Source organism: Salvia splendens, chromosome 10, assembly GCF_004379255.2.
Source record: "Salvia splendens isolate huo1 chromosome 10, SspV2, whole genome shotgun sequence".
NCBI classification, from domain to species: Eukaryota; Viridiplantae; Streptophyta; class Magnoliopsida; order Lamiales; family Lamiaceae; genus Salvia; species Salvia splendens.
Window position 1 is genome coordinate 27,124,110 of NC_056041.1, and position 144,179 is coordinate 27,268,288.

The window sequence follows — 144,179 nt, forward strand, 5'->3', positions numbered from 1 at the left end:
TTCTAAATTAAAATATTATTCATGATTAATTAAAATATAATAAAAGAAAATAGAAAAGAAAAAAAATGAAAATTCACTTTTATCTCTCTTCCTTCTCTCGCATCTCATCTCATCTCATCTCTTATTTTATTTTATTTTAAAAATAAAAATCGGTGTCGTTTTTTAAGTATAGATTGGAGATTTGTAAGTAGCCAATATCGGGCAGTTAGCATAACTAATATGGCCATTAAATAAGCGGGCCGAGTGTTTTAATGCGGACCATGCAGAAATGGTAATTGGCAAAACCAAATGTGTGAAACTGATGGTATTATTACATTTAATACTCTTAAATGTCAAACCAAACACCTCCTAATCCAATAATAAGTAAAAAAATATGAAACTTAAAATGGAAATTAGGAATTGATAGAAATTAAGACCAGGATAATGACAACATTAGTTAATGAGGAGCAGATGATTGCTAGTAATCCTGAATTTCTCAAATAACAAATGCACATTTGCAAGAAAGGCCAATCTTAAGGAAAGTGGTTACGTTAAGCCAAAGGCCAATTTTTGTGTCTTCAAGCAAGAAAAAAGACACACACTGAGTGTGTTTTTGGCAACAAATTTCAACGCCATTAAAGTGATTAATGGTAATCACAAAACAGCCATTGAGTTGCGATGCGATGCGATGCGAGCTCACTATATATAACTGCAACTCTCCCTCCCCCTCTCTCTCATCATCATCATCCACATTCATCACTATCATCTCTCTCACACAGGCGCAAAAACCTTCTTACCATCTTCCAGGTAAAATTACCTTGATAAAATTAGGAATCTCGGCTTTACTGAATAAAGTTTCAGTTTTTACTACAATCCTTTCTCGTTTGATGTCAATTTTTAATTCAGCTTCTCTTCTATTTATGGCCTGTTCTGTTTCAATTCTCGATAGAAATGGATAATTTATAGAGGAAGACTGTTTTCTTTATTTTCCTTAAAAGGTAGTATTGCGCAGGGCACATTCTGCTGTTGGATTTTTTTTGCTGTTTTAGGCAAAATCGTTGACTTTATAATCTAGAAGGAAGAGGAGAGCCAAGTGACCACCGAATTTCAAACCTAACTAATATATATTTCTTCTTTAAACATGTTTCTTTTTGGGCTGCAATTGAAATGGCAGTGATAGAAAACCCAATTTATGATTATAAATTGCTGAAATGGTTGTTGCATGTCCTTTTTCAAGTATGCAGTTTTGCCAATTTTAGCTTGTCACTTCTTTGTTTCTGTTGCTATGTGTAACTTTTCATGTATGTGTGTTAGGGTTCATGGATTATTTCTAGAATGTGACATGGAAGATTACATAAATATGTATGAAAACTCTAGTTAAACAAACTGGTTTTCTGATTTCAGAAGATATTCTTTGGTCCATAGACTCTGTTGGATGCTTTGTGTTCATGCCAATGTCTAAATAAAACAGATGGCTTGAGGTCAATAAAATCACATTACATTCCAAACGAACAAAATGAAAAGAGAAACGAAAGATAATTTTTTATGTCATAAATGGTTGTAATTTCTACAAGTTAATCTCTTCATCAGTAAAGTTCGAAGCTAAAATTACTCCTGTTGTGATATAGCTAAGATTAAGTTGTTATGAAACAGAGCTTTTTCCACGTCTATACATGGTTCTTTGCTTCTGTCGATTGGTTTGGCTCCTCTTTCTTCCTTCCTCTCCTCTTAAATGATAGAAGAAAACTGAATTAGTATTCATCTTTCATGAAATAGCCCAAGCATACACTGGATCCGTTGCAGAAGAGATGGGTTCAATTACTCCGTGGCCCAGAATTCTCTTCTTGATTTTCATTGCGTTGAGTGCGTTTTACTTTCACCAATCTTCTGCTGATGGGACTGAAGCAGACCAGCCCGTTGCTCTTTATGTAAACGCATCTGAATCATCAGCAAAAAAGATACCAAAAACCTTGTTTGGTATATTTTTTGAGGTGAGTTTGATCAGCACCCTTGAGGTCTTTTTTTATCTACAGCATATCTCATCAGCATCAGTCACACATCTTGCAGCAGAGGAGTATCTTAGTCATTCCAACCGTTTTCTCAATTTAGTATTCCAGCTAAAAAGGAGAAAATATATTTGTTTATTAACACGACACATGAAGCTTTAGCCATGTTGCCAATTATATTGAGCTAATGAAATTCTTTGAGGTGTCTGCAGGAGATTAATCATGCTGGTGCTGGAGGATTATGGGCCGAGCTTGTCAGCAACAGAGGTCGGTGGAAGGATACTTTCTTCTACATGTGTTGATAATAATGCTACAACATTTTTGAATTTTTGATTTTATGAGGAATTTTTATTTTTAATTCCATTACCAAAAGAGTAAATAATAAAATAATAATAATCCCATAGTTTTAGAAATTATTGTCTCTTAGATTGAAACTTCCATGTGAAGACTTATGCAAGTAACTGCAGGTTTTGAAGCTGGGGGGCCTAATGTGCCTTCGAATATTGATCCATGGTCTTTCATTGGGAACGAATCATCTGTGATTGTGTCAACAGACCGTTCTTCATCCTTTGAGCGAAATAAAATTGCATTAAGAATGGAGGTGCTTTGTGGTGAAGGTTCCAAAGCTTGTCCAGCTGGAGGAGTCGGTATATACAACCCTGGCTTTTGGGGAATGGTATAAGTATAACTCATTTTCTTTAGAACTGTAGGGGCCTTGGGCGGCACGAGATTTGTTATGGTACTTTATTTTGTGTGTTTAGTGGAGAGAATAAAGTAAGAGAAAGGGAATAAAGTAGTGATAAAAGTGTTTTCATTTTTAGTAATCGGTCATCTTTGTTGGGACAAACCAAAAAGGAAAGTGGGTCATCTTCAGTGGGACGGAGGGAGTATAATTTATGGTAATGACTTGATTTACGAACTATCTTGAGTCCTTGACAAAGATACATACTTGAGTGACTACTGTTTAACTGTTGACGTTTCTCTACGACCTTTGGAACATCTAAATAAAGTACTATGCACTAAAAACATGCACCCAGAATTAATGAGTGAATATCAGTTTAGCTGACTTTTGCATTACTTGTTTTGTTTTGCAGAATATTGAACAAGGGAAGACATATAAATTGGTGTTCTATGTACGTTCATCGGGCCCCATTAATTTGTCTGTGTCACTGACTGGATCCACTGGATCACCGACGCTGGCAACTACTAGCATTGTGTAAGAATCAGTAACTTGTGCCTTATAGTTCCCAGATGACTAAGTTTCGATAATCTAATCCAATTTTTCTTCTATTAAACCTCGAGTTGTACATGGTGTTGCAGAGCTTCTGAAGTTTCAAACTGGACTAAGATGGAAGCTACTTTACAAGTGAAAGGAAGTGATGCAAAAGCTAGACTTCAACTGACAACAACCAGGAAAGGTGTCATATGGTTTGATCAAGTATCATTGATGCCCACAGATACATACAAGGTATATGCCTACCCAGTGCTAAGTTTCTCGCCATTACATGCCCCTTGAATAATGGGCTCTTATGTGACCATCCAAATCTCAAGCCCAATCATTTAATCATGGCGAAAAATGTGTATTACTGTGGACTTGGATTAAAAGGCTACTTCTTAACGCAGGGACATGGTTTTCGCAATGATCTGTTTGCAATGCTGAAAGATTTGAAACCGGGGTTTATGAGATTCCCAGGTACAGCCAGTATTTTGTTTTCTTTTGTCAATCTTCTTGATGCAAAGATTAATCTGATTTGTATTATTGTAACCAATATCAATTTCTATAAGATTTACTATATAGGTGGTCATTTAATTTATATGACTGCGGCCATAGCTATCTTGTCACGGGGCAACACTCCACTCCACTAGCTTAGACAGATGCTGGCCAGTGAACACCAGCAGCTGATTATAGTGCAGATCCACTCTTTTTATGTTAATATTTTGTTCAGACTTTCCATAAGAAATTCTCTGCAACTATATTGTACTATGTTGTTGTGTGGTGCCTCACTTTGGGTATAATATCTATCTACGGTGTCAGGTGGTTGTTTTGTTGAAGGTGATTGGTTAAGAAACGCATTCCGCTGGAAGGAAACTATCGGGCCATGGGAGGAGCGGCCAGGGCATTTTGGTGATGTCTGGCATTATTGGACTGACGATGGGTTTGGTCATTTTGAATTCCTCCAGGTAAGATTTATAATTTCATTGTATTTGCAGCTTAGTATACACAAATCAGTACTGATGTTCACCTATCTCGATGCCTTTTTTGTCCATTTAATGCAACTTTCATTCAGCTAGCGGAGGATTTGGGTACAGCACCGATATGGGTGTTCAACAATGGTACAGTATATACTGCATACTTAAATCTCTATATTTGTTGCCGATTTAACTCAAACTCCTCTGCTCGTATGGCTTTCAGGAGTCAGCCACAATGATGAAGTCGAGACTTCCAGCGTCTTGCCTTTCATACAAGTACTGTCTCGAACTATCTTTTTTAATCCATTGCCTGTTAAGGAAATAATAATGTTTTCTTTAAGAAAATTATATAGTAGGTATAACATTAACCAGCTTCTTGAGATCTAGTCAGTCAAATTTCTGTCTCAAAAGCAGATGGAGTATTTCTTCTTGCTAAAACGTTGTTAGTAGACGATTGGAAATTTTGGAACTTTCATGCTTACAAGACTGCTTCTTAGGTTTGGAGATCCACATTAGCATGTTGTTTCATGGTTAAATATGTTCGTTACGTGACTGCAGGAAATATTGGACGGTCTTGAGTTTGCACGAGGAGATGCTCATTCAAAATGGGGTTCAGTTCGAGCAGCATTGGGGCATCCGGAACCCTTTGACCTTAAATACGTTGCAGTGGGGAATGAGGATTGTGGAAAGAAATATTACCTTGGTAAAAATAATTCTTGACTCCCATTGTTTATCTATCCTTCAACGGAGCAAAAGAACATGCATAAAATAATTAACCAAGATTATAATTCGAGATAGTATAGCAGGTTGAGCTTCTTGTTATTTTCTGATGATGCAGGGAACTACCTCAGGTTCTACAACGCAATAAAGCGTGCTTATCCCGACATCAAAATAATATCAAACTGTGATGGTTCTTCCAAGCCATTGGATCATCCAGCTGATTTTTACGATTATCATGTAAGGATTCTGGTTCTTACAATATGGATGTAATGTATCTATCACTTATCCTCTATTTCCATGCTGACAGATATATAGCAGTGCAAGTACTGTGTTTGGAACAGCTCAAAAGTTCGATAAAGCACCACGAAGTGGTCCAAAGGTTTGCTTTCAGCACTTTTCAGTTTCAAGCTTTGCAAGTTTGGTGCAGGCTAATGCTTAGATGAAGTGATTAAATGATGCAGGCTTTTGTGAGCGAGTATGCTGTCACCGGAGACGATGCTGGCAAGGGTAGTCTCATAGCAGCAATAGCTGAAGCGGGGTTTCTCATCGGGCTTGAAAAGAACTGGTATTAATCTTGTCCTATTCGATAACGCACATGCTGCCTTGCACTTGTTATTCCGATTCTGATGAATGCTACTCGTTCCCTCTACAGTGATGCTGTTGAGATGGCAAGTTACGCACCTCTATTTGTGAACACCAATGACAGGACGTAAGCGTTGGCTCTTTCACTCTAATTTGTTTGTCTCACTTAGTTTCTTTGAGAGTCTCATGGCAAGCTGCAATTCTGCGTTAGGTGGAACCCGGATGCAATTGTGTTCGACTCCTCCAAAGTGTATGGAACTCCTAGCTACTGGATGCAGCATTTCTTCCGGGAGTCAAATGGGGCGACCCTTCTTGATTCTTCCCTCCGATCCAACCTGGAAAACTCTCTCATTGCTTCTGCTATAACTTGGAAAGATTCAGACAGCAGGAAACACCTGAGAATAAAGGTGTTATTGTTAAATTTCCTAACTGCTAAAAATCTTGGTTTTTTATGTAGTAAAAGATTCAAAAAGTTTAACATACTTCTTGTAGGTGGTGAATTTCGGAAGCAACAACGTGACACTCCAGATTTCGGTTGACGGGTTGGAGGTGAACTCGCTGCAATCATCGGGGTCAACAAAGGTCGTGCTGACATCTGGCAACCCGAAGGATGAGAATTCGTTCCAAACTCCGAATAAGGTACTTGGATCACACATCTTCCTTCCTTCAACTAGTTCATAGAGTTGTCAAAATCAGCCCGAATAGTGCATTTGGCCCGGGTTGGGTGTTTTGTGCCTAGGTCGTGCCAGTAACACACCCCATTCCCCATAGTAATTCCGATTGTATTTCATCTTCTATTCTCGTTTGCAGATCGTCCCGATCAAGAGTCAGCTGGACGAAGTGAGCGAGGAGATGGATGTGGTGGTCTCTCCCCATTCATTGACATCAATTGACTTGTTAATAAACTCCAACCCTATCAGAACCATGGGATCAAATTCTGTTGATGTATCTTCCTACTAAAGGAATGGTTCTGTCTTAATGTTGTGTAATGTAATAAGTTAAAATGGTTATAATATAAAATATTAATAAGTTTAGTGTTGGTTTCTAATTTTCATTGGTAGTTACAAATTACATGTGCTGTTACTATCTTCACTGTGCAAGTTTGCCACCGATATGGAAATGTAATACTAAGAAAAATTGACGTTTGAGAAATCAAATAAAATGTGGTGGATACAACATAGATGAAGTATTGAACTGATGGAGTAGTAAATTTCTTACAATTAAAATATTTACTGATTTCGAGATAAAAATCATTAAAATAAAAGAGGAAATGAACTAGTAATAAATAAATTATGTCGAGTCAATAACCTATGGGCTAGACTTGTGATACGCCCTACCAAAAGGGCTAGAGTTTGGTCTAAATATTTGGGTCAAAAGCCCAACCAACTTAATTTGGTGAGTAATAATTTTACTGAAAACATTTATTTTGTCCAAAATCTACGACCTCTTATTCTTATTTTTAGTATGTAAATTGTTTGAACAATTTATAGCATGTTAATTTTTTTATTAAATGTGTGGATTGATATTATTAGCATTGTGGAGAGAAGGCGACAGGTGGTGGAATTTACAACAATAACCTTGCGAAGGTATCTCATTCCATTTTCTCTTCTTGTGGTAGAAAGTAATCACTTTTTAACTAATTTCACTATTTCGTCACATTTTCAGCATAGTGTCTTTTTCAAATGCGTAGTATTGCCACGATTAAATCCATCTCCTTTTCACAATTACGATTCCCCATTATTTCTTTTTATCAAAAAGCATATACCAAATTAATGTAAGGATCACAGATTCAGGAAAATGGTTCAAAATAAGAGACAAATATCAAAGAAAATCGGCTTTTTGATTTCCCCCTTCAAATCTCTTTCCCTCAATTTTCATTGCAGAACTACAATTGGACGAGGATTTAGGTTGTCTACTTGTCGTTTAGTCAAACCATTTGTGTCGTATGACTAATCTCACCTGCCCCCCCACCCCAACCCCAGTGGACCCCACCACCAAACTACACTAAACCATTTCATCTTTCCTTCCCAATAGGTTCCTCCACCAGTCTTCACCCCCCCCCCCCAACTCCATAGCTCAGACCTCTCTCTCTCTCTCTCTAGTGATGAACCAAGAATTTCCGCGGGTTTTACTCGGAGGCAGCGATGTGGGGTTTGCAAGAACTTCCATAGGCACCTCCTTCTCACGCCCTTCCGCCAACTCCGATCAAAATCAAGTCTTGATTGATGTGGAGCCTGAAATTTACAGCAATGGCGAGGATGCTGATGGAGATGGTGATGATTCTCTAGCTCCACACTGTGGCTATTCTAGGCCCTTTCTGTTTCTGGACATGATATGGAACTTGGTATTTGTTGTGGTGTCTGTGTTGGTGCTGCTGGTCACCCTCCGAGAGCGCCCTTCCACGCCTTTGAGGTTGTGGGTTTCTGGCTACGCTCTGCAGTGCCTTCTGCATGTGGGGTTTGTGTGGGATGAGTACCAAAGGCGAAGTCTTGATCACCAAGACTGCTGTTTTCCTAGAGGGTTGTTGTGTTCGGCTTTCTCTCACAATAGGTAACTTCATCTTGATTTCTTTCTTGTGTTTATGGACTGTTTGGAGATGGGCATTGTGATTGGTTCATGTTGGTTTTGTTTTGTGATTTAATTATGTTTTCCATGTTACTAGTCAGCAAATTACAGATTAGGGGAAATTGCATTGCAGGTGTTGACTTTGTTATTTTAAAGGGCTCCTTCTAATATTTATATATATATATATATATATATATATATATATATGTGATTGGTACTCTATTATTGTTTTGAGGGGTATGAGGTTGAGCTTTGAATATTCTTTGCTGCATTTTCAGGATATATCCATTTGTGTTGAGTATTTTAGTCAGAGTTGAATGATAGCTTTCATATATGTAAATTTTCTAATGATAAAAGTAGAATCGAGGGGGTTAGATATTGGCCGCGGTTTTATGGTATTGGTTTGATGCCAAATTGTGTAGTTGTTGATATGCCATAGGTTCGCCTTTGCTACTTATTGTTTACAACTCATATGACACCCCATCAGGCATTCTCTTTCAGATGTTATGTAAGAATCTTGATGGGTTTTTTTCCGGATAAGAGGATAAAAGACCTGAAATTTATTTGATTAGTGCCTATAAGTGTGGCTCAGTGCTTCAATAAGTAGGAATCAAGGCAAGGAATAGATGAAACCCATACTTTATACGTCGAATTGTCAATTAAACATTTTCATGACCTCAACACAACTTATGGGTTTCATCACTAAACATTTATGGATTTATGAGACCTGGAGAAGATTGCTGCTGTCGAATCTATTGTATTGTACTTATGCATATGAATGGTTTTTTTGAATGGGACAATCATATATATTAATGGTAATGAAGATTCCTTCAAATCTGAAAAAGGATATGAATGTTCACAATGTAATGTCATAGTACGCAATGTGATACATATGAAGTTAATAGAACAGTATTAGGCTAGCAAAGCTTCCGTGAAGAAATGATTGGTTGATGACTAGTGACATATAGTTGCAAAGCGAGGTAGTATTTAGTGAAACCGTTCCCAGTAATAAGTTTCTCACTATTGCCATTTATTTAATATAAATCACAGAATTAATGAAGAGTTGGATATATGAATTTCTCGTTTTGTTTTTTATAATTTTCAGCATCATCAAGAAGTTGGAGTCAGTTAATACTATTGTTTCGTCCGTATGGTGGGTTTTTGGATTTTATTGGATAGTAATCGGTGGCCAGCCACTTCTGCAGGGTTCACCTCGTCTTTACTGGTATGCTATGCTTAATTCCTTAAACACTTTGATGCAGTCAAGTATCAAAGTCTTGAAATACAGTTCTAAATTAATACTACTACCAGTTTTGTCTATTAAGAAGTATGGACACCAAAGCCCTGATAAAGTGGGATCCCTAAATTGCAGGTTATCAGTGGTTTTTCTAGCCTTCGACGTGTTTTTCATGATCTTCTGCATTGCGATGGCGTGCATCATTTTCCTTCTGATGTTCTGTTGTTTCCCGATCTTAGCCACAGTCGCCTATGCAATGACTATAGGAGAGGGAGCATCTGAAAATGATATCAGGTCTCTTCCCAAGTATACATATAGGCCACAGGATACTGTAGGGGCATTTCAAAATAAAAAGGAACGAGAGGTTGATTTAACTGCACTGGAAGGCGATAGCATCTCCATGGCAGAGCTTGTTCTTCATCCAGAGGATTCTGTAAGTATCTATTATCGCTTGTTTATATACTAACCTCGTTCGGCAGTTTGGTTAGTTACGCTCAAACTTTGAATGCTTAAAATAGTGCAACAGCCAATCACCCATAAGCAGATTGTTTTTCTTCTTATGCTTAGAAGTTTGGAAAATGGAAATATGAAAATCTACCTTATGGGTTTATGCTTCGTTGTGATTATTCATGTTGTAGCATCAACATCATGTGAGGAGGAAGCGAATGAAGTGCTCATATCACCACCTTTTGTCTGCCTGGTTTGTGCGATGGATTGTAGGAGTACTAGTTAACTTGATATGAGCCGGAACTTCTAACTATTATGAAATAATGCATATCCTAGTTATTGATATGATGCTATAAATAGCCAGTTTTTGTATCGCCCTTCAATATCGAATTGGTAAAAGCAACGCAAGTACTTAACCTTCAACTTAAATCGGTGCATTGTCATTTCGATTATTCCTTCATATAAAGGTTTTTTATTTTAACTACCAACATTATGGACTGCAAATCTCCCATTGTACATATTTTTGTCACTCAATTCTATCTGATCGAAAGTTCTCCTTCGCCATGCAGGAATGCTGCATATGCCTTTTGAAGTATGCAGACGGAGCAGAGCTGTGCACCCTTCCCTGCAACCACCATTTCCACCACAAGTGCATCACGAAGTGGCTCCGTATCAATGCAACATGCCCTCTTTGCAAGTTCAACATTCTCAGAGGCGACACATTGGTTTAACCAATCCCGACCTTATACTTATTATCGAGGAGTAACTTTACAGGATCACCAAAAAAAAAAGGATCAGCAGAAAAAATTCTTGCTAATCTGAAGCTAATGTATATTGGAAAAAAGGTGAATCCTGCAAATGTAGAGCAGTTTTCTCTATTGTGGTTTCTTAGTTGTAAGAAGATTTACAATATGATATATTTGAAGGGCTTTTTGGCCATTAGTTATGATAGTAGAAATTAACAAGCAACTTCTTGCTCTTGTTTTGTGGGTTTTCCTTTTATTTTGACATCATGTATTCATGTTGTTGGTCCTAGCCCAGCTTAGTTTGGAGTTTTCCCACTGAAAATATTCAAGTAAATAGGCTCCACCACATTGGGATATGGAAGTAAGTGTGACGTTTCTCCTAACACAATTTTGTGAATATGCCCCATTGCATAGGGTTAGTGGTTTTAATCAAACACAATATTGCTCACCAATCATAACCATGTTTTGATTGTTAGTCAAAGTTCACAACAATAAGATCCAGTTGGTGAGTTCAGACCAGTTTTTTTCAAACTTGAATAGAAAAAAAACATGTCAAATTATTACCCAGACTACATCACTAAGAAGAAGAAAAAAAGTCAACTTTATTTTATTGCAGTGTCAGTTCCGACCAATCAAGTTGAGACCAAGACTTGAATTCCTTAAATTATACAACTGTCAGGGTTGACAATTTTTGATACGACACGATAACACGACACGAACACGCACGTATATGATCTGGGTCCTTATAGGGTCGACCCAATAAGAACCCGGAGACAACGGGTTGAGTCGAGTTGGGTTTGGGTCGGGTATGGATTATACGTCAAGAAAAAAAAAATATTTTTATTAATTAAAAAATTATTAAACTTTAATTTTAGTTATTTTTGTTGATTTAAAAATATTATACTTTAATTTTAATTAATTAAAAAAATACTATTATACTTTAATTTTATTAATTAATTTTTTATGAATTTTAAGAAAACATTATGATTGGATTTTATTAAAAATTAATTTTAAAATTATTTAATTTTTTTATATAGATATAATATTACTATACTTCAATTTAATTATTTTGATTAAGAAAATAATTAATTAATTAAAAATACTATTATACTTTAATTATAATTAATTAAAAAAGTACTATACTTTAATTATATTAATTAAAAAATATTAATTAATTTTTTATGAATTTTAAGAAAATATAATGCTTAGATTTTATTAAAAATTAATTTTTTAAATTATTTAATTTTGTTATATAGATATAATATTACTATACTTCAATTTTATTATTTTGATTAAGAAAATAATTATTTTAATTTGGTAATTTTTTATTTTATCATGTTTAAATCGTATAACAGCATCATGTTTTTAGTCGTTATCGTGTTGTGTTAAGCTAATTTACTATCATTAACAAAGGGTTGACTTTTTTCTTGGGCACGATAACACGCACGAATCTGACACGAACCCGTTGGGTTGGGACACGATAAGAACCTGATGTTGGGTTGGGTTTGACCTTATTCGGTTAGGTCGATAATGGGTTGACACGATAACGACCCAGACGCACGATTTGACAGTGCAGAGTTGGGGTACTGTAATTGTAGGTTGATCAAACGATGTTGGATTTTGCAAGTTTGTAGCTCTAGTCAAGATTTTGGTGTTGGTGTCGATGAGGATCGGAGGAGTCGAAATTGAGGTTGCAAGAAAACAAAATCGATTCTTTTTTAGTTGTGGTATCAATTTCAGGGCCGGTGATCAGATCGGTAAAATTCGATTATTCAAGAAAACAAAATCGATCCTTTCCTACCGATGGTATAGTCTAGTTAAGAACTCAAAATATGTATGGTTTGTGTAACTGCGAAAGGAGAGGGAAAAACTTGGATTCAAAATATCATAGTCCATCCAAAAATTAACTTGTACTTGATGAAAGATGAAAGGTCACATATGCATTGCACAAGAAATAATCATAATGTAAATTTTGATAACAAAAATGTAAGGTAAATGAGTCAGCAGTGAACCTGCAAAATTTCTAGACACAATGTTCAAACATTCTTGTTCTTCTTCATCTTTGAAGGCGGCCATCGTCCCTTCTTCCTGAGGTGTCGCTTCCTCACGAGGCGCTTCCTCCTCAGCCTGATTTTCTTGGCCAGCTTCATCTTGATCCTCTGCTGCTCCAATTCCTGAACCTTTGACTGCAAAGGGAGGTTCTCAACGGGGGTGCTCTTCTCTTTCCCGCCTGAAGCAGGGACGGGAGACTCTGAGGCGGAGGAGTCTGTTCCATCGACATCAGAGGCGGCCATAACGATCAATGCACCCCTGTTGTTGGGAAAAAAGGGTGCTTGAATCCGGCCACCCACAAAGGATCTTTGATGCATAGCAATGGCATTGTGGCTCAATCTGATGCCTAGTAACAAAACATTTGCAGTATCAACTCAGCAAATTCCCATTAATTTTAACAGATGTTATGAATGAGCTGCAAACTGTCACAACTGATAATAAGCAAAGTTCAATAACTTAGATGCATTTATAGGATAGGATAGGATAGGCATGAGCTACAAAGGAGCGGAAATCTACAATCAAAATGCAGACCATCTGCTTGTGAAAATACCTCAAAGAAGTAGATAGGTACAGTAGCATATCAAAGAACAAGATTTTTCGAAAATACAAGAGAAAGAATCCAGCAAAACGTATTTCATCTTTCCAAACCAAAAACTCAGTATTTCTTCAGTATACTCAGTCAGCAAATAAATCGGTAACAAAACCATTACAGATATGGAGAAAAAAACTCAAACAATTCTTATATAAAATGTAAGAGCGCGACTCAACGAAATCAGTGAATCTAATGGTATCATACTTACAAGGGTTAGCAGAAATTCTGGAAGTTGAGGGTGAAGTGAGGCACACGGAGGAGAGGGGAGAAGTGAAGAGAAGAGCCATTCCTCCAATCTTGAGAAGTGTGGATAAGCCTCTCTCGCTCTATATTTTTGATAATTCTGAATATCGAAAATAAAAGGGATTTGTGCTTTTCCTTTTCAATATGTCCATGTCACATTTTTTTTAAAAAAAATCTTACATTAATATATAAAATATACACCCTTCATCTCATAAAAATAAAAACTTTTGAAATAACACGATTTTAACACAAAATTGATAAAGAAAAAGAGAAAGAAAGAAAGAAAGAAAGAAAAGTGTGTTAGTGGACAACAGATCCGATATCATTAGATAGAAAGAAATTTCCTAAAGTAAAGTTTCTATTTTTAGGGACAGATCAAAAATGACAGAGATTCTATTTTTAGGGGACGGATAGAGTATTCACTTTCTAGTTTACATTAAAAATCCTGTAAAATCTCATATCATCACCTAGATATGACTCCAGCTTTAGGATGGAGGGAGTATAATTTTCACATGCTGATAGGGCAATTATAAAATATAAAGATTCGAAAACATTTATAGAGTTTTAATAAATCGGACTATATACATTTCGGAAGAACATCTTCAAGAGAAAGAGGTAAATATACATTTTTATAAGAAAGTGAATTCTAATAGCATCTCCAAGGAGGTAAAGTTTTATAACTATTAGTATATTTCTTCTTTTCATCAAAAATCATTTTCCAAGGAGAAGGTATTTGAGAAGATATAATACATTTATCATTTTAAAGTATATTGGAGAGGTAAAATCTTATAATTAACATACTTGTCTTATTTTTTTGAAATGTATCTTGCACTATTTTTTATTTTAGAAAATAATTTACTTTTTCTATGGAGTATATTTACTTTGTCTAAGAAAAAAACTTAAATTTGAAAAGGTAAATACAAAAATAACTATTCTTTTCATTCTAAGGGCGTGTTCAAGTTCTTTGCTATGAAAAAGTAACAAATAAATATGGATGGGTTTTGGGCGTGTAGGGTCCACATATATGTCATCCATATCAAGGTGTTCAATGTTGCAAATATAGCTATTGAAGTAATCAATTTTGTATTTTATATAATGTTTATAGGGGTCTAAAAATCATTGTGACCAAAATATCTACACTGAGACGCCTGATTTTGGGGAGAAACAAATTTGGGAGGGATAAAATTGTCAATTCATTTTCATTTCTTGGTGTGGACTTCAATGCAGCTCAATTTACCACCAAATGACTAAGAATTAATTTATGCACATATCATAGAGGAACAGTGCGGGCCTAGAATTATAACTAAGGCTCTCCACATTAGAGACATGGAACTTGAACACTAGAATTGGGGCAAAATTGAACCCATATCTGGGTATAACATAAAACTTGAACAAGTCCTAAATAAGTTGTCTTTTTCGAGAAGAAATAGAATGGGTTGTGAGCTAGTTGCAGGGTTTAAGGAGAAGCGCAGGGTCTGAATCATCCACTAGCACCTGAGTTTCACAGAGGAGAGAGAAGATGATGGATGTGGAGAGATTGCGCATTTTAGAAATGATCTCAGATTTGTGGTTAACTCCTTCTGAAGCATCCTGGGATTTCTATATAGGCAATCAATTTGTGTTTCTTTGGGAAGCTTATAGGCAAATGCAGTTTATGTTGGAGATTATGTTGTTGGGTTCTCGTGATACTAGGAAACTGAAAGACCAAGATGAAGAAAGAGAAGTTCCTCAACACCTGCCAACTATAGTGATTTTGTGATCCCAATCTTGTTGAGTTAATTCAGATGATGATGTAAATAGATCTCTATATAATTCTAACAATTCATTCATGGAACCATAAGGCTCCATTCAAATACATGTAACAATCAAAAGAAAAGTGGCATATCTTGGTAAAATATTATGTCACCTAGAATGATTTAAATTGCAGCATCAGACAAACATATGCAGTTCAGGCCTAGAGAATACATTGCTGTCCTCATCCTCGAGTACGGGATACGAAGCAACGAGCGCATCTTGAGCACCGATGTAGAGCGAATTATAGATCTTCCAGTACACTTCTCTGACCTTCCTTGCTGGATGGAACAGCCCCTGCAGACAGTAGTTTAGCACCACGGCAGCACCCAATGCCACCCTCATGCCTTCGATAGCTTCCATCACAGCATTGATCACATGCGGCGACGTCTCAAAAATGTTAGGCCATACGTAGTTCATGAGGTGGACCAGAGCATCCTCGCATCCAAGGCCTGCAACACCAAGAGCCATGTGCTTCACAGCTGATGCTGCAGTTTGCCGATGAACTAGATCCCTGTCCATCAGTGCATCCTCCAGCAGGGGAGTCACTGCGTATATGTAGTCTTTTCCCATTTCACCGATGTATTCAAACAGGAAAGACAGCGATTTCAAGACACCATTCTGCACGTTCAGCTCGGGGACGCGGTATTCGTTCATCAATGCGGGAAGGACCGTGAATGGTGAGCATGTTTCTGCAACAATTGCTATGGCCACAGTCGTGCACACACGATTTTGACGTTCTTGAACCTTGAGGTTGTTCAGCAATGTTGCGAGAACATCTTGCGGCCCAATGGCCTTAGCAATGTAACCGAAAGTGTTGACTGTTGCTCTGCGGATACCCTTCTTGTGTGCTTTGAGCATCTCCAGGAGCTCGAAGCATATCCTCATCCACTCCCTTGCAGGAACAAATTCAGCTCCACGATCAGCAATTCTTCCAACGAGATCAATACAATTTTCTTGGACTTTCTCGTGACGATTCTTCAATATAGGTGTCAGCCGAGGAAGCAAATCTTTAATAGGTGGAGTCATCTTGGTCATACCAATAACATTGACAATAGCCTTGAGAGCACCAAGTATTGAACCCAAAACCTCTGGATATTCCTCCCCCAGATACTCGTACAACACGACGCCAAGATGCCCCATCAGTTGTTCTTCTCCACACTGTTTCATAACCACGGCAATCCTAGATATAAGATCTGCTGCTTGTTGCCTCACTTTTGCACTCTTATTGTTAAGACGCCATTTTATGGTACCGCATATTTGGGGAAGATATGGCTTCACTCTCTGGCCAAGGGAGTTCACAACAGCACCAAAACCGTTAAGCATAACATTAGCATCATCACTAGTCTGTTCTTGGAATGCATAAAGAATGCCATCGATTAATAGCTCCTCCAAGCGAGCATCAATATCAGATGCCCCCAAGTTGGCAACCACCTTCTCAATTGTCTCCATTACCATCCTTCTATATGGCTCACTTTCGTCTTTCAGGTCTTCAACAATCCTTCCAACTATATCAGCAACCCCAACTTTGTTAGCTATCTCAACCGTCGTCTCCACAAGTTGCTTATAATTTCTTCTATCCAAGGCCATCCTCCGAACCCAAAAATTGCGGAAGAATTCAGGAAGGATATCATTTCTGATGTATTCTGCCTCAACACCTTCTGTACTCACACACTGCTTCACCACTTTCAGCACAATCTTCTTCATTTCTTCATCCGGAGACTGGAATTCACGAATCAGAATAACCATGACTTCCTTTGTATAGTAGCTAGCATATATAGCATCCATGAGCGGTATGATGAAACCAATGGCCTTAAGGAAAGCAGCAAGTACTTTCCCACGATGAGATCTTATACCCTTCCATAGAGGCTTCAACACAGAGTCAAAGCTTTCAATACCATATGGAGCAGCAGCCTCAGCAAGAGCAGCCAGAGACAGAGCTGTTATTGTTCTGACTTTCTGATTTTCATCATTAAGCCCGTGCTCAATGATCTCAACGAGGGATCTCAAGTGGGGAAGAACTGCACAGCCTATTAAAATAGCAATCTGCTGCACAATCTTGATACCAGTGTGCCGCGCTTGCCATGACTTCTTACTCTGACAGACAGCTTTCAAGAATGGCAACAGAGCAGGAATCCCAAGGGCAGAGGCAACGACACTAAAAGCTCTAGCAGTGGTGTTTCTAACATACTCATCTATGTTATCAATATCTGGACGCATTGCAGCAATCATAGTGGCCAACCCAGCTGCCTTGCTCAGATTTGAGATGATTTCTCTACCTTCTACACGAGCATAGTAATCTTCATCAATCAACAAAGGCTCAATAACCACTAAAATTTTGTGGACATAAGGACGAACCAGTTCATCCAACTTGTAGAGCACCCTATCAATAACTTTTACCAGCAAGTGTCTCTCTTGATCTTCCAACGTGGGCTGCATAAGCAGTGGCAGAATACGGTTGAACAGAGGCCCAGCACCCAATTCCCTTGCCTTATCTGTAAGCTGTCTCAGAGCAGTCTTCCTCTGTGGAGGAGTGCCATTTTTAACTTTCAGCAAGAGTTTCATGATCTTACGCTCCTTCTGCTCTTCCGGAGACAGCTCTTCTTCATTTTCTTCATTCAGCAGCGAGCCAAAGTACTGATAATCTTCTGGTTTCATAAATGGCAAACCACCAGGCAACTCTTTAGGAACATCAAACTGCTGTCCTCGATTCTCTTCCGGAATGTTGTAAAGAGGTGTTCCCATTGGAGTCGGTGTAGCAAGAAGCTTCCTAGCAGGGGTTCTGATAGGAACATAGGAGGCAGGGGGTTCCAAAATCTTATACCCTTCTTCTGGAAACATTGAATCCAGCTCCTCATCAGTCAGTGGCCTATTCCTTTCCTCAATGTCCTTCTCCCACCTTAAGAGATTATATTGTTCAGGAGTCATCGCGCTTCGCATAAGAGCATTTGGTGTGGGTGTAGCCATATCAACAGCCCCAAAAGGAGTGACACCAGGGGTATATGCCGCAGCAGGTGTTGCACCGGGAGTAGCACTACCCATAGTGGCTGGAGTCTCGTCCCACCTGGATCTCTGCCGTTTTGGGGTCGGAGTGGCTAGCCCTCCCAGCTTAGGTGTGGCATCCCAAGCCATTCCTGCAGGTGTTGCTCCAGGTGTAACACCTCCAGCAGGAGTTGATTCAGAATCATTAAGGCGCCCAGGGGTTGGAGTCTCGTCCCATCTATTTTTCCTAGAGAGCGAGGGTGTTGCATCCCCAATCCTCCCAGGAGTCGGTGTTGCATCCCACCTCCCAATTCCAGGAGTTGAGTCGGGCATATCCCAGTCAGATGCTGCCTTAGATTTCTTTGTACCACCAGCGTTCTCATCTTGGGACATATCCCATCTATTCCTCTTCTTTGGCTTCTCCACATCTTTGTCCTTCTCCTTGTTCTCCTCCTCTTCCTTCTTTCTTTTTGCTATCTCCCTCCTCACCTCCTCTTCCTTACGCTTCAGCGCTTCTTCCTTCATCACATCAACATAAGTCCTCACTTCAGGACCAGGGGTCTTGTCCTGGAAAGGATCATTTCTCTCTGGAGATATAATCCTATTTAACCTTCTCCTCCTATAATCATCTTCACGGTCAATAATCTTTCCTGGCTGCTTGAACCCAGACATCTCATCCTCTTCCCCGGACCTCAGAGTCTCCTTATAATATTGCTTTGGAGCAGTAAATGAAGCCATCTTTCGAGCAATCTCATTCTCAGCTGGATCCGCATTATCATCGTCCTCGTTCACAGCTATAGATTGTTCATAGCCTTCAAACTTGTTTGAACTATAGAGATCAGTGTCAAAGGTTAGAGAAGTGAGTGCAGCAAGGTCCTTCTCCATTTTTTGCCTTTCTTCTTTCAACCTTTGAATCTCCAAATCGTCATCCATTTTCACGATCTCCAAAGCTGAAAATGCAAATAAACGAATCAGCAAGTTATAAACATGAAACCCACTGAAATACCAAAATAAACAGGAAAACACGTTACTTCACTTAAACATATTCCATACAAATATTAACCAGCAACAACAAACTATAGTTTAAATCGAAGAAACAGAGTAAAATTAGTCGGAACGATTGAATGGGGATGATAAGGGCACGAGAAATGAAATAGTACTAAATATTCAAAAGAATTCATCGACAATCAAGAAAATAAAATGATGTAATCCAGAGATTAAATTAAAAAATTAACATGAATGGAGTAAATGAGGAGATGCAAAGCCCTAGGGTTTTGACGACAAAAGGGGGAAATTAGAGTTAACCTGTTCCTTTTCAGCTGAATCGACTGGAAGAGCAAAAGCAGATGCGAATTATCAATTGCCGTTTCATTTTATATACTCCCCCTATTTGGATCCATAGGCTGAACCAAAGTCGGTATAACCCGGCCCGAATTTACTAAATACGGACTAGTAAATATTTACCGAGTACCTTTTTTTCAAAACTGAATAGTCATTTTTATTTTAATAATAATACTCATATACTTATATTTCCATAAAAATAAACGACTTTTGTCATTTTGTTCCGTTTCATAAAAATAACAACTTGGGTTTGCACTCTTAAATTGGTGTGACTTATATATCAATAAACTTTCTTAAAACTCACTAAATCCATCATATTAATACAATTAAAAGTGTCAAATATTTTTAATATATAAATGTGCCACCGCGAGGTTGATTGTAATTTTATCATTAAAATGTGGAGGCTGATTGTAACATATAAATTCGGTTTTAATGCATATTCTTGTGAGATGGATGGAGTAAAAAACAAATGAGTTGAATATATATGATTATTTTTTATCTAGTTAGTTATAACATTAAAAAATTAATAGAAAAAGTATGAGAGAGAAATCAAAAAAATATATGAAGAATTTCCACAATTAAAAATGATAATATTAATTTTAGTGGACGGACCAAAATGAATGTGTGACGCCCCGAAATTTCGTTCCCTCTTTTAGATAAATCGGCTTTATTAGCTTAATTAATTCTCGTTGAGAGGACGTAGAATTTTCGTTGTAAATTCCGACGTTGGAATGAATTAAGTACTATTGTTAAGGGAAAAACAAAGTGCAAATAAATTAATTCAAGGATAAAGGTAAAAAGATATACTTTATTAGAAAAATACTTGAGGAGTATTTTTACAAGAATGATGGAAATACAAGTGGTACATGTCTCGATTCCCACACAATGAGAACAAAATAACAACTAATCCTACTCTAAGCTTTAAAAGGAGCCAACATCAAGCTAGAGGCTTAATTAAGACTTGGTCAAGAGCTATTCCCAACCTAATGCTTAAACAATTGCTAAACTTAGCAATGAGACTAAGTGAGTGATGTAGTAAATCCCTTCTCTTCTCTTCCTTTATCGTTCTCGATTTCCACCTCCACCAAAACTCCAAAAGGGGCAGCCCCTAGGCCTGCAAATCAACACAAAAATGGGGTTAGAAAAAGAGACTTATAAGAAAGGAGAAGGAGGGGCAAGCTCGAATGGAAATAGAGAGGAAGCAGGCTGATTGGTACAGCCAAGAAACTGCCATTTTTGGGCAGTGACACAGCCACTTTGTCATGTTCTCATCTTACACCAAAGTAGGAGTTAGAACAAATGGGAATAGAGAAAAGAGCCCAATGTACATGCTCAAAAAGAACATGAAATGTAACGCTTCCTTGGAGTCCGATTGCTCTATTTGCTCGTATGGCGATGATGTTATAGGGGCCTATCCACCTTGACCTTAATTTTCCAGGCATCAACTTGAGTCTTGATTGGAAAAGCAACACCTTCTGTCCCACCTTGAGCTCCTTCTTTCGGAGGTTCTTGTCATGCCACATTTTTGTCCTTTCTTTATACCACATGGCAGAGTCGTAAGCGTCAAGGCAGGGCTCCTCAAGCTCTTGCAGCTGCAATCTCCTTTCTTCAGCACAGGACTCGGCATTCAGATTCATCTCTTTGATGGCCCAGAACGCCTGATGCTCGATTCCCACAGGTAAATGGCACATTTTCCCAAAAACCAGACGGTAAGGGGACATTCCGATCGGCGTCTTGAAAGCGGTCCTATATGCCCAGAGCGCGTCCTCCAGTCGACGGCTCCAATCCTTCCTTGTGGGGTTTACCGTCTTCTCCAAGATCGCCTTGATCTCCCGGTTAGACACCTCAGCCTGGCCATTTGATTGTGGGTGGTAAGGTGTGGACAGTCGGTGGTGGACGCCGTATCTTCTCATTAAAGCTTCAATGGTCCGGTTGACGAAATGAGTTCCTTGATCAGAAATGATGGCTCTTGGTACCCCGTACCGAGTAAAGATATTTGATTTTAAAAACTTTGCCACCTCCTTAGACTCACACGTCCTTGTCGCCTTAGCCTCAATCCACTTGGACACGTAGTCCACTGCCACCAGAATATAAAGATTCCATTCCGACGATGAGAAGGGTCCCATGAAATCCATCCCCCACACCTCAAAGATTTCACACACTATTACGGGGATCTGTGGCATCTCATCTCTAGCAGAAATCCCTCCAGTCAGCTGGCATCGGGGACATCTCTTGCAAAACTCATAGGCGTCTTTATGAAGGGAGGACCAATAAAACCCGCTGTCAAGCACCTTCCTCGCTGTCTTCTTCGGACCGAAATGACCGCCACAAGCTAGCGTGTGGTAGTGGACCAATACGTCCTCTTGTTCCCAATTTGGTATGCAGCGTCGGATGACTTGATCAGCTCCCATCTTCCACAGATAAGGATCGTCCTAGTTGAAATATCGGGAGTCGCTCCTGAGTTTCTGCTTTTGCGCCCTTGTGACTTCATCGTTCCTAGGCAGCTCGCTCGTCACCAGATAGTTGTCAATGTCAGCGAACCATGGCTCCCTCTGCCTGTGGATCTCTCTCCCTTGCTCAGTTTGATTTATCTTCTCAGCTTGGTTAATAGATTGAAGACTGGACGTTGACTTGATTAGGTACAAGTGCTCTTCAGGGAAGGCGCCAGAAATGGCTTCCCCATTGTCTTCTTGTATGATTCGGCTTAAATGATCAGCCACTCTATTCTCACTGCCCTTCTTGTCGACTGCCTTCCAGTCAAACTCTTGTAGCAGGAGTACCCACCTGATCAAGGGCGCCTTCGACTCTTTCTTCGCCAGAAGGTATTTGATCGCCGCGTGATCGGTATAGACTATCACTTTAGAACCCAGCAGGTAAGGTCTGAACTTCTCGAAGGCATAGACCACTGACAGCATCTCCTTCTCGGTGGTATCATAATTCTTCTGCGCTTAATTGAGAGTCTTTGAAGTGTGGAAGATAACATAGCTTTTCCCATCGATCTTTTGACCCAGGACCGCCCCTACTGCGTAATCACTTGCATCGCACATCACCTCGAAGGGGTGACTCCAGTCGGGGGCGCGGATGATCGGAGAACTGATCAGTGTGTCCTTCAGTAGCTGGAAAGCGGCCTTGCAGGCATCAAAAAACTCAAACTCCACATCATTCTGGAGTAGCCTCGTTAAGGGTTGGGCTATCTTCGCAAAATCTTTGATAAATCATCTGTAAAAGCCTGCATGATCCAAGAAGGCCCGGATCTCCTTTTGATTTGTCGGGTACGGGAGCTTCGCTGTGACACCTACCTTGGCTTGATCCACTTCGATCCCTCTGCTCGACACTACGTGGCCCAGGACAATGCCTTCGGTAACCATGAAATGGCATTTCTCAAAGTTTAACACCAAGTCCTTCTGCCGGCACCTCTCCAGCACTCTGTTTAGGCTATGTAGCCCTTGATCAAATGTGTCTCCCTATGCAATCTTCCAACAAATCAGAGAAGATGCTCATCATGCATCTTTGGAAGGTGCCTGGGCCATTGCAGAGGCCAAATGACATTCTTTTGTAGGCATAGGTGCCAAAAGGGCATGTGAAGGTGGTCTTTTCTTGATCTTCTGGATTAACCGTGATCTGGAAGTAGCCACTATACCCATCGAGGAAACTGAAGTATTGTTTCTCGGCTAATTCTCAAGCATCTGGTCAATGAACGGCAACGGGAAGTGATCTTTCTTTGTGGCCGCGTTCAGCTTCCTGTAATCAATACACATCCTCCATCCAGTGACTGGTCGTGTCGGAATCAGCTCATTCTTCTCGTTCTTCACCACCTGGATTCCGCCCTTCTTCGGCACCATATGAACTGGACTAACCTAGTTGCTATCAGGAATGGAGTAGATAATTCCTATGGAGACCAGCTTGACTATCTCCTTGAGCACCTCTTCCCTCATGTTTGGGTTGAGTTTGCATTGCTGGTCACGGTGTGGCTTAGCTCCTTCTTCCAGCTTGATATGGTGCATGCATAAATCTGGGCTGATGCCCACCAGATCCGTCGGCTTCCACCTGATTGCCTTTTTGTTTTGCCTTAGAACTTCTAGCAATTTATCCTCCTGCCCCTAGGTCAACTGACTGTTGATGATAACGGGCTTTGTTTCATCCTCCCCCAGACAGGCTTACTTCAAATGTGCTGGAAGTGGCTCCAATTCCTTCACAGGTTTCGACACTTCAGTAGGCAGAGGATTTTCTTCAGTTTCTCTTCTCAGTGGCATGCCTTGATCAGGCAGCTTCTCGAGGCTAGACACTTGAGCGATTCCGCTTGACCCAGCTGGCCGCGGTGGCTCGCAAAAATCCATCACCGCTTTCGCGATGGCTTGATCATCTATTTCACCAGCATTCATGGCATCATACCATTCGGCGACTTCTCTCTCAACCTCTTCATCCGCAGCGGAGTCAGTGAATTGCCTTTGTAGGAACTCCTCCTCCAGATACTCCTATACCAGCAGTTCGGTCACGTCCACCGAGTACACATTCTCACTGTCTATCGGCCTCTTCATTGCTTCGTCAATGTTGAAAGTGAATTGCTCTCCGTTGAAATCCAGGCTGATCGTCCCATTACGGACGTCGATTATAGTGCTGGCCGTCAATAGGAATGGTCTTCCCAACAGAACTCCGATGGACTCCTTCGCTGCTGGCTCTATCATCTTGATGACGAAGAAGTCGACTGGGTACAAAAAATAGTTCACCTTCACGATTACATCTTCCAGAATTCCCTCCGGGTGAATGAAAGATCTGTCGGCCAGCTGTATCATGATATTAGTATCGACGAGCTTGGCCTCTCCCAACTTTTTGTAGATAGCATACGGCAGAACATTGATGGATGTCCCTAAATCGCACATTGCATGCTCCACTTGAATATCTCCGATCGAAATTGGGAGTGTGAACATCCCTGGGTCGGTCTTCTTTGATGGGAGGTCGCTTCGTTGGATCACTGCAGAGACATTTTCATCTGTAATCATTCTCCCTTCTTCATTGACCTTCCCCGCCAGGTAGTCCTTTATAAATTTGCTGACTGGGGGCATCTTTAATGCCGTCAAGAGTGGCACCTTGACTTCCACATCTTTGAACATACTGGCCACATCGATCGTGGCGTCTCTCTTCCTGGTAACCATTCTGCGGTATGGGTATGGCTTGACCTTCTCTGCTTCTTCTCCTTGACCTTCTCCTTGACCTTCTCCTGAGGTCTCGCCGCCCATTTTCTCTTTCCCTTTGTCTCTTCCTTTGGGTCGATCAGGGGAACTAGACTCTACTTCTTCTTCCTGGCTCGATCTAGGCTTAGATACTGGTGGTACCGCAGGTGGGCTGGGGCTCTGGTATACCTTCCCTGACATCAGGGAGACTTTACTAATGTTCTCGCGCCCAGGCTGCTGCACCATGGCAGGGATTTTCCCTTCGTTTCCTCTCAGCCCTCCTAGCAACATGGCGACTTGAGATAATTGCTTTGTAAGCATGTCCAGCGCTGCCCTATGCTCCTTCTGAGCCTCCTAAATTTCTCGCATCACATCATTAGGCTGGTGTGGAACCATCATTTCTCCTGGACCTTCGTTTGCATACCGGTTGTATCTTTGATTCGATGACCCCCCACTGTGGTTGGGCTGAGGGTAGTCGGACGGCCATAGTGCTCTAGTTGGTACGGTGGCTGATTGTGCTGTTGATTTCCTTGGAAGAACTGTTGGTTGCCTCTTTGATGCGGTGGGACATAGCTTACCACCTGATTGCCTCCCGGAGCTGCTTGACTGGGGGCCTTAATGTCTGCCTGACCAATTGGGCTGCCTTCCACTGGACCAGTTACCCTGGTGACCGCTTGAGGTAGTTGGCTTTGGTTTTGATCACCCCACCTGAAATTGGGATGATCTCTCCACGGAGCATCCCTTTGCTTCCCCTGGATCCAGTTGCCATTTGGGTTCCAATGGCCGGCGGCATTCACCTGAGTTTGGGTTCCGCTTCAGGAGGAAAATCGCAATAATAGTAATGGTGCTCCTCCGGCGGTGGTTGCACATATGGCTTCTCCTTGGGTGCAGGCGGTGAAGGCGATCTGGACTTCTCTACTGCCTCTGGTAGCTTCTTCTCCATCTGCTCGAATCGAGCCTCCAGCTTCTCGTCACTACATGCCTCTGCTGCGTGCACCGCTCCCTGTATGTACTGGCTGCGGGAAGTTTCGTATGATCTCTTGGCTTCGATTAGCCTCTCAAGAATACTCTTCGCTTGACTAAATGGGATTTTTGAGAAATCCCCTTGGGCTGCTAAGTTGAGATCGTTTTTGCTGTCCACCATGAGTCCGCCATAGAAAGTTGAATAGACCTCCCGATCTCCCATCTTGTAGTTAGGGCATGCTTGAACTGGCCCCCGAAATCTGTCCCAATATTGCCCGAGAGGCTCATCGTACTCCTGCCTTGCCTCTGTAATCTCCCTTTTCAAAGCACTTGTTTTTTATGTTGAGAAGAAGCGGTCCAGGAAGATCATGCGGAACTCAGCCCAGGTTCTAATCGAGCCTTCTGGCAGCCTTCTCAACCAGATTCTTGCATCACCTTTCAAAACAAAGGGTATCGCCTTGAACCTGTAATCTTCTGACGTGGATCCAGCTGGTACTGGTTGAATGTCACAATATTTGCAAAATTCCTCCAAAAAGTCATAAGGGCATTCCTTCGAGAGTCCATAGAAATTTGATAACACCACGAGCACCCCCTATTTGATTGCGATTGCCCGTATCCCTGAGGTAACTGTGATGGCATGAGTGTGCTCCTTCTCGTCATGAGCGTGTAGAGAGCCAATTCCCCAATCGTTGTCTACGACGGCCATCTACTTTTCTGCTTCCTCGAGTAGTGGTGTTTTAGGCGGCGTGGTCTGTTCTCCTTCCTCCTCACTGGTCAGTTGCTCAGCAGAAGATGACGATGCGACTGCTTCCAACGTGGCTCTATAACGAGTGGTTACTACACCGACCTCCTGAACTCGCCACTGAGCGTTTGTGTTTCTATAGATGAGATGATGATTCTAGTGTCCTCTGCGGTGGTACCTTTTCATAAAAGGAAAGAAAAATAAATTAGAAAAGAAGGAAATAAAACTATTTACACCTATGCATTAAACACATACATGTAATAACACCATGCATCCCCGGCAACGGCGCCATTTTGGTGAAGGAAAGAGAGAATACGCGCAGATGGATCAAGTTATATGTAAGATAACCAACCGGGTGGATCAGTTAGCAAATATCGTTGCCACTTGATCAAGGCGTTCTCTCTTGTTCACAAAAAAACATTTATAAGTCCCAAACATGCACTACTTTAACAGTAAAGCAGCAAGTACGGGGTCGATCCCACAAGGAAGCTGGTACGTTGAGTGTGTGTTTAGTGAACAGGGTTCGACTGCTGCCACACTTTAAATTGGGAGTTTTAAACTACTGGATTACGCTTGGCAGAAAATAGACTAACTACTTGATCAAGGGACTCATCATGCTGACAACAAATAACGGACCAAGTAAACGGCAGGCTGAAATAAAGACTTAACTACCTAATCATGCTACGAAACTACAAACCACTTTGTCATTCAACATAATGAAGATTCAAACACTCGATCAGGGATTTCAAAGTGAAACTACCTGGAACAGTAAACAAAATGCCGGAAAAAAAATAACTTCAAATTTTATAAAAGATTTCAAACATAGAACTGGAGAGTGCGGAATACAAGCAAGAGTCTTTAACTATGAAACAAAATGAAATTTAACTAAGCTAACAAGTTCAGAAAACAAGAAAGTAAGAGAGCGAAATAAGCCGAGAAGTCCTCGGTCGGAAACTTGAGACAGCGCCGAACAAATATTGATTTCTCTGTCGCGCTCCCTTCGGTCGCTCTCCCTTCGGTCGCTCTCTTTCTAACTGACCATTTCTACTATTTAACTAGGCTATTTTGGAACTGGGGAAGAATTTGGAACCAGGAAACAGGCGGAAAACTAAACTAAAACCAAGGAGAAGGAAGAAGATGCCGAAGAAATCCAAGCCTCCTAGCTCAACTGGTTGAGAAGGGAGGCAAGGATATGGCGCCATCCTGGAGGTCCTGAGTTCGAATCCTGGATGGCGCAACCTGGGATTAATTTCCCTGTGGGATCAAGGCTTGTTGCCTTGGGACTTTGCAAGCGTGCAGGCCTGGACCTGTCTGAGTGTAGTCAACTTACATGCCCAGGACCCGCCTGAGGGTAGTCAAGAAATGTGGAAAAAAAGTTGTTAAGGATGGTAATCAGTTTTTCTACTCTGGACGTGGATTGTTCGATGGCTCTGGGTTTATGAGGTATAATTTAATATATTGTTTTAATTTTGATATCTTTGGTGTATTTTTTAATATTTATAATATTGAATTATTATTTATGTTTAATTTTTTTTATAGGTATATGTTGAAGTTTGAAGTCTTCGATGGTACAAGTACTGCATAGTTGGTGCTCTGGGATAAGGAGTGTGTGAATATAATGAACAAAAAGGTGTCTGAAGTTAATACCCAAGAGGTATGTTAAGAAAAATAAATACGGAGTATAGTTTATTTGTTTTCGTATAGAATTTTTTTGTTTTAGTTTAATTAATTTGATAGTTTTTTTTATATTTATATCATGTTGTTTCAGTGAATTGTGTGCCGAGGGAGATTGAGAATTTTATCACTGGGAAAGTATTCCTCTTTAAGATACTCCCTCCGTCCTGCACTACTCGCACTTATTTCCTTTTTGGGCGTCCCAAGTTACTTGCACTCTTTCCATTTTTAGTAAAAAATTTCACCTACAGTCGTCATTTTTGACTTTCCTATACACTAATTCCTTAATCTCCGTGCTGAAAAGGAAAGGGGCGAGTAGCCCGGGACGGAGAGAGTATTTGTTAGGAAAGAGGATGATTTCTTGAGTTTGAAACCCTATAATGTCAAAAAAGTTGTTTCTGATGATGATGTGATTCGTAAATATTCTGCCAAATTCTTTCAAATTTGGACAAAGGCAATTGTTAACAATCATTAGATGATCTCTTCCTAAAAGAGTGCGACAGGCTGTCTCCCATAGTGAACTTGGGAAATGATGACGATTCTCTGCAGGTATTTTTTAGTAGTATTCTTTAATTCTTTAGGGCACCCGCAACGCGTGCCGCCGGCGTTCCGCGTGCCGTTCCGCAGGAACGGTTTCGCCGCGGAACGCGTTGCGGCGCACCGTTCCGCTCCCATTCCGTTCCCATTCCGTTCCGCGTGCCGACGGCACGGAACGCGGCACGGCTTGTGCCGCCACGCGCTCGGGCGACGTGGCGCTTCCTGCTTCGTGCGTGCTTCCCACTCGCCGGCCAGCGAGTGGGACACGTCAGCGATGACGCAATAATTAAATTTTTTTTTTAAAAATATATTTTTATAAATTTTTTTTTAAACGGTCATATTACCGCTTTTTTAACTTTTTTTAATTTTTTTTATTTTTATTTTTATTTTCATATTCTATAAATACACCTAATTTATTACATTTCACACACAACTACACATCTACTCTTCCTAAACCAACATCAATTCCTCTCCAATTTTCTATTTCAATCTCCTTCACAAAATGTCCGGCGACGGGAATTACGGCGGTGGCGGCTCCGGTGGGTGGGATCTCAACGCGTTCGGCGATTGGGAGACCATGTAAAACACACTAGGTGGTTCCGGGTCGTCGACGCCGGGCACCCAGGGGTCGGCGACGCCGGGTGGGTACCAAACACCCACTTTCGATGTGGATGCCTACGCTCGACCACCCGGCTCGCGGCTTTCTCTCCCAGATTCGGGAGGATATCCCCGTAGAACCCACCCAGGGAGGAAGCCGAGGCGGTGGAAGCTCTAGGGCTGCGTCTGAGGCACCTGAGATGGAGGAGGAGGAGGAACTGGAGGATCTGGGCCGGCATCCGTACAACAACGAAGAAACTAAGGCGGTGTACACCGCCTGGCTCACCGTCTCGTACGATCCCATCGTCGGGAACCAACAAGCCGCCAAGTGCTTCTGGGAAAAGGTCCGTGATGTCTACCACCATACTAAGCCGAAAGGGGCCCGGAAGCGCAAATATACAATGCTCCGTGCTCACTTTGGCCGAGTCGACGCACAGGTCAAAAAATTTTGCGGCATCTACGCGGCCGAAGCGGCGAACTACCAAAGCGGAGCTTCGGGCGCCGACATTCTGAGGGCGGCTTTGCGCGTCTTCTACCAGGACACCGGCCTACAGTTCAAATATGTTGATATTTGGCAGCTCGTCAAGGACGAGGAAAGGTGGGCCGGCGGTGTCCGCTCGAGCTCGGGCTCAACCTCAAAGCGCACGAAGCACACGGCGAGCGGCTGCTACTCGTCTGGTGACACCGGTGAGGCCAGCGAGGGTACACCGCAGGTGTTTGGGGGTACGGGGGATCCAATGCCCGACGAATACGGGGGATCCAGCCGTGGGCGCCGTCGGCCGCAAGGGACGAAGGCGGCGAAGACGGCTAGAGCGAGGAAGGGCCGAGGCGAATCAAGCCAGTCGGCCTCGGGATCGGGCTCGCGGGGAGGCTCGGACACACTTATGGTGGCGTACATGACCGCTACAATGGCGGACACTTCCCGCTTCTCGTACGCCCAATTCACGGCCTGGTGGAACGGAATTGTGTATATGGCATCACAACTTGGCCTTCCGACTCCCCCTCAACCTCGACCGCCTCCGGATGATGATTCGCCGGCGGAGTAGTTTTTTTATTTTCCCACGTTTAATTGTGTGTTTTTTATTTTGTGTTTTTTATGTTTTTATGATTTTAATTGTGTGCTTTTTTTATTTTTTTTAAGTTTAAGTTGAATTTTTTTTTAATGTTGTGTGTTTTTTAATAAAGTGTGTTTGTTTTTTATTAAAGTGTGTTTATTTAAATTGAATTGGGTTGGAAATAAAAAAAATGAAATTGAATGAATAGTAATTTAAGGAACGGTTAAGGAACGATTAAGGAACAAAGGGTTGCAGGTTCCGTTCCTTAGTTAAGGAATGGAGTAAAAAAGTACAGTGGGGCCCTCAAATAGTGGTTTAAGGAACGGTATAGGAACTGTATAGGAACATCGTTGTGGATGGCCTTATAGTAATTAATGATTATTATTATATTATTAATCAATTTTGCATATTAGGTGTATGGTGACAAGTTGTTTTCTCCTAAACTTCCTGAATTGTTACGGCATTAGCAATGGGGCGCCCTAAGGCGCGCCCTATAACGCGCCATGTCATCATTTTTTTAATATTTACAAAATCCATACGAATTTAAAAAAAATAATACATTAAAATACGAATTTCATAAACTTCATTTCATTTAATAAAAATTAATACATTACAATGCGAATTAAAAAAAACGCAAACTCAGCGATGGCGGTTACGAGCCCACACTTCTTAAATCATGTCACTCATGAGCTGTGCATGCTCCTGTTGGTTGCGCATTGAGGCCTGTCTAGATAGAACCTCTTCGAAGCCTAACGGTAACCCTCTATCGGGTGTGTCGGTCGATGTGCCGGAAGAGCTAGATGCACGGTCGTCTTCATTCCAGTCGGTGATGCTTCCGCTTTCACTCTCGACTATCATGTTGTGCATGATTATGCACGCATATATGACTCTCGACTATCATGTTGTGCACTTTTGCAATGGTGTAAGGCCGGGTTTCCCGATGCCGTCCTCCCGAAACGTGAAGTATTCATCACGTGAAGACAATGTACGAACAATGCTGAGAAAAAGGTACCTCGACATTCTAAACCGGCGGCGGAAAACAGTCGGGCCCCATCATGGTTGATCGGCAAAATAGTCTTCAACCAGACGTCTGTGAGCTTCCGGGTGGTCGCGTCGGACATACGACTTATGTCGCGATCGTCCGCGACCTCCACAATGGGGCGGACGATGGCGCGGACGATGACCATCGTCCGCGACAGCCGCAATGGGGCGGACGATGGCGCGGACGATGGCCATCGTCCGCGCTATCCTCCGCGACCGAAGTATAGGGCGCGACTATCGTCCGCGCCCTATGACACGCACCCGCAATGGGTGCAGACGATGCATGGCGCGGACGATGCGCGCCATCGGGGGTGCCATTGTCCGCCCATTGCGGATGCTCTTAAAGGAAGATTTTGTAATTGACGATGATGTTGCTGTTGATGTTTGTCCATCCGTGTAAAGGAAGATGAGTGTTGCTTTGAAAAATAAAGGTGATATTACTTCGGGTCTCAAGAGGAAGTTGGCTGATGACTTCGATGGTTCTGTTAAGTATTCCAAGAAGAAGCATAAGCTGGTTCCTGCTAAGATTGAACCCAAGGATTGAAAGTGTCTGTGTTTGATTTGTTTTGATGATGTGATGGACTTAATAGGGCGGTTATGTTGTCGTTTATGTAAGTATTATTATTATTAGTAGTGATAAGGCTAATTTGATGCATTGATTAAAGGGTTGAATTCATGCATTTACGGGGTCTAACACATGTTTTTAAGCCATGTGTGTAGTAAGTTTCGCCAGGTCCAGGAAGAAAGAAGGACGATTGTATGGCGAAGGGAATTGGCGATAAAAGTGAGCAATATGGGAAAAATGACTAGACGGAGGAAACCACGAAGCTGAAGGGCAGAATTGAGATTTCTGCGAAGGCTTCTAGAAGATCCTCCGCGCCTATATAAGGGAGAGAGCATGCAGAAAAGGGGGAGAGTTTTTTTTTCAGCTCCTTAGGTTTTATTTTGGCTCTCTTAGCTCACTTACTTCTACACACTTGGGGGGATGTCCGGGAAGTTGTAGGGGATTACGGGTTTCACTTTCTATTTGTTGTTGGGTAACACCGTCCTTGCGTAGGGCGAAGATACAATTTACCGCTTTCATTTCATTCCGTTGCTGTGAATTTCACCGAGCTTCGCTGTTCGAAGCTCGACTCTGTTTTTTTGAAAAATTATCGTGGATTTATGCAATTTCTGTTTTCTGATATGGTGATGTTTATTTCGAGTATGAATGATGTTTATTTCTGCTTTTCGCATTTGCTTGTCGAATCGGAGTAGAATCGTTGATGATTGTTGTTGATCGGAACAGATTTGTTGAATTGGAGTTTATGGTGTTGATTTTGGTGGTAGTTGGGTTCGGATTGCTTGGATCCGGAGTGGATTAAACATCTGATGTGTGGATCTGAAAGAGAGTAGTCGTAGTTTGATGCCTCATTTCCGTATTTTTATTTCATTCCGTCTAGTATATGTAGATCTGTTTAACTTCCGGCTAATCGCAAGTTTCCGACGTCCGAACTTTTACATTCTGTTTGAATCTGGAAATCTACTCTGTTTTCTTCATATTCGCGTTTGAATCAGTAGGAAAAACATGTCGTTGTTAGTTAAATTCATAGTTCGTTAGTTGCAGCTTTTCATCCGTACTTTACTGTTTCAGGGAGATGGTCCCCACTGCTTGCGTTTTTCTGTCTAGCTAATTTAGGTAGTTGTTTACTAGGTCAAGGAAATTTGTTTGAGAGATTGAAGTTACGAATATGTTCCATGCATGCATGATGTTTTCAGTTTCCTAGGTCTAGTGTCATATTTTCTTCCTGAGTCTAATAATAGTTTACCTCAACCCAAAATTGCGTGGCAGCAGCCCATTCACCTTTCCAGAGTCTTCTAAATGCTTTCTTACGCATCCATCTTAGTGGGATCGATCCCTACTTCCCTGTACTAATTCATAGTATAGCGGGTTGACGGTTTTGAATGAGGAATTTGTGTGTGCAACGACTGAGACTTCTGAGATCCTCTGAGTTCCTAGACCTCGTGATCTAGTGGATTCTCTGGACTTGAGAAGCCAGACCTAGCATAAAAGCACACACGGTTCCGAACAAACTTTCAATTAGTATGTTGGGTTGTAGGATTGCTCATCTTTTATTTTCATTTTGTTGTTGAATCTGGTTCTTTCAGAGTCAAGAAAGATGAGCAACTATGTATTCCTACCAATTTCTCCTGATGTAATATATAATATTGGCATTTGAGGTTTAATTATCTGTGTTTCATTTAATTGTCGTTAGTGAACTTCAAGAAAATGGTTTATTAATGTTTTGATACTTTAAATTGCTGTCGTCAAAATGAATATGCAGTTATTAACATAAGGAAATTATGAAAACAATTAAAAAGTCTCTCAAGTTTCGAAGAAAAGGCTCTCAAGAAGTTGTAATCTTACCAGGTGCTTATGTTTTATTATTTCAAATTTTAATTTTAAATATTACCATTGGTTTCGAACATGTATACCCACTCTCATTTTTCTTGTGTTTTTTTGTCGGTATATTAATATTCTGTGAATTTTTGCTATTTTCAGCTATATGCAGATTGAGAAAAAATTTTGGTACCTATTTATTGTAAAAACAAATTTATTAAAAATTAACTGCAGAGTGATATATTGAATGTATATTGATTGTATGTTTAGTTTTTGGAACTTATTGTTTCTCTCTTGCTGTTCTTGTGGATTTTGCAGATTTTAGGAGAACTCTATTCTTTTACGAGTGAACTGCACCAAATGGCCCTAACTTTTCGCTGTGTAACAGCAGAGGCTCTTAACTTTTAAAAATCCCACCAGAGGGATCTAACAAAATATGTAATCACAAAACGTGTATATTTTGCCATTTTTCGGACGAAAATGCCCAAATGGGCTGAAGGGCAGTTTAGACCTTTTACGTACTACACCTGCTCCCTATGCCTGCACATAGTCTGCATGTGCAGGGGCTGTCTTGTCAAACAGTATAGTCGTCATAATTCCATTCTCCTATTTTCTTTCTCCTTTCCCTCCCTATCCGTTTCATTTTCGTCTTTCATATTTCCCTCTCTAACATAATAGGCGATTATATTTGGTTCGGCATCTGTTCGGCATCTGAAAATTACGTGTTTTCATATGGATTTCGCTGAATTTAAGGTATCCACAAGGGTTTAAGCGAATTCAGCTGGAATTTTATTTTGCAATTGGTGGTTGATTTTTTTGTTGTAGGGTTAGCATCTGAAAAACTAATTTGCAATTCTTGGTCGAATTTAATAGTTGTAGGGTTACAGTCGGGGCATGTGGAAAATTTTGCTGTTCTTGGTTGAAGTTTACAGTTAGGCGGAAATTTTAGTTTTTGTGCTATGTGCTATCTTTTCGACGAAATTGAATTCTGGCCGTGTTGAATTCTTGCATTGCTGATTTGAATTTTATATTGTCAAATTGAATTCAGGTCGTGTTGCAATGTCTTCTTCTTCTTCTTCTCAATCTTTCGGCTCAAGCTTCAATTGGAATTGGCCTCGTCCCGAAATTGTGAAATGTAATCACGATCTTGAGGCTGAGCTTGTAACATCTAGGACGGCTGCTAACCCGGGTAGACGTTACTATCGCTGCTCAATATGGAAGGTTAAAACCATGTATTTTGGTCCTTTTTCCATTAATTTTCTTGGCATAAAGATTAATGAGGAAGTATTATGCAGGAAGATGATTGCAAGTTTTTTCGATGGGTTGATGCGAGTCTATCCCCAAGTCAAGACAGTTACTTTCAGAGAGTGAAACTTGAGCGAGACCAATTCGAATATGAAGTTCGAGCCAAATCGGTACTTGAAGGTGTTCTGCAGGAGAAATTGTGCATGAAAACTGAGGAGGTTGAAACCTTGAAGTTACAACTGGGCATGAAAACTGAAGAGTGTGACGATTTGGCGCTAACAATTGGTAAAACGGCAAAAACTCTCCGGCGGTTAAAAATCACTATCTTGTTCTTATGTATTGTAATTTTTCTACTGTTATAACATAGCTATGTCGTGTTCACTCTGTCGTTATCTTCTGCTGTGGATTGATTACGCTTTGCAAAGCTTTGTTTTAATCTATGCCTGAAATTTGTTTTATTTACTCAACTATGACTGAAATCACGACTAAGGTTAGTAAAATATGACCGAAATCACAAATGTCTGATGATGATTGTTTTCTTTATGCCTGAAATCACGAATGAAGTTACCCAACTATGATTGAAATCACAATCACATACTATGTAAAAAATGGATACAAACCGACGAAGTACTCTTATCAAATACCACCAAAATATGTCATGATATCATTTCTACTAAAATACTAGAGTAATTTGTTACAAACTAGTCTGTAACATACATAACATACATATCAAATCATGACTGCCACCAAAATATACAAACTCGTAGTTACCATACACATCATATCAACATTGCCACTGTAAATTGTTCACCCATCCCAAACAAACACAAATTTTTAAGATTAAGTAAAGCCCGTCAATCTTGATCACCGCGGCGGCCGCATCTCTGAGGCTGAGTCCTGGTCCGAGTGCTTGGTCCCGGATTCGAAACATTAGGCTGCAACACTTAACAACATAGTAAGTATATACGAGAAAGCACTGTGTACAATTAGAGAATATATGTTTATTGCATATTACCTCTCGGTAATTATTTGACGATTCTGGCAAAGTACTCTCACCACGTTCACGCGACCCGTTGGGCTGCGAAGTCTCCCCAACCTGAGAACGGGCATCTGTCTGAGGATCATTGCTGCATGTCCTCCTATTATGACCTTCTTGACCGCATCGACGACATTTCATCACGAAGGTGCGACGCAATGACTCACCTCCGTCCGCATGAAGACGAATCTGGGGCTCCTCACGTCTCCGTTTCTTCGGCCTACCACGCTGTCGCTTTGTCCGCGGGGGCGCTAGTTCCAACGCACCAGCACAAGTAGACTTGGGCCAATTGTCCACCCCATTGATGGGGTAAAGGACATTCTCGTATAGCATGATCATTGTGGACTTCAAATAATATCGGGAGACGAATCGCGTCACGTCGTCGCCATTCTTGTTGATTGTTGCGATAACATGCGTGCATGAGATTCCGGTTAGCTGCCACAATCTGCAGAAGCATGTGAAATCACGCATGTTGAACGTAATATAACTCACAGATGGTTTTCCTATTGTACCCCAACCGCAACACCATTGCAGAAAGATCTAAGAGCTCGAATTGGCGAATCCAACAATAGTCGAAGAATGTCAATTGCCCCCCAACATACTTCTTCTGTCCATTGATTTCGAAGATTGACCCTCCGTGATGAAAAGCGACGGAAAACATCCCGACATGGTCCCCTGTTAGGGGGTTTGTATAGAATTAGAAAACTTCCAAATTTAAACCAAACAATTTCACATATAAAGTCCTAATTTCCCAAACGCGACGACATCAAAACAATTTCACAAAACAACCAATTTTCGGAGCCCTAAATCACAGTCAAAATCGCTTGCTTGGAATTTTAAATTTGAACTTACTATATCCGTCTTCCGGAACAAAGAAATCCAGCCGAGGATCGCGAATGCTCCACGTTTCTAGGTCTACGTCGATTATCTCCGGCCGACCCCTTCTACCGTATCCAGGTGATGCCGGAGGTGATGGTGACGCAGAAGATGGCGTTGGCGGCTTCTTTTTGCCCCTTGAAGAACTACGGCCGGAACTTCATCTCCATTTTGGAGGCATTGATGAAAATGGCGTGAAAGACAGCGGCGTTTTCCGAGAATTAGTAGAAAATTATGGTGAGATACGGTTATGCAGACGAAAATGATGCAGTTAAAGTTGATTGGAGGGAAAAATGAAAGAGAAACTACCGCCTAATTGTTTTGGCGAAATGGCTACAAAATTGGAAATTACAATGCAGGTCCGAGGGTTTGAAAATAATAGGGGACAAGAACCATGCTTTGCAGTCACATCAAATCTTTTCGCAGGTCCCATCAACAGTCCATGCAGCAGTGGCGGCCATACAAAAGGCCGGTTTTACCCTTCCAAGCCCTGAGGGTATTATGGTCCGAAAATACACGATTTGTGATTACATATTTTGTTAGATCCCTCTGGTGGGATTTTTAAAAGTTAGGGGCCTCTGCCGTTACATCGCGAAAAGTTAGGGTCATTTTGTGTAGTTCACTCTTAATAAAATAGGGGAGGCGGCCCAAATGTAAATATACAAACAAATAGAAATCCCTAGAAAATAAAAAAGATCTAAAAAAATTTGTTGACAGTGGCGTTGGCATTCTCCCTCGCCCATGATCCAAATTTATTACTCATAATATATTATATATTTATTTTTATTATTTATTTATTTTATTTATATATTTATATATTATATTATTTTTTTCCTTCTAACTAATGTTTCCTAGGTTAGTTGTCTAATTGTTGAGAAATTCCAAGATGCTTCATGCTATATTGCAATTTAAGTTTAATTGATGTGTAGGTCTTGATTATTTAATGCACAATTATATAGATTTGTTGTATTTGTATAATGTATTGTATGTTGTATTTATTGATATCGAAATTAGTTTTAATATTTGGTGATCAACATTTTTTTAATTTTACAGGTGGAGATTCAATAGGTTCTCATGGATTGGATACCCTTGAAAGATTGTCTAATAAAAAATGCTATAAGATTTTTGATGGTGATTTGAATTTTACAATGGCTTCTATGGACGTTGTTGTCATTAATGGTATTTGTTTTTTAATGTTTATAAATTTAATACTCGCTTTATATTTTTATACTTGCTTTATAATTATTGTTTTCATTGTAGGTTGTCGGATTTCAGGTTTAGTTGAAGTGAATGAAAATGTTGTAGATGAAAATTGTGCTGGAAACAGAAGTGGTTGTGTGTCTAACAAGTTTGACAATATTGAATTGTCTTTGGTTACTTCTAAAGATGAAATTTTATTAGATGATAAAGGTATATTTTTTTGTTAGTTAATTTGTTATGTTTTTTATGGGGTATTTTATTTATATTTTTTATAGTATATTTTTTGTTAGTTGATTTGTTATGTTTTTTTTGGGTCATTTTATTGATATGATTTGTTTTTCATTTATTTGTTAATTGATTCAATTTTTTATTAGTATTAATTTATTCTGTTTTGTACCATGCGTGATTGATTCTGTTATGTAATATTGTTTGTTAATATTGCAGTTTATTTTTAATAATTTGCAGGTAAGGTTTCAATGGTGTTTCAGGACTTAGACATTGGTTTGGGAATGCCAAAGAAAAGATTTAAACTCTTTAATGGTGGTTTGAATTTGACAATGGTGTCTATGGATGGTATTGTGTTTAATGGTAATTTAATTTTTTATTTTTTTGTTGTTAGTTGGTTATTGTTTGTTTAATTTTATATAATGTGATGTTTTCTAAGTTTTAGTGTTGCTGGTATGTAGGTGTTAAAGTTTGTGCATTGGAATAAGTTAATCAGGTTATCTCAGTTTTAATTTAATTATATTTTTTATTGTTTATCATTTGTTTTTGTTAATTTTATCACTAATAATGTTGTTGTTCTATATTATTTTAGGTTTAAAGAATGCTGGTGATGAATTTTGGCAAGAAATGCAGTATAACTTTATGTATTTTTTTATGATGTGTTAATTTTTGTTTGTTATGGAGAATAGTTTTTTTTATTGTATGTATACTTATTACGTTAATTTTAGTTATTATAATGTTTTGACAAGTTTAATTTGTTAGTATTATTATATTGAAATCAAATGTTATGGATTATTGTCTTTTTGTTGAATAATTAGATGTCTTTGGCCAAATATTTGAAATAATTACAAATGAGAGTATTCTCAATATGTAATTTTGATTTTACTATTTGTTATAGATTATTTTATATTGTAGGAGCACCATTTAATGAGAAGTTTGTAGTTCCCAATGAGTATTTTATTTTAAATATATTGGGTTCATTTTAAAGTAGTATAAAATCATTTTCAAGTTGATTGTTTCATATATTGTATTGAAGAATGTCCTCTCTAAGCACTCGTCCTCTCTAAGCACTCTGTGTGGAAACAATTTGAGAAAGGATGGAAATAAGCATATTTGAAAATAAAATTCAAATAATATGGAAACGTACTATATGCGTTGGAACCGGAGTCACGTTTATAGGTACTCTACTAGAAGAAGTTTGCATGCCACTATTATTAAATGAGTATGGCTACAGGAGGTCAAATTAAATTATTTGTTGAGTATTCGGCAATTACTCAACAAATAAGTCATCATGTCATAAGTTATGATGTTGGTACGTCTACGAGAGCCCAAGAACCAAGTTTCGTTGCAACACAAGATTTTGATGTTGGAGGCGTGCGTTTAGGGGACAGTGACAATTGTCATGTGGTTGATGACATTATAGGTCCTGATAAAGCCGACTTTCTTGATCCACAATCACCTTATGATTCTGAAGATGTAAGTAGTGTTAGTACAGACTCAGATGGTGATCCGTCTGATGATGAACAATTTGTTGATTTAAGACCATCCATTCTAGTTGGAGAAACAGCAGTTGAAGAAATAATGGTTGGAGAAACAACAGTTGGAGGAAGAGCAATTGGAGGAAGAGTAGTTCCACAGTTCCCACAGCGTGGAATGAACTATTTTCGCACCTTACCAGGTACATATGATAGTTTTGATCCAAAGAACTTTGAGCCTGCTGATCCCAGTGTGCATTATTGGAGTGAAAAAGATTCTAGCAATGTCGGTTTGCATACTAAATTTAGACGAATTTGGAATTGAAGACAACTGTGACTTTTTGGCATTTGGAAAAAATCCGACAATATACAGTTGCTGAAAGTAAAGGAAAGAGATGGCATGCAGTTTGTAAGTGGCCACAAGGAAATCCGAAAGATAAGTCATTACCGAAATGTTTGTGGGAGTGTCGAGCAACATTGAGAAAGCATGATGAACACTGGCAAATTAAAGTGTTTAGCACTGGTCATACTTGTATGGGGGATCGTAATTATAATGGGCACGCTAATCTTTCGTCATCCATGATATCATTGAGTGTTCGACATTAGATAGAAAACTATCCTACCTACAAGGTAAAAGCTATTGTGGCGGATATTGAAAATAGATTTCATGTGAAAGCTAGTTATAAGAAAGCATGGTATGCTCGGAGGACATCTATTGAGCTTCTATATGGTGGATGGGAGTGGTCATTCAAAGTTTTACCGTCTTATTTGAATGAAATGCAAAGATAAAATCCTGGTACAATTGTCGAATGGTTGCATGATGATAGATTAAGCTACGGTATGAACAAGGTATTCAAGTACGTATTTTGGGCTTTTGGACCAGCTGTGGAGGCTTTTCAACTATGCAAACCAGTTTTAACAGTTGATGGAACTCATCTACGTGGACGATGTCGAGGTAAAATTCTTATTGTCGTTGGATTTGATGCTAATAAGAAATGTTTGCCTGTTCCATATGCCATTGTTGATGAGGAAACCAAAGAAATTTGGAATTGGTTTATGGAACGCATTAGACTTCATGTAGCAAAGCATGAAATATGTGTAATATCTGATGGGCATGTGGGAATCATAGATACAATGAATTCTCCAATATGGAAAGAAGAACCTAAAGGTCATCACAGGTTTTGCTTGGTACATGTTAGAAACAATGTTCTGCAGAATCACAAAGGTATCATGGTTAAAAGATTGGTTTGGAAAATGGGTATTGCTACCAAAAAGCGCAAGTTTATGAAAAGACGTCATTTACTTCGAGACGTCAACAACGAGGCTTTGCAGTACCTTGATACCGTGGATAAAGAAAAATAGAATTTGGCGTACGACAAACACAAGAGATGGGGTGAGGTGACTACTAATATGGTGGAATCTTACAACAATGTGTTGAGAGGCGCAAGAGAACTCCCAATCAAAGCTTGCATTGATATGACATTTTGGAGGACAATAGAATGGTTCAATGAGCGGGCAATTGCATCAAGACAGTGTGCGACACAACTTACCCCGTGGGCGCATGAAAAGGTGTGCAAAAATGATGTAAAAGGTCAGTTACAGAATGTGAGAGCACCAAGCTCAATTCGAGGGATTTATGTGGTTCGAACAAGACGTCGAATTGGGGGAAAGGGTGGTAACAAGTGGAAGGTGTTGTATTTGGAGTCGAACTGCAAATGTCAAAAGTGGCAGATGTGGAGACTTTCGTGTTCACATGCAGCGGCAGTTGCGCGGTTTAGAAACGTCAACATGATATCGCTTGTTAATCCCGTATACCACAAGTGTTTGGGTACACCAATATTTTGGGGTGTTCAATCCACTTAGACACCCAGATTATTGGGACGTGCCTGAATGGACTTTGCAGTGTTCACGAACTCAGTTAATGCCTCGAAGTCGCTGTCGATACCGTACAACTAGGATTCCTAATCAGATGGATGTCCGTGAAGCTAACCAGCCACGAGCCCGACACCATTGTAAACAATGCCGTCAACCTGGTCACGACAGGCGCAACTGCCTGACTTCTTGATTGTTTAAACTTATGTATTGATTATTATTTGAGAACTATTTGGACTTATGTATTGATTACTATTTGGACTTGGGGTATTTTGTGTGGACTTATGTAGTATTCAATATGTTACATAATGTATTGTATTGTGATGGTGGCTATGTTACATAATGTATTGTATTGTGATGGTGGCTTTGGAGGGTATGTTATGTGTTAAATTTTCTGCATTGAAACGCAGTCGCGTTGGCGTTTTTCCCCAAACACGCCAATGATGTATGCGTTTTTCTCTAAAACGCCAACCGTGTAGCCGTGTTTCAAAAAACGCCAACAAGACTGGCGAGTCTATACAGAATGAGTGTATTGCGTTGGTTAAAATCTCGGACGAAACATTAAAGTGCAAAACACCAACCAAATTGGCATTTTTCCGTAAACACACCAACGACATAGGAGTGTTTCTCTAAAACGCCAACCCTGTAGGCGTGTTTCAAAAATTGCCAATAGGACTGGCGAGTCCATACAGAATGGGTGTATTGCGTTGGTTAAAATCTCGGACGAAACATCAAAGTGTAAAACGCCAACCAAACTGGCGTTTTTCCGTAAACACGCCAACGACGTAGGAGTTTTTCTCTAAAACGTCAACCCTGTAGACGTGTTTCAAAAAACGCCAACGGGACTGGCGAGTCAATACAGAATGGGTTATATTGCGTTGGTTAAAATCTTAGGTGAAACATCAAAGTGTAAAACGCCAACCAAATTGGCGTTTTTCCCTAAAACGCCTACGTCGTTGCCGTGTTTAGTCTGAATGTTTGCTTCCACTTTCAACCAACCGTTTCTACCCGATCCTGCTTATTACAATGCTCAAAACAGAATATTGCAATCATTCCCACTTTAAAAATATAAATACGAATAGAAAGAAGAGTTGTAAAATTATCAAATATAAACATTACAATATTCAACTCAATAAACAAACAAAAATAGTTGTTGTTTAATTCAATCGTCTCACCTTGTCCGCATAAACAGGCCACGGATTCCCTTCCCGATTCTGGAAGTAGGGAGTCTAGAGGGAGGAGTATCTTGAACAACGGCATTCTCTAAATCCACCCTAAAAAAGTCATCTCGCACGGAAGACCGAGGTGGAGAATGGTGGACATCACTGAGACCAATATCTTCAACTGTACCACCAGTGTGGCTGACAGAATGACGACCTCGAACTGCAGATCTAGGTGGAGGTGGAGGCATAAAATCTTCATCGGAATCATCTACCAAATGCGCATCCATCCTTGAAGATGACGACTCTCCACCAACAATTTTCTTCTTTCCACGTCGCTTCCCTTTTTGCCTCACGGGCATGTCAATGTCTAACTCAGAGCGCTGGGAAGGACGGTAGTCCATCATCTCAGTCTCCCCAGATATCTGCAGACCATCTTCAACCATCCTCGAAATTGTGAACAAATCCGATCGTCCTGTCATGTCTTGCCCACTTAGAAAGTGGCATATTTTTTGAAGCGTCTCCACCTACAATTTTCAAAGTTAATTACATTTCATCATATGAATTTAAATAATTAATAGTTGTTTCAATTTACCGTGTAGCTATGAGAGGATGCCGTTTCATGGAAGCCCTCTTGAGCATGCATGCCAGGTTTAGTTAAGTACACCACAGTTATCCGGTGAAACCAATCCATATATTCATCAGTTGCAATAGGCTCATTTGAGTACTCCAGATCATTCCACACCATGTTGTGCCTATTGTCCCAATCCTGTATATGATTGGCGTACTCAACCCAATTTCGGCCAGATTTGCCACGACGATACCATTTCACAAAATCAGAACCGTGGAACCGTTTGACAAGCGGGATATACGGTTGGACAATCCCAAATTATCGCAACACTCGCTGTGGAAAGAGTGGCTCAACCATATTCCAACAAATAAGGGTTGTAATCCACGTCCATATAGGACAACCGTCAACACAAATGTCCGACAAGTTTTGCATAACATAAGGCCTCCAAATAAACTACATATGAAACAAATTTAGTTAAAACAAATTCAATCAAAACAGCAAACAAAAAACAAATTAGGTTACATAACTTACTTGGTTGGCGTGCATTCTGGAGAACTGATCTCTGAAATTTTTAATGCAATGCCCGGGTGCTTTTACATATGACGTCGGATCACCCCATCTAAAAAAATTAAATTGTGAGCGAATAACACGGAAATTAATGAAAATTATGCTTAAAAAATTAATTAGTGAACAACTTACGCGACTGCACAAGGTGCGTAGTCTATATGCACAAGATTTAGCATCTTCGGTCTTATATTTGGGATTCTCTCCCAAGCCCACAGCTATAACAAAGTACACGCTCCCCCGACATTGCTCCTCCTAGCAAGAGCAGCTTCACATAAATTGTGGTACAAGCAAGCAAGAGTCGCACCACCCCAGCTATAGCTAGCACATCGCTCTACATCCATGAAAAATTGCAAGTAGAAGAATTGAATTTTATTTCCGGAGGCGTTCGGGATCATTAGACCACCAAGTAACAACAGACAATAAACACGAGCACGTTGAACATATATGTACTGGTCTTGTTCATCACTCAACTCAATCCTCAGTTGATTGGATAAGCTTGTCTGCTTCCAAACCATTTCTTTCAGCTCAACTGTATCTGGTACAAATCCAAGATAATCCAAAGACAGTTGCATCCAATAGCTGACATCTTTAGTGGGAATGTAACCCGTCACAGCATCCCCGTCAACTTTGAGGCCCCATAAGACCTCCACATCTTCCAAAGTCACTGTCGCTTCACCGTCTGGAAAGTGAAACATGTGAGTCTCTGGCCTCCAGCGTTCAATTAACTCGGTAATAAGATGGTGGTCAATACGCCGCCGAACCCTATCTCGTCTACTACTACCAATACACGGGGATGTATGGGAACATCCCAAATTATTTCTTCATATCTTCTGCAGCGGACGTCTTCTGTTTCAACTCCCATCCAGATATTATTAGAGACGTGTTGTCTCTGAAGATACAAGACGGAAGGGTCCTCAGGACCACATAAGAGTTTTCGACGAGAACTTGAAGATGATGCCATAGTTCACCTACACAACATTCACAATTCAAATTAAACAATACACAAACCTAAACAATTTCAATAATTGGATACTATTTAAGCCAATATCACAAAATGGAACACCAATATCAAATAATGCACAATACAAAAATGCACAAATTCACCTACACAACATTACACAAATTCACCTACACAACATTACACAAAATTATAACACAATTCACCTACACAACATTAACAATTCAAACTAAACAATATACATCAACCTAAATAATTTCAATAATTAGTCATTATTGAACCCAATATCAAATAATGTAACACATAAACCCAAATAATGCAACACCACTTTAAAACCCACATGAACCAAATCAAGTTGCCCAATTTTTAAGCTAGAACAACACTATGGTTTAGGTTTTTAATCAAATTATACCCTAACTAAACACCAATATCTCAACTATTAATCAACAATAATGTCATTCAAACAAGCCAATATGCTAAATAATAATGCAACACAATATTTCAACTCAATTTACAACTCATTACAAACCCTAAATAACTATCAAACAATTACTCTAACAATGCAAAAGATAAGCATATTAACCGAAAAATATACAAAAATGGGGAAGAATAGCACCGATTGATGGAGGGAGGGCGAAATCACAGAGAAGAGGGCACAATCGCGACGAAGAGGGCGCTGCTTGTATAAAATTGCGATGTGTGTGGTGTGAGTTTCGCGATTTGGGGAAGGAGAGACTGATATATGATTCTGTCAAAACACGCCAACCGTATTGGTGTTTTTAGTCAAAAAATGACAGCCGTGTTGGCGTTTTTAATCGAAACACGCCAACGTCGTTGGCGTCTCTTCTTTAAACACGCCAGCGGGATAGGCGAGTATGTATTATATTTTAGGATTTATTTTATCCAATTTTTGCTAAACACGTCAACACTGATGGCGTTTTTTAGTTAAACACGCCAATCAAGTGGGCGTGTTACACTTTAAACTGTATTTGTATAAAATCAGACGAAATTATAAAACGCCAACTGTGCTGGCGTTTTTACTAAATAACATGCCAACGAGGATGACGTTTTTCTCATATATATATAGAAGAAATAACAAAATGGATACATTTTTGTTATTCTAGTCGTACGCTCCCCCACGGATCCGATTTCCTCGCCTAACTTGCCTGATTTTGACATGAAATCCGTAATCGAAGCAGGCGAGATCTCCGCCGCCGGCAAGGTCTACAGAGAGTTGTCCATCGCCTCACCGGCCTCGCCTACGCCTTGAAGGAATTCCGCGATGATTCCTCCCAACGCCACCAAATCAGCGCCGATATCCAGATCCTCAAGGAATTGGATCATCCCAACCTCGTCAAATGCTACGACGTCGTTTTTGGCGATGCCGGTGTCAGTTTCCTCCTCCTCGAGCCCTTGGATCGCGGATTTACCGACGTCACCTGTGAATTCGATCTAGTTACTTTCGCTTACCAGCTTCTTTCGGGCTTGAATTTCCTCCACCGGAATAGAATCCGGCATGGGGATATCAAACTCTCCAATATTTTCGTCGATCATACCGGCCAAGTCAAGCTCTTGTATTTGGGGAATACTTTGTCTAATACGACGCCGTTTTCTCCTGAAATTGGAGCAATGCATGATGAATTCTCGTGGGATGTGTGGAGTGTGGGGTTGTGTGTTCTCAAATTGGGCAAATCGTCTGGCAGATTCAGTGAAAGTGAGGATGTTCAGAAACAGCATGTGAATTTGTGGACACCGTCGACGGAGCTGCTGAGGTTTCTCTCAGCTTGTATGCAGGCAGATGTATTGAAGAGAAGGACGGCGGAACAACTTGTTCACCATCCCTTCTTTGATCAGCTTTCACACAAGAAAGAGGTTCAATTGAACAAACAGATTCAACTTCCACCAATAAACAAAGAGGTGAGAATCACTAGTCTTTGGATTATCAATGTAATTCAACTATTTATTCAATTTTGCTTCTCTTAACACTTATCAAATTGCAATATCAGTCTTAAATAAAATAGGAACTTATGAGGAAAAATAGAACCTGTTTGTGTGCATTGCAATTCAGCCTGTTTAGCTTATCAATAAATTTCAGAATTGCAAATTATTAAAAGTCTGGGAAGATATCAGAAGACACAATTTCATGCATTCATCTAGCAGCTTAGAGAGTTATAGTCCCTTAAACTAATCTTTGCAATAGTTCTAATGTTGGATACCTTTGTTTTATGGACAATCATCATTTCTTGTTTGGGCTGAGTTTCTGTGGCCGTGCCTCCTTGTTTGTTCAACTATAGATAATATTATTCATGTACTCTGCAGAAGGATCTATTTTATCTACAAGAGGAACTAATGAGTCTTTCAAGGAAAAAACCCAGAATTTCTAGAACTAATGAGGAACTGATGAGTCCTGTAAAGAAAAAATTCAAAATTTTTACTGAGGATGAGGATAGAGTTATATAATCTGGAAACTCCAAAAGATTCAACCACTCATGAAGTTCCTGAAAGCTGCATTGAACATTGCAATCTGTTTCTTCCGGATTGTGAATTTGAAAAGGATAAATTGGTAAGGATGTGGATAGCAGAAGAATGCTTTGAATTGGGAGCGACTAAAAGAATGGAGGATGTAGGTAACTTGTATTTTAATGCTTTGATCGAGAGGGAAGTCATTGTACCTTCCAAGTTTGATACTATTCTCAGGCAGACGATGTACAAATTTAATACATCTCAAGCTCCGGATGGACTCGTTAAACAAGGTAACTATTTGAGGATCACTCCAAGTAATATGAATGAGATCGACAGCGAGGCATTACATCTGACATGGAAGTGTAAGACGCTTGATCGAAACTTTTCTGATGCTCTGAAAATTTTCAAACAGTTGCATACGCTTGTTGTGCATGGGGATCGTTGTGCTGTCACTGGCCAACTTCCCAGCGACTTCTTTTTGGGTTTAAAGCTTTTAAGAACATTGGATTTGAGTCGCACTCATATAGCAGAGGTCCCAGGTTCAATTGGAAAGTTGGAATCACTGCGATATCTGGACATGTCTGGAACTCCCATCCAGCGGCTGCCTGAATCAGTTGATCGCCTCCACCGTCTCCAAACACTAAATCTGAAATATTGTGTTGGACTTTCTGCTTTACCAAGAGGATTGGGGAAGTTAGTTGAACTTCGCCACCTAGACCTCGACATTATTAGTCAATTGAAGTCCATGCCCAAAGGGATGGGAAATCTAGTAAAGCTTCAAACTTTACAAGCATTTATTGTGGGGAGTAAGAATGATGGATGCGGCATAGGTGAGCTGAAAAACATGAATGAGATTTCAGGGTCTTTTTTGTATATCAATGCTTGAAAATGTCTCTGGTGCAGAGGAAGTAAGGGAAGCTGCACTATTGCATAAAATGTACATCGACAAGCTGGAGTGTGGAGATGCCAATTCCCAGGATACAGCTGAAGTATTAGAATCCCTGCAACCACATTTTCACCTGAAAGAGTTATTGCTGTCATTTTATGGTTGATCAAGATTTCCAAGGTGGATGAGCAACCCATTCTATACCGATCTTGTGACAATGACTCTGTACAAGTGCGTAAATTGTGCTATCCTGCCCTCCATTGGGGAGCTTCAGTCTCTCTAGATTCTCAAAATTTTCCACATGGAAAATGTGAGGAACATCAGCACACTGTTCTGCAGGAATATTGTAACTACAGTGGTTAATGCATTTCCAAGGCTGGAGGAATTGACTCTTGAGGGCATGTCTGCCCTTGAAGTATGGACAGGAGTCGAGGATGGTGATTTCCCCTGCCTTGGCCAAGTTTCCATAAGATATTGCCCGGAACTTCGTCTTCTTCCATTGTCGCAGCTCTCCTCTCTTGAGCGCTTGGAAATAAGTCATTGCAAGCAGCTGATGTCTTTGACGGAAGGGTCATTGCCTGATTCGCTTGATTCTTTAATAATAAGATGCTGCCCGGGAATAAACGAGAGGTGTCGCAAGGATGGAGTAGATTGACCCAAGATTGCTGCTGTGAGAAACATATGGATTGATTTTGAAAAATTAGGTTTAGATTAGGGCTTGCAGTCCATGCTTTCTTTTCTTTGTCCAATTTTTTTGAGCTTTGTTTGTCAAAGTAAATTAAACATACAACTTAAATTGGGCGAAGGATCCAATATCACATGAGCTTGCCTTTGTGTTTGGAAAACCTATCACGTGTTAGCTGATACAAAAGATTAATGAGTCAAAACCCAAATTATGTGTATAAATAATTTACTCCTAAAATAGTGTATTGTCTTCTTCATTACAAATTTAGAAATAGACCAATGCAGTAGATCTCTTTCATTCAGAGTCATTTCACAGTTCGTATAGCCTGAAACTCCATCACTCTTTGTCTTCTTTGTTAGTCAATAAACCAGTGCTGGTGTTCCTTCCTTTATAGCTCTTAGCCAGCAACAGTAGGATCGAATCGGTTCTGCACTAGTCGACGCCAGCTTCAAATCCTGACTCCGACGGTGCTAATTGCAAGGGGGCGGGGTCCATCGACCCCCAATAGTGAAGAGAAAAGGAAAATAGTACTCCCTCCGTTCCACGGGTAGTTGAGTCATTTCATTTTCTGCATTCGTTTTGGAAAAATAATACCCTCTCTGTCTCTCAAGAATATGCACTCTTTTTCTTTTTAGTCCATCCCACAAGAATATGCACTCTTTTTCTTTTTAGTCCGTCCCACAAGAATATGCACTTTCTAATTTTTGAAAGTCTTCTCTCTAATGAGGTGAGACTCATTCTCCACTAACAATACTTTATTTACTTTTTCTCTCTACCTCTCTCTTACTACACCAATTTTATATTAAAACTCGTGCCGACCCCAAAGTGCATATTCTTTGGGGACGAAGGGAGTAATAAATAGTCAAAGTGGAGAAAAAATAAAGTAAGAGAAAAAATAACGTAGAGAAGATTCTTATATACATTATTCTCTCTTATTTTACTATTTCTCTACTTTAACTATTTATCATTCCCTCCGTCCCATTCAAGATGTCATCCATTCCTTTTTAGTTTGTCTCATTCAAGATGTCCATTTTCTATATTTGGAATTAATAAATCTCTCTCCTTATTAAAATATTCAATTACTTTTTCCACTCTATTTTATCACAGACTACTCCACCTAAAACTCCGTACCACTCAAGAATGTGGCCATCTTGAGTAGGACGGAGGGAGTATCATTTTTCTAAAACGAGTGCAAACAATGAAATGACTCAATTACCTCGGAACGAGGGAGTATCTATATAATCCCTCTTTCCAATAAATACGAAACATTTGGTTCTCGGCACGGGATTTTACGTTGAGTTGATGCACATTTTATAATGAGCGAACATGACTTTTCTTATCAGATCTGACTTTTCTTCTAAGGCAAAATCAAACACAAATGCATTATACCAATATTTAAGATATACTCATATAGGAACCCTTTAGTGTAAAACATAGTACTAATATAATCCCTTTGATTAATTAATCTGATGGTTCTGATTAAAAGTATCGCCGTACATTATTATTGTGTTTTCTTAAATTAAAAGGCAATATTGGTATCAATATATTAGGCGGTTTATTACTGTTACATCATTTAGATATATTAGTACATTAAGTTAATGTATATATTAATGTGTTATTAATGTAACATTATTGTGGTTTACTGTATATGCCCTTCTAAGTAAAGTAGATTATAATTTATATATATTAATATGTTATTAATGTAACATTATTGTGGTTTCCTTTCGGATTTTGAATTTGTGGATGATATACTATAGCCCTATGGATAAGGTAATCCTTGGAATGGTACTCCCTTCGCCCGTGAAATGTTTTGCCATTTCGGTCCACCGGCGAAATGTTGTCCACTTTGCTTTTTTCCATTTTTGGTAAATGGTCCCCACGTTCCACCAACTCATTACACTCACATTCTATTTTAAAACCAATATATAAATTTGGGACCTACATTCCACTAACTTTTTCCACTCACTTTTCTTCACATTTCTTAAAACTCGTGTCAAATCAAACATGGACAACATTTTGCGGACGGAGGGAATATTTGAATGTATAAGTCTCACACATTAATGTACTTACGTGACTGAATAATGTATACATTATCATGGTATATCGTGCATTACTTTCGGACTTTGAATTTGTGGATGGTATACTATAGCCATATAGACAAAGTAATCCTTGGAGAGATGTTAATGTATGAAAATGATATTTGAATGTATGAGTCTCACACATTAATGTACGTACGTGACTGAATAATGTACTAATAGAACATGTTGTACAAATATAACTACATCATGTAGCGAAGTCATGTACAATTGTGCTCTACCATTTTTATCATTTTCGATTATTTTATTAATTTTGTCTTCCATAACCATCATATCACACCTAATCAATGAAATTAGTTTTCCTTTTTAACAGTTTTTTGCACATTAATCTGAATACTTCCCTACTCAAATCTATTCAGATTCATAAGTTAAATACTGTTCAAAATCAAAACACTTGTAGTCTATTGGATCTTGTGATCTAACGGTTAGATTGATGTCACGTGTCATCTAATAATGTAAATTATTAGTCTAATAATGTAACTTGGCTAATAATTACTACATCCGTCCACGAAAAATAGAGCACATTTGTCATTTTTGGTTGTCCACGAAAAATAGAGCACATTGAAAAAAGAAAAGTTTTCAACAACTTATCTCTTACTTTTTTCTCTTCTCTCTTAGTAATAATATGGACCACACATTCCACTAACACTACTCTCTCACTTTTTTTTCCTTCTCTCTTACTTTTTTCCTTCTCTCTTACTAATAATATGAACCTCAAATTCCACTAACACTACTTCTCTATTGCTTTGTCCCCCTTCTCTATTACTTTATCAATTCTACATTAAAACTCATGTCATTCACAATGTGTCTCATTTTTCGTGGACGGAGGAAGTACTATTTTGGTAAAATAATATACTAACATTTTAGTTTAGTAATGTAGTTCGACTAATAATGCAGCTTATTCCAACCATCCAATCTGATGATCAATGGTTTTTATTTGTATGATGCTTAACAGACAGGGACGGAACTACCGTGGGCCAAGCCGCCGCTCCAGCGGGGGCTTGGTCAGCGCCGGTCCCGGTAACCCCACTGTGGCTGCCCTTGCATATGTCTGTTTTATGTTGTTTACATAAAGGACTGGGGGAAGGGGAAGGAGATGATAGAAAAACAGAGAAATTAGAAAGTAAATTATCATTAAATTTACAGCTGTGTTGGATTCTACGAGAGTAATTAATTTATTGTGTGTTTCAAGAGATTTGGAAATATATAGCAGTATAATCACTATTTTGATTTGTGGAATAATACCTAATGCTAATTTTCTTGCATTAATGGTTTAATACTTGAGTTTGTTTAACAAAATATTTTGCATATCTGCAAAATAGCACAATTTATGTACCTCTATTTCAATATAGTAAAATATTAGTAGTCATTTAAATATAAAAATTGTCAAATTCTAATTAATTTATATTTGAAACTAAAGTATTAAATCTAGAATTTTAAAATTAATTAGAATACATATTTTTTCTTATTTTAATAAAACATTGTAGTTTTAAACATTACCAAAATACAATATTTTCTTATCTATTCCATATATGGGAAAAACGCCAATGAAATTGGCGTGTCTATAAGTAAACACGCCAATGGTATTGGCGTGTCTATAAGTAAAGACGCCAACAGAGTTGGCGTGTTGCAATACCGTCGTATTTTACTCGTATTTTCTCCAAATACAGTTAAGTTATAACACGCCAACAAAGTTGGCGTGTTTAATAGTTATACACGCCTATGTAATTGGCGTGTTTAAGTTAAAAAACGCCTATGGAATTGGCGTGTTTAACATAAATACGCCAACCTGGTCAGCGTGTTTCTGTTGAACCATATTTCCCCCAGATCTCCCCCAAAATCGCGAACCCTAAACACTTTCCCTCCCCAAAACGCGAAAACCCTTCCCAAGGAGGAAAAACGCGAAAATCCTTCCCTTGCTCGGGTCAACCCGGTGGTGGATTTAAGCGTGTAGATTTCGATTTTTGCTTATTCTTCCAAACATTAGTCCTCCCATCCGTTAGTATATCTAATTTTTGACTCATTCTTCCAAACATTAGTCTACCAATATTTGATGGATTGTTATGATAGTATATTTTGTAGTGTAATTTATATAATTATTTGATGGATTGTTATGGTATTATATATTGTAGTGTAATTAATAGAAATATTTTGACCAATTGTTATGGTATTATATGTTGTAGTATATCTAATTTTTTACCAATATTTGATAGGTTGTTATGATAGTATATATTGTAGTGTACTTAATAGAAATATTTTTTTACCAATATTTGTGTTTTACATTAATGCAGATAGTATGACGTGGTGTGTCAATTTATATTGGGGCGGAAAGATAATTCCCGGACCAGTTATTTCATATGATCCTCCTTTTGCAAAAGGATTCATTATGTTGGATGAAAGTATTTCCTACGATAAGCTTGTGGAAACAATTTGTGAAAGGATGAGGATAAGCATATTTGAAAACAAAGTTCAAATAGTATGGAAACATCATATATTCTATGGATCTCCAGTCACGTTTATAGGTATTCTACTAGAAGAAGTATGCATGCCACTAATGTTTAGTGAGAGTATGGCTACAGGAGGTCAAATTGAATTGTATGTTGAGTATTCGACAATTACTCAACAACATAGTCATCATCCCATAAGTTATGATGTTGGTACGTCTACGAGAGGCCAAGAACCATGTTTCGCTGCAACACAAGATTTTGATGTTGGTACGTCTACGAGAGGCCACGAACCATGTTTCGATACAACATAAGATTTTGATGTTGGAGGCGTACATTTAGGGGACAGTGACAATTGTGATGTGGTTGAGGCCATAATTGGTCCTGATAAAGCCGACTTTCTTGATCCACAATCACCTTATGATTCTGAAGATGTTGACCTGGATAGTACATGTGACATCCCTAACCCGAAACATGCATTATCTTGCATATTATCATATTATATTGTCACTACATATTATGTTATTGTTAATATTATAGATATATTAAGTGGGTATCATCGGAAGAGGATACCTTATTATGCTATATCGTATTTTATATCATCGAAAGAGGATAATTTGATGGAATATGATATGGGTATGTTATTGGTGCAAAGGATATGTTTATGATACCGATTATGTGAATAATTGGATTAAAGAGGATCTGTGACAGCCTTGTACTGGATCTGAAATTTTAGAGGGACCTATGAGTCCAATTACAGAAGGACCTTCAGGTCAAATACAGAGGACCTATGAGTCCAATTACAGAGGGACATTCGGGTCAAATACAGAGGGACCTATGAGTCCAATTACAGAGAGAGACCTTCGGGTCATAGAGGAATCCCGGGCAGATACCAGGCTTGACTGTTACAGAATAATAACTGAATAGAGTGGCATATGCATATGAATATGAAATGGTTTGTTTTTAAATTATGTTATATATTATTTCTTATTATATGTATTGATAAAAGAATATGCTTGATGTTTGTATCATGTGAGATTAAAGGTGAAAATTTATATACACTGAGTTGTGGCTCATTTAAACCACTAAAATTTTCAGGAATAAGATAGCAGTAAGTTTTGACTGACGTGGGTCATAGGAACTCCACGTGTTATCAGGTTCGGCGGCTAACGCATATTGGCAATCTTCTCCTCCTCATCACTTTACATATAGATAAATGTATAGTACATAGAGTGGTGAGAGGGTTCCACTACTGTGTAGAATGTTTTGAAATATGTACTTGATATATATTGAATTTTAAAATTATATAAAATATGCGCGTTCTATGAATTATACATGAATTATACACGTGTATTAATTACTTTTATGATAAGGGATTTATTTATTATAAGAGTATACGTCTGAGGGGTCTAGGTGCCACAGTTTAGGTGGTATCAGAGCAGAGATAAGGATCCCGCTGGGACATTGCATCCATGCATTGCATATGATACGTATTGGTTATAAGTTGCATTTGCATTTCAATTATCAGGAACATGGATATTCCTGAACATATGTCATCGAGGAGAGAAGGGCCAGCCGCCCCGCATAATTCATTAACTGCAGAAGCATCTCCTTCACCTGTCGCATCATCTGGGGGTAGCCAACCAATACATAGGCGGGTTGAACAAGAAGTACATGGACTAGAAATGAGACCAAGGGGTAGAAATTTTAAGGAACTACGAAAGATGGGAGCCGTTGACTTTGTTGGGACTACTGATCCTGCCGAGGCTGAGATATGGTTGAAGAGGACAGAGCGTGTGTTTTATCAGATGGGTTGTATTGCAGAAGAACGTTTTGATTACGCAGTGTCTCTTCTTCAGGGTGATGCTTACTATTGGTGGGAGACTGTCCCACGAGCTATGATACATCCTCCAGTACTCAGTTGGGATGACTTATTGAGAAAGTTTAGTGATAAGTATATGCCACCAGTGTATCGTGATGAGAAGCAAAGAGAATTTTTGTCCCTTAAACAAGGATCTATGTCAGTTGCAGATTATGAAGTGAAGCTTTCTCGTTATGCATCGGCATTGCTACCTACAGAACAAGATAAGTGCAGACGTTTTGAAGAAGGATTGATATATGAGATAAGAAGCAAAATCACACCTTCAGACCTTCGTACTTATAATGATTTACGTGCAGCTGCTATACGAGCAGAGAGACTAGTGAAAGAAAGACATGTGTATATTCAAAGACAAAAGAGGGGACCACAAGAGTATATGAGTGAATCAAGCTCGAGCATTTCAAAAGGCCTAGTTCTTTTTCTTCAGCATCGAGTTTCAGTAGAAGAGGTCCATTGGGTCAAAGAGGCGGACGTGCACCACCTTTCAGTTATGAGTGGGGACGATGATCTGGTATGACAGCACGTGCACGACCTTTATGCATGCACTGTGGACGACCACATACAGGGGAATGTCGAACAATTACAGGAGTTTTTTTCACTGCGGACAGCAAGGACACTATTATAGGGAATGCCCACTTGGGTCTAACGTAATATCAAGTGGAAGAGCAGCGACGGAACCAACAGTACAAAATGTGCGACCTGCAGCATCGAGTGCAAGTATTAATCGAGGTCGTGGAAGAGGACAAACTATGAGCGTACCTATGGATTGAGGGCGAGGACAGTCAGAGGCACATGGATCTACACCCCGGGGACATGCTCGTGTGTTTGCTATGACACAGGAGGAGGCATCTAGAGCACTTGAGGTCATTACTGGTACACTTTATTTAGTTGATACTATGATATATACATTGATAGATCCAGGATCTACTCATTCATTTATATCGCCTGTCATCACACCACATGTGCATAAAGAACCTGAACCTCTAGATCACAGACTAGGTGTACACACACCCTTGGGTGAAGTTATTTCAGTATATACAGTATATCGAAATTGTGCGGTAAGAATCAATTCAGTAGAACTATTGGCAGATTTGATTCCCGTGTTCATACATGAGTTTGATATTATCTTGGGTATGGATTGGTTGTCACGTCACCGAGCTAAGATAGATTGTTATGCTAAAGAAGTGGTAATAGAGTCTCCAGGACGAGATCGAGTGATATTCTACGGCAATCGACAGATTGTTCCCTCCTGTCTTATATCTGCTACAACGGCCTTTCAACTGATTCAAAGTGGATGTGAAGCATATCTTGCCCATGTTGTAGATTGTGCTACGGTTAATGATCAAGTTAAAGACATTTCCGTTGTTAAAGAATTTCCTGACGTTTTTCCTGAAGATTTACCTGGATTGCCATCTGATCGAGAAACAGAGTTCACTATTGAGTTGTTACCAGGTACTGCACCTATTTCAATTCCTCCTTATCGAATATCGCCGATGGAATTACAGGAGTTGAAGAAACAATTACAAGAGTTGTTGGATAAGGGATTCATACGGCCCAGTGTTTCACCTTGGGGAGCGCCAGTGTTGTTTGTGAAAAAGAAAGACGGTACATTGCGACTTTGTATAGACTATCGGAAATTGAATCAAACGACGGCGAAGAATAAATATCCATTGTCGAGAATAGAAGATTTGTTTGACCAACTTCAGGGGGCACAAGTGTTTTCAAAAATAGATCTCCGATCAGGGTACCATCAGTTGAAGATTGCTAAAGATGATATTCCAAAAACAGCTTTTCAAACTTGATACGGCCATTATGAGTTTTTGGTTATGCCTTTCGGACTGACAAATGCACCTGCAACTTTTATGGCACTGATGAATAAAGTATTTCAACCATTTCTGGATCAGTTTGTGATTGTCTTTATCGATTACATATTGGTCTACTCGCGAAGTACAGAGGATCATGTTAATCACTTGCAGTCAGTATAACAAGTTCTACGAGATAAACAACTTTATGCAAAGTTGAGTAAATGTGAGTTTTGGTTAGATCATGTTGTATTTTTGGGACACGTTGTGTCAGCTCGAGGAATAGAAGTGGATCCATAGAAAATTGAAGCAATTGTCACCTGGAAAGTGCCAACTACAGTCACAGAGGTTCGAAGCTTCCTGGGTATGGCTGGATACTATAGATGTTTTGTGGAAGGATTCTCGATTATTGCGGGATCAATGACAAAATTGTTACGGAAGAATGCCCCTTTCATATGGAGTGAAGAATGTCAGAAGAGTTTTGATGAGTTGAAGCATCGATTGACTACAACACCCATATTGACTATTCCGACATGTATAAGAAGATTCGTTGTGTACAGTGATGCTTCTCGGCAGGGACTTGGTTGTGTTTTGATGCAAAATGGAAAGGTTGTTGCTTATGCGTCACGACAGCTAAGAGTACATGAAGTTTCATATCCTGTTCATGATATGGAATTGGCAGCTGTTGTTTTTGCTTTGAAGATTTGGCGTCATCATTTATATGGAGAAACTTTTCGAATCTTGACAGATCACAAGAGTTTAAAATATTTAATGAGTCAGAAGTAGTTGAATATGAGACAAAGACGGTGGATGGACTTGCTTAAAGATTATGATTGCACCATTAAATACCATCCGGGTAAGGCAAACGTTGTTGCAGACGCGTTAAGTCGGAAGTCAAGCAATATGGTAGCACACATGCAGATGACCCCATTATCAGAGTTGATTGCTCTTCGAAGTTTGAATGTAAAATTATAGCTAGATACGAGTGAAGGGTTAATAGCGACTCTTGAAATCTGACCAATGTTGAGACAACGAATTCAAGATGCTCAAATGAAAGATGAAAAGTTTGTAGAGTTTATGAATGAGATACGAAAAGGTAAGGACACACCGTTCATTCTACAAGATGATACATTGATGTTTGGCACTAGACTGTGTGTACCAGATGTCGATAATCTTCGGAGAGAGATTCTAGATGAGACACATAATGCTCCTTATGCAATGCACCCAGGAACAACAAAGATGTATCATACTATGAGGCAACATTATTGGTGGCCAAAGATGAAGAAAGAAGTGGCGGAATTTGTTTCAAAGTGTTTGACGTGTCAACAGGTAAAAGCATAACATCAAGCACCTGCTGGTTTGTTGAAACCTTTATCTATTCCAGTTTGGAAATGGGAGCGTATCACGATGGATTTTGTAACGGGTTTACTGAGGACACAAAAAAGGAATGATGCTAGTTGGATTATTGTAGACAGATTAACTAAATCAGCACATTTCTTCCCTATACGATGGGGTTGTTCGTTAGACCAATTGGCTGAAATGTACGTGAGGGAAGTAGTACGCTTGCATGGTATTCCGATATCCATTGTATCAGATAGAGATCATCGATTCACTTCCCGATTTTGGGAAAGTTTTCAGACAACCATGGGAACCCGACTACATTTTAGTACTGTTTTTCATCCCCAGACAGATGGTCAGTCAGAAAGAACTATTCAGACGTTAGAAGAAATGCTTCGTGCTTGTGTTATTGATTTTCGGGGTTCATGGGATAAGTATATTCCGCTGATGGAGTTTGTTTATAACAACCAATATCACAGCAGTATTGGAATGGCATCGTATGAAGCATTGTATGGCAGGAAATGCAGAAGTCCGGTATATTGGGACAAAGAAGGCTTGGAGATTCTAGAAGGACCAGAAATTATCCAGGAAACTGTTTCATTACCTCCAAGACAGACAGAAGAGTTATTTGTTAGGGTTAGTATACTGAAAAGCATGTTTCGAGCGACTTCGCACGAATAGAATCTTGCTTGCGTACGGAAAAACTCTACAATCCACTTTTGACCCGATTTAGTATCATTCGAGCAGTTTGCACGAATATAATCAATATATTATTACATTGTGTTTGCTTGTGCGTTTATAAGATATTTTATAAACATTTAAATGCATAAGAAGTAAACAAAGCCTAAGTCTTTTGCTTAGTAGACTGGTTGTGGGCGTCGTACACTTTAAGGTAACTACAGTCGATTCTATGCAATGCTTTGCAAAAGAAAAAGAAGAATTTCACAACCTAGATAGGCGTTGGCTACCTATCGTGAAAGGTTGCAATGCCAGTCCGATTATTTCTAAGCCTTATTGAAATAAGATGACGTTGATGTGGTATAGCACTGAATGGATCTAACAGCAAGACGTGTCTTTATGCTATCTACTGAAAGACGAGGTCTTGATAAATATATATTTCTTAATCAATGTACGTTAGCATTGAGCATACGATATTGAGTATCTACTACTTTGACTTACCAAAGGTGCTAGGATTGCTATTATGTTGAATCGTGCGCGAGGTGAGTCTCGTTTGATAATGTCCTCAAGAGGAGCTTGAACAAGCTTTTATTACTTCGGAAACTGACCAGTTGGAGTTTTATTACTCTATGAATAATAAATAAGTGCTTCTTGCTAAGTCCACTCTTGGAATTAATAAAATATTAATTAATTAAGTCCATAGCAGACTTTAATTAATTAATGGATATTTATATCTTAAGCACGGGAAATAAATAATAAACAAAATGGAAACCCGGATTACTTGTAATTTCGGATTTGGATGGGGAGTTCAATATTACGTCTGTAGTGGCTGCTCGTAATATTCCAATATAAGCTTGTATTAAATTGTGGGTTCAATTTAATTAGTAAAAAGCTAATTGGGGGAGCCCATATCCAAAACCTTCCATAGATCCCTGACTGGGCCCAATATGAACTATTATAAATAGAAGAATAAAGGAGACATAAAAGATACAATTAATGGACATGAAAATTTCGTCCATTCCAAATTAATGAAAGGGATGATTTTTTTCAAAGAGAATTTCTCCTCCGTGAGATTTTCAGCTCCTCCTCCGTGAGGAATTTCTGTCTTCTTTATTCGAGTCCTAGTGTTTCGATAAGATCAGCCCATCCTGATGTCCAGTTCGGGACACCAGTCAGAAGATCCGTGGTCTAATATTGAAGATCATCGTGGAGAAGGCGCGAGCAATCAACGATTCTTTGGAGAATCAACGAGGTAAATTGGCTAACTCCGTAGCAAGCATGTTTTAGGGATTTTTTGTGCTAAAGCATGTTTGGAATTCAAGTTATGAGCATGATACATGTGATAATTACGCGAATAGAATTTGTCTAAATAATCTGCAAAATAGATCCGTATATGTGATCCGTTAGAACGCATGCTTCCGCTGCTAACCCCTTCATTATTATGATCAGCATCTGAAAGAGATGGAATATGAGGTTGGAGATAAAGTTTTCTTGCGAGTCTCACCTTAGAAAGGAGTAATGCGATTTGGACATAAAGGTAAGCTAAGTCCTCGTTATATTGGGCCATATGATATTGTCGAAAGAGTTGGACCGTTAGCGTACAGGTTAGCATTACCTCCAGAGTTAGAGCAGATTCATAATGTTTTCCACGTCAGTATGCTTCGATGTTATCGATCTGATCCTTCCCATGTTCTGAAAGATCCTGATATACAGATTTCTGAAAATCTAAGTTACATAGAGGAACCAGTTAATATTGTAGACCGACAGGTTAAACAATTGCGAAGAAAAGAGATTCCAATGGTAAAAGTTATTTGGCAAAATCACGGAGTCGAAGAAGCGACTTGGGAAACTGAAGAAAAAATGAGAAAGAACTATCCACATCTGTTTACGAGTTAGTGATTTTATTGGATGCATTAACTCATGGGGAAAGCGAATTTTGCGGACAAAATTCTTAAAGAGGGGAAGAATTGTGACATCCATAACCCGAAACATGCATTATGTTGCATATTATCATATTATATTGTCACTGCATATTATGTTATTGTTAATATTATAGATATATTAAGTGGGTATCATCGGAAGAAGATACCTTATTATGTTATATCGTATTTTATAAGTTGATATATTAATAATTGTGTAGTAAATTAAAAGATAAGAATAGTAGAGATTAAATTCTTATACATGCAGCTGTACACATCTTTTCCCAGTGAAATAAATAGGATATGTATGTGGAATTAAAAGCATCAAGTTATGTTTTTTTTTAATTAGCTAATATATATATGGTAGCTTAAATATATTAAATATATAGATAAATACGAGTTCATGAAAATATGTATATGTACACGTGTTGCTTAATACACATCTTTTGTAAATGAGATGACATTTTGGTAGATGTCTATGTATGCATATTTAATAATTAGTGTGCAATACAAAGTAAGAGTTAATAGATAATCTTGAAGAAAAAAAAATCGAGAGAAGGGAGTGACGAAATTAGAAGAGAAAACCGAAAATTGACAGAGAGAAGAGAATATGGAATCCAGAAAGAAATAAATTCATGGTTGTAGAATGTGAAGAGAGGTGCTCGACTAGATACTATCAATAATCAGGTGTGTATAAATCACACTTTTAGTTTTACATGTGTTATGTGGTGGATTGTTATATGTTGAATTGAAGGGAATTATTGGATTATATGGTGTGAAATTGATATAATTATGAATATTTGATTTTGATTGTCGAATATGATATGAATATTTTATTGCTGAAATGGACATGTTTGTTTAGATATATTGGATAATTTGATGGAATATGATATGGATATGTTATTGGTGCAAAGGATATGTTTATGATACCGATTATGTGAATCATTGGATTAAGGAGGATCTGTGACAGCCTTGTACTGGATCTGAAATTTTAGAGGGACCTTCGGGTCAAATACAGAGGACCTATGAGTCCAATTACAGAGGGACCTTCGGGTCAAATACAGAGGGACCTATGAGTCCAATTACAGAGAGAGACCTTCGGGTCATAGAGGAATCTCGGGCAGATACCAGGCTTGACTGTTACAGAATAATAACTGAATAGAGTGGCATATGCATATGAATATGAAATGGTTTGTTTTTAAATTATGTTATATATTATTTCTTATTATATGTATTGATAAAAGAATATGCTTGATGTTTGTATCATGTGAGATTAAAGGTGGAAATTTATATACACTGAGTTGTGGCTCATTTAAACCACTAAATTTTTCAGGAATAAGATAGCAGTAAGTTTTGACTGACGTGGGTCATAGGAACTCCACGTGTTATCAGGTTCAGCGGCTGACGCATATTGGCAACCTTCTCCTCCTCATCGCTTTGCATATAGATAAATGTATAGTATATAGAATGATGAGAGGGTTCTACTACTGTGTAGAATGTTTTGAAATATGTACTTGATATATGTTGAATTTTAAAATTATATAAAATATGTGCGTTCTATGAATTATACACGTGTATTAATTACTTTTATGATAAGGGATTTATTTATTGTAAGAGTATACGTCTGAGGGGTTGAGGTGCCACAGTACAGACTCAGATGGTGCTTCGTCGGATGATGACCAATTTGTTGCTTCAAGACCATCCATTCCGGTTGGAGAAACATCAGTTGAAGAAACAGTGGTTGGAGAAACAACAGTTGGAGGAAGAGCAGTACGAGGAAGAGTAGTTCCACAATTCCCACAGCCTGGTATGAACTATTTTCGCACCTTACCAGGTCCATATGATAGTTTTGATTCAAAAAACTTTGAGTCTGCTGATCCCAATGTGCATTATTGGAGTGAAAAAGATCCGAGCAATGTCGGTTTGCATAGTAAATTTAAAACGAAATTGGAATTGAAATCAGTTGAGACTTTTTGGCAGTTGGAAAAAATCCGACAATATACAGTAGCTGAAAGTAAAGGAAAGAGATGGCATGCAGTTTGTAAGTGGCCACAAGGAAATCCGGAAGATAAGTCCTTACCGCCATATCTGTGGGAGTGCCGAGCAACATTGAGGAAGCATGATAAACACTGGAAAATTAGAGTATTTAGCACTGCTCATACTTGCATGGGGGATCGTAATTATAATGGGCAGGCTAATCTTTCGTCGGGTATGATAGCGTTGAGTGTTTGACATCAGATAGAAAACGATCCTTGCTACAAGGTGACCACTACTATGGTGGAATCTTACAATAGTGTGTTGAGAGGCGAAAACAACTCCCCACTTTTTGAATGTTTGGACTCATGCATTGTGTAATATTTGGAGTTATGCATTGTGTAATATTTGGACTTATGTATTGAGTAATATTTGGACTTATGTATTGCGTATTATTTGCATGTATTTTATTATGAAGGTGAAAATTGGGTGACTAAAATTATAAAGAGTGAGTTCACCCGACCGGGTGTTTTTTGATTAATAAACACCCGGTCGGGTGAACTCACTGGACTCCAAAGCAATATAAAGCATAAAAAAGTGGTCGAATTTATTCAAACTATAAAACGCCAATGTAGGTGGCGTTTTACCTAAAAAACGCCAACCATATTGGCGGGTTTTCTGAAACGCCAATCAGATCCGCGAGTCATTACAGAACGTAGCAAGCTATCGTAGAAAAAATTGGCCAAAATAACTCCAACTATAAGACGCCAATTGGACTGGCGTCTTTTATAAAGACGCCAAACACGATGGCGTCTTTTATAATAAACGCCCACCGTGTTGGCGGGTTTCCTGAAACGCCAATCAGATCGGCGAGTCATTAAAGAACGTAGCAATCTGTCGTAGAAAAAATTGTCCAAAATTAATCCAACTATAAGACGCTAATTGGACTGGCGTCTTTTAAAAAGACGCAAGACGCCACCTAGATTGGCGTCTTTTATAAAAACGCCAATCACTATGGTGAGTCATTACCGAACGTAGCAATCTGTCATAGAAAAACTTGGCCAAAATTAATCCAACTATAAGACGCCAATTGGACTGGTGTCTTTTAAAAAGACGCAAGATGCCACCTAGATTGGCGTCTTTTATAAAAACGCCAATCACTATGGCGAGTCATTACAGAATGTTACCCTCCGTCGTGCAAAAATGGCCGAAATTACCAAACTCAAAAACGCCAATGAAACTGGCATTTTTGGCACACACTATATCTCGCCAATGAGACTGGCGTCTTTGGTCAGACTGCTTGCTTGAAATTGCAAGCGTCCTTTTTTTTTTCCATGTAAATAAGTATAACAAGAGGATGTATCAAATTATCGATATACCTAAGTATAAAAGGAGGATGTATCAAATTATCAATATAACTAAGTATAAAAGAGAATGTATCAAATTACCAATATAAAGAGTTCAACTCAAATAAAAAACATGAATATCAATTGCATCATCAAATACAAATAGTTGGGGTTTAGTTTAATCGTCTCGCCGTTTCCACATAAACATGCCCCGTATCCCCTTCCCAATTCTGGATGTAGATCTAGGGATCCTAGAGGGAGGAGTATCCTGAACAACAGCGTTCTCTAGATCCACCCAAAAAAAATCAACTCGCACAGACGACCGCGGTGGAGAAGCGTGGGCATCACTGAGGCCAATATCTTCTCCTGTACCACCGGTGTGGCTGACAAAATGTCGGGCTCAAACTGCAGACCTAGGTGGAGGTGGATCCACAAAATCTTCATCGGAGTCATGTACTAACTGAGATGACGACTCTCCGCAGGCAGTTTTCTTCTTGGTTCGTCGTTTTCCCTTTTGCCTCACGGAGACGTCCATGTCCATTGCAGAGCGCTGTGAAGGACGGTAGTCCATCAGCTCAGCCTCACCGGATATCTGCAGTCCATCTTCAACCATCCTCGAAATGGTTTCCAAAGCCAGATGTTCTGACATATCTTGGCCACTTAGCAAGTGGCGTATGTTATGAAGCGTCTCCACCTACAATTTTCAAAGTTAATTACATATCATAATATGAATTTAAATAATTAATATTTTTTGCAATTTACCACGAAATTATGAGAAGATGTCGTTTTGTGGAAGCCCTCTTCAGCATGCACGCCCGGTTTGGTTAAATACACCACAGTTATTTGGCGAAACCAATCCATATATTCGTCGGTTGCAACAGGCTCCATAGTGTACTCCACATCAGTGTACACCAAGTCGTGCCTATTGTCCCACTCCTGGATATGATGGGCGTGGTAATCAACCCAATTCCGGCCAGATTTTCCATGGCGATCCTGTTTCGTAAAATCAGAACCGTGGAACCGGTTGAGGAGCGGGATATACGGTTGGCTCAACCGTGGAACCCAATCCTAAATTGTCGCAACACTCGTTGTGGCAGGTATGGCTCAACCAGATTCCAGCATATAAGAGTTGTTATCGACGTCCATATAGGACGACCGGCAACGCAACATTCCGGCAAGATCCGCTGGGATAAGGCCTCCAAATAAACTACATGTGAAACAAATTTATTCAAAATAATTTCAATCAAAAACAACAAACAAAAAACATTTCATAGGTATATGAATTACCTGGTTGGCGTGCATCATGGAGAACTGATCTCAGAAATTTTCAATACAATGCCCGGGCGCTTTTACATATGACGACGGACCATTCCATCTAAAAAATGTAAATTTTGAGCGAATAACACATAAATTAATGAACATTAAGCTTAAAAAATGAATTAGTGAACAACTTACGCGCTTGCACATGGTGCATATTCTATATGCACGGGATTTAGCATCCTCGGTCTAATATTTGGGATTCTCTCCCAAGCCCACAGGTATAACAAAGTTAAAGCTCCCCCGACATCGGTCCTCTTAGCAACAGCAGCTTCACACAAATTATGGTACAAGCAAGCAAGCGTCGCACCACCCCAACTATAGGTAGAACACCGTTCTACATCCATGAAAAATTGCAGGTAGAAGAACGGAATTTTATTTCCGGAGGCGTTCGGGATCATCGGACCACCAAGTAATAGCAGACAATAGGTACGAGCCCACTGGACATATATGTAGTGCTCGTGCTCATCATTAAGCTCAATCCTCAATTGATTTGATAAGCTTGTCTGCTTCCAAACCATTTCTTTCAACTCAGATGAGTCTGGTATAAATCCTAGAAAATCCAAACACACGTCCTTCCAATATCCCACATCCTTCGGGGGGAGGTAACCAGTCACAGCATCTCCGTCGACTTTGAGGCCCCATAAGACCTCCACGTCTTCCAGTGTCACAGTCGCTTCACCGACTGGAAAGTAAAACGTGTGAGTCTCTGGCCTCCAACGTTCAATCAATGCGGTGATGAGATGGTGGTCAATGTCCTTTGGTTTACCACACCTCAATATACTGCCGAACCCCATCTGGTCCACTATTTCCAAAACACGGTGATGTATGGGAACATCCCAAATGATTCCTTCATATCGTCGGCAGCGGACGTCTTCTGATGGAATTCCTGCCCATATGTTATTAGAGACGTGTTGTCTCTGAAAATACAATACAGAAGGATCCGCAGGACCACATGCAAGCCGGCGACGAGAAGTTGAAGATGATGCCATAATTTACCTACACAACATTCATAATCCAAATTAAACAATAACCAAACATAAACCATTTCAATAATTAGATACAATTTAATCCAATATCACAAAATGGAACACCAAAATCAAATAATTCACAATACACAAATTCACCTACACAACCTAACAATTTCAATTTGCCCAACCTAACAATTTCAATTAACAATTTCGATTTCAATTTCAATTTCAACTTAACAATATACACAAAATTAACAATTCAAACTAAACAATATACATCAACCAAAACCCACATAAACCAAATCAATTTGCCCAATTTTTAAGCTATAACAACCCTAGGGTTTAGGTTTATAATCAAATTTATACACAAATTCACTTAAACCCAAATAATCCAACATAATAATCAACAATAACGTCATTCAAACAATCCAAAATGCACAATATTTCAACTCAATTCACAACTCATTACAAAACCCTAGCTAACTATCCAACAATTACTCTAATAATGTAAAAGATAAGCCTACTAACCGAAAAAAATATACAAATTTGGGGAAGAATAGCACTGATTGATGAATGTAGGGTGAAATCACGGAGAGGAGGGCGAATTCGCGACGAGGAGGCTCTGCTTTGGATAAAATCGCGAAGTGTGTGTGTGGTGTGAGTTTTTCGCGATTTGGGGGAGGCTTGCCTGCTATATCATTTTGTATAAACACGCCGCTCTAGTTGGCATTTTTCAATTGTAAACGCCATCCGTGTTGGCGTCTTTTATGTAAACACGCCATTCCCTACGGCTAGGGATGTCAATCGGGTCGGCCCGTCGGGTTTCGGGCCAACTCTACTCGGGTTGCGGGTCAATCGGGTGCGGGCTAATCGGGTTGTGATTTCTTTCGGGTTATAAAAGCTCAGCCCTAACCCTAAAAGCTCGGGTTTCGGGCCAGCCCAACGGGTTAACCGGGTTGCTACCGATAATATTAATGTGCGATCAATCCAATAAATAATGATTAAAATTACTAATATTCATACAATGTAAAACATTTAATTATGATATACTTGAGATATATGCTTAAACTCAATCATAAAAATGATCAAATACTAATATTTGAGATATTCGTAGAATTTTAATGCATGTTTTAGAAATTTAAATATTTTTTTTGTGAATTTGAAGTTTTTAATTTATTTATCAATTATTATATTAATAAAAATTCAATATATAATTTGTATATTAATATAAAATTGAAAGTTATGTTTTTAGTTAAAATTAATCAATAAAATATCGAATTAATATTTTATTAACATGCGATCAATCCAATAAATAATGATTAAAATTATTAATATTCATACAATGTAAAACATTTAATTATGATATATTTGAGATATATGCTTAAACTCAATCATAAACATGATCAAATAAACATGATCAAATAAACATGATCAAATACTAATATTTGAGATATTTCGTAGAATTTTAATGCATGTTTTAGAAATTTAAATATTTTTTGTGAATTTGATGTTTTTAATTTATTTATCAATTATAATATTAATAAAAATTCAATATATAATTTGTATATTTAATATAAAATTGAAAGTTATTTTTTTAGTTAAAATTAATCAATAAAATGTCGAATTAGGAGTAAAAAAAATAGAATAATAGAAATTTTATCGGGTTTTCGGGTCAGCCCATCGGGTTTTCGGGTCTGGCCCTAATGGGTTGCGGGTTAATCGGGTGCGGGCTAATCGGGTTTTGATTTTATCGGGCTAGAAATTTCTAACCCTAACCCTATAAATTTGGCGGGCTATTCGGGCCAGCCCACGGGTTACGGGCTACATTGACATCCCTACCTACGGCGTTTCTTACATAAAAGCACGCCAATCCAAAAGGCGTTTTCAGATTATACACGCCAACTAAATTGGCGTGTTTTGACTTAACTGTATTTGGAGAAAATACGACGGCATTGTAAAACGCCAACTTCGTTGGCATCTTTACTTATAGACACGCCAGTTTCGTTGGCGTTTTTTCCATATATGGAATAGATAAGAAAATGGGTACATTTTCGTTATTTTAGTGGTAAACTCACCTAGAAACCCGATTTTCCTGGGATTGGGAAGACCACTCTTGCTCAACTTGCTTACAATGACAACAGAGTTGTTGATAAGTTTGATCTGAAGATGTGGGCTTCTTTGTCAATGGGTTTCGACACCGTTTGCATCACAAAGTCGATCATAGAGTCTGCGTCGGGGGAAAACTGCATCTTGTCCTACCTTGATCCTCTTCAGCTTAAACTTCAGGAGTTGATTCGTGACAAGAGGTTTTTACTTGTGTTGGATGATTACTGGAGTGAAGAGTACAGAGATTGGGATATTTTGTCTTCTCCTTCCAGAGTTGGAGCGTTTGGTAGCAAAATCTTGTTGACATCGTGAAGCATGATTGTGTCAAAAACTGTGGGAGCAGTTCATTCACATTGTGTGGAGACCTTAAGTGAAGACAACAGTTGGGAACTGCTTAAGCAAAGAGCAACTTCAGGTAGAAATCTTACATCTGAATTTGAACGAATTGGAAGAGAGATAGCAATAAAATGCAAAGGGTTGCCTTTAGCAGCAAAGACTGTTTGAGGCATGCTGCATTTCAAAGATGATCCAGCCGAATGGATCTCTATTCTGAACAGTGAATGGTGGGACTTGTACATAAATGGCAATGACATCTTTGCAGCTTTAGCCTTGGGCTATCATCATTTGCCGCCACATTTGAAAAAATGTTTTGCTTATTGTGCTATGTTTCCAAAGGATCATGACTTTGAAGTCAGTGAGTTGGTTTTTCTATGGATAGCTGAAGGATTTGTGCATCCCACCAGAAATATGGGGATAGAAGATCTTGGCTATGACTACTTCAAGAATCTACTCCAGAGGTCATTTTTCCAATTGTCGGGTGTTAATGTTCGCGGTGGAGAAGTGTATAAGATGCACGATCTTATTCACAGCATGGCTCAGTTAGTCTCATCCCGTACTTCTTTGCACTTGAAAGATAGCCAATCAAGTGAAAATCTCGAATTTTTCAAAAACACTCGTCATTTATCTTTAGCAGGCAACCAAGAGTGTTAGAGGGCTACCTTTGGTATGAGAATCTGAGAACGCTTAAAGTCATGTCTTTATGTGGCGGCAGTATTGAAGTTTCATACCTTCTTTTTTTAAAATTGAAGTCTTTGAGAGTGTTGGATTTGAGTCGCACGGGCCTTGTTGAGCTGCCTGAGTCCATTGAGAACTTGAAATATCTGCATTATCTCAATCTATCTGAGAATGCTGGCTTCACCAGACTGCCAAGAAATATGAAGAAAATGGTTAGTTTGCAGTATCTTCATATGGACTTAAAGCAGCTCAATGAAATGCCATCAGAGTTGGGAAAGTTGGTCAATCTTCAATCTCTATCTGCATTTATTGTGGGAAGAACTGAGGGTCATGGCATTCAAGAGCTTAATAACATGAAGTTCTTGAGAGGATGTCTTTCTATCAAGAATCTCGACAATGTGCCAACTGTGGACGAGGCCAAGAAAGCTATGCTTCACACGAAACCATTTCTTGACCGGCTTGAATTTGAATGGAATGGATGTGGAGACAGTAACCATCATGAGCAAATTCTTCATGGTCTTCAACCACATGAAAATTTGAAGGAGCTACTCCTCACCAATTATAATGGTTTTTCATTGCCGGGGTTGGTTTAGTAGTCCGCTCTGCAAGCTTTTAAGTATCAACTTGCAGAGTTGCAACTACTGCCACATTCTTACCCCTCTTGCAAAGCTTAGATATTTGAAATCTCTTACAATCGATGACATGCCTAATTGGTCTCAAGTTAACCAAGATTTTTCTGGTTTTCAATCGTTGGAGTATCTCGCAATGAAGAACATTCCAAATTTGGTTTCATGGTGTATGTTCCGTGGCAGCCGGTTCCCTCGCCTTCACACCCTTCACATTAATGATTGTCTGATGCTTATCACTCTGCCGTTGCTTGTGGATGCTAGTCGTTTTCATTCGTTGGAAATTAATCAATGTCCTGAAATTCGTTCGTTGCCACATGATGGTCTCCCTGGTTCTCTTGCAGTTGTGACAATTTCAGACAGTGGTCTTCTCACAGATAGATGCAGAGTGCAAGAAGGTGCAGATTGGCATATGATTAGATCAGTTCCAAAGATTGTTATTGATGAAGCGGCGAATTTTTGATGGTGATGAATGCTCGTAAAAATGAAAGAAGATCAACACACAGAGATTTACGTGGTTCGATTTACTGAGGTAAATCTACATCCACGGGAAGAAAAGAGGGCAGAGTTGTATTGCTTGATCTGTTTTCTACAGCTAACAATACAGACTTGCTATTTGCTATTTTCTCTCTAGAGAGCTTAACAGAAGTTAACAGAAGAAGCTTATCTATCTGACCTAGGTTCTATTTATACATTGAACCAAGATCGTGGCATGCAGCACTTATTAGGTAGTGGATGTCGTGGAGGTCGTGGCGACCTTGCATGGGTCCACTATCCTGCAAGAGTTAATGACTGCTTGACACCACTAAATAGATCGTGGGTGTAGTGGAGGTCGTGGAGGTTCTGCATGAGTCCACTATCTCCCAGTTCGGTCGAATACTGAGACCGAACTGCTGAATTATTGCCGAGCAGCTTTTGCCGATCTGAGAGTAGAGCTTGATGCCGACCTGAGAGCAGAGTTTGATTAGTTGGCTTTTACCGAGCTGTAGGCTGGGGCCGAACTCTTTGGTTGTGCCGAACTGAACTCTTTAGTCATGCCGGACTGATACTCTTTGGTTGTGCCGGACTGATACTCTTTAGTCATGCCGAACTGATACTCTTTCTTGGGCTTTAGGCTGATGGGCTTTACTGCTGTTGGGCTTGTTTAGTACGTACTCCATCACTACCCCCCCGGAAAGTGAAGTGAATCACTTCGGCATTCTGGATAAAGGTACGGGGTAAGTTGATGTTTGTCCTCGGTCTGATGAAGTGAACTCTTCTTTGACCGGACTTGGTTTGTGTCCTAATTTGGCGAGTTTTATCGCTCGGATCGAACTTTCCGTTGTCCTAATTTGGGGATCGGACTTTCCCTTGTCCTAATTCGGCGAGTTTTATCGCGTGGATCGGACTTTCCCTAGTCGTAATTCAGGCAAGTTTTATCGCGAGAATCAGACTTTTGTTGCAGTTCGTTTCAGACGAAGTGCTTGATTCTTAAGCCGAATTGTGGTCTTGTATCTTCTGTAGAAGCTTGGACTTCGCAATCGTTGGCTTATCGCAGCTCGTTTCAGACGAACTGCTTGTTTAAGCTGAATTGTGGTCTTGTATCTTCTGTAGAAGCTTTGACTCGCAATGGTTGGCTTGTTGCAGCTCGTTTCAGACGAACTGCTTGTTTAAGCTGAATTGTGGTCTTGTATCTTCTGTAGAAGCTTTGACTCACAATTGTTGGCTTGTTGCAGCTCGTTTCAGACGAACTGCTTGTTTAAGCTGAATTGTGGTCTTGTATCTTCTGTAGAAGCTTTGACGCACAATCGTTGGCTTGTACATGTTCTAAGAAGGGGATCAGCCTTCGAAGAACAAGATACCTCAGTAACATTTGTAAGAGACGACACGCACAGAGACAGACGAAACAGACAGACAAAAACGCACAGAGACAAAAAAAAGACCAAGTAAGCCAAATAAAGCACAGAGACAAAAAACGCACATAGCCTTAGGACCGAACTAGACACAAGACAGACTGACCGGACTGTCTCTTACAAATGGAACTTTTTGAGGTTGGAAATGTGCCATGTTCGGGGTACCTGTTCTCCTGACATGTGAGCCAATTTATAAGACCCTTTGCCGAGGACTTCTGACACCCGATACGGACCTTCCCATGTGGGTTCGAGCTTGCCCAGCTTTTCTGCTCGGCTTACTTCGTTGTTTCTCAAGACGAGATCTCCCACTTGAAATTGCAGCTTCTTCACCCTTTGGTTGTAATACCGGGCTACTTGCTCCTTGTACTTGGCTGCTTTTATGCATGCCAATTCTCTTCTTTCTTCGGCAAGATCTAGCTCAGCTTTCAGTCCGTCGTCATTCATTTCTGCTGAGAAATTTAGAGTTCGGGGACTGGGTACGCCGATCTCCACCGGAATCACGGCTTCAGTGCCGTATACCAGACTGTACGGAGTTTCACCGTTGGAGGTTGCGGGTGTAGTTCGGTAGGACCATAGGACTTGAGGGAGATTTTCTACCCATTGTCCTTTGGCTTGTTCTAACCGAGCTTTTAACCCTTTCACCAGGATACGATTTGTTACCTCCGTTTGTCCGTTTGCTTGTGGATGAGAGACCGAAGTGAACCGCTGTTGAATATTCAGCTCTTGGCACCAATTCTTGAACGTCTTGTCGGTGAACTGAGTCCCGTTATCCGAGTTGAGGATGTGGGGTATGCCAAATCGGCACACTATGTTCTTCCAGACGAAATCCAATGCCTTCGAGCTCGTTATCGTAGCTAATGGTTCAGCTTCCACCCACTTCGTAAAGTAGTCCACGGCAACGATTAGGAATTTCATTTGCCGAGGAGCTTGAGGAAGTGGTCCCACTATGTCTATGCCCCATTGCATGAAAGGCCAAGGACTTTGCATAGTGGATAGATCGGTCTGCGGCATCCTTGGGATATTTGCATGGATTTGGCACTTCGGGCATGTCTTGACGAGCTGCACTGCTTCTTGTACCAAGGTTGGCCAATAATATCCCCATCTTAGAACTTTTTTAGCTAAAGCTCTAGCTCCGATGTGGCTGCCGCACGATCCTTCATGAACTTCTCTGAGGATGTAGTCCGTCTCTTCTGGTCCTACGCACCGCAATAACGGCTGGAGGTAAGACTTTCTAAAGAGGACTCCTTCATGAAGTTCGTACCGAAGTGCTCGGCACGTGATCTTCCGAGCTTCTCTCTTATCCTCGGGCAATTGTCCTTGATCCAGATACTGCAAGATCGGCGTCATCCAGTTCGGCGAGCTGGATACTGAATGTACCTCGGCTTCATCAATGCTTCGATGCATTAATTCTTCCGCCTTTGAGCTCGGATCTGAGGCCAACTTACTTAAGTTATCTGCTCGGCTATTTTCCGCTCTGGGAACGCGGATTATCCGAAAATAGGAGAAACTTCGGCTGATGCTTTGCGCTTTGTCCAAATACTTCTTCATTCTCTCGTCACGAGCTTCACTTGTACCCAACATGTGATTTACTATGACTTGTGAATCACAATGGACTTTGAGAGATTTGACGAGCAGACTTTGCGCTAACTGGAGTCCGGCAAGGAGGGCTTCGTACTCGGCTTCATTATTAGTAGTGGGGAATAGGAACCGAAGTGAGTAGGTTACCTCGTGTCCGTCGGGAGCGACGAGCAAAATACCAGCTCCACTTCCCATCTTGTTTGAAGCTCCATCTACGAATCCGCTCCAGCAGTCTGGCGGCTCTACTTCGGATTCCAAGGGCTGTGCTAGTTCGGCATTGGCAGACTTTTTCTGTTCGGCAATGACAGGGATTGCTTGATCGAACTTGGCCTCTGCAAGAAAATCTGCCAAGGCTTGTCCCTTGATGGCTTTCCGAGGTAGGTACTCGATTGAGTGTTCTCCCAGCTCTATGGCCCATTTGGCGATTCTGCCTGATGCTTCTGGCTTGGTCAAAACTTGCCGAAGAGGCAGATCGGTTAAGACGCATACCTTGTGAGCATAGAAGTATGGCCGCAGTCTCCTTGCTGCATTTACTAACGCCAGAGCAATTTTTTCCAGAGGTTGATACCTTGTTTCTGGACCTCTTAATGCTCGGCTTGTAAAGTAGATGGGAAACTGCTTTAGGCCTTCTTCTCGTACAAGCACCGCGCTAATGGTTTGATCTGATGCCGCTAAGTATAAGAATATTACTTCGGCTTCGGTTGGAGCAGAGAGAATAGGAAGCTCGGCTAGATAACTTTTGAGCTCGTCAAAGGCCTTTTTCTGCTTGGCTCCCCACTCGAACTTTGGTGCTTTTTTCAACACTTTGAAGAACGGCAGTTGCTTTTCGGCTGCTTGGGAAAGGAATCGATTCAGTGCGGCTAGACATCCGGTTAGCCTTTGCACGTCATGTATGGACTTCGGCATTGCCATGTTTTGAACGACTTGAACTTTTGAAGGGTTTGCCTTGAGTCCGTCCTTTGAAACCCAACAACCCAGAAATTTTCCTGAATCTACCAAAAAGGTACATTTTTGGGGGTTGAGTTTGAGGTTGGCTTTTCGGAGCACGTCGAGAGTGGATTTGAGGTTGTCTTCGTACTCCGAAGTGCTTTTGCTTTTGACAACTATGTCGTCGACATACACTTCAACCTGTTTCCCGATTAGGTGCCGAAAAAGCTTGTCTACCATCCTTTGATAAGTGGCTCCGGCATTCTTTAAACCGAATGGCATCTTTTTATAAGCGAAAATGCCGAAATCGGTAATGAAAGCTGTTTTCGGAGCGTCACTCTCATCCATCAACACTTGGTGATATCCTTTGTATAAATCAAGAAAACAGAAAATTTCGAAGCCGATCAAAGCTTCTACTTTTTTATCTATATTCGGAAGGGGATAGCAATCTTTTGGACAGTGCTTGTTTAGATCGGTAAAATCTATGCACATCCGCCATCCTCCTCCTTTTTTCTTGATCATCACAGGATTGGCCACCCAAGAAGGATATTTCACCTCGAATAGTACATCCGCTTTTAGTAATTGGCGGACTTCGTCATGGATGACTTGGCTTCTTTCTGCCGCAAAGAGTCTTTGCTTCTGTTTTACTGGCCGGATTGAAGGATCAATATTTAACCGATGAGTGATTACCTCGGGGGGCACTCCGGTCATGTCCAACGGAGACCATGCAAAGACATCTTTGTACTCCTTGAGGAGCTGAATGGTCTTTTCCCGGAGTAGAGGCGTTCCTGCGAAGCCGACCTTGACCGTTCTGGATGGATCATCTTCGTATAACTGAACGGTCATTGAGTTCGGCTCTGAAGTGACTTCGGTCATCTCGCTTGCCTCCGACTCCGGTTGCTGTGATTGCTATGCTTGATGGTGCCGAACTGATTGCTCGGCACTTTTAAGCGCAATCTGCAGACATTCTTTTGCTCTTTTTTGATCACCTCGGATGACCGCTATCCCACCTTTAGTGGGGATCTTGATGGTGAGGTGATAAGTAGAGCAAACGGCCCGAACTGTGTTGAGCCAATCCCTCCCCAGGATGATGTTGTACGGAGACCGAGCTTTCACCACAAAGAACTCGATCATCGTATTGGAGCTTGTAGGCGCTTTTCCCACCGTGATCGGAAGGCTGATAATACCTTCAGGGCGGGTGTCCTCCTGGGCGAAACTTTTCAGAGGAAGTGGAGCCGGACTGAGCCGAGCTGGATCCACTTCCATTTTATCGAAACATTCTTTAAAAAGAATGCTGACTGACGCTCCTGTATCCACAAATACTCTGTGGACCAGTTTGTTTGCCACCCCGGCTTGAATGACAATAGCGTCTTGGTGAGGAGAGATGGCTGGGACGGGATCAGCATCTGAAAATGTAATCACTTCGTCTTTCTTCAGCCTTTTATGTGTTGGTTCCTCTTGATTGGAACCTCTGCGTTCTGCTTTTAGGGACGACTTAGTCTTCCCGGCTGGGAGAGCATCAATAGTCAGGATTACTCCATCGTATTGCGGCTCGTCGTCGTCTTCGGGATCCTCATGCCTTTTCGGATCCTGAGGATTGCAGTTCGCACTTCTCTGCCTTTTGTTCTTTTTCGGCTGCTTGCTTTGGTATTTTTTTAACGTTCCTGTTTTCACAAGAACATCAATACCTGCAGCCAAATCTCGGCACTCCTCGGTATCGTGACCGTGGGTTTGATGGAAGGAGCAATATTGATCCTGAAGTCGCCGTGCGGCTGATTTCGTCATCCGCTTTGGTTTTTCGAACATATCGGAATGTAGTTCGAAAATTTCCGCTCTTGACTTGTTTAATGGTACGAACTGAGCGGGCGGCTTCTCAGGATTGAGACGTGGCCCCAATCTGCCTTGTACCGGTGCCCTTTGAATTCTTTCAAAAGGAGTTCGGCGAGGAAGCACCTGGTCGCTTTGATCGGGCTTCCTTTTGTCTCCTTGGGATGAGCTGTCTAACGACCGTTTTCGACGGTCTGCCTCATCCGCACGAGAAAACTGGTCCGCAATGTCCCACATTTCTTGAGCTGTTTGCGGACCGCACTCTACGAGCTTTCTGTAGAGAGCTCCGGGCAGGATTCCATTTTGGAATGCCGAGATGACAAGTAGATCATTGAGATTATCTACTTGTAGGCATTCCTTATGGAATCTCGTCAGGAAGTCGCTGATCTTTTCGTCGCGACCTTGACGTATAGAAAGCAGCTGAGCCGAAGTGATTCGGGCTTCCGCTTTCTGAAAGAACCTCCTGTGGAAAGCATCCATGAGATCTCGGTAGGATCTGATGCTGCCTTGAGGAAGGCTGTCGAACCACCTTCTGGCGTTCCCGATGAGCAGCTCGGGGAACAGCTTGCACATGTGGACCTCATTGAGACCCTGGTTCGCCATATTATATTGATAGCGTCCCAGGAAGTCATGAGGATCCTCCAGCCCGTCATAAGTCATTGACGGTGTCCGGTAGTTCCGCGGCAAAGGAGTTCGGGTGATATCGTCCGAGAACGGAGTCTTTAATGCTCCGTACATGGCGAACCCGACATCTCTTCGGTACGGAGGAGATGGAGTTCTCCTGTGGTTCCGGTACCGAGGAGGAGCAGGAGCATGTTGAGGTTGAGGATTCTTTCTCCTGGAAGACACGTCACTACTGCGGTAGTGACTTTCATGTCTGGATGAGGAGGGAGAATCCGCCGTTGTCTTCTCCGGCTGTTGGCTCTTCTGCAGGAAGGTTAAGAACTCCTCCTGCTTCTCGGCCAAGAACAGCTTGACAGCTTCATTTAAATTGGGCTGCTGGGAAGACTCGGTGCGATGACTCCTGGAGTGGCTTGCTCCTTCTTCGTGAGAACCGGAGGTAGATGTCTCCCGAGGCCGTTTTTCAGACCTGCGAGCTGGACTAGCTTCCTCACGGTTATCACGAACGGTATTATGAGTGTTATGTGATCTGGTATGCATTTTTTGGGGTGGAAAAGGATCAAAAATTCGCTTTATCACAGATTTGGTTCTCTGTTTCCCACAGACGGCGCCAGTGATGAAGCCGCGAATTTTCGATGGTGATGAATGCTCGTAAAAATGAAAGAAGATCAACACACAGAGATTTACGTGGTTCGATTTACTGAAGTAAATCTACCTCCACGGGAAGAAAAGAGGGCAGAGTTGTATTGCTTGATCTGGGATTACAGCTTACAATACACTTGCTATATAATCTATTTTGTCTCTAGAGAGCTTAACAGAAGTTAACAGAAGAAGCTTATCTATCTGACCTAGGTTCTATTTATACATTGAACCAAGATCGTGGCATGCAGCACTTATTAGGTAGTGGATGTCGTGGAGGTCGTGGCGACCTTGCATGGGTCCACTATCCTGCAAGAGTTAATGACTGCTTGACACCACTAAATAGATCGTGGGTGTAGTGGAGGTCGTGGAGGTTCTGCATGAGTCCACTATCTCCCAGTTCGGTCGAATACTGAGACCGAACTGCTGAATTATTGCCGAGCAGCTTTTGCCGATCTGAGAGTAGAGCTTGATGCCGACCTGAGAGCAGAGTTTGATTAGTTGGCTTTTACCGAGCTGTAGGCTGGGGCCGAACTCTTTGGTTGTGCCGAACTGAACTCTTTAGTCATGCCGGACTGATACTCTTTGGTTGTGCCGGACTGATACTCTTTAGTCATGCCGAACTGATACTCTTTCTTGGGCTTTAGGCTGATGGGCTTTACTGCTGTTGGGCTTGTTTAGTACGTACTCCATCAGTTATCGACTATGTGGAGATTGATTTGGCCGAGAGAAGCTTTTGAAAAAAATTGATGCACATTTTTTTTATTGTATTTCTAGTTTAAGCAAATGTTAAAAGTTTCACTTGTTTGCATGCAATTAAATTTTTTTTCTTTGTGTATACTTAAAAATATTAATATTAGCAAAAGTATGTTCCGTACTAGCAGAAGAAACTGGGGACAGGAGTATTATTATTATTATAATAATAATAATAATAATAATAATAATAATACAAATGCTAAGTCTGTGTGTGGCCAGTCGATTTATTTTAATATTTCCTTTTATCATTCAGATATTTTACATCTTACGGTAAGTTTAGTAGAGTATTATTCATACAGACATTTAAAAAAGAAATAAAGAGAAATGTCAATTGAGATAATAGAACAAACAAAAGAAAAAGAAAGTTGATTCAAACTCCAAGTAACTTTAACTATTTGTTTACCTCTAGAATAAATATTCTAGATTCGCCTTTGTCTAATGGTTCATTGATTGCAGCTGTGGCAGACTTTTCAGTGGGGCGTTTATGCCCCGAAGCTTCACGGCTACTATGATCGTCCTCATTCCGAAGAAGCCTAACCCAGTCACGTGGGGGACTATAGACCGATCAGCCTCTGCAATATTACGAACAAGATCATCACAAAGATCATTGCTTCAAGACTTGCACATTTACTCCCCCTTGTCATTGCACCGAATCAGAGTGGGTTCATCAAGGGCCGCCTGCTTAGTGACAATGCTCTTCTGGCCCAAGAGTTGATACATGACATGTGGAAGGAGCTTTCGAGTAGAGGGAGATCGCCCAATCTGGCACTCAAGCTGGATATGGCAAAGGCGTATGATAGAGTCCAGTGACCGTTTTTGCTCAAGGTCTTAGAAACGATGGGATTCTCAACAACATGGGTGAGTATGATTAGTAGATGCATCTCGTCTTGCTGGTTCTCAGTCCTGGTGAACGGGTGTCCGGCGGGTTTCTTTCAGTCCTCAAGGGGGCTAAGACAAGGGGATCCCTTATCGCCCTCCCTCTTTGTGTTAGCGGCAGATTACCTTTCAAGATGTCTGGATAGGCTGATCAAGGGGGATAGAGAGATGATATACAGATGCCGAAAAAAGGCCCCATTATCACTCATCTCTCCTACGCGGATGATATAATCATATTCTCGAGGGCACATAGAGAGGCAGTGGAAAGGTTGGTTGGATGCCCGGATCACTACATTGCTGTGTCTGGGCAGAAGGTGAATAATGGGAAGACACATTTCTTTTTGGCGACTGAGCACATGGAGTTTGCTAGCATTGTTGAGGAGGTTGAAGGCTTTCAGAGAGGGGTGATGCCTTTCACATACCTTGGGGTCCCGATCTTCAGAGGAGCAAGGAAGGCAGATCATCTTTTGCCCCTCAGACAGAAGCTCATGGACATAATCCACAGTTGGTCCCATCGACATCTTGCTTTTGGGGGTCGGCTTGCTTTGATTAAGAGCACCCTCGCCGCTATCCCGCTTAACATCTTACAGGTCATGAATCCTCTGCTTGGCTTTCTGGACTAGTTGGAGCAAATTCTGGCTAGATATTTTTGGGGTACAGTTGGAGAAAAGAGGAAGCTACACTGGATTTCTTGGAGACAGATTTGCTTGCCTTTTGATGAGGGTGGCTTGGGTATTCGCCGCTTCAGGGAAGTGTCAGTGGCTTTTGGGTTCAAGCTGTGGTGGAGACTGCTAGGTCAGGATTTTCTTTGGGCCAAGTTCATGACCCAGAAGTACAATATACTTCCTTGTCATTTGCATACATCTCCTCGTGGGTCGCATGATAGTCCTACTTGGCGTCGTTTGCATCGTATTTGGTCATACATGCATGAGTATATCCGTTGGTCCTTGGGTGAGGGGAAGATCAGCTTCTGGGATGATGTCGGGCTTGGGGCTAGCCCCATCCGGAGTCTGTGCGTCCCGGGAAATGATCCTCCTCAATCTCAGGCCGTTGCATCATATTGGCATGATTATGCATGGGATGAGGATATGCTGCATAGTTTATCTTTCAGGTTTGGCGTACCTACAGATGTGATAGACCAGATCAGAGCCACGCCGATCGAGTTGGGGGCGAAGGATGTGAGGCGGTGAAGTCTGACTAGCCATGGCAGTTCTCTATGACCTCAGCCTGGGAAAGCATCCGGACTAGATTGCCGAAGAGGGAGATTTTTGGGCTTTTCTAGAACCAAGGGTTGACCCCTACCATCTCGGTGTTCATTTGGAGGTTGTTATTTGGTAGGTTGCCGGTGGATGAGAAGTTGCAGAGGAGGGGATTGAGTTAGCGTCTAGATGTCAGTGTTGTCGGTCTCCTTCAGTCGAGTCTCTTAGTCATGTCTTTTAGTCATGTCTTTTTCTTGAGTCAGTCGGTTTTTTCTGCATGGGAGTATTTCGATGCCTGGTTTCCTTCCTCGCACACACCGATTCACACGAGTACTGATATTGCACTTAGACTAGGTCACTGGCGGAGGTCCTCTTTCTAGAGGGCTCCTGCCTTACATATTAGTTTTCTTGTTCCCTGTTTGATTGCTTGGTTTCTTTGGACGGAGAGGAACGGATGCAAGCATGGCGGTCGTCCTTTTTGTCACTCTCATGTTATTTGGCAGGTCACTCACCACCTGCACGTGCTTGTCTTGGCCGGCAAGATCACCCCGACCCACTGGAGGGGATGCTCGCCGTCGGTTGATTTCATGCGTTTATCCCCCAGACAGCGTGTTCTGCGGTCACTCATGGTCCTATGGCATCCCCCTGATGCCCCTTGGGTGAAGCTAAACACTGACGGTGCCTTCTCTACATCAACAATGGAGGCGGGGGAGGGAGGATTGGTTCGAGGCTCTGATGGAGGACTTTTGCGTGCCTTCTGTGCTCCAATAGCCGCATCATCGAGCTTTGAGGCGGAGCTGTTGGCTCTGATTCGGGGGTTCGAGATGGCTATGGAGCTTTCGACACACATCTGGATTGAGCTTGACTCAGCGGCTCTGGTTACCTTGTTGTCATCTAGACAGCTTGGCGCTGCGGATTTCAGATATCACATGGCTTTGATCCGGAGTATGACTTCTCAGCGACATGTTCGGTTCTCACACATCTACAGAGAAGGGAACCGAGCTGCTGACTTTCTTGAAGGTAGGGGGTTCAGACCCCTGCCCTTACTTACTATGATCCAATCTCTGCACCTCGGTATCTGAAGGCGCTGGTTAGGATGGACCAGCTGGGATATTCTAACTTCCGTTTCCAACGTAGAGATGTGGGTTGATCCGGCTTCTTTGGTGGCTGGTTTTGATAATTTTTCGTTTCTCCCTCGTATATATATAGTCATTTTTTTCCACTTGATAGTACAGAGGATCTCGACTTGTGGGACCTCTACTTGGCTTCTTCATGTTCTTATTTAGATCCTAGTCACTTTTGGGCTAAGATCATGTTGTTAGAACATTTTATCTTGATATTATTTACGGGTTGGAGGTCTGCCTAAACCTCCCGCCCACAAAGGGCGTTCTTGATTTTTTTAAAAACAAAAAAAACTAATTTTAAAATAAAAAGATACTCCCTCCGTCCCTCAAATATTGTCCTACTTTGATACGGCACGAGTTTTAAGAAATGTAATAAAAAGTGAGTTTAGTGGAATGTGAGTCCTTCTTTTATATATTAGATTTATAATAAAATGTGAGTAGGAATGGGTTAGGGGAATATGGGTTCCACTACAAAAAATGGTAAAAAGTGAAATAGGACAAATTTTGTAGGACAGGCGGAAATGGAAAAATGAGACAAACTTTCAGGGATGGAGGGAGTAATAGTTAAAGTAGTGTTAGTGGAGAGTGAGATCCACGTTATTAGTATTGTTTAATGGTAGTATTAGGGCTGGGAAAATATACAGAAATACCGCACTTACAGTACCGAAAAATACCGAATTTTCGGTATACCGTACTTTTCGGTACAGTATCATATCGCACCGACAGTTTTAGGTACGGTAAAGGTATGCATTTTGTATATACCATGATATACCGCATCATACCGCAATTGCGGTATATACCGTAAATAACACGGTATACCGCACATACGGTATATACCGCAATTGCGATATATACCGGAAATCACGGTATACCGCATATTGCGGTATACTGAAATCACGGTACGGTATACCGACAAAAGCGGTACGGTAACGATATCTAAATTTTGGTATACCGACTTTTGCGGTATACTGACAAAAGCGGTACGGTAAAGGTATGGTTTTTTGTCATACCGCACGGTACGGTACGGTATGCGGTATGACCATATCGGCGCGGTATACCGTACCGTTCCAACCCTAGGTAGTATAAGTTGTAAATAAGTTGATGTATAGAGGTAATAAAATTGAGATAATTCTCCAAAAATGAAATGCACATATTTTTGTGGGACTGACTAAAAAGGAAAGGTTACATATTCTCGTGGGACGGAGGAACTATCAAGAAAATGGATACAAATTTTACATGGCTACTTACTTAGCATTGGCAATAGATTTAAAAATACTCCCTCCGTCTGCAAATGGGAGTCCTATTTTTCCAGTTTGGCCCGTCTGCGAATAGGAGTCCCGGTTTATAATTACTACAAATGGTAAAGAGAGCTCACATCCAACTATCCTATTCCACTCACATATCATTTAAAACTAATATATACTCCCTCCGTCCCAAGTTACTTGAGTCGTATTCCATTTTGGGTTGTCCCAAGTTACTTGAGTCATTTCTCTTTTTGGCTAAAAACAAAACATCTAATCACGCTTACTTTATACTTACTTTATTCTTTCTTTTACTTTACCCTCTCTCGTCTCTCTTACTCTATTCTCTCTTCTACTTTATTTAACTCACTAAACACAAGTTTCTTAAATCTCGTGCCGAAAAGAAACGCCTCAAGTAACGAGACGAAGGGAGTACAAATGAGACTCATATTCTACTAACTTCCTTCCATCCACTTTCCTTAATATTTTTTAAAATCCGTGCCGAAATGAAATGGACTCCTATTCGCGGACAGAGGGAGTATCAAATTTAGATATTGGCATATGTTATGAAACCATTGACTCACACATTAATTCGTGAATAGTTGACATAAAGCAGACATACCCCTTAAATTCTAAATGTAACAGATCCAATGTATGATCAAAGAAAAACATGACTTAGCCCTCAATAGATAGAACTAATATACACCAAATTCCCATATCTAGCCAACTAAGGTCACAGTTCAGATTCAGTAGGAGAGAATTCTTCAACACCACAACGATTTATAACGTCCGACAATGCTTTCACAACCTAGGAAAAAAAAAGATGGGCAAAAATGTTAAAAGAGAAAGCAATGGAAAGAGGTAGAATTAAAGCTACCTTGTTCATTGAGTATCTACTCTTTGGATCCAAGCTGAGGCATTTATCCGCCATGCGAACCAGCCAGTAGAGCTGGTAAACATCGGGGCTATCTTTCAGCGTAGGATCCGTCAGTTCTGTGTATTTCTTTTGCCTTAGCAGCGGCCTCGCCTGCAACAAAATTACGAGTTTTCACATGTTTCCTACAAACAATGCCATTGCCTATGTGTAGTTGAACTCACCCATCTCAAGTAGCTTTGGCCGTCCGTGTCTTCTATCGTCTTTCTCCCTGTGATCAGCTCGAGAAGTACCACGCCAAACGCAAACACATCAGCTTTACTCACTTCTTTCCCAGTTTCATCATACTCTGGTGCTAAGTGTTCAAAAGTCTTCATGGCTGATCTCTTCCCTGACCGCTCTCCTGACGTCTCGTATTCAGTCATAAATCCGTAGTACGACAGCTGACCCCACATGTTTCCGCGGTAAGAGATCATCTATATCCATTTCCATCACATTTCTTTTCAAATATATCAAAAAACTTTACCATTGGTTGAAAATCATGAGTTACAAGGATGTTGCTTGGCCTCATGCTTCCGTAGATTCCTTCTTCATGCAAGTATGCCAGCCCTTTAGCTGCACCGTATGCTATGTTTATTCGTATTTCCCATGTCAGCTTCTTGTTTTCGTCTGCACAAAATCATATTCATTCAAAGAAGAAAGAAATAAAAACAGATAAAGAGGTATAGCTCTTAAGTTGAGTGGTCTCTACTCACCAGATAAATGTGTATTGAGAGAGCCGTTGCAGATGTACTCATACACGAGGAATCTGTTTGGTCCCCCTGAGCACGATCCTATGAGCAATGCCACATTCGAATGCCTAACTCCCTCCAGCATCCGAACCTCTCTCTGATAATCTTCCTCTCCCATTGTTACTGAAGGGGTCTCCCTAATCAGGATTTTCCTCTGACCGTTCAACATACCGAGATAGGCCTTGCTTCCGTGATCAGACATCAAGTTCTGAGAGCAGAAGCCGTTTGTTGCAATCTGCAGCTCAGCATAAGTGAAGTTCATCTTCTGTCTATACCATGGCCTTGTGTTTCTACATGAACAACATAGCAAGTGGCTACTGTCCCACCCTTCCCCTGCACCTCAAATATAACTATTTAAAACATTCTTTAACAATCACACACACACTTTTTTAGAAATTTTACTATAACTTACTATTCTTCTGGTTGGTAGTAACCCCTTCTTTCGTGCCAGCTTCGTCGATTTGAGGTGCTCTTAAAATCTGAATGGTGTGGTCAGATTTGATCATTGATATTCCACAAGACAAGTTTTTGATGAAGTATTGTGCTTCTTTCCTCAGTTTCCTACGAGAATCGTTTTGGAATAAGCAATTCTATAGTACGGTTTCAAATTCTAGTCTTAACAATATTTCATTTCAATAATCAGAATATAGAGTAATTGGGGATAGATTTACAAATACCTTCCGAGAACTACATGTGTGGCCTGGTAACTTTTGGCGTATTCGACTGCTATTTCTTTCAGCATGCCGGCTTCTACTGTGATCCCAAATTCAACCTAAACATTCACAACATATATAATGTTATAGATAGATATAGTAGAGCAATTTAGTCTTCTTGCTAACTAATATTAGTAAATCACCTGTAACATATCTGCAGCAACCAACATCTCTTTGAACTCCAGTGAGGTTGAGTATCTGACAAGTGTCTTGTAAGCTTCTTCTTTGATATCTGCCTTGCGTTTGTTAATCGTTGCACTTGAATCCGTCTTGGATTCTTTAAACATGTCATGAATTAGTACTCAGATTTTATCTTCCAATTGAAGATCACATAGATGAGAAAAGGAAAGTTCTTACTTAGCACGAGGCCACATCTATTAGCATGAAATCTATGTTTCTCGGTAAAAGCTTCGGTGATCACAAGAAGCTTGATGATGCTACCATATCTGAGCGATAACTGAACCACAATGCTCCTAAGAGGGATACTGAGCTGCTTCGAAGCATCATGGATGATCAGCGTCCTTTGCCTGCTCGTAGTCATGGCTCGTGTTGAAATCAAATATAAATCAAGTTTACACTGCGCCTTTAGAGATCACCTAGTTAGGCCCCCTATTACTTGACTAAAATCAAGAAAGTTTCAATGGCCTTAATTCAGCAAAATCAAATTAGTAGTAATTCTTTTCATGATATAAATAGATGAACATGTAAGAATCTTGAAAAGCAACAAAACTTTCAAAAATACCTTGTTGTTTTTGACAAAGAATATAAGCATATTATGAAATAATACTAAGTTGCCAAAGTTAATATCAAGAACAATGAATGAGTAGGAAAAAATGGTGCAGTCGGAGACTAGAGAGAATAATGGTATACTATTTTATAAGAAGAGATTTTGTAGCACTTGTGCTTGTTGTTTTGTATCCTTTGCATGTGTTATTTGTTGTTTTCACTATATGATTTGAATTTGGATGAGAGGTTAGTCTATGATCACTATCTGTGCTTCTTGTCTAAGTTGTTGGACCATCCATTTTCACTGCACGATTATCACGAAGAAGCATAATATTCTTTAAATTATGAAAACACGTTGTTACTGATATTTCAATGTTGTTAAGGTAGATGTCTTGTTTTGCTACATGTTTGTATGGATAAAGACAAGAATTCCTCAGTTCTTGCTTCCTCTCTTGTTGTTTTCTTGCAAACCTTGAAAATTTATGTCAGTAATACAATCCAAATTATCACGTGATAGTTTTTTAGTATGAATCTGATAATGTACTTATATTCCAAAAATTGATGGAAATACTCTTTAATTGATATTCTTATATTTCTTTTTGGGTTGTTTCTGAGTCATTTCCTTTTTTGGCAAGGTTTATGGAAAATCTGGTTTGTGCAAAATCTGGATGAGGTTTTGTTCAAGAGCTTGACGATGCAATTAGTATGAACACCGACGAAAACAGCCAGAGGCCAAGGTTTATGGAAGCCCTCTCGAATTTGCTCGGACAGAAGAGGGCTGACGGAACGAATGTATCAGATGAGATTGATTGGCAATTCGTGGAATTCACTCCTCGTGTTTAGTGGAGACATTCCACCTAGAATGCCAGGCAGCAGTGGCATCTTGGAGTGTTCAGACGGGACACCAGGGGTGACTATTTTGTATGACCAGAGCATGCCTCCATTGATGCCTTATTTTAACTCAGACATGTGCTGTTTGCAGAGAAGATTTCGAACTGGTACCACTCAGATTGCATAGCGCCACGGCTAGAACATCGTATCCAGTCTGTCGCCAGGAGCTCATTAATCAGCGACTAGGCAAATGCAATACTCAGCACATGTTGGAGCAAATCCAAAGCATGAGATGGAGATGGAGATGGAGTTGGAGAGAGGAAACAACAACAGCAGCAGCAGCAGCAATGGAGAATCAGGGAAGACGGAGTAGGAGGTGGTCTTCTTGTGGCCTTTTCGTTCGTCTCATTCCACTCATAACTTTGCTGAGACAGTCGACCAGAGCCCGGTCCCATGCCATGAATATTTATTGATCTTTATCAATTACAACAAATCCTGCTAGTAAAAGGTCATATATTGCTTGACATTTAATTATCCAGCAGGCTAATTTCATTGTGACACAACTATATAAATATATAAACAAAAAAGGCAATAGAAGACATGTAGAAATCAGAATGAAAGATTCAGCATAGACCAACAGATAGTAGATTGTCCGAGAAAGAAAGATTCAGCATAGACCAACAGATAGTAGATTGTCCGAGAAAGAAGCTAGGAGCTGAACGCCTAATTCAACACTTGAGTAGAGTAGAGTAGAGAGATAACAAAAATTACAAGAACATCCATCCACTGCGGAACTGATATTTATCACCAACCACCGCCATCTGAACTCTTCTTGGCATCTCCCCACCCCGAATTACCTGCATCCGCACCCGAACCCCCACCATCTCCTCCCCAGTTACCCCACCCAGTGCTGCTGCCCTCACCAGCATTACCACCACCGCCCAGTGAATCCTGGGCTTTTGATCCAGAGAAGCCACTCCCCCATCCACCACCACCATCACCATCCTTCCAACCCCACTTTTGTGAACCACGGTCTTGGTCCTGCCTGTCATCCCTGCCATTACCATAAGAATCTGACCCACGGCCCCGGCCACGACCACGTCCTCGCCCACCATATGGTCTAGGTGCTCCACTGGGATGCCCATCGCCATTTCTGTAATCACCCCTCCCTGCAAGGAAAAGCAAATTGATGCACATTTATTTTTCACAAAATTCATTTATGAAATGCACAAGTTAATTGAATCATTTCAAATCTTACCACTTCTAGGGCCAGAATTCCTGTCTCTGTCTGAAGATTGGCCTCCTCTCCAGCCTCCATCATTGGATGAATTGCCCCAGCCACCACCGGACCCAGATGAGCCCCCAGTTGCAGGACTCCTCATTGGCACCATAGCAGCAACTGATCGTAGCGACGGAGTAGAGTCAGCTGAGTCATCAATATGTTTCTGAAAATAAGCCACAAGACGGTCTATGTCCTCAAACATTCGTTTCCGGAACTTAAATCCCTTTGGATAGAGACCTATGTACTCATGGTGAGGATTAGAACTCCGTATATACGTCAAGATGAATGTGCCAGGATGCTCATGAGATATCCCAAAGCAATATACAATTCTCATAGGATTCTCGGCCTTTTCAATTCTGAGGAGCTCATCAACTTCAGTTTTAGTACCCCTCCTGAACTTTCGGTAATTCAGCATCGACTTCAAATGAGCTACCAGTGGATCTACATAACGATCCATTACCTGCATGAAGGGTTAATCAAACTCGCAAGCTTTCAGGGAAATAAAATATCTAATCTGGAAAGGGCATAAGATATTCTATTCAGTTAATACAACTCCATAGCCTATGATCAGTACGTCTCCAAAATAACAGCTCTGCAAATTACCTCATCAAGATCTTCAAATGTATCCTCCCCGATTTTCAGTGTTTTCCCGATCCGAAGCAAGCTGGTTATATCCTTGTGCTCTTTTCCACCTTCTACAATGTCCTTGTTAGCATATACCCCATCATAAACTTTCAGAGTCAATGTCAAAAATGATGGCCCACGAGAACTAGGGCGTATGACACTTTCACCGGGATCCTTGTCGGACAAAAACTGTTGACAGGAATCAAAGGGTATAAGAACTCAAAGACATGAAAGCATTTCGAAACAGGAAGAGTAAGTAGCAGCAGTAAGCTATTACAAAATCATGTACATGCACTTTTTGGAATGATATCACAATCTGGACTCAACAAAACGAATCTTCATCAGTATAAATGTGAATGCACCTTATATTAAAAGTTAATCAAACCATATCAAGTCCAAGAAAACAAATTCAATAATCCCAAATACCGAATAAATACGCCAGTGTCAAGCAGGCCCACAAATGAATTGTGGAAGACTACAATAGAAGATTAAAACAAACCTCTATCGCAGCATCAGACGTTATATTTTGGAAGCGTGGGTGAACGATCATTCTCGGCTTGAAATGCTTCTTTGCAAGTTCCTTCTCCTTGCGAGCTTTTTCCTGAATAGTTTGCAGAGTGCCGCGTTCTTCATGATAATAAGGATCTGTCATTCTGTGACTCCTGTTACGGTTACTCCTCATTTCACTTTCTCGACAAGTTAAAAACACCTGATAGCGATTTTTCTGAATTGATTTAATTCTGCAAGTCAAAATATCACCCTCACTCAGCTTCTCATTTAACTCGTTGATATCCCTCCAATCGTCCATGTAATCCTCCTTACTGAGAATGCCAGCTAATCCAGATTCGAGGACGCAAATTGCTCTCTGACCCTGCACCTTTCGAACTGTGGCCTGCACAATTCTTCCTTCAGAGAGTTCCTCTTCTGTCTCTCCAGTGATCATGCAAAACTCTTCATCCTGACTTGGTTCTACAAAGGGTCTGCGACGATCCTGAAAACCTTCCATCAATTCCAATCTAATGTCATTGAGGGTTTCTTTCTTGTTCAGGTGATTTTTCTGCTCAGCATATTCATGAACATCTACAGCTCTCAGTAAATGTGGCTTCTCCCTGACATGCTCGATCGCCATTTCCAGGACATCATCTTCGTCATTGGTATCATCATTCCCATCCTCCCGATAAATATCCTTGGCCAAATCTTGTGCGAGAATATATGATTCTGGATGAATTCTGGTGTCATCTAACAGATCAATAAATTGACTACTACTGGAAGTCAATCCACTACGTCGCACTCGGAGGAACCCAACAGCATTGATAAAAACCTTTTTGCCAAGCCCATGAGATTGCAGCAGGTCTTTCCTAGTGAAGATGGCACCTGCTCTTACTAGGGACCTCTGGAGAGAAGCTGCTTTTCTGGGTCCTAGACCAGAAATAAATTGTAGAGGAGCAAATAACCATTCATGACTGGCAGCCAAATTAATATCAAGGCCCACCTGGTTTGTTACATCTACCATCACTTGTTCAACCATCCAATACTTCTCATCAGGAGTAAGAAAGTTCTCCAAAGGGTTAAGCTTCCAAGATAATATCTCTTTACCCGGCCCACATAATGTGGCAGCCATTGCTAATGGATTCTGAAGATGACGTCCAAGACCCACAGCACGTCTAATGATACCTGAGAGGGGGGGGGGGGTTGATGTATAAGTAAGTTGGATAAAATTATGCATAAAAACTGGCATAGTACTATTGAGTATTGAGGTACAACATCCACATAAAGAGTAGTAAAGGGAAGTGATCATGTAAAAAATTTCAAGGTTACCTTCTTGTGAAGGAAGCTGATCAACTGAGATACGAGAATTTTCATACAGATGCGGTAAAGATTCATCGCCAAAGACAATATTCAGATTATCCATCTCATGACCAACATCACGAGGATTATCTTCCACCATCTTGAAGATTATCTGATAACAGAATGGGCAATAAAATAAGCATCACCTCAAAAATATTTTTCAGAGTTAATGAAAAAGAAATTCCAAAATAAAGGAATAGAGGTGGCAATAGTATGCCATACAAATAAGTGACAGTAAAGAAACAAAAATAGTGCAACTATGTACCTCATAAATGTCCTCCTTCAACCGCGTACAAGACAAATTATTTGCTCCTAAAACTACAATATGTGGTTGATGGTCCATCATAAACTTTTGCACTCTCTGCTGATCATTTCTTTTACGTTGCTGTTCATTGACACTTTGACCACGAATGCTGAGGGAACCAGCATGCAATACATCCAAAACTTCTCCAGATGAATCTAACATCACAAAGGTTGTAGCTGGCTTTCCAGGGCCCCAACAGCAAGCCATAACCCTGGGTGCAGTTTCTTCATCAGAATTGGCATCATTTTCTTTCCGTTGGTATGGTGCAACAGATACTTTATCCCACAATTGCCTCCCATAATCTGATAGTAGCCATGATTTAGCTCTACTTATCAGCAGTGATCTTGCTTCTTTTTCCATTGAAGGAAGAAGAAAATTGTTAAATGCGTCATTAAGAATCAGTTTCCTCTGCTCATTCCACAACTGAGCAGATTTACTTACACCATCACTCAAATAATAATCATTTGAGTCGCTTATCAACTTATCAAGGACTACTTCAGGAAGCTTGATAGTAACTTGCAAGAGCTTCTCCTCTTCAGCTTTCTGAATCAAAAGCCATTGAGCATCCTCAAATCTGTTAAGTGGTTTGTCCTTCAACCACTTTACTCCATAGAACTGGTGAAAAGAATCAATAGCTGTGTTTCCCTCAGGTGTAGGACTAGTTGACACTACAGCGTTGTCCATAAAGATACTGCGCACATGTCTCCGAACACATGGTTCACAGCTAATTTCAACCGCTGCCTGTTTATAATTTTATCATGAGAAGTTATAGAAAATATTTTTAAACGATATTAAATGTACCCAGTATAACAAAATTATCAAATAAGAAAACTTCTACATACCATGTGCCTTGCGCCTTTCAATACTGCTTGAGGTATCTCAAACATTGCACAGGTGAAATTAGAAGCCATTTCCTCCGGTGTTTCTTTAGCATCCTCCAATTCATCCATTCTCTGCAAAGAACAAAGCCCACTTGATCAATCAATAAAAGAAGGGCAATCAGAAATAAAATTCCTACCATTTTCTCCAGAGATATCTGCAAACCAAATTGCTCAGAGCTGTAACCAAATTTGCTTGCAACCTCCCACAGTCCAGCTTTACTACAAATGCTGTAATGTGATTTTCTCTTTGGTCTTTTAAACTGGCCTTCGTCTAGGACAACTTCTCCAGGAGGGAAATGTAAATTAAATTTTGAGTCTACATCATCCACTTCTCTTTCCGAATCAGCAGCTTCAAGTGACTTAGTGATTGACTGAAAGAGCTGTTCATTTAATCTTAGGCGTGTCTCATCATACACTCTCCTTCTCTCTTCTTCAAATCGCTTAGTATAGTATGACTGTAGAGCACTTTTTCTTTTCAAAAGAAGAAGCCACTTCTGATCCAAGTCCTGAATCGCCCAAAGCACCTGCAGCACAAGAGTCCTTTAAGTATCTCCATAAACTCGCAAGCTGGTCTTGGAGGAACCAGTCATAAGCAATTAATAAATGTGCACCTTGTGCCACTTCAGCGTAGGCTTTTGATTCATATCATTTTCAATGCCAGCTTCGCGATCAGTTGGATCCTTTAGAAGGCTTAATATTTCCTCTTTTCTGTACATAGCAATGAATGGGACCTACAATATGGATAAACAGGTCAGCCACATACCCTGCAGCGTAAATCAGAACATATGATACTCCCTCCATTCCATAGTAATGGAGGCATTTCTTTCTGGCATGAAGATTGAGAAAAAGGTGTAATGTATTAAATAAAAAGATACTAGTAGAGAGGAAAAAGTAGAAGAATAAAGTAAAAGAGAGAGAAAAGTAAAGAGTGAGAAAATGTGTAACTTTTTACTAAAAAAGGAAATGACTCTACTACTATGGAACGCCCAAAATGGAAAAATGACTCTACTACTATGGAACGGAGGGAGTATTAAATAATTAATAATTATAGTTTTTACTAAAAAACATACGTCTAAATTCTGAACGTGAATCAACTCCAAGAATCTAGCTATATGCCGCTTCAGCTCATCATCTACTTCTTCATTTGTAGTACCACTCCTGTTGAACAAAGGTACCATACCACTGACAAGTTGATTGTATATCCACTCGGTCTCCATTTTGACACTGAACTCATCTGTTGGGGGATGGCCTGTACTTTCCTCAGATATCTACAAAGAAAGGTAGGAATTTACAGTCAAAGACAAAGCATATATGATCGCAAATATGCCACAAGATACTCAGTATACCTGCATTCTTTCAGGAATATCGATTTCCCGTATTTGATCATCCTTCTCTGTCATATACTTTTCAGAAAGCACACTAGGATCAAACTGATCTTCAAGACTCCTTTCACTAGTTTCACCAAACCTGTCTCGCACATCTATCTTGCGAAGCCTCAGGAGATCTTCAACATCACCAAAAATTTCATGTGCTTCCTGGAGTGCAGATGAGGAAATCCCTGGGCGCTGTCTGTTTTTCTTAGGTTTCTTTCTCCTGCGTGCAGATGAAAAAGGTTATATACAGAATATAGAGAACATTAGATCTAAAGCCACATTTACAAATATAGGGTCTGTGGAAAGACCTAACAGGGGTTCCATGCTCATCAACTTCTTCTTCATCAACAATGAAATCAGCCATCTCATCCTCCTCACCAATGTCTGCATCATCTTCTTCTTCAAGCTGTTCATCCTCCTCTGCAATATCCTCAAGAGGTTGCCCTGCAATAGGTGAGAAAACCCAAGATCACTATTCATCTATACATCTAAATGCTCAAGGTAAAACATACATGCAATGAGAAGTTTTACCATCATCATCACCAAACAAACTACGCTTGAGCTTCTCCTCAGCAGTACGCCCACCCTTTCCACTTCTATCAAATTCTTCTTCATCGGAAAACCCGGAAGGCTCTTCTTCTGCATCCCTCCTAGCCTTCTTCAGTCGCTTAAACTTCTTACTTTCCTATAATTGATAACAACACAAAATACCAAGGTAAAAGATCTGCAGTAAAAAATTAAAGACATAAATGCACCTAAAGACTCTGAAAAAGACAAAAGAAGATGAACTCACGAGCTTTGAACGATTGACAGATATATTGCTTTCCTGGAGGAGTTCATAATCATCCTCATCAAGCATGAATTGATCCCTATGTTGATCCATTTAATTATCATGAAAACAAAATAAGCTTTTCTGTGTCTATAATGGTTAAAAGTTTTATATCTACGAAATAAAAAGACCTCATAAGTGAGAATAAAAGTAACTACCTTTTCTTTCTTTTCTTTTTCTTCTGCTCCTCATCACTATCAACTCGATCTTCTTCCTCGTCCTCTTCTTCCTCAACATCGTTCACTATAAATCCATCGTTTTCATATTCATCCTGTCCTTCCTCTATTCAAAATAGAGAATTTCCATCAGACAGTCACCACCGACCCACCGTTAAATAGACCAGTACTCTTAATTATAAATATTGAAGAGGAGATACATTAGGTTATTGTGCTGTACTAAATCTTTAGTCTGCTTAAGGTAATCACTTCATGGATAGATAAATGATTTTATCCCAAAAAAACACAATAATTCTATCCCATCCCAAAAAAGAAGAAACAGAAAAAAGTGATCAGTACATTTTAATTGCATGCACTAGAACCCTAGTCATGCTTCAATCAAATGCTTTATACTGACTTTAGTAGCGAAAAGAATTAGGTCTTCAACATAATTTTTCTAGAATGGAAGAGAGAACCCACAATATAATTTCACAATATCAACATACCAAAAAGTTTAGCAAAAAAAAGGAAATGCACAGTTTCGGAGGGAATGAGGAAGAATAAAATTGGGCTTACCGTCGTCTTCTTCATCTTCATCGTCACCGCCACGATCACCACCGCGGTCTCCATAAGGCTCCTCGTCTCTTTCTTCTTCGTCGACTCCAATCTCATCTGCGAACAGCAATTAACGCGAAAAGACCTAATCAGATCGACATAACAAGCACACCGAAATTTCCGATAAATACATAAAAACAAGTATCGGGAAAACTGTACCTTCATCGTCGGAGATCACATTTTTGCCGGTCATTGTGGTTAAATCGCAAAAAGTGGTTCAGGAATGAGGCGAAACCCTAGAAGCGGCGCAGATATAAATTAACAGGCACAATTTTTCCGTGAGGGCGGAAAAATTGAAAGTGAGGCAAACCCTAGCAAGCGGAAAGGCAGAGACCCTCTGATTTTCACTCCTCAAAGTCCTCAATATACAGACCGCAAAACCAATCGCACACACTCGCGCACCAAGTGTGTGTTTGCATACGAGAGTATATGTGCATTCGTTATTCGTGTACCTTTATATATCAGTAAGGGTATCCACAATGGGACGGAGGTCCAGGCGGACATCCCGACAGACTTCCCAAAAACACCTCATACCACGTCATAAGGACATCCCACTACACAATGGTGGGCATCCCGACGGACATCCACAAAAAATAATAAAAAAATCGGGACGTCATGTCAACGCAATGGCGGACGTCCCGACGGACGTCCCGGAAAGCCGCGGAACTTCGGTGTCCGCAGCGGACGTCCGTATCCGTATGCATGCTGCCTAATGGCGGACGTCCCGCGCGAACGTCCAGCATGCCGGTCCGATGCTCTAAAGGCAAGCTGCAAGAGACTATGTGTTAGCAACTTAGCATAATGTCCCAATTCTAAAAAAAATCGATTATAATTAATTTAAAATTTAAATTTTGGTTCGAATTTCCAGTTTAATTGAACTGAATACTCCCCCTTCCACGAAAAATAGAGCACATTTAAAAAATGAAAGTTTTCAACAATTTCTCTCTTACTTTTTTCCCTTCTCTCTTACTAATAATATGGAACTCACATTCGACTAACACTACTTCTATCTAACTTTTTTCTCTTCTCTCTTACTTTACTAATTTTACATTAAAACTCGTGTCATTCACAATGTGTCCTATTTTTTTGTGGACGATGGAGTAGAATTTTTAAAAAATTTAGATGTTTGAATTGGATTACATATTTTAAAATCTGAAATAAATGTCTAATTTTTTTTTATCAGTTTGGGTTTTAACAAATTCACGATTTAGAAAAAGAAAGTGGTAAAAAAAGTTAGTGATATATGAGTTCTAGTTTTATATGCTTTATCTCTTGGTATATGAGTCTTACTTGTATAATCGCTCTAAAGCGTTCACGATACGCATAAATAGATCCCGGTGTATCCTAAAACGCCACCGGAAAAAGTTCTCCCCAAACCGCGGCTGCTCGGCGAAGTAGTCGTGAAACTACCGTTGGTGCGCAGCAAGGTGGTCCTGGGGTACTATAGCTCGATGATGGATGGGGCAACGTACCGCCGGCTGCTGCTACCTCTGCAAGTAAGCTTGTATCAACCGATTTGTCTCCGCGGACGTATGGCCCGCAACTCTTCGGTAAATCGCCGCCTCACGTCATCAACATCCTCGCCACTACCACTAGCCATTTTTGGATACACCGATTAAATGAGAAATGTAGAGAGAAGGAAGAGAAACTCGTTAATACAAGTGGTGCGAATGAAATGAAGTGCAACAAGTCGTATATATAGAGTTTTGAAAAAAAATTTAAAATTGGGATGTCCTCCGGGACGTCCGTCGACTCACCACAATAGTGGACGAGAGGACTGACGTCCGCTCATGCCCGCGAACGACCTCTCGTCTATCCGGGACGTCCGTCGCCCGCTCGTCCGCCCCAATAGCGGACGTCACCGATGGACGAGCCGCTCGCCGGTCGGACGTCCGCTATTATGGATGCTCTTATATACTTCCTTATTAATTTAATCATTTCTTTTTGACACATGAATTAAGAAAAAGATACGTAGTAGTATGTTGCGTATAGAGAAAATAAAGTAATAAATATAAAGAAAGATGAAAGAATAAAGTATGAGAGAATATTGTTTTTTACCAAAAACATAATTGATTCAATTATCTTCCCATAACAGAAAAATGCTCAATTAACAAGGAAAGAAGAAAGTATTGGTCTTATAATAAATGTGAGTGAAGTGAATTAATGGAATTTGAAACTCTATTTGTCAAAAACAGTAAAAGTGAAATGTGACATTTATTGACGGATGAACGAAAAAAAAAATGAGACGTTTAATGACGGACGGATAGGGTATATAACAAAAATAAATTATAATTAGAATGAGCAACAAGTTTAGTCGTTTAATGAAGGACGGATAGAGTATATAACAAAAATAAATTATAATTAGAATGAGCAACAAGTTTAGTCCCTAACTGAGCGCGAAATAGTCAATCGATTATATGTCCACTACATGTATTATTCAAATGGTACCTAAAATTATATTTCTAAATACTTCATTATTGAGTATCTTCCACTATATGTGTTATTCAAAGGGTACCTAAAATTATATTTCTAAATACTTCATTATTGAGTATCTTCTGTGATTTTGGTTTTAGTCAAAGAGGGGCGGAGCTACGGTGGGGCATGAGGCCCCTTGAGCCCCCCAACCATTAGAGTTTTGTATATAATACTATACATATTTAGATATAACAATTAAATGTATTTATAGTGCAGTTAGCAAATTGTCTTAGCTTTAGATAATACTTTTGTGGAGGTGTGGGTTCGATTCTCAGATGTGACTTTATATTTTTAAATATTTACCTAGTGTTATTCTAATTTATTTGTTGTCAAATTATATTTTAGAAATGTGTTATATTTACTCAATGACTTTTAAAGGTTATAGTTTCAAATGATGTTATTTGTTCAATGAGTTGTAAATATTGTAATATATATTATACAATATTATTTTAAACTACCTTCTTTTATTGGTATTGTAATATAATTAATAGTTTTATCAAAATTTTCTAGTATGTATAATTAAACAATTTTGCTTTACTTATGAAAAACTTAATTTTATTAGTAGGTAGAATTCTCTTTTAAGGCCATCACAAAGTGATTATATCAATTATTCTCGGTTAGATTAAATTTGTTTGATATGCATTTCATTCTTGAGTACCACTTAGTACATATCTAAAAACATACCGTTATTTTTAAGATCTTCAAGACAAAACATAAAAAAGTATTCCTACATTTTGATGACAAAACATTGAGAAATACATGCAACGATTAATATTGGTAGAGATAAAATTTTTCTTATTCTTGGGCTCCCTCACTGCATAATTCCTGGATCCGCCTCTTACTTTGACTCCCTTCGTCGCCTCGGGTTTTAAGAAACTATTTGACTTTATGAAAGAAAGTGGTAGAAAAAAATAGTGGGATATGAGTTTTACTTCTATATATTGGTTTTATAATAAAATGTGAGTTGAGTGAGTTAGTGGGATGTATGTTACATTCGCTAAAATCGTAAAAAGTAAAATGAGACATTTATTGGCGGATGGATGAAAAAAAGAAAAATGAGATATTTAATGATAGATAGAGGGAGCAGTTGTCACGCTCGCATTTTCTAAGGATAGAAATGTCACACCTCTACCCCTCTGACGTATACTCTTATAATACATAAATCCCTTATCATAAAAACAATCAATACACGTGTCTAATTCATAGAACGCACATATTATATAATTTCAAACCAACACTTATCCGATACATATTTCAAAATATCCTGTAAAGTAGTGAAATCCTCTCACCAATCTATATACTTTACATTTATCTACATGCAAAATGATGAGGATGAGAAGGTTGCCAATATGCGTCAGCCGCCGAACCTGATAACACGTGGAGTTCCTAAGACCCACGTCAGTCAAAACTTTACTGTTATCTTATTCCTGAAAAATTTAGTGGTTTATATGAGCCACAACTCAGTATATATAAATTTCCACCTTTAATCTTACATGATACAAACATCAAGCATATTCTTTTATCAATACATATAATCAGAAACAATATATATAACATAATTTAAAAACAAACCATTTCATATTCATATGCATATGCCACTCTATTCAGTTTATTATTCTGTAACAGTCAAGCCTGGTATCTACCCGGGATTCCTCTATGATTGACCCGTAGGTCCCATTATGATTTGGACTCATAGGTCCCTCTGTATTTGGACTCATAGGTCCCTCTATATTTGGACACATAGGTCCCTCTGTATTTGGACTCATAGGTCCCTCTGTAATTTCAGATCCAGTACAAGGCTGTCACAGATCCTCTTTAATCACATGATTCATGTACTTTCAATACCATATGTAAAACATCAATTACATATTTTTATCATATAATTCATTTACAACATCATATCCATTGCACCGATCACATATCCATATCATATTCCACCATCTATATCAAATAACACATAATCATATTAATTTCACACCATATAATCCAATAATTCATTCCAATTCAACATATAACAATCAATCACATAACACATGTAAAACTAAAAGTGTGATTTATACACACCTGTCTGATGATAACATGTAATCAAATTGAACACCCAAATTTCATTCTTGATCCACACCTCTTAATCCTTACGAGCTAAGTTTCATCTTCTTCTTCTTGTTGTTTCTCTATATAGAAACTTCTTTTTTTTCGTATCATTTTTTTTGTAAAGCCCCCATATTTTTACTATTCAAAATTATTTAATCTAAAAGGCTGACTCACAAATCTAACTATAGCTTCCATACGTGTTTCTTTATTGTTTCACTACGAATATAATTGTATATTATACTTACACGTATTAATGCACACACTTTTACACAATATTATCATTCTTTTGTTTCACCAACATATACAATTTTAATATTTAGAATATTTTGTATTGTACATAATCTACGCATATTAAATTTTGATAACTCCCATGAATCAAAATTGTACATATATTCTACTAATTGAGTTACTCACAATGGTAATTATTTTCTTTTTGCTGCATGCTTGATTTCTCTATAATATTTAATGACAATATAATATGTAATGACAATAAAATATGCTAATATGCAAAATAATGCATGTTTCGGGTTAGGGATATCACAATTCTTCCCCTCTTTAAGAATTTTGTCAGCAAAATTCGCTTTTCCCATGAGTTAATGCATCCAATAAAATCACTAACCCGTAAACAGATGTGGATATTTCTTTTTCATTTTTTCTTCAGTTTCCCAAGTCGCTTCTTGACTCCATGATTTTGTCAAATAACTTTTACCATTGTAATATCTTTTCTTCGCAATTGCTTTATCTGGCGGTCCACTATATTGACAGATTCTTCTATATAACTCAATTTCTCAGAAATCTATATATCAGTATCTTTCAAAATATGTGAAGGATCAGATCGATAACCTCGAAGCATACTGACGTGGAAAACATTATGAATCTGCTCTAACTCTGCAGGTAATGCTAAACTGTATGTCAATGGTCCCACTCTTTCTACAATATCATACGGACCGATATAACGAGGACTCAACTTACTTTTATAACTCTTTTGTCTATCCCATGTCGCTTTCAATCTGCTTTTAATAATGTCAATCTTGGACAGTTTCTCGAATAATCTCTGACATTTCTAGAATCTCCATATAGAACTTCTACATTTTCTACTAGACAATGTCTCATTTAGTGTCATAAATGAAACTGGTTAGTATACGCAAACTTTATCAGCAGAATATATTCATCCCCTGAAGCCTGAAATTCAATAACACGAGCACAAAACATTTCTTCCAACGTCTTTATAGTTCTCTCTGACTTACCATCTTTCTAAGGGTGAAAAACATTACAAAATATAGTCATGTCCCCATAGTTGTCGAAAAGCTTTATCAAGACTGAGATACTGAATTGCGGATTTCTGTCAAACATATAAGATACTAGAATACCACACAAATTATAAATGTACCACATCTCTCGCGTACCTTTCGGCTAAGGGATATAACGAACAACGCCATCTTATAGGTAAGAAATGTGCTATCGGTGACCCTGTACCAAAATTTATGGTAATGTGTTCTCATTTTGAGACTAGAATAGTTAAAGGCTTCAACAAACCTGTAGGTACACACTGTTCTGCTTTAACATGTTGACATATCAAACACCTTGAAACAACTCTACGACTTTCTTCTTCATCTTCGACCACCAATAATACTTTAATAATGATGTTATTTGCATATGTATAATCACTCTGCTTGACTTGTAACTCAAAGTATCTGTAACAACATTTTCCGTCTCAAGATGGTATTCGATGGTGCAATCATATTCTTTAAGAAACTCCATCCAATGTCTTAGTCTCATATTCAACTCCTTCTTACTCTTCAAATATTTCAAACTCTCGTGATCAACCAGAATTCGACGAAGTCCTCCATACAAATAATGATGCCAAATCTTCGAAGGAAAACAACACTGCTAAGTTCAGATCAGAAAGAGAATAAGAAGCTTCATGTACTCGTGATTGTCCTTGACGCATAAGCAATAAACTTTTCATTTTTTTTTAATAGAAGAAAACCAAATCCATGTTGCATTGCATTACTGTAAATAACATAATATCATGTACATGTGCACATAACCAATATAGATGACATAGTCAATCAATGCTTCAACTCATCAAAACTGTTTTGACATGCTTCACTCCATATAAGAGGAGAACTCTTCCGTAATAACTTCTTTATCAATTCAACCATAATCGAGAATCCTTTTCAGTTGACAAATACTTCAGTATCCTGTATATCCATTTCTATGCTTCAACCTAATACCAGGTGTCCCAATAATACCATATGATCTAGCTAGACTCACACTTACCCAACCTTGCAATAAGCTGTTTATCTCGCAAAACTTGTAATACTGACTGCAAGTGATTAACATGCTCATATGTACTTCGTGAAATATACTAGTAAGTCAATAAAAATAATCAGTAAGTGATATAGGAATGGTTGAGAGACTTTGTTCATCAATGCCATAAATAATTGTAGGTGCAATAGTTAATTTGAAAGGCATAACCAAAACTCATAATGGTCGTATTGAGTTTAAAATGGTGTCTCTGCAATATTCTCTTTAGCTATCTTCAACTGATGGTATCTTGATCGAAAATCAGTACTCGAAAACAGTTGCATAGCTTGAAATTGATCAAATAAGTCTTCTATTCTCGGTAATAGATATCTTCTTCAAAAATAATATTGGTGCTCTCCAAAGTAAAACATTGAGTCATACATATCTCTTGTCTGACAACTCTTGTAACTGTTCCTTCAACTCTTGAAACTCTAATCAAGACATTTGATAAGGATGAATAGAAATAGATGCAGTACCTGGCAGTAACTCAATAGTGAAGTTTGTCTCCTGATAAAGTGATAATCCAGAGAGATTTCCACTTTGAATAAATTGAAAAGTCGATGTAGCTAATATAAGATAAGTAGCAATTGGTCGATACCATTAAATATCACTCAATCTCGTCTCGATGAATATAATACCATTTCTTTTACATGACAAGCTACCTTAGTTCGATGAAGTGACAATCAACATATACCCATGATAATATCAAATGTGTGTATGAACAAGAGAATCAATATCCACTGGCAGCTCAACTGAATAAACTCGCACCACGCCGTTTAGATAAACCGTGTATACTGAAACAATGTCAGGTCAACAACAAACATAGTTCCTGTTTAAAGACAGAATCTCTCTTTACTCCATATCACAATACACTTCTTGCATATATTTATCATTAAATTCTCTAGGAAAATCGTCTGAACTTAGTACCAAAGATTGTATAGTAGCTTGTGGGACTGTTTCTCACCAATAGTAAGTATTGCTTCAAAGAAGAGACACTGTATAATCAAAACGTTCTTCTGACATACAACTCATCTGATTGAACACATGTTCTCTATCCTTTTCAACCATATCTCAGCCTCGGCCGGATCAATAGTTTCATAAAGTCAACAATTCCATTTTTCGGTGCTATTTAATGTTTCTACCTCTTTGACTCATCATTGGTCCATGTATTTATTGGAAATCACCATATGATGCAATATGTATATGAGATGTTTCTAAAATTAATTGATGATGCAGGGCGGCTGACCCTTCTCTCCTCAGTGAGATATGTTCATGACAATACAAATGCAAATGAAACTTATAACCAATACGTATCATATGCAATGCATGGATGCAATGTCCCAGCGGGATCCTTATCCCTGCTCTGATACCACCTAAACTGTCACACCTATACCCCTCTGACGTATACTCTTATATTACATAAATCCCTTATCATAAAAACAATCAATACACGTGTCTAATTCATAGAACACACATATTATATAATTTCAAACCAACACTTATCCGATACATATTTCAAAATATCCTGTAAAGTAGTGAAATCCTCTCACCAATCTATATACTTTACATGTATCTACATGCAAAATGATGAGGATGAGAAGGTTGCCAATATGCGTCAGCCGCCGAACCTGATAACACGTGGAGTTCCTAAGACCCACGTCAGTCAAAACTTTACTGTTATCTTATTCCTGAAAAATTTAGTGGTTTATATGAGCCACAACTCAGTATATATAAATTTCCACCTTTAATCTTACATGATACAAACATCAAGCATATTCTTTTATCAATACATATAATCAGAAACAATATATATAACATAATTTAAAAACAAACCATTTCATATTCATATGCATATGCCACTCTATTCAGTTTATTATTCTGTAACAGTCAAGCCTGGTATCTACCCGGGATTCCTCTATGATTGACCCGTAGGTCCCATTATGATTTGGACTCATAGGTCCCTCTGTATTTGGACTCATAGGTCCCTCTATATTTGGACACATAGGTCCCTCTGTATTTGGACTCATAGGTCCCTCTGTAATTTCAGATCCAGTACAAGGCTGTCACAGATCCTCTTTAATCACATGATTCATGTACTTTCAATACCATATGTAAAACATCAATTACATATTTTTATCATATAATTCATTTACAACATCATATCCATTGCACCGATCACATATCCATATCATATTCCACCATCTATATCAAATAACACATAATCATATTAATTTCACACCATATAATCCAATAATTCATTCCAATTCAACATATAACAATCAATCACATAACACATGTAAAACTAAAAGTGTAATTTATACACACCTGTCTGATGATAACATGTAATCAAATTGAACACCCAAATTTCATTCTTGATCCACACCTCTTAATCCTTACGAGCTAAGTTTCATCTTCTTCTTCTTGTTGTTTCTCTATATAGAAACTTCTTTTTTTTCGTATCATTTTTTTTTGTAAAGCCCCCATATTTTTACTATTCAAAATTATTTAATCTAAAAGGCTGACTCACAAATCTAACTATAGCTTCCATACGTGTTTCTTTATTGTTTCACTACGAATATAATTGTATATTATACTTACACGTATTAATGCACACACTTTTACACAATATTATCATTCTTTTGTTTCACCAACATATTCAATTTTAATATTTAGAATATTTTGTATTGTACATAATCTACGCATATTAAATTTTGAGAACTCCCATGAATCAAAATTGTACATATATTCTACTAATTGAGTTACTCACAATGGTAATTATTTTCTTTTTGCTGCATGCTTGATTTCTCTATAATATTTAATGACAATATAATATGTAATGACAATAAAATATGCTAATATGCAAAATAATGCATGTTTCGGGTTAGGGATATCACAAGAAAACACGGTTGATCGCGACTGGGGGAGGATTAAAGAAGTGGGGAAGAAAGGGGTAAACAACACAAATCGACCATAGCTCGAAACAAATGGGAATAGCACGAATAAAATCAGAGTATCTCAACAATTAACAACTCAAAAATGAATATTATCTCTGCGATACAAGAACTCAAAAGAAGGACAACTACTCAGCGGAAGCATTTGAGAGAAGGAATATGTCACGTGTGAAGATATGACACATTCTAAACACTTAAATTTCTTCAACGGTCTTGCTCAACAACCACCGCACCTGTCATGCTCAACCTGCACATTTTTAAAAAGAAATGCAGGGCTGAGTGCTTGATGCACTCAGTGGACTCATGCCGAAAACATTTTATACAAAGTATTTATCATGCCACCATTGAGTGACATCGGGGTTTTAACTTTGAAAATACCCGAGTCACTAAAATCATTTCCATTGTAAAATTTAACTGATCAGTCATTTTCCCATTGCTATCAACCATATCTGATCCATTGATTACAAGGAATGTGGCCACATTCCAAGTCACTAGATCGGCCGACCCAAAAGACGGCTCACGAACCCAATTCGTGTACACTAGCCTGAGTAGGGACTCACTCCCTAGTCAGACCTGAATTCGATTATCCATAGATGACAAAAGCCACATCAGATAGGTTCCATAGAATAAAACAAAACACGGCATGCCAAATATTCATATCATTTCACATAAAAATATACTTAGGGCATTGCCCTTATTTAAAAAGAAATCCCACCTCAAAAACTTAACTCCTCAAACCACTTCCTGTTCTCACCACAAACAACGTGCACAAATTCACCCTTTATGAAATATCATAATATGCAAAAATTAGACTTTGCGAAATAATTTAATTTAAAAACGATGCATGCATCCTACGTGTGTGCTATAATTATCCTTCGTTCCTTCGTAGAGAAAACATAAATCCTTAAACCGTTCAGTCCGAAAATTATTTACTGTCGCCCAAAACAATTGGTCAGCCCAACATCTAAACCCAACATAACCTTTAGTCCAATACGTAGCAATTGATTGAGGCCCAACTAAAACTAACAATGGCCCAAACTAAAACTAAGGAAAAAGAATAAGAAAATCAAAACTAAAAAAATACTCCCTACCTACCTACACGTCCCTTGCATCATCCAAAAACAGCAACTCTCTTCCTAAAACTCACGCATACATACCCAATTTGCAATTCCATGTCTCTTCTTCATAAAATTGATAAACAAGTTACTTTCACAAAATGCTAAGTCTAAGTTACCGACACTCATCTCCCTCGCTCAAAGTCTCTTCTTACTTCTATTCAAAATCTGCACCAGCAGCCGCCGCACAAGGCCGTTGCAATTCGTCGCCGTCACTACCAAAAAACCATGACGACTTCAGCGCCGCTGCCTCTGTCACGCTGTATCCATCACGCTGCAATCACGTTGGGCTCAAAGAAGGAAGAATTAAAAAGGTTTTGGACTCATAACAAGCGGGTTCCTAATTGATGGTAAATGAATAATTGTTTGGCCCAAAAAGTGAAATACTTCTCTCGACAAATAAATAAAGGCGAAATATTTTCAGATGCACAAACGATGTCACTACGAGAATAAAATATAAAGGGTAGAAAAAGTCGGAGTGTTACAGCAATATTCTAAAATATAAATTTGAAATCAAATTAAATTTAATAATTATAAAATATCAATAGTGGTAAATTGAAATGATCAGTCCGTCCGTCATTAAACGGCACACTTTAACTCAGCAAGGATTTAAAGAAATGTAACGAAAAGTGGGTTGAAAAAGATAGTAAAATATAAGTCATACTTTTATATACTTCCCCTGTCTCTTAAAAATAGACCACATTTGTCATTTGTCATTCTCCAAAAACAATACTTCAATCATTTTTTCTTTCTATCTCTCTCTTACTTTACCAATTGTGCATTAAAACATGTGCCGTTTCAAAATTTGTCTATTTTTTAGGGATGAATGAATTATTATTTTTATAATAAAATGTGAGAGATAATGAATTAGTGAAACTTGAGTCAATTACTAAAAGTAGTAAAAAGTAAGTGCGCCAAGTATTGACAGTGGACAAAAAAAATCTAGTGACAAATAACGACAAGCATAGAAAGTGTATGATTGTGAGAAAGTGTATGATTGTGTTATTGTTGATTTATATACATAGGAATCTAATTCTAAATAAATGAGTGATCATTGCACTAAATTGTAAACTATTTAATTTGTAACAAAAATAACAAAAATATACAAAAATATCATGAAGTTTCAATATATCAATAAAAATAAATCTAAAAAATTACTCCATAGCATCTATCTTTACTAATATAAAAGGAGAGTTGTCTTGAAGCTTAAGAAATGTCATTTGTCAATTAGTTAGATTAATTAATTAATTAATTAAAATATAGAGATGTGTATTTATCTAATATAGGATTAGGGGTATATAAGTTAAAATATAAAATAATGGGCTATGTTTGATAATGAAGTTGGGATTATCAAGTATTCAATCTGTCCCAACAAAGTTGAATCACTTTTTTTTACACGGATATTAAGAAATTGTATTGAATGAGTTAAATTATAATAAAACAAAATAGGAGCGAGCAAAAAAGTATGAAATATAAGAAAGAGTAAAGTAGGTGATGGAGTAAGTAAGAGTGAAGATGTTTTATTTTTAATCAAAAAAGAAAATAACTCAACTTTATTCGGACGTCACGAAAAGAAATATTGAGTCAACTTAGTTGGGACGAAGGGAGTATTAGTTAACAAATGAGATAAATTATTTAGTTTAGATAAATAAATATTAATTAGGTTTTAGTATATTATATAAATAAAATAAATATTTAAACTCTATCTTTGATATATTAGCTTATCAAGTTGTAGTAAAATATCTTCTTTAAATATCAATAAAATGGAAAGGTAAAAAATATGAGAACAATAATTTAAGTTAATTATCAAAATTTTAATCTAGATCAATTAACCCACCCACTTGATGGTTTATTTAACCCATCAAAACATAAAAAAAAAATAAGGTGGGCCAGAAAACTAACACTAGCTAAAAACATAAATTTAATTTATATACCAAACATCAACTAGGGCTAGGATAAGTATTATTATCTTAACATAGCACCAAAATGGGTATTACGTCATAGACATTATATCTAAAAATCATTTTCCTATATTGAATAAGCCTTTTAAGGTTTATTATTAACTAGTATAAAGTTTAATTATAATAATTGAGTTTAAATGCCAGATGGTTCAACAATATTTTTAAAGCTCAGTAATTACGTGAGTTTCTATGTTGATTATTGCACTTTTAGATTTTCTAATTACTTAAGTACTTCCTTTTGTCCCATCAAAATATAGACAATTGATATGACATGAGAATTAAGATAAAATTGATAAAGTAAGAGAGGGGTTGAGAATGGTAGTTAAAGTAGTGTTAGTGGATAGTGAGACCATTATTATTAGTAGTCTTTAATAGTGGTATAAGTTATAAATAAGTTGATGTATATGAGTAATAAATTGGGGTAACTTTCCAAAAATAGAATACAAATATTTTTGTGGGACGGACAAAATGAAAAGTGCACATATTTTTATGGGACGAAGAGAGCATGGTATTTATACTTTAATATTTTAGTGTTTAGTTTTGTTACTTCTTTCTTTGTGATTCAAATTATATTTTTTTAAATTAAATAAAAAATGATATTTAAACCTTCATTACAAACCAAAAAAAGAAATATATCATCTTTGTTGGGACAAACTAAAAAGGGAAGTGTGAATAAAGTAAGAAAGAAATAATAAAATAAGACAGAGGGAATAAAGTAGGAGAGAAAATTGATCACTTGTGGTGAGACAATTCAAAATGGAAAGTTGATGACATGTGGTGGGACGGATGAAGTAGTTAAAGTAGAGAAAAAGTAATATCTCTCTTACTTTATTCTTTCTCCACTTAAATTATTTATTACTCCCTTCTTCTGCCATTAGGAGTCTCAGTTCACTTTACTATAAATGGTAGGTAGACACACTTTCCACAAACACATTCCACTCACATTCTTATAAAAATAATATATCCCATGTTCCACTATATTTTTTACCCACTTTCCTTTATATTTTTTAAAATCCGTGTCAAACTTAAATGAGACTCCTAATAGCAGACGAATAGAGTACTATTTCTTTAAAACAAGTGCAAAAAAGAAATGACTTAACTATCTTGGGGCAGAGAGAGTATGAAAATTAGTATGAATCTATCTTACTTTACCAATTTCACATTAACATATGTGTCATCCCCAAATGACCTATTTATATGGGACGGGTGTAATATTATTTAAGATTTAATTTCAATTAAATCATGGATTAGTTGGATCTTGTCTTTATCCTATGGATTTGGATAGATTTAATTTTGGATAAATCCTAAATGGATTTGGATAATGACAAACAAATTTATTCTTAATATATGGATTTAGATATATTTTATTATATGAGTCATAGATGAATTAGGATAAATATTAATAGAGTGAACTGCACAAATGTTATCTAGATATTATAGAATGCATATTTGAGGTATGTGGTCGAAATTCTATTTCATTTGAGGTACTATTTCATTAATTTTGGAAAATTTTGCCCTTTCTTTAATATTTTATATTAATGGGTATTTTAGTACATCTAAATTAGTATTTGTTTCTCTTTTCTAATTTATTTATGAGCTATATCTCTCATTTCTCCACACTCTTTCAATTTATTTATGATTTATATTCTCTCTTTTTTTTTATCTTTTCTCTATTTTCCTTCTTTCTCATTTATTTAATTTTCTCTCTTAAAATTATTAGTTATACTTTTAAATAATTATTATTTGAAAACCATTCGAATAGCTGGTTTTTAGGGTTGACTCGAACCAGACAATGTGCCATCTGCATTTGAATGCGTCGGTCGAATCGATCGCTCCAATTTCCTTTTAGACATGAGTTGTTTTATTGGTTTTGTGAGTCACATACAAAAATAATACTAATAATAAATTAGAAAAGGTATAAAATATGAGACATGTGAGACATGTTATATTCACCTCTTTCATGTTTCGAGACCATCCTCCTTCATTCTCCACAACAAAGCAATTTTTTTACGCAAATTTGTACCAATCAAGCACACAAAATGACCTCAAAACTAGTCTATCTGCTCTTAGCTCATATCTTTGAGCCACTGCGCTTGCACATAATTTCTTCCAAGTATTGATGTAGAGGGAGATTTTTGAAAAACTTTTCTATACTTAGTGCTCACACCCCAATACTTAAATTGTTGTTAATACTCCCAGCTAGTAGGTCATTTTGTGGTTGTGTGATGAACCATTTTATTCAAGAAAGCTTTTGTCGTTTGTTTTACGTCCATGATGGCACCTTCCATGACATCGATGAATAGTTTTGCAACTGTCGTTGTCTCCTCGATATCATACTTAATTTCATCCTCCAAACTCTTCCATTCTACGTCGTCTTTGTCAGTATTGTTTATGTGAGAGCCAACAGAATTTGAATTAAACCCATACATATACGATGGGGAATAATAAATTGTAGAAGCCTTTTTTAGAAATGCTCAAAACCAGATATGGCGAGCATAGGTCCAACGCACAAAAGGAGATTCAAAAGGCTATTAAAAACAACAAAGTAACATATCTTGAAATCAGATCTTAAAATCTAACGGTCCATATCATAGTTTGGAGTTAGTACGAGTTTGTATTTAATTATATCCATATATTTATATTATTTTTATAGATATTATATTTAAAGATTTATACTAATATAAAATTAAATTAATTTTTGTGTATAGCACGAGTGTTACACTAGTTAATGTTAAGGAACACACATCACTATTTTTATGAGAGCGTGTTGTTAATTGTACTGTAAATATATAGATTGCAAGTCTCAAAAGAAAAATCATTAGAATTTAAATCATACCTTAGGTTAAAATCTCCATAGAGGCACATATTAAAAATATTCACAAACCGTTGCTCATTCAAATTTAAAATTACAAGAATACTTGACCTTATTTGTTATAAAAAACCAAAAAACAAAAAACGATTTATATAGGTGAATATATATTTACATAACAACAGCCACAGATGCTTTGAATGTGTTGTAAATTAAGTTCAATACTAAATTTGGATATTATATATTAGTCAAACTTGAATTATCATTTAACAATACAACTGGATTGCATATATATAGGTTATAATTGGAGTATTTTAAGTTTGGACTTACATTTTGAAAATAACTGATACGGGAACAATTGTTCCCGACAATAGCCACGGAGGCCAAAGGGGATGAAGTAAGACTCGAGAAGGAGAACGAAGGACCGAGAGAAGAGGAGAATGCGCCGGTGTTTGACACTGCAGTGGAAAAGGGAGGACCGGCGAGAGTTCAGGGCAGAAGCAACCGGCCACAGCGGGAGTCGAAACCGCCTACGAAGTATGGAGACTTTGTGTCGCGTTGAGAAACCAGACGCCAGGTTATTTTGTTTTTCCTTCAGTAATAGTAGTTATTTTTGGATGTTGCTATTTTATTATTTGGACTGATTTAATTAAACATTAGAGTCGAGCCCAATAAGCTCCTTTCCGGGTTTTCTTGGTGATTCTTTCCCGGATCGCAAAAGAGAGTCGAATCATCTAGGGTCTTTAGAATATAAAAAAGGGATTGTGTTATGAATTGACCATCAAGAAATAACATATTTTCCTATCTTTTCGTTCCATTTATTTTCCGCAAACCCTAGTATCGGATCTGATCTCGGGGCAAGCCCACGACGTCTAAGTTAATTTCTTCACCGTCGACCGCTCGTCGTCGTCGAATTCATGTTAAGGGAGGTTTCTCTTAACAACTGGTGCTTCCATTGTTGAACTCATGTCGAGCAGTCAGTCAGGCGTTGGGCGTACGGAGCCGCTATGTTCCTTGCCTGTGGTGACCGCCCCAGTGGTTTTCCAATTACCAGATCCACCGCCTTTGGACCCGGTGAGAACCATGTTGGAGCATTTGGTAGCGAATATGGCTAGGTTTGAGGTGAGAATGGATGACCTAGAGAGGCGATCATCGTCGCATCGACATCACGCCAGGCCGGACCCGAATTCCCTTAATCCTTGGTCCACCACCAGATCGGTGGAGGCTGCCATACCGTCTATGCCTCCCTTGTCCGCAGTCAGTGTCGCCGTTCCTTCCCTGCCGCTTTCGGCGAGTGCTCCGTTTCTAGGGCTTCATGAAGGGTTCTACCAGAGCACGACTGGACCGAAGGGGTTCGTGAGTCCCTCGCCCGTACAGAGATTTTCCATACCGGAGCATCAATCGTCGTGGGAACTGCAACCTGCTACGCGCGTCTCAGCAGCGTGGGATTCGTGGGGGCATCAACCGATTCAGAATCAGCAATTCCATAATTTAGGCTCGGCATGGGACATTCCGGGATCACGTCAATTTGGGACTGCTCATTCATTGGACAAGACGAAGGGGTTGACAATGAAACCTCCGCGTTTTGACGGTTCAAATGTGGTTAGTTGGATTTCAAGGGTTCAGTTTTATTTTGATCATTGTATGCTTCATGAGGACCACTGTTTACACTACGCGTTGATGTTATTTGACCCGCCGGTGGCTGAGTGGGTTTTTAATTACCGAGAGGGCAATCCGTTAGCCCGATGGACCGAGTTCTTGGAGGACGTTCGCCGACATTTTGACCCAAAGTGTTTCGTCGACTATTTCGAGGTACTAGCTAAATTGTGCCAACCGGCTCCTTGGAGGATTATAACAGCGAGTTCGAAGGGATGTTGAATAGGGTGCGGGGGGTCCCGGACAGCAGGTTGGTGACACTGTATGTGGAGGAATTGCAACAACCGGTCCGCAATCAGGTGAAATTTCAGTATCCCCCGTCAGTAGTGGCTGCCATTGCTTTAGCTTTGGAGTTTGATGCTGCGATCGACAAGCAGTCACCCCCACCGCCCAACCAGCGGCGGACTTGGCAGCCCCGTGAGTCCAGACAACAGTCCACCCCCCTGACGACCACATCTCCTGGGTCCGCATCGCAGCCTACTCGATTAGGACAGCCTCTGGAGAAGGGATCTAAATTCGTGGGCCTCCCGGTGATTCGGTTATCTGCTGCTGAGATGGCCGAGTGCACACGGAAATGCTTGTGTTGGTATTGTCCGGATAAATGGATTCCTTGCCACGTCTGTAAGAAGAATTTTTTAGCTTATATGGGGATGTATGATGATGAGCTGGAGACTGAAGAGGTGGAACGTCCGGCAGAGGAGATCACCACCACAAACTTGTCACACATTTATGCGATGGGAGGGAGACCGAATGCGGCCTCGATGGAATTACAGGGTCGGATTGGCCGAGAATAGGTTACGATTTTGATCGATACAGGCAGTTCCCATGATTTTTTACACCCACGAATTGCAGAGAAATTGAAACTGCTGTTGACAGCAGTGCGGCCATTCCGGGTGTATGTAGGTAATGGTGCATCGTTGGTGTGTTCTTTTGCTAGCGTGGCCACCGAGTTGTGTATTCAGCAGGAAAAGTTTACCGTCACATTGCATATTTTGCCTGTACATGAATTAGATGTAGTGCCGGGGTTATTGTGGTTGCGCTCCCTCCGGCGGGTGACCAATGACTTTATTGCGGGCACAATTGAGTTTTACGGGATGATATCCCGGTATGCTTGAGAGTGGCACCTCCGTGCCGTGAGAGGTTTCACCTTGCGCCGCTGCCTCGCCACTTCGACTCAGGGGAGAGGCTCATGTGTTTGAATTAGTGCAGTTAGCTCCAGATTTGGGTAAGCCCGAGAGCGAGGCTGTTTTCCCCACTATTTGTCAGAGTCGGTGTTGGACGTGTTGGAGAGACATCGCACGGTTTATCAGATTCCGTCAAGCATGTCGCCTGCATGACCGTTTGACTATAGGATTCACCTGCTGCCCAATGCTAAACCTGTTAATGTCCGGCATTACAACTACCCTTACTTTCAGAAGACGGAAATAGAGCGGCAAGTGAAAGAGATGTTAGACGCGAGCATCATCAAGAGGAGCCAGAGCCCCTTCTCGTCGCCTGTCTTACTTATCCGGAAGAAGGATGGCTCATTTCAATTTTGTATCGACTACATGGCCCTTAATTCTGCGACTGTGCCGGACCATTTTCCCATCCCGACGACGGATGAGCTATATGATGAACTCGGGGCAGCACGGGTGTTCACTAAGCTGGATCTCCGGGCGGGCTACCGCCATATCCGGATGCACTCTGAGCATGCGTTCAAGACGGCGTTTAGGACAAATGACGGCCATTTTGAATTTTTGGTAATGCCATTTGGTCTAACAAATGCACCGTCTACCTTTCAAGCGGCGATGAATGAAATCTTTTGGCCTCTTCTTTGCCAATCACTCATCGATTTCTTTGACGACATTCTGATTTACAGCCCGACACTGGAGAGCCACACTAAACATTTACATGAGGTGCTTTCTATCCTTGCGGCACATAGCTTCTTTGTGAAATTATCAAAGTGCACTTTTTTGCTGCTCTACTGTGGATTATTTAGGCCATTTGATCGAGGATGGTCAACTGAAAGCCAACCCGAGCAAGATAGAGGCGATGGTGGCTTGGCCGAAGCCGACGACAGTCAAGCAGCTGCGTTGTTTTTTGGGGCTAACGGGCTATTACAGGTGGTTTATTGCAGGGTATGCATCCATTGCGGCTTCCCTTACAGAGTTGCTGAATAAAGATGCGTTCGTGTGGTCACCTTTGGCAGACGACAGTTTTGTGAAATTAAAGGTTGCCATGACGTCGGCACTAGTGTTGCGCTTATCGGATTTCTCTAAGGTTTTCTATTTGGAGACAGATGCTTCGGATTTTGGCGTTGGCGCAGTATTGTTGCAGGATGGCCACCCCTGGCTCGGTCCTCGGCATCGTGTTACTTCGATATACCACAAAGAATTATATGTAATCGTGGAGGCAGTACAGAAATGGAAACAATATTTATTGGGACGGGAATTTGTGATTAGGAGCGATCAGAAGAGAAAGACTTGTTGCAGTAGGTGATTCAGACCCTGGATCAACAGCTCTACGTCCGGAAGTTAATGGGTTACAAGTTTCGCATCGAATACAAGATGGGTGCCTCGAACAAGGCGGCAGATGCGTTATCTCAGCGTGACATGGAGACCGAGCAGGCGACGGCTGATGTGGGTGTGCTATCATTAGTGGGTCACCCAAGTCCTCATATTATGGAGATTTTGAGGGAGAATAATAAGACCAAGGCTGATTTGTTGGAACTCCACGCTGAGGTCGCGACGAGGGTGGCGAAACTGTGCTTTTTGGTGACGGATGGACTGGTGATTGAGGTAGACGAATTATAGTGAGTAAGCAATCTGCAGCAAAGGGGGCGTTATTATATGAGCACCATAGTACCCCATTAGTGGGTCACCCCGGGGTGGATCGAACCTTCCGAAGGTTAGCAGCTTCCTTTTTCTGGAAAAAGATGCGCAAGGACGTCAAACGCTTCGTGGAGGCTTGTTTTGTGTGCCAAACTACTAAGTACTCGACACAAAAGCCTGCGGGTCTTCTGCAGCCTTTGCGTATTCCGTCGCAGGTATGGGAGGATGTTTCAATAGACTTCATTACAAGTTTGCCGCAATCGAGGGGATACACGACTATTTTGGTGGCAGTCGACAGGTTATCTAAGTACGCCCATTTTGCCCCATTTCCGTTGAAATTTGATGCGTGGAGAGTGGCCAACCTTTTCATTGACACAGTGGTCAAACATCATGGATTCCCAAAGAAAGTTGAGTGGGACCAAGCAACATTTCACGACAGCTTACCATCCTCAATATGACGGGCAAACTGAGGTTCGGAATCGCAGCCTCGAACAATATTTGAAGGTGTTCCTGGCTGACCGTCCTAAGAAATGGGCGAATTTTCTGCCATGGGCGGAGCTGGCACTGAACTGCTTCTATCACGAGGGGCTGGGGACTTCCCCTTACCATGCGTTATATGGCCGAGAACCGTCGGCTTTGATAGCATCACCGTCGTCGGTTGAAACCCCGCCGGATGTGGCGAAGGACATTCGTCAGAGGGGGGAATTGATGGTGGCATTGCGTCGCAACTTGGAGAAGGCACAGAACTGTATGCGCGCGGCAGCGAACCGCCACAGACGGCACCTGGAATTTGAGGTGGGCGATCGTGTGCTCCTGAAGTTGCAGCAGTACCGGCAACACTCAGTCACCCGCCCAGCGTCGGCAAAGTTAGCTTGCCAATTCTATGGCCCGTTTGAGATCCTGGAACGTATTGGCCAGGTGGCATATCGCCTGAAATTGCCGGATGGTAGTCGGATCCACAATGTCTTTCATATGAGCTTGTTGAAGCCATTTGTTGAGGGCTCGTCGCAGGGGACGCCGGAATTCCCGGTGGTATTCGCGATGGGACAGTCTATCGCCAGGCCGATTAAGCTACTGGAACGTCGGATTGTTTGGAATGCCGGAGAGGAGCAGGAGGAATGTCGAGTACAGTGGAGTGATGATGGCGGCCCAGCGCCAAATTGGGAACCAGTGAATGTGGTAGAGAAGCATTTTCCATACCTCCTTGGGGACAATGAGCCACTTATGGAGGGGGGAGTTGATACGGGAACAATCCCGACAACAGCCACGGAGGCCCAAGGGGATGAAGTAAGAATTGAGAAGAAGAACGAAGGATCGAGAGAAGAGGAGAATGCACCGGTGTTTGACACTGCAGTGGAAAAGGGAGGATCGGCGAGAGTTCAGGGCAGGAGCGACCGGCCACAGCGAGAGTCGAAACCGCCGATGAAGTATGGAGACTTTGTGTTGCGTTGAGAAACCAGACGCCAAGTTATTTTGTTTTTTCCTTAGTAATAGTAGTTATTTTTGGATGTTGCTATTTTATTATTTGGACTGATTTAATTAAACATTAGAGTCGAGCCCAATAAGCTCCTTTTCGGGTTTTCTTAGTGATTCTTTCCCGGATCGCAAAAGAGAGTCGAATCATCTAGGGTCCTTAGAATATAAAAAAGGATTGTGTTATGAATTGATCATCAAGAAATAACATATTTTCCTATCTTTTCGTTCCTTTTATTTTCCGCAAACCCTAGTATCGGATCTGATCTCGGGGCATGCTCGCTACGTCCACGTTAATTTCTTCGCCGTCGACCTCTCGTCGCCATCAAATTCACGTTAAGGGAGTTTTCTCTTAACAATAACCCTTTTAAAATGTTTGATGATACAAGTGGTAACTAGTTTACAATACGTACAGTCAACCATATACACTATAGTGTAAGTAACATCTTCCTCACCAAAAAAATTACACTTAATTTGCCGAAGATACCAGATCTGGAATCCGTTTTAAATATTTATTTCTTTTAGCCAAATGATTACACGATGCTGATTGCTTAAGAAATGCATTTTATTACTCCCCCTCTACGCTATTAATCATCACTAGTTTCTTTTTGTCCGTGCATCAATAATTATCACACTTACTTTTACTACTTTTGGTAATAGACCTCATATTCTACTATTTCATTCTACTCATATTTTACACAAATATAGAAAGTACTTTTCATTACAATTCTTAAAATTCGTGTCCGGTCAAAGTGTGACATCTAATGGCGGACAAAGAGAGTAATATACAAAAAGATTGCCTAAGGAAAATCGTAATTACATGAAATTAATATGCCATTATTTGCACATGATTGTGTAAACATTAGATAGATCACTAGCACATATGAATCATAACAATTTTTCAATTTACCAAATCAAAATATCAGATAATTCACTAGCACATAATTAAAGAAATGAAATTAAAGAAAGAAATGAAGAATACAAAAATGCAAAAAAAAAAACGATTTGAGAAAGAAAGAAGAAAGTATTTAAAATTGAGGAGTAGAAAGTAAAAGAAAATGTCAAAAAATAGTATAAATGGACTATTGTACTAGTCTTAAAATCTAATACTAATAATTATAGTAATAAATATAATTTTTATATGATGCATATTATTTTTAATATGTATACACATACCTACTTATTTATTTAACGATAGAGTAATCTCAACGAAACATATTTTTGGTCCGCTAATGTATCTTTTTCTTCGTTTAATTTGTTTCAACTTTCAATGCACTGCTAATATAGAGCACTCGGATTAACCGATGATATCAGTTTTATCTTAAAATCAAATGTTTGCATAATTTACCCTGAGATGCTTATCATTTTAGAAATTAGAAAGTAGAAAAAATATTGATTAATTAATGAGATACAAGTCAGAGTTGGATGTACGGAATGATGAAAGACAAAATAAAATAACTGAAGTTTATTCCATTAATTTCAAAGGGCCTTATCTTTAGTTGGGACAAGTAAGGTACTAAACTCAAGAACATTAGAGTACTGTAGAAAAATTAATTTAAGCATGAGAAGATGATGAATTAAGTCAGTCATCACAATTTCAGAGACAAATCCAAGCCCGATTCATCGTACTGGTTTCCCGGAACATTCCTCGTATTAGGGTAGCCGGGGTATTCTGCGAACACCGGTGGTGGGGAGTGATTAAAAACGGGCCTGAAGGCGCTTGATGGTCCAGGCCCAAAGTTCTGGGCGTGGGCCATGTGATAGGGGCGGACGTGATAAGGAGGAAGGCCAGGGGCCGCGGCCAGCATTCCAGAGGGGCGGTGGCTGTAGGCGAATAAGGATCTTTGCAGGAGATCGTGGCGGTGGTGGTAGGGACCGTAGAAAGGTGGGGTGGGCATAGCCATCCGGGATCCGGGGCCCTCATCATAGTAGCTGTTGTCTTGCATGTTCTTCTCCACGGCCCGCTCCACTTTGTGGGCATTTTGGTGGCCGCCCAGTGCCTGCTTGTTGCTGAATTTCTTATGGCAGTACCGGCATCCGTACTCCCGGTCTTGGTCGGCCACGGCCGCCCCCTTGCTCTGCTCCTCTGAGGGGCTGTCTTGCCCCTCAGAGGAAATGGTGACCTGCTGCTTGTTCCCGTCGGATCCCATTTGCGATTTGCTAGAGAGAAGAAGGCTGTGGTTGTGGTTGTGGTGGAACATACATAAAAATGGTGGGGTTTTATAGTTGGAGAAATGAGAAAGAAGAGTTTGAATGAGAATGAGATTGCATGCATAATGCCAAAGTGGAATAATAATTAAGACAACCTAAGCCAGAGTTGAAGCAATATAAAAAGAATGGGTTTAGGATTATGCCTAATTAGGCAGTTTACAACTATGCGTATGTGAAAAAAATGGTTGACTATAAAATTGTTGGGATGAAGAAGAAGAAGAAGAAATAAAGCTAGATTGCCAGTACACTAATATATTCTCATCTCCTTACTTCAATGCTGCTTACTCACTTACTTTTTAATGTCGCTTTAATTATTTGATTCCACTTCAACTACAGATTAAACCTATCATATCTGCAAATCCTACTAATATCTCTCAATTATCACATAAATACAAATGGATGATTCTAATTTTGAGTGTGGCAAAAATTAATAATGACAATAATGAGATATTTTTAATTGTGCACACACAATTTTTGTGAAGAGGTTCTTAATCACACTAATTCTACATATGCAATCTTTTCATATGATTTAATTTGTTTTAGACTATTACGTTGCTTTGATGTTATTTTTTTATATTCCTAATATTTATTATCTATGTCTAGATCACAAATTTTGAGCAATTATTTATTATTTACGTACATGTTCCCGCATATTTAGGAGACGTTTGGTCGGGTAGTATATACGACAAAACATGATAAGGACATACATATTTATGAGTCAACTAAAGTGTTAGAAAATATTTTGTGTGGTTCTAGTTAACATTATGGTTATATATATAGTTATTATAAAAGCTAAAGATATCAAGGACATGCTTAAATGTTTAATTTAATTTGTTTTCTAGTAAATTTTTCCTTTTTCTTTTACTTTTTTTACAAGAATGGGAACGAGTGTTTAAAATCTTCATCCACTCCTCAATAGATATGTCAATTTTCTAAGTTCTAATACTAGAAATCAAGTACCACTATATTAACAATAACCGTAAAATGATTGAAATATTAAACAGTATCTTCTTTATATTTTTATTTAGCATCTGAGTAATAATGCTGTTCTGGCGACCGTAAAAATTAATGAAATCTCAAATGTATTTTAAAACCATGTATAGGAAATTGAAATTAGTAAGCAATCTTGTGTTAAGTGAATTAAATTACATATCAAATCTTGTTGTTTAGATTTTGATTTCTACTATTATTTCAGACATCCAAACATAAGAGTCAAGATACTTTAATAATATTACAATTTTACTTTCCTTCTGAAATGGATAATTTTATTCATGCATCCTTATTTCTGTAGTCTATTAATATTTCACAATTTATTTTCCCTGTACAAACCTAGGGAAAAACTCTGCAAATGTCAATAGTCATAATCATGTATACTATGTACACTATAATCCTACTATGTCTAACAAATTAAATTAAATTTCGTACCAATTTCTATAATTTGAAATCCAATACGATGACTTTATTAGGCATGTGGAGAAATTATGAAAAAAATACTCTTTCAATCTCATTCAAAGCAAAATACTTCATACATCAATCATTAAATGCATTATATGAATATTCATTTTGGAATGTCTATCATTAAATATCAAATTAAACTCTTATTATTTTTTTTTATAATGAACTCTATATTTCACTAATTTATTCACTCATAGTAATAAAAAAAAATCATATTTCACTAACGGTTTCGATCAGCTCTTTTATAAAATTTCCTAGCACGTGCCAAATCGAAGTGACGTTTACAAACCAAGGTAAAAACTCTGCAAATGACAAGTCATAATTGTGTATACCATGTACACTATAATCCTACTATGTCTAACAAATTAAATTAAATTTCGTACCAATATCTATGATTTGAAATCCAATAGGATGACTTTATTTGGCATGTGGAGTAAATATGAAAAATTACTCACTCAATCTCATTCAAAGCAAAATACTTCATACATCAATCATTAAATGCATCACGTGGTTATACATTTTGGAATATCCATCATTAAATATCACATTTAACTCTTATTATTTTGATACTAATTTAATCCATTCATATTTATTATAAAAAACCATCATATTTCACTAACTATTTCGATCAGCTTTTTTATAAAATTTCCTAGCATGCAAATCAAAGTGAGGTTTATTCATGAAAGAATGGAATATTTCTTTTTCAACATGAGATTTATTATTTTTTAGTATGTTAAATAGAGATAATAAAATATAAAAGAGAGTAAAACAGAGATTGGTGTGTTTTCATTTTTATAAGAAAGAATTTCAAATAAGGTCCCTAGAAATGAGATTTGCACATTTTAGGTCCCCGAATTTGAAAAAATATCACCACAAATCACTGGAAAATCATTAATCACGTTTCATACCCTCTCCACTTATTTTTCCATTTTACCCCTAGATTCCATATAATGCTCAATTTCTGTAAAATTGTACTCCCTATGTCCCATTAGAAAATATTTGGTTTTTGATACGAGATTTTATGTACTAGTGTTGTATATATAGACGTAATACAAGATCATTTCTTGAGTCATTTCTTTTTTGTACTAGTGTTGTATATATAGACACAAGATTTTATATACATTTGGTTACTTAAGTCATTTCTTTTTTGCACATTTTTGGTAAAATGGTAATAAATAGTTAAAATGAAGAGAGAGTAAAGTAAGAGAGAGAATAATGTAGATGAGACTTATCATTCGTATTCTCAATCTTATTTTTGTCACAACCGCACTTTGCTAAGCATAGCAAAGCTCGAAAATCATGACAATTAAGGGGAAATAAGAAGGAAATAAAAAGGGAAACCAATCGTGAACCAAACATCTATTTCATTACAAAAGATATAAGGATTTCACAAGGGATTTACATGGTCATACATACTCGAAAAAAAAGAATTTATCAACTAGTACTTCAAATTCCTATCACAGTTCTCATTAACAAGTCTATCACAAGACATGAATAAAATGCACAGCGAAAGAAGGTTTGAACGCGACAATATGTATGGAGACATATGCCTTTGAGGGTCCTACAAAGGTACAGAAATCACCAATCTCACACAACACTACTTCATCAACGGCTCAACCTGCACATTTAGAAATATATGTAGGGCAGAGTGTGAGAGTACTCAGTGAACACTTTGCCAAAAGATACACATATACATAAAAGATTTATTGTCATACCATCACAGTAACACTCAGGGGTTTTATCTTAAAAGGCCTGAGCTTACTAAGTTCTCAGTGAGCTTAAAGTTTGACCGCAGTCTAAGATCTTTCCATCAATCTGCCATATTTGTACATTCCTTTAGTGACGGAAGGCAGTCACCTTCCATGACACATTGACCGGCCAACCCTCTTGATGACTCACGGTCCATTCCTTTTGTGCACACTTCATAAATCATTTGAAAGAAAATGAAAGTGCGAATTTAAAATAAACATCACTTCATAAATCATTCATGGCATTTAATAATTTCATCCACATAATAATGTAGGATAGGAAAGTCCACCTCGATGCTTCCAAAATAAAATATCTCTAAGCAAAGATCCATTTCAAAAATTACACTCCTCGAAAACTCCTTTTAGAAAGAATATTACGAGCTAATTAGTTAAAGAACATTCATAAATAATGATATTACGAGCTAATTAGTTAAAGAACATCCTACGTTCTTATCTTGTTCAAACGACTTCAATCCTTCGCGATAATTAAGGCCGGTGATTTAATTTCTTGATCTAGTACTTAGCGTAATTAAATTTTCAGATTCAGTTACTTAAAATTAATTAATCAGGAATTTAATCAAATTCAAAGATTAATCAAGAAACAATTATTCTGTTACTTTCATCCATTAAATTATGTGAGTCCAAAGTGACCCCTAACTTAACTTCACAAAAAAAACAGATTTTGAAATCAAGAGGGCTCTTTCTTCTTCTTCTTCTTCTTTCTCACGTCGATCACTCATTCCTCTCTGTCCATCTTTCTGTTATCCGTTCTCCTCCACGGCTCACCAGCGAGCTCATCACCGTCGCCGTCGTCCAGCTTAGTCCCTCTTTCTTCTTCCCCCTTTCCTTTCTTTTCTTCCTGTTTCTCTTTTACACACACATACATGAACACACGCATATACACACTCACATTTCTCTTCTTCCTTGGTCAAAATTAGTTTCGGGGTGCCGGCGTGCACGAGACCAGCCGCTGTCGACACGACGGCTGTTGGCCAGCGTGTATGGCTGCCTCATGACAGCAGCATCAGCGTGTGTGGCTGCCGAACGCAGCAGCGGCGGACTGTTCAAATTAAGATTATTGCTTTTATGGTTATAGCAAAAAGGACTATACTACTTGCTTGAGTTTTGAGGATTTGAACGTGAGCTTGGTTCTCTCTAAATTTTTGCATGCTTTGTTGTTGCACTAGACAATGCGTTGAGATACCTAAGTTCATGGTACTATGTTGAGCATGCTATTTCCTCTATCATGCTTGCGAAAATATATGAATGAACTATGATTAAAGCTTGGTTTCAAGAGCATTTACCTTCGATGAAGAGTGGAGTAAAGGGGTAATGGGTGACAGAGAGCTTGATCCTCTTGTTACTTTTACTATCCTCTCCATCTTCTACTTGAACTCACTATTTGAATCCTACTTGCTATCTTCTTTGAGGAAATGAATGTGTTGGAGATTTTGCGTGGATGAACAAAAGAAAGATGAATGGAGGTGGTGGAGTATTTATAGGCAAAGAGGGTGCATAGTTTTACATGGAAAATCCCATAATTTATGAGAGCAAAGTATTGTCCAAGAGTTAAGGACTTTTTGCCAAAAGGGGTAAGTTGTCACACCCATCATTCACACTATCATTTTTGGAAAGAATCTTATGTCTCGTCATCCAAAACGATGGCTAACAAGTACAACGTCATTTGGGAAACGTGCACTGTCGTTTGGGAAACATGCTTGATGTGATGCGAATTTGTCAAACATCTTGTCTCGATTTGAATGATGTGGTGGTGATGCGACTAATATTTATCTATCTTTTGCAGGTTCCGGAAATGTGTGATGTAGCGATCGATAGGAGCACGAAACAAAGGTGGAGATGAGGCGAGCTCGGGGCTGCCCGGATCAACACCGGGGTTTCCCGGCTCGATGTCGGTGCCGACCATCAGCCCGACGATGCCTTTATGGCCGTAAAGTCCGGTCAGGGATGTGCACACCTGCCGAGACTCGGGGCGCGTTTCCTCTTTTTGTTGTATTCTGTATATTCAAATTGTAATAGCATAGGACTTTTAAAAAAAAACTATTTGAACTTGTGTTAAAAAAGAACTCATAGATTTTTATACCGCATTTAGTAAAACTATTAAACATCTTCTTCGTTATCATTGCGATCGCGCACATTTTAATTTGCGAATAAACGACAATAACAATTAATGCAATGCTATATTGGATCGACTATGTTAAAAAAGGGCGGGTGTTACAATTTTACTTTCTCTCCACTTTAACTATTTATTATAATTTTTCCAAAACGAGTGTAAAAACGAAGTGACTCAAGTAACGTGGGACAGAAGCATATTACTTTTTTTGAATAAATTATCTCTCATATTAATATAAATATATTATTTTCTCTCTTCATTTAATACACAAATAACATCTTCTAAAATCACATGTTATTACCTGAATGTGTCTTTTGAAGGGGCTGGCAGCGGAAGCGTGCGCACAAAACGGATCACATGAATTTGATCTATTTAGCAGATTATTTAGACAAAATCTATTCGCGTAATTATCACATGTATCATGCTCATAACTTGAATTAAAACATGCTTTAGCACATAAAATCCCTAAAACATGCTTACTACAGAATTAGCCAATTTACCTTGTTGATTCAATCAAGAATCGATGATGGCTTGCTCCGTCTCCACGTGAAGATCTTCAATACAAGACCTCGGATCTTCTGACTGGTGTCCCGGACTATACGCTGATATTTGTGAGGGCAAATCTCACCAACGTACTAGGACTCGAATAATGGAAGACAGAACTCAGCTCACGGAGGAGGCACAAATTTCGAGCTCTCTCTTTAGAGGGGGACGAAAATTTTGATAATAAATTGTTATGTTTTCTGTCTCATTTATTCTCCTATTTATATAAGTCACATATTGGGCCCAGTCAGGGATCTAAGGAAGAATTTGGAACATGCCTCACCCAATTAGCTTTTTACTAATTAAATTGAACCCACAATTTAATATAAGCTTATATTGGAATATTACGAGCAGCCACTACAGAAGTAATATTGCACTGCCTTCCAAATCCGAAATTACAAGTATTCCGGGTTTCCTTTAATTGCATTTGATTCATTTCCCGCGCTTAAGATGGAAACATCCATTAATTAATTAATGTCTGCTATAGACTTAATTAATTAACATATTTCGAATTCCAAGAGTGGACTTAGCAAGAAACTCTTATTTATTATTCATAGAGTAATCAAACTCCAACTAGCTAGGTTCTGAATAATAAAACCTCGTTTCGAGCTCCTCTTGTGGATGTTATCAAACGAGACTCTCCTCGCGCACGTTTCAACATAATAGCAATCCTAGCACCTCTAGATAATGATCACCACTACCCAATATACCTGGATCGTTGGGTTACGAAAAACCCGCACCTTTGGTAAGTCAAAGTAGTGGATCCTCAATATCGTATGCTCAATGCTAACGTACATTGATTAAGAAATTAATTTTCAAGACCTCGTCTTTCAGTAGATAGCATAAAGACTCGTCTTGCTGTTAGATCCATTCAGTGCTATACCACACCAACGTCATCTTATTTCAATAAGGTTTAGAAATAATCGGACTGACATTGCAACATTTCGCGATAGGTAGTCTAGGCCTATCTAGGTTGTGAAATTCTTATTTTTCTTTGTTTAGAACTGACCGTGTTACCTTAAATTGGACGACGCCCACAACCGGTCTACTAAAATAAAGACTTAGACTTTGTTACGTTTGCTCATACATTTAAATATGTAATAAATAACCATTAAATGTAAAACATAACAACATTATGACAAAAATAATCTGTTGCATTTATTGGAAAATAACCATTAGAGTTTTACAGTATCCAATCACTCGAAAGGTGATTTCTAGTATACAAAAACCTAACAATCTCCCACTTATACTCAAAACAGCTTTCGAGTATACAAAATAGTAGTGCACACGTCTAAATTTCTCCCACTTATACTGAAAGCGAGTTGAGGTCTTGAATGAGTCGAACTCCCATCCCTTCAACGTGGCACTCGAACGGTTTTACCGCCAAAGCCTTTGTAAAAGGATCTGCCAGGTTGTTCTCTGACGCAATCTTGACCACTTTTATGTCTCCTCTCTGCACTATATCTCTAATGATATGATACTTCCGCTCTATGTGTTTGCTCGCTTTGTGAGCTCTTGGTTCTTTCGAGTTTGTCACAGCACCAGAATTGTCACAATAAATGGTGATGCTCTTGGGCATATTCGAAACCACACCTAAATCCATAAGGAAGTTCTTGAACCATACAGCATCTTTTGCAGCCTCCGAAGCGGCCACATGCTCGGCTTCCATGGTCGAGTCCGCGATGCATTTCTGCTTCACACTCTTCCAAATTACGGCTCCACCTCCTAAGGTGAACACATATCCTGAAGTAGATTTTCTCGAGTCCTGATCAGCTTGAAAGTCTGAGTCAGTATATCCCAAAGGACAGAGCTCGGCTGCATTGTAAACTAGAGCATAATCCTTAGTCCGTTTAAGGTACTTGAGTATGTTCTTTATGGCAGTCCAATGTCCTTGGCCCGGATTCGACTGATATCTTGCCACCATAACAACAGCAAAACAAATATCTGGTCTAGTACAAAGCATAGCATACATGAGACTTCCAACTGCCGAAGCATATGGAATCCTTCTCATTGCTTGTATCTCAGACGACGTTTTAGGGCACATCTCTTGAGATAAATGGATGCCATGTCTAAAAGGTAAGAAACCTTTCTTGGCGTCCTGCATGCTAAAACGACTAAGTACTGTTTCGATGTAAGATTCTTGAGATAAGCACAACATCTTCTTCTCTCGATTCCGAAGAACCTTGATCCCGAGGATGTGTCCCGCGTCTCCCATATCCTTCATCTCGAACTGGTTTGATAACCATGTTCGAACTGATGACAACATCTTTTTATTGTTTCCAATTAGAAGTATGTCATCTACATATAAAACTAAGAACACCACATTCCCCTTATCAACTTTCTTATACACGCAGCTTTCACTTGGGCACTTTTCGAATCCAAACATGCAAACAGTTTGATTGAAACATTGGTTCCACGATCTGGATGCTTGCTTGAGGCCATAAATGGCCTTCTTAAGCTTCCAAACCATGTGTTCTTTGCCCTTTATGGCATATCCTTCGGGTTGTTCCATGTAGATGGTCTCCTCAAGACTGCCGTTTAGAAACGCAGTCTTAACGTCCATCTGCCATACATCCCAATCCATATAAGCTGCAATAGACAACAGTATCCGGATCGATTTGAGCATGGCCACTGGGGAGAAGGTCTCATCATAATCGATGCCTTCCTTTTGGGTATACCCCTTGGCCACTAGTCTTGCTTTGAAGACTTTAACTCGTCCATCGGGTCCACGTTTACGTTTATATATCCACTTGCTCCCAATGGCAGTACAACCTTCGGGTAGGACGGACAAATCGTAGACGTCTTTGTTTACGAAAATATCAACATAAGTACCAAAAAATATCAACACATTTTTATTGAGATTGTACATGCATTATATTGAGATTGTACATGTATTATATTAAGATTGTTTGATGCATTTATTGATAAAATCTGTTTATTAACATATACGAAAACTACAATAAAAATTATCAAGTTTCATCATTCGAACGTCGTCGAACATATGCAATTGAGATCTCGTTAGAATCCTTATAAAATTAACTTTAATTTGATGTATTTTTTGCGAAAAAAATAATTTAAATCGAGAGAGTTAAGTAAATTTAAAGTTTTGAGATGATTTTGAGGAGAGAGAAAGTAGTTAGTTATAATTACTATATATAAGAATTGACATTAATACTCTTTAAATTTAATTAATAATTATTTAAATTTAATATATAATACACTTGGAACTATTTTAATCACTAGATCTTCTAATTTAATGGTTAAGAATTGGTCTCAATTTTGGAATGGTAAGGCCATCCGCAACGCTGTCACTTATCCGTCCCTTAACCGTCCTTTAAATTATTATTCATGGGCCCCACTGTACTTTTTTACTCCATCTCTTAACTAAGGGACGGAACCTGCAACCCTCCGTCTCTTAACCGTCCCTTAAATTAGTATTCATTCAATTTCATTTTTTATTTTTATTTCCAACCAAATTCAATTAAAAAAACACACTTCATTAAAAATAAAATAAAATTACAACATAAAATAAAAAACAACTTAAAATTTAAAAAAAATAAAAAAACACAAAATTAAAATCCTAAACAAATAAAAATGACATAATTTAAAATACAATTTTATAGAAAATAAAAAAACTACTCCGCCGTCGAATCATCCCCGAAGGCGGTGTTGGTGCACTGAAGCCGTGAGGAGGCGGATTGCCAAGTTGTGCTGCCATAAACGCAATTCCGTTAAGATAGGCTTGGTATTGGGGAGGTGTCATGCGCGAAGTGTCCGCCATTGTGGCGGTCATGTACATGGACATAAGGGAGGACCCCTAGCTGCCTTCGCCGCATTTCTCCCTTGCGGCCGACGGCGCCCACGGGAGAACCCCCGGCATCGTATGTCGTGCCCTCAACCTCCTGCGAGGCAAACTCGCCTGCGGCACTGACCGAATCGCCCTCACTAGACGAGTATTGGCCACCCGCCGTGTGCTTCGTGCGCTTCGAGGTCGAGCCCGAGCTGGACCTTACACCGCCGACCCACCTTTCCTCGTCTTTGACGACCTCCCAAACATCGACATATTTTAATTGTTTGCCGGTGTCGTCGAAGTAGACTCGCAAAGCCGACCTCAGAATGTCGGCTCCCGTGGCTCCGCTTTGGTAATGAGTCGCTTTATTCTTGTAGATGGCGCAGAATGTTTTGACCTCTCTGTCGACTCGGTCAAAGTGAGCGCGTAGCATCTTATATGTGCGGCGGCAGGAGCCCTTCGGCTTAATCTCGTGGTAGGCCTCGGTAACCTTTTCCCAGAAGCACTTCCGGGGTTGTTGATTCCCGACGATGGGATAGTACGAGACGCTGATCCAGGAGTTGTACACCGCCAGCGTTTCTTTGGGGCCGTACGGATGCCGGCCTAGATCCTCCTCCTCCTCCTCCTCGTCCGCCTCTGCCCTGGAGCTTCCACCACCTTGGCCTCCTCCCCCGCCTCGGCCTCCTCCACCGCCTCGGCCTTCTTCCGGAGTGGGTTCAACGGAATAATCCTCCTGAATCTGGGATAATCCCTGCGAATACCTCGGGGCGGAGGGACGGGCGTATGCTTCCACATCAAAATGGGGTGGTTGGTACCCCCGGCGTCGACGAACCCTGGGTGCCCGGCGTCGACGAACCGGAACCACCACCGAGGACATTGTACATGCCCCCAGTCGCCGAACGCATTGATGTCGAACCCGCCGGAGCCGCCACCGCTAGAGTTCCCGTCGCCGGACATTTTGTGATGAGAGGTTAGATGAAAATTAGAGAGGAAATGGAGATGATTTTGGAAGAATAGATGTGTAGTTGTGTGTGAAATGAGGATGAATTAGGGGAATTTACAGAGTAAAAATAATAAAATAAAAAAATAAAAAAGGAAAAAACGGTAATATAACGGTAATATTACCGTTTTTCGTTTTTAAAATTTTTTTTATTTAATTGAAATTTTTTTAAAAAAATGATTTATTACGTCAGCGTGACGATGCCCACTCGCGGGCCGGCGAGTGGGCGTCACACATGGCGCCGGAGCGCGCCACGTCGCCTCGGCGAGTGGCGAGACGTCTCGCCATTCGTCACGACGGGACGGAACGCGGAACGAGCTGGGGACGAGACGGGGCGCTGCAACGCGTCACGCCGTCGTCCCGTCCCTTAGTGACGGAATACGGGCCACCGGCGTGACGCGTTGCGGGTGGCCTAATTAGTTAGTCATTGATCATATCCCTTAGTTTTATAATACTCCCTCCGTCCCGCACTACTTGCACTTATTTCCTTTTTGGGCGTCCCAAGTTATTTGCACTCTTTCCATTTTTAGTAACAATTTATACCTACAGCCGTAATTATTGACTTTGTCTATCACTCATTCCTTAATCTCCGTGCCCAAAAGGAAAGGTGCGAGTAGTGCGAGACGGAGGGAGTATATTGTTAGTGTCATAAAAAAAATTGGCTTTATAACAGATGAACTTATAGGTATTTATAGTACATAAGATTGAGTATCTGCCTTCGAGTTTTACATTTGAATTTCGAAAAGTGTTCTCATATCTTTAACCATAATGGCAAACCCAAATTTGGGGTTGAATTGAGCTCCAACCATACCTCATAACCCATCCCTAAACGGTCCTTTTTTGAGTTTTTTGAACACTGTAGCAAGACGTAAAATTCATCCCAAGTTGCAATTGAGCCCTTCCTTTTTGTTTATATTCGAAGATGACAGAGAAATGCGAAAATGGAGAAATGGAGAAGAAGAATTAAGGTGAAGAAGACGAAGGGTTTTTTTTAGGATTTTAATTTACTTAACTTAAATGGACTTAAAAGTTGGCCTGCTGGGCTATCCAATTAAATATATTTAGTTAAAGTGAATGGACTTAAAGTGAATGATCACACGTAATATTTAACTCTAAATTTAAGATGTTTTTCATTTTTCAGTTTTAGCATATTGCCACTTACAGATATTCATATTCTTGATTGACATGAGATTTTAAAAGTAGTTGTTAGGTAAAATACATAGAGAAAAAAGGTATCCCCTCATTCCACAGTAGTAGAGTCATTTCATTTTCTGCACTCGTTTTGAAAAAATGATAAAAAAGATTAAGATAGAGAATAGTATAAAGAAGAGTCTTATCCACAATATTTTCTCTCTTACTTTAATTTACTATTTCTCCATTTTAACTATTTATAATTATTTTTTTAACACGAGTGCAACGAATGAAATGGCTCTACTACTGTAGAACAAAGGGAGTAGTTTAATATTTTTAATGAGAAAGGTGAGAGGGATTTATTCCAAATATAGAAAGTGGACATCTTGAGTCAGAAAAACTAAAAAGGAAAGATGAACATCTTGAATGGAACGGAGAGAATATTAATTATTTTGCAAAACATTTTATATAAGATTCATTTTATTTTAAACTATAAATTATTATTATTAATTATGATTGTTTGAAAAGTTATTCAAAAATTATTTTGGGGTTAATATGTCCTCCCTCCGTGCCATCGAAGGTGACCCATTTTCTTTTTGTCTCAAGTTAATTCAATTTATCTTACTTTATTCTCTACTCAACATACAAAATTTAGTTACATAAAATCTCGTGCCACCCAAGGAAGATGTCATGTTTCTTGGGACCGAGGGAGTAATATCTAATAAATATGTATATAAGATTGAAAAAGTAAAAAAGTAGGTGAATATGAAATACTCCATCAGTTCCATATTAATTGAATCATTTTTCTATTTTGGGAAGTTCCAAGATAATTGAGTCAATTATATTTTTGGTAGAAAGTAACCCTCTCTCTTACTTTATTTTCTTTTCATCTCTCATACTTTATTGTTTCTTACTAAATTCACCATCTACTTAGTACACTATTCTTAATCTCTATACTGAAAAGAAGGTCTCTATTAACAAGGAACAGAGAATTTGGTGTAAATGATTGGAGTAGAATTATTATTCGATGTAACAAAACCTAAAAAATAAATTTGAGTTTGATGTAAATAATTATAGATAATCTAAGTTTTAACTCAATTGATATGTTAATGAAATGCTAACCTCCCTCCAATTTATCGGCTTGTGCTAGCAAAGATTTTAGGCTGTTTTTGTTTTTTTTTTCCTCATAAATATACATTAAGCTTTTAACTTATGGTCATATTTCTTTTATTTAATGTCATTTTTTTTACTCCCTCCGTCCCTCAAGAATATGCACCCTTTCCTTTTTAGTCCGTTCCATAAGAATATGCACTTTTCAATTTTCGAAAATCTTTTCTCTCTAATGAGGTGAGACTCATTCTCCACTAACAATACTTTATTTACTTTTTCTCTCTATCTCTCTCTTACTTCACCAATTTTACATTAAAACCCGTGCCGATCCCAAAGTGCATATTTTTTGGGGACGGAGGGAATATTTAATGCAAAGATTTAAGCTGTTTTTGTTTTTTTTCCTAAAAAATATACATTAGGCTTTTAAGTTATGGTCATATTTCTTTTATTTAATGCCATCCTTTTTTTTCCACATATGTTTTACTCCCTCCGTCCAAGCTAAGATGACACGTTTCTTAGCCGGCACGAGATTTTAGGAGTTGTTGGTTAATGTATTTAATTGGAGAGGGAAAACGTGAGTGTAAGTATTAAAATAGAGAGAGAAAGAGAGATAAATATTTTAGTTTAAAAAAGTGGTTGAGTGTATTAATTGGAGAGAGAAAGTTTCCAAAAAAGGAAATGTGTCATCTTAATTGGGACAAACTAAAAAGGAAAACGTGTCATCTTAAGTGGGACAGAGGGAGTACTTTGTATCGTATTTCAACTTTTCAATCAACATTTTTTAAATATCAAAACTCGTTGATGGTTAGAGCATTCATAATGCTGGAATTTTCGTCTGAACGATCCTTTGTCGGATGCTCGTTCGCACACATCCAGCCACTGCAGATGGACTGATGCACTTTTTATTAGCACTAAAAATACCTGCAAGTATACATGGTAGATCTAGTATAACTAAAGGTTAGTACCGGATATCGATCACGAGGAAAACAATCACAAACTGACTACCTTCTACTAAAACTCAATTACTATTTTGAAAACCGAAAGTTTTGAGAATTTTTGAAAACAAAGAACAATTAAAAGCAATAAACAATTGATTGCAAATAAATCACGGAGATAAAATATAAGAGATAAGGGAATTCCAGGGATGTGCGTTCACAGTTATTGTTATACTAATTCCAACTACAACACCCTAGCACAGTTCTTACTTTAATAGAACGAGTCACCTAGCTTATGCTCATGCGATGCAAACGTTGATTACTAACACTAGGGTTGCCAATCCTAGATCCATAATTCCTTAAAGCTCCTAAGACCCTTGTAAAGTCCTCACTCTCAATTAACAGTGTCGTTTTAAGGGAAGCTAATTGTAGTGTCTATTAAGTAGATCTAACTCACCAACCTCCTCTCACGATTATGTAGCAAGTTATATTAATTCATCACAGAATGTGTCACTCAAACGTGAAGCATTATCCAACACTTAAGGAAGAAAAGAAGTAAGAACAAAACGGATATTAAATAGAAAACGGAATTGCATAACCAAATTCGTTACTAACACATCCCTAGAATCCTATGAGTTTAGTTACACATAATTGAATAAGTTAAAAACATAGATTGTAGGGAAGTCATAGAGAAAATAAGAACTAAAGCAAATAATAAAACCCAAAGGTTGAATCCTTATAGCCTTGATCTTCTTCTTGATTCATTCTTCAACCCCTTGCACTATGAAGTACTCTTACTTTTAAGCTCTGGAAATATTTTGCAAAGAGAAGATCTATTTTTGATGAAGCTTGAGGGGGTATTTTTAGGGGAAAATCGTCCCTCATCAAATAAGGAAAAGGATTGCAAAGTATGGTAAATATTTGAGAGAAAGTAGGGCAATTTCTGTTCGGCGCTTTTTCCCAGCTGGCCGCTGCACCTTGGCCAACGGTCGTTGTGGGTTGATCTGTAGCCTCTGCCTCTTGAACAGCGGTCGCTAGCAATTGTTTTGTAGCTTCTGGATCACTTGGAGCGGTCGCTGCGCACACCAAGGCGGTCGCTGGGCGTGTTCTTCCTTTCATGCAAAACTTTCCCAAAGCGGACCGCTACAGGCTCAGCGGTCGGTGGGCGCCTGCGGTCGCTGGCTGTGTTGTAGTGGACCGCTGGACGGCTTGATAGCTCAAGATTTCCAACTTTGCTTTTTGGCTATCTTTTTAGGCTCGAATATGAACATTTCTCACAAAAAACGTCAAAATACCAAAATAGACAAAACATACAAAATATGGACATGAATTGTTATTTTGACATTAAAAACGGACGAAATAAAGGTCTTAAAACTGTGCAAAATCCGAGTGTATCATCGACGGACAGTGTGCAAACGATCTGTCCGCCCGAACTTTTAGGCGCGAACGAATGGGCGCCCGAGCCTCAATTGACCTATCGCCCGTCCACTGCAGAGGCCAGGACGATCGGTCCGGACGATAAAAAATTAATTTTAAAATATAAAAAATTAATTTTAAAATATAAAAAATCAATATTTAATTATTAAAAATAATTTTTAACTAAAAAATGATTTTTATTTAAAAATTGATTTTAAATTAAAATAAAAAACTATACTTTCACAACAATCCATACTTAAAGAAGGATCTGTGAATTAGTGAAAGACTATAGTTCGTAGAATATAATCCTTTATATTAGTTGAGTAAGTTTTGCATTGACTGAGTTAATCTTTTATAGATAGGTTTTCAATTACAACTTTCATTGTGACTTCAATGTGGGATAAATGGTTATTTTATAGATAGATTTTCAACTTCAACTTTTTTTGGATTTCGATGTGGGACAATTAGTTTTACAAACTAAAAGAGTGTTTTTGATGCTTTATGTATAAATTTGTTTGATTTCAAAGCAAAATCCATAGTGGTAAACGTGTCTTGAAAAATTGTAGAGGTTGTGGGTTCAAACCCAAACTCAACATTTTGCTTTTAATTTTGACTTTTATTATACTTTTCTCATTTAATTCGATTCTTTTTATACTACCTCCATCTCCAAAGAATATGAACTATTTCCTTTTTCGTCAGTCCCTAAATAGTATGAACTTTCTAATTTTAAAAAATTCAAACAATATACTACCCCTATACATCATTTTATTTACAACTTATACCATTACCATTAAGATTATACCATTATAATAATGTGGACCACACTCTCCACTAACATTATTTCCACTACCCTTTCTCTCTCTCTCTTACTTTTCTTCTTATTTATTAAAACCCATGCCGAACCCAAAGTTCATACTCTTTGGGGACGGAGGGAGTACTTTTTTCTATAAACATGTTTATATTTTTATGATGATGTAACTTTAATTTAAGTAATGTACTCCATCCGTCCCACTTAAGATGACACGTTTTCCTTTTTAGTTTGTTTCGACTAAAATGACACATTTTCTTTTTTGGATACTTTCTCTCTCTAAGTAATACACCCAACCACTTTTTTCCACTCCTACTAAAATATTCATCTCTCCTTCTCTCTCTATTTTAATACTTACACCCACATTTTCTCTCTCCAATTAAACACATTAACCAATAACTCTTAAAATCTCGTGTCGGCTAAGGAATGTGTCATCTTAGCCGGGACGGGGAAGTAATTGTGTTTTTTTTATAATTTATTGTGTTTAATATATTATACTATTTTGCTATTTATTATTTGAAAATAAAAAGAAATTAAAATTAAATAAAAAATTGAAAGAGTAGACACTAGTCCGAATCACCGTAGGAGGCTAGTTCAGACTAAGAAATGTTGATGTAGAGGAGTATAGTCCGACCACTAGTCCAGACCATTGCGGAAGTTCTTATAGAGGAAAAAATGGGTCGCAAGGATACTCCTATGGAGAAATGGTGAAAATAGACACCGATGAAGAGATCAAAGCTGTAATGTTTTATATAGGCAGCGATAAGGCCCTGGGACCTGATGGATACTCATCGACATTCTACAACAACCAATGGGGCAATATAGGGGACAAAGTGATCCGAGCACTCAAGGAGTTTTTCACCGCTTGGCAGTTGCATAAGAATCTCAATACAACGGTTGTGAGCTTGATCCTTAAAACAACAACGAGCCCAACAGTTGGGGACTTTAGGCCTATACCGTGTTGTAATGTGATTTATAAGGTCATTATCAAAATTTTGTCGGCTAGGATGCTCCCCTAGCTAATCAAGCTGATCCACGGAGCACAATCGACATACATACCTGAAAGTGATTTTTAAAATCAATATTTAATTATAAAAAATCACTTTTTATGTTGTTCGGCAAGGGCGAAGTTATATAGTCTTTCACAACGATCCGTACTTAAAGATGGATCCATGAATTAGTGAAAGACTATATTTCGTAGAATATAATCCTTCACACTGTGATCAAGTTTTGCATTGCCTGAGTTAATCTTTTATAGATAGGTTTTCAACTACAACTTTCATTGTGACTCTTTGATGTGGGATAAATGGTTATTTTATAGATGGGTTTTCAACTCCAACTTTTTTTAATTTCGATGTGGGACAATTAGTTTTATAACTAAAAGAGTGTTTTTGATGCTTTATGTATAAATTTGTTTGATTTCAATGCAAAATCTATGTTTAGTCTAGTGGTAAATGTGTTTTGATAAATTGTGGAGGGTTGTGGGTTCAAACCCCAAACTTAACACTTTGTTTTTAATTTTGACTTTTGTTATACTTTTCTCATTTAAGTTGATATTTTTTTTCATACTTTTTTCCTATAAGCATGTTTATATTTTTATGATAATGTAACTTTAATTTAAGTAATGTAATTGTTTTTTTTTCAATTAATGTGAGTGTTTTTTTTAAATTTTTTGTGTTTAATATTATACTATTTTGCTATTTATTATTTGAAAACAGAAATAAATAAATAAAATTAAATAGAAAAATTAAAAGGGCGGACACTAGTCCGAATCACTGCAGGAGGCGCCCGGAGTAAGACATGCTGATGTAGAGGACTATAGTCTGACCACTAGTCCAGACCATTGTGGAAGTTCTTATAGAGGAAAAAATGGGTCGAAAAGATACCTATGGGGAAATGGGTCGGAAGGATACTCCTATGGGGAAGTCACTTATTGAAAATCTTATTATTTATGGAATTGGATAGAAAATCAATTTGCTCTTTATTATTTGTTTTTAATTGAATTTTTATGTTGTTTATTTACTTTCACCATCCCATTCTAAGTAAACATTTTTTAGTACAAGATTTTATGTAGTATTGTTTTATAAGTGAGAAAATTAAGTAAAAGAGAGGAAAAAGTACAAGGGTGATATTTATTTTTAGAAATATGTCATTTAGAGCGGGCATCCTAAAAAAGAAAATATAACACTTAGGATGGAAGGAGTATTTGCTTGTGTTTTCATCTCTTTTTAAGAAATTATAATTTTCTTTGTTTTAATACCTTTTATTTTATATATTTATATAGCCTTATATTATCAGTCCAAGAGTAATCTTCACAAACCTTTCATTTTAAAATATTAAATATAAAAAAAATCTGAATAATTAAATAAATGTGAAAGCTAATGATCTAGTTCTATGAACTATACATATTTGATTGCAATCTTTCTATAAACTCTTATTTTAAAGATTGTATTTTACTCACTTCAAAAAACACTTTCATTTTATAATTTTGAGATATTAACAAAAAATAGTTTAATTTCTAAACTGGAAAGTTTCTTCTCTCATATAGCTATTTGATTGAAATCATTCTATATACTCTTATTTTAAAGATTGAATTTTACTCCCTTAAAAAATAATCTTATTTTATCATTTTGGGATATCGACAAAAAAAGTTTAATTTTTAAAATGGAAAGTTACTCTCTCATATTTTATCTGCTTTTTCTACTTATCTCTCTTACTTTATCCATTTTTTCTCATCACCTCTCTTATTTTACTAATTTTTTTTAAACCTGCGTTATCCACAAATGAGACTATTTTTTTAGGGATGGAGGAGGGAGTTTTAACTATTGGTTTCAAAATTGTAACGGTCTCTTTTGAAAGACACAATTAAAATTAAATATTTCTAAAAACCATTTTTAAGTAAGTGGAAATTCCTTTTGATTTCGACTGAGTTATTTTTCAATGTGCGACTTGATGGCATACCAGGCCTATTACTGAAAAAGATTTTAGTTCGTTTGTCTTGAGAAGCCTAGAAACAAATATAGAGTTGATTTGTTGGTTTGTGGCCCATATATTTGAATCTCATTTCTATTGCTCAGTTAATTGGAACCATCTCTTCTCAAATATTTTATTCCTGAATTAAATAAGAGAACGTGTTCACACTGCATGCAGAATAAATTGCCCTCGTATCAGTTGGGGGAAATGAAAATAAGAGGGTACAAATGTAATTTTGACCTCATTTGTAGTGCGGGCCATATTAATTGAAGGGCCGGTGAGTTATATTTCTTCCACACTGAACACTGTTAATTGCGAAGATTTTACCCATTACTAGGCATATCTAACAAAGGTGATGTACATGCCTTTTTAGCACTACCTCTTCTTTTAATTGTATTGTATAAAGTTCTATTGTTATTTATTGTATATTTTCATCCTTTTGTTTGATGAAGAGTTGAACTGCTAAATAATACTACCCCCGTCCAATAATAAAAATCATATTTAGTGTGTGCATGAGTTTTAGAAATATAAAGAATAGTAAATTGGAAAAATTAGTGGAATATATGGTCCACATTTTTAGATTGATTTTGTAATAAAATGTGATGGAAGTAAATTAGTCGAATGTGAGACCTACTTACCATTTATGTTAAAAGTGAAATATGACTCTTATTATGAGACAGATCAAAAAACCAAAATATAACTCTTATTGTGGGACAGATGTATTATTAATGCACTGATTTATGCATACAAATACTTATATTCCCTCCGTTTCCTTATAGTTGAGTTATTTTTTCATTTCAAGAAGTTTCCTCCTAGTTGAGTCAAGTTCAAAATATTGTATCTTTTTCCTCTTTCTTATTTTACTCTCTCTTACTTTATTCTATTTACTTTATTCACTTTTTATATTATTCTCTCTATTTTTTTTATATTTATTTAACACACTAAACATCCATTTTTATAAACTCGGTGCCGAAAAGTGTTCCATGAACTCTAAATAGTTGAGGGAACGAGGGAGGGAGTACAATTGATGGGGTCATTGCAAAGGAAGGAATGGTTGGTGTTAGAGCATCTCCAATGGCGGACGTCCGGGACGTCCGCCATTGTGGCGTCGAAGGTCGGATACGGACGTCCCGTGAGGACGTCGGGTGTCCTCGGACGTGCGGGCGACAGGCGGGCGGACGTCCGCCATTGTGGAGTGGGTCGGACGTCCGGGTCGGACGTCCGGTAATTAATTTTTTTTTAAAACTCTATATATACGGCTCGTTGAACTTCATTTCATTCGCACCACTTGTGTTAACAAGTTTCTAGTGTCAAAAATTATAATTCCGTTTTTACGTAATTACATTATTGTGATTTTTTTTAAAACTCTATATATATGGCTCGTTGAACTTCATTTCATTCGCACCACTTGTGCTTTCCCGTATTCCGTGTCAAAATTATAATTCCGTTTTTACGTAATTACATTATTGTTATTTTTTTTATTGTGGGAAGTCCTAGTGGGAAGGGCGGATTGTGCAGGGGATGTCCTAGTGACGTGGCAGTGGGATGAGAAGTCCTAGTAACGTGGCATGAGGTGTTTTTGGGATGTCCTAGTGGATGTCCAAGTGGGACATCCGCCCACTAGAGATTCTCTTAGGCTGCTACTTGCAACTATGAAAAGTGAGTTAATTGGTACAGCTATTACTGCAAACTCTATAAAGTGACTTAAATAGTGAATTGGTACAGCTACTACTGCAAAATAAAGTGACTTAAAGGGTAAGGTAATAAGATTCAAAGAATTGTGACTACAGAAAGAGGCATCCCACACAGCCCCCTTCCTGCAACTCTAAAAGGTGACTTAAGATTCAAAGGGGATGGAAAAAGAGGCATCCCTGATCCCACACAACACAACTGCCTTCCATGGTCCAGATCAGAGACGTGAGGAAATCCAACGCATCCAGATCGGATATATCCATGCCATTCTCCTCCAATCTCACAAAGCTACAGCAGTAATCCAGGTCTCAACACCCTTCTTCTCACCCAATGTAAGTTCCGCCACTTTGATGAAATTTATTTTTGTGAGATTTGAGAATGACATATATATATATATATATATATATATATAGGGATGTATTCATTTCCTTTTCCTATATTTCCTCATTTTTCCTTCTTAATATCAGCCATTAGATTAGAGAAATGGACGGTCAAGATCAACATTGGGTAATTAATCCCGTGTTGCATTATTTGTCCTATTTTGTGCATTATGAGGGTACAATAGTAATCTAATAATGGCTGGAAACCGCTACGAATAATGCACCACATGGTCACGAGTAATGCATATAATTGCCTATATAATGCACAATATGTGAACTGCAATGCATACGAACAAGATGTGCTGTGTTATGATGTTTGACACACGTTTCTTGTTTCCCCTAAGGGTTTAATAAGCTTAGGGGCTAGGGTATAGTACGTAGACACGTATGTAATCTTCACATGGTAACGAGTAATGGATATAATTGACTATATAATGCACAATTTGTGAACTGCAATGCATACGAACAAGATGTGCTGTGTTATGATGTTTGACACACGTTTCTTGTTTCCCCTAAGGGTTTAATAAGCTTAGGGGCTAGGGTATAGTACGTACGCATTAATAACAAATTATAAAACGATACGAATAATTCACCAAATTGTCACGAGTAATGGATGTTATTAACTATATAATGCACAATATGTGAACTGCAATGCATACGAATAAGATGCACCATGTTATGATGTTTGACACACGTTTCTTGTTTCCCCTAAGGGTTTAATAAGCTTAGGGGCTAGGGTATAGTACGTAGACATTACTAAATGCACGTATGTAATCTTCAATCCGTTGATTAACCCATAAACACAATATCTCTAATAATGCATAATATACTGAGATAATGACAATTAACAGCTACACAATGCACTACCTAAACCAAATAATGCACATACGTATATTCCAATAACAACAATTTGTTAGTAATGTCTACGTACTATACCCTAGCCCCTAAGCTTATTAAACCATTAGGGGAAACAAGAAACGTGTGTCAAACATCATAACATGGTACATCTTATTCGTATGCATTGCAGTTCACATATTGTGCATTATATAGTTAATAACATCCATTACTCGTGACAATTTGGTGAATTATTCGTATCGTTTTATAATTTGTTATTAATGCGTACGTACTATACCCTAGCCCCTAAGCTTATTAAACCCTTAGGGGAAACAAGAAACGTGTGTCAAACATCATAACACAGCACATCTTGTTCGTATGCATTGCAGTTCACAAATTGTGCATTATATAGTCAATTATATACATTACTCGTTACCATGTGAAGATTACATACGTGTCTACGTACTATACCCTAGCCCCTAAGCTTATTAAACCCTTAGGGGAAACAAGAAACGTGTGTCCAAACATCATAACATGGTACATCTTATTCGTATGCATTGCAGTTCACATATTGTGCATTATATAGTCAATTATATGCATTACTCGTGACCATGTGGTGCATTATTCGCAGATACCAAAATGTGACAGTTACTTTTCCGTCAAATGTCAATAATAACCCTGTAATGCATACAACCACCTTCTATAATGCAACACGGAACCAGTTTTATAGAATCAATCTGATCCGTTGATGCCTTAGATCTAACGCGTAATATTAAGAAGGAAAAAGGATCTAAGATGTGAAAAGGAGAATAACGCTCCCCTATATATATATATATATATATATAGACTCCTCCATCATGGTAACTTAGAATAGAGAAATTACAGCTCTCATCAAAACTCAACAAGATAGTGCAATGCCTTATAATATGAACAAATGCAAGATTTAGAATACAAACAAGTAAAGTCTCCCACTGAGTTCAAATGGTTTAATTAAAAGAATGGTCGGAGATGCGGCGGAACCATCTGATCTAAGGAGATATTTGGGGATTTAATTACTCCCTCATTACCGTTAAATCATAAGAATTGGAAAAGGGTGACCAAGGTGGGTTTCAAGTTTGGGTCGTGGTCTTGCTAACCTAAACTATGTAATGAAATTGTCTACTATATATTTAATCGTCCAATTATTTTGTCTATTGATTTTGCGAAAGTTAGAATCTTTTTATCTAATTAAAATGAAAAGAACCAATTTAATTATAATTAATAAACAAATTTATTTAGTGTATATAATACTTTAAAATTAATTTAAGATAAATTAGAAATTTAATTTATTAAATGCGTCAGTCAAATAATTGAGAATGCAATTTAAAATTATGAATGTAAATAATTGCATATATACAAATAAGTTAAATATCGACAATATCAATAAACGTTAAAGGAGTAGCATGATTTATAAAATCGCAATTGTACCTAGGCATGTATCTAATCTACTAAATAAAAGAAATTGCATGACATAAGATACACAACCGTCTCTTACAACCTTTAAACCATAGTTTCTGTCTCTTTGGAAAAATGGCTTGAAATCATGAGCATGCGAAGCTAGTGAAGGAGTCACAATCGGAATTCAGGAAAGAATATGAAGGAAGCTCCAACACCAAAAGAAACCACGGCCGAATATGCTCGCCTAACCCCTTTTCTTCCTCGTCTAAAGAAAATTACTCCGGTTTTGAAATTGAGCCGAAGTCCGACGCACCAAATTCGAATGTTAGGTTACTAGTGGGAAACCAGCCGAAGACAATTATAAATCAAGTAGGAAGGATATGCCTAAGCCAGCTTCTAATCACGTTACTCCAGCGAAATTCGCCACCGCAAAAGACCTTGCTAAAGACACGACTACTAACGAGACAAAAAAGTCGAAGTAGACCCTCGCCGAGTCGGAGATTGCGGAGAAAAAGTCTGACGTCAATGAAGAATGCTACATGTTGATCCATCCATTATTCATGAGCTCGTCACAAAGATTAAGCCATGCATGTGTAAGTATGAACAAATTCAGATTGTGAAACTACAAATGCCTCATTCAATTAGTTATAGTTTGATTGATTATATCTGATACTCTTGAACTAGGAGGACAATAATATTATCTTGAAATGAATGAATTGAATACTAGTCAAAGTACGATGCCGGTTCAATTGCGCATCTAGAATAATTTCAAAAGTATATCTAGAAAAGTCTGCATATCGATGTGACGAGAACTCAACTGCAAGATAAGATTAGGAGGCTTAAGAGGAAGTATGAGAACATAAGCTAAAGAGAATTATAGGAAAGAGAAAAACTTCTCAAAGCCCCACGAGAAGATGGCTTAAGATATCTTGCAAATGATATGTGAAAATGAAGGGGATGGAGTTGTCACGGGACAAAATTATGATACTTAAGAACAAGTATGAGAATATAAATAGGAAAGAGTAGGATGAGAAAGAGATGACCTTCTCGAAGCCCCATGAGCAAATGACGTATGATCTGTCAAAAGTAATACGAGGGAATGAAGAGAAGGTGATTGTGAAACTAAAGAGACCTCCTCGCCACACTATAATTAGTTCTCGGACTTCCCATCAGTTTCACGACCCCCTTTTACTCATTCCCTCGTATTACTTTTCACAGATCATAAGCCATTTGCTCATGGGCCTTTGAGAAGGTCCTCTCTTTCCCATCATTCTCTTTGCGATTTATATTCTCATACTTGTTCTTAAGTATCACAATTTTGTCCCGCGACAACCCCATCCCCTTAATTTTCACATATCGTTTGCGAATGATCGTAAGCCATCTTCTGGTGGGGCTTTGAGAAGTTCCTCTCTTTCCCATAATTTTCTTTAAGCTTATGTTCCCATACTTCTTCTTAAGCCTCCTAATCTTATCTTGCAGCTGCGTCCTCGTCACATCGTTATAAAGACTTTTCGAGATAAAGTTGTGAAATTGTTCTAGATGCAAAATTAGACCAACATTGTATTTTGTCTGGTGTTTAATTATCTCTTTCAAGATGATGATCTCGTTCTCCTAGATCAAGAATAGAAAGTACCATCAAACAAACTATAACTAATTTAATGAGGTATTCGAAGTTTAACGATCTGAAATAGTTGATCGTTACACATGCTTAACTTTAATCTTTGGGACGAGCACATGAGTTCTGGCAGGATCAACAAGGCAACATTCCTCATCGACATCATACTTTTACTCGGCAATCTCCGGCTCGGTGGGGGTTTTCTTCGACTTCTTTGTGTTGTTAGTAGTCGTGTCTATAGTCTAGCCTTTTGTCGCGATGAATTTCGTCGGAGTAACGGGATCAGAGGCTGTCTTGGGCATATCCTTATTGCTTGATTTATAATTGTCTTCAACTAATTTCACCACCAGTGGTCTGACATCTGAATTTGGTGCGCCTGATTCCGACTCAGTTTCAGATCCGGAGAAATATTTTTTAGTGGAATATGGGGT

At 38.9% G+C, this 144,179-nt stretch overlaps 12 protein-coding genes across 13 annotated transcripts; 6 read left to right on the top strand and 6 right to left on the bottom strand.

The window, feature by feature from the left end:
* Nucleotides 1-489: 489 nt before the first annotated feature.
* On the top strand, nt 490-6,511 carry LOC121753336 (alpha-L-arabinofuranosidase 1-like). The gene is made up of 18 exons (XM_042148600.1): nt 490-786; nt 1,756-1,970; nt 2,198-2,252; nt 2,453-2,661; nt 3,080-3,201; nt 3,306-3,453; nt 3,609-3,678; nt 4,021-4,166; nt 4,274-4,319; nt 4,399-4,451; nt 4,734-4,878; nt 5,014-5,132; nt 5,203-5,274; nt 5,357-5,460; nt 5,548-5,604; nt 5,689-5,884; nt 5,970-6,116; nt 6,288-6,511. Exons 1-18 carry the CDS (start codon nt 627-629, stop codon nt 6,435-6,437), a joined length of 2,214 nt encoding a protein of 737 aa, XP_042004534.1. The 5' UTR covers nt 490-626; the 3' UTR covers nt 6,438-6,511.
* Nucleotides 6,512-7,507: 996 nt separating this feature from the next.
* LOC121753166 (E3 ubiquitin-protein ligase At4g11680-like) lies at nt 7,508-10,695 on the top strand. The gene is made up of 4 exons (XM_042148364.1): nt 7,508-8,027; nt 9,148-9,267; nt 9,415-9,712; nt 10,296-10,695. The coding sequence occupies exons 1-4, from the start codon at nt 7,582-7,584 to the stop codon at nt 10,455-10,457; spliced, it is 1,026 nt and encodes a 341-aa protein (XP_042004298.1). The 5' UTR covers nt 7,508-7,581; the 3' UTR covers nt 10,458-10,695.
* Nucleotides 10,696-12,360: 1,665 nt separating this feature from the next.
* LOC121750615 (50S ribosomal protein 5, chloroplastic-like) lies at nt 12,361-13,479 on the bottom strand. Its single transcript, XM_042145181.1, has 2 exons — nt 13,325-13,479; nt 12,361-12,870 (listed from the first exon to the last, which is right to left on the bottom strand). Exons 1-2 carry the CDS (start codon nt 13,401-13,403, stop codon nt 12,509-12,511), a joined length of 441 nt encoding a protein of 146 aa, XP_042001115.1. The 5' UTR covers nt 13,404-13,479; the 3' UTR covers nt 12,361-12,508.
* A 1,668-nt stretch (nt 13,480-15,147) lies between these two features.
* LOC121751653 (splicing factor 3B subunit 1-like) lies at nt 15,148-19,525 on the bottom strand. Its single transcript, XM_042146451.1, has 2 exons — nt 19,438-19,525; nt 15,148-19,082 (listed from the first exon to the last, which is right to left on the bottom strand). The coding sequence occupies exon 2, from the start codon at nt 19,063-19,065 to the stop codon at nt 15,289-15,291; it is 3,777 nt and encodes a 1,258-aa protein (XP_042002385.1). The 5' UTR covers nt 19,066-19,082; nt 19,438-19,525; the 3' UTR covers nt 15,148-15,288.
* Nucleotides 19,526-44,075: 24,550 nt separating this feature from the next.
* Nucleotides 44,076-44,555, bottom strand: LOC121752856 (protein MAIN-LIKE 1-like). Its single transcript, XM_042147946.1, has one exon. The coding sequence runs from the start codon at nt 44,553-44,555 to the stop codon at nt 44,076-44,078; it is 480 nt and encodes a 159-aa protein (XP_042003880.1).
* Nucleotides 44,556-45,918: 1,363 nt separating this feature from the next.
* LOC121752857 (mitogen-activated protein kinase kinase 5-like) lies at nt 45,919-46,830 on the top strand. Its single transcript, XM_042147947.1, has 3 exons — nt 45,919-45,932; nt 46,018-46,735; nt 46,825-46,830. The coding sequence occupies exons 1-3, from the start codon at nt 45,919-45,921 to the stop codon at nt 46,828-46,830; spliced, it is 738 nt and encodes a 245-aa protein (XP_042003881.1).
* On the top strand, nt 45,951-49,012 carry LOC121750766 (putative disease resistance RPP13-like protein 1). The gene is made up of 3 exons (XM_042145369.1): nt 45,951-46,735; nt 47,138-48,111; nt 48,185-49,012. Exons 2-3 carry the CDS (start codon nt 47,259-47,261, stop codon nt 48,331-48,333), a joined length of 1,002 nt encoding a protein of 333 aa, XP_042001303.1. The 5' UTR covers nt 45,951-46,735; nt 47,138-47,258; the 3' UTR covers nt 48,334-49,012.
* Nucleotides 49,013-54,924: 5,912 nt separating this feature from the next.
* On the top strand, nt 54,925-55,788 carry LOC121752858. The gene has a single exon (XM_042147949.1). The coding sequence runs from the start codon at nt 54,925-54,927 to the stop codon at nt 55,786-55,788; it is 864 nt and encodes a 287-aa protein (XP_042003883.1).
* Nucleotides 55,789-68,800: 13,012 nt separating this feature from the next.
* On the top strand, nt 68,801-70,825 carry LOC121752859 (putative disease resistance protein At3g14460). Its single transcript, XM_042147950.1, has 5 exons — nt 68,801-69,008; nt 69,066-69,220; nt 69,398-69,600; nt 69,696-70,319; nt 70,411-70,825. The coding sequence occupies exons 1-5, from the start codon at nt 68,801-68,803 to the stop codon at nt 70,823-70,825; spliced, it is 1,605 nt and encodes a 534-aa protein (XP_042003884.1).
* A 12,808-nt stretch (nt 70,826-83,633) lies between these two features.
* LOC121751185 (probable serine/threonine-protein kinase PBL23) lies at nt 83,634-86,275 on the bottom strand. 2 transcript variants are annotated; one of them, XM_042145901.1, is made up of 10 exons: nt 86,163-86,275; nt 85,778-85,947; nt 85,564-85,697; nt 85,385-85,479; nt 85,120-85,268; nt 84,672-85,040; nt 84,443-84,585; nt 84,141-84,359; nt 83,920-84,069; nt 83,634-83,850 (listed from the first exon to the last, which is right to left on the bottom strand). In XM_042145901.1, the coding sequence occupies exons 3-10, from the start codon at nt 85,588-85,590 to the stop codon at nt 83,776-83,778; spliced, it is 1,227 nt and encodes a 408-aa protein (XP_042001835.1). In that variant the 5' UTR covers nt 85,591-85,697; nt 85,778-85,947; nt 86,163-86,275; the 3' UTR covers nt 83,634-83,775. The 2 variants fall into 2 exon arrangements, with proteins under 2 accessions (XP_042001835.1, XP_042001834.1); XM_042145900.1 differs by having other exon boundaries at nt 85,778-86,003; nt 86,163-86,262.
* Nucleotides 86,276-87,606: 1,331 nt separating this feature from the next.
* LOC121750835 (transcription elongation factor SPT6 homolog) lies at nt 87,607-95,299 on the bottom strand. The gene is made up of 17 exons (XM_042145453.1): nt 95,048-95,299; nt 94,850-94,945; nt 94,277-94,400; nt 94,083-94,158; nt 93,821-93,974; nt 93,598-93,733; nt 93,263-93,509; nt 92,987-93,184; nt 92,528-92,647; nt 92,054-92,440; nt 91,878-91,988; nt 90,997-91,776; nt 90,702-90,843; nt 89,383-90,557; nt 88,863-89,072; nt 88,236-88,719; nt 87,607-88,146 (listed from the first exon to the last, which is right to left on the bottom strand). The coding sequence occupies exons 1-17, from the start codon at nt 95,079-95,081 to the stop codon at nt 87,782-87,784; spliced, it is 4,839 nt and encodes a 1,612-aa protein (XP_042001387.1). The 5' UTR covers nt 95,082-95,299; the 3' UTR covers nt 87,607-87,781.
* Nucleotides 95,300-118,128: 22,829 nt separating this feature from the next.
* Nucleotides 118,129-118,689, bottom strand: LOC121752860 (zinc finger protein JAGGED-like). The gene has a single exon (XM_042147951.1). The coding sequence runs from the start codon at nt 118,687-118,689 to the stop codon at nt 118,129-118,131; it is 561 nt and encodes a 186-aa protein (XP_042003885.1).
* Nucleotides 118,690-144,179: the final 25,490 nt, after the last annotated feature.

What these genes read in the sequence shown, in the direction of transcription:
- LOC121753166 (XM_042148364.1), top strand. Translation starts at nt 7,582, where the DNA reads ATGAACCAAGAATTTCCGCGGGTTTTACTCGGAGGCAGCGATGTGGGG. An exon ending in TCGGCTTTCTCTCACAATAG is followed by an intron (nt 8,028 to 9,147) that starts GTAACTTCATCT and finishes TATAATTTTCAG; the next exon opens with CATCATCAAGAAGTTGGAGT. An exon ending in GGTTCACCTCGTCTTTACTG is followed by an intron (nt 9,268 to 9,414) that starts GTATGCTATGCT and finishes CCTAAATTGCAG; the next exon opens with GTTATCAGTGGTTTTTCTAG.
- LOC121751653 (XM_042146451.1), bottom strand. Translation starts at nt 19,065, where the DNA reads ATGGATGACGATTTGGAGATTCAAAGGTTGAAAGAAGAAAGGCAAAAA.
- LOC121752859 (XM_042147950.1), top strand. Translation starts at nt 68,801, where the DNA reads ATGGGTTTCGACACCGTTTGCATCACAAAGTCGATCATAGAGTCTGCG. An exon ending in TTCCAGAGTTGGAGCGTTTG is followed by an intron (nt 69,009 to 69,065) that starts GTAGCAAAATCT and finishes CTGTGGGAGCAG; the next exon opens with TTCATTCACATTGTGTGGAG. An exon ending in TGCCTTTAGCAGCAAAGACT is followed by an intron (nt 69,221 to 69,397) that starts GTTTGAGGCATG and finishes ATGTTTCCAAAG; the next exon opens with GATCATGACTTTGAAGTCAG.
- LOC121750766 (XM_042145369.1), top strand. Translation starts at nt 47,259, where the DNA reads ATGAGGATAGAGTTATATAATCTGGAAACTCCAAAAGATTCAACCACT. An exon ending in GAATGATGGATGCGGCATAG is followed by an intron (nt 48,112 to 48,184) that starts GTGAGCTGAAAA and finishes TCTCTGGTGCAG; the next exon opens with AGGAAGTAAGGGAAGCTGCA.
- LOC121751185 (XM_042145900.1), bottom strand. Translation starts at nt 86,192, where the DNA reads ATGCTTATATTCTTTGTCAAAAACAACAAG. An exon ending in TAGATGTGGCCTCGTGCTAA is followed by an intron (nt 85,698 to 85,777) that starts GTAAGAACTTTC and finishes ACATGTTTAAAG; the next exon opens with AATCCAAGACGGATTCAAGT. An exon ending in TCTCAATACACATTTATCTG is followed by an intron (nt 84,586 to 84,671) that starts GTGAGTAGAGAC and finishes GATTTTGTGCAG; the next exon opens with ACGAAAACAAGAAGCTGACA.
- LOC121750615 (XM_042145181.1), bottom strand. Translation starts at nt 13,403, where the DNA reads ATGGCTCTTCTCTTCACTTCTCCCCTCTCCTCCGTGTGCCTCACTTCA. An exon ending in CAGAATTTCTGCTAACCCTT is followed by an intron (nt 12,871 to 13,324) that starts GTAAGTATGATA and finishes TTTTGTTACTAG; the next exon opens with GCATCAGATTGAGCCACAAT.
- LOC121752860 (XM_042147951.1), bottom strand. Translation starts at nt 118,689, where the DNA reads ATGGGATCCGACGGGAACAAGCAGCAGGTCACCATTTCCTCTGAGGGG.
- LOC121752856 (XM_042147946.1), bottom strand. Translation starts at nt 44,555, where the DNA reads ATGTTTCACTTTCCAGACGGTGAAGCGACAGTGACTTTGGAAGATGTG.
- LOC121752858 (XM_042147949.1), top strand. Translation starts at nt 54,925, where the DNA reads ATGGATATTCCTGAACATATGTCATCGAGGAGAGAAGGGCCAGCCGCC.
- LOC121753336 (XM_042148600.1), top strand. Translation starts at nt 627, where the DNA reads ATGGTAATCACAAAACAGCCATTGAGTTGCGATGCGATGCGATGCGAG. An exon ending in GTCATTTTGAATTCCTCCAG is followed by an intron (nt 4,167 to 4,273) that starts GTAAGATTTATA and finishes ACTTTCATTCAG; the next exon opens with CTAGCGGAGGATTTGGGTAC. An exon ending in TGGAAAGAAATATTACCTTG is followed by an intron (nt 4,879 to 5,013) that starts GTAAAAATAATT and finishes CTGATGATGCAG; the next exon opens with GGAACTACCTCAGGTTCTAC.
- LOC121750835 (XM_042145453.1), bottom strand. Translation starts at nt 95,081, where the DNA reads ATGACCGGCAAAAATGTGATCTCCGACGATGAAG. An exon ending in TGAAGATGAAGAAGACGACG is followed by an intron (nt 94,401 to 94,849) that starts GTAAGCCCAATT and finishes TATTTTGAATAG; the next exon opens with AGGAAGGACAGGATGAATAT. An exon ending in TGAAGGAGGACATTTATGAG is followed by an intron (nt 90,844 to 90,996) that starts GTACATAGTTGC and finishes TTCTGTTATCAG; the next exon opens with ATAATCTTCAAGATGGTGGA.